General features: G+C 46.1%; 3 protein-coding genes across 8 annotated transcripts; 1 reads left to right on the top strand and 2 right to left on the bottom strand.

Moving 5' to 3' along the window:
- Positions 1-32,582: 32,582 nt before the first annotated feature.
- MRPL46 (mitochondrial ribosomal protein L46) lies at positions 32,583-42,355 on the bottom strand. Its single transcript, XM_015061942.3, has 4 exons — positions 42,069-42,355; positions 40,592-40,781; positions 39,646-39,819; positions 32,583-33,143 (listed from the first exon to the last, which is right to left on the bottom strand). The coding sequence occupies exons 1-4, from the start codon at positions 42,294-42,296 to the stop codon at positions 32,890-32,892; spliced, it is 846 nt and encodes a 281-aa protein (XP_014917428.2). The 5' UTR covers positions 42,297-42,355; the 3' UTR covers positions 32,583-32,889.
- A 256-nt stretch (positions 42,356-42,611) lies between these two features.
- MRPS11 (mitochondrial ribosomal protein S11) lies at positions 42,612-54,131 on the top strand. Its single transcript, XM_027068019.2, has 6 exons — positions 42,612-42,754; positions 42,881-43,003; positions 48,751-48,849; positions 51,615-51,744; positions 52,987-53,052; positions 53,743-54,131. The coding sequence occupies exons 1-6, from the start codon at positions 42,690-42,692 to the stop codon at positions 53,848-53,850; spliced, it is 591 nt and encodes a 196-aa protein (XP_026923820.1). The 5' UTR covers positions 42,612-42,689; the 3' UTR covers positions 53,851-54,131.
- On the bottom strand, positions 53,464-109,852 carry DET1 (DET1 partner of COP1 E3 ubiquitin ligase). Of its 6 annotated transcripts, XR_008298973.1 has the most exons (6): positions 109,694-109,852; positions 102,709-103,801; positions 99,717-99,904; positions 90,847-91,038; positions 78,852-81,368; positions 76,594-77,355 (listed from the first exon to the last, which is right to left on the bottom strand). XR_008298973.1 is itself a non-coding variant. In XM_053223584.1 (5 exons), exons 2-5 carry the CDS (start codon positions 103,789-103,791, stop codon positions 54,995-54,997), a joined length of 1,479 nt encoding a protein of 492 aa, XP_053079559.1. In that variant the 5' UTR covers positions 103,792-103,801; positions 109,694-109,851; the 3' UTR covers positions 53,464-54,994. The 6 variants fall into 6 exon arrangements, 5 of the variants coding, with proteins under 5 accessions (XP_053079559.1, XP_026923814.1, XP_026923815.1 ...); XM_053223584.1 differs by lacking the exons at positions 76,594-77,355; positions 78,852-81,368 and adding an exon at positions 53,464-55,010 and having other exon boundaries at positions 109,694-109,851; XM_027068013.2 differs by lacking the exons at positions 76,594-77,355; positions 78,852-81,368 and adding an exon at positions 53,464-53,564 and having other exon boundaries at positions 109,694-109,851.
- Between the last annotated feature and the right edge of the window lie 33,963 nt (positions 109,853-143,815).

Raw genomic sequence — 143,815 nt, 5'->3', positions numbered from 1 at the left:
GTGAGACCAGGACCAGCCTCAGTCTCTGCACACACTGTCCGGCTCTTAAATCATAGAGGGACCACTTAATATCAATTTTCAATACCTTCCGTAGAACAGATATGTATGCCCTTTGAAGCCAGGGGGACTTGGGTTCAAATCCCAGCTTCACCTTTCCTAGCTGGGTGACCATAGAAGATTGTCTTAATCTCTTTGTTCTCTACTCTCATCTGTAAAACAGGCATGAATAATGCCTACCTCTCAATGTTTCTGTGAGGTGTTTATGAGAACCTAGCTTATGTCTGTCACATAGTAAGGACTCAATAAATGGTGATCTTCTTTCCCTCTCCTCTTCTGGCCCCATTGGCCCCATCACAAGTTTTAATGAGGCTGGCTGCCTCGCACACGTCAAAGAGAAGTCTCCTGGGGTGTCCCTGAGTCTCTCAGGTGAGCACACCTGAGCATTCACACTGTTTGTCTTTGGGTTTAGGGTGTCATGGGAGTGGGTGTCCTGGAGGGGTCAGGGCCCCTCCAATTCTCAGGTCAACTGGGCCTCCACCTCTTTGCACAGCTGAGGGCAGGGAGTCACTGGTTGTCCTGGGAAGCCGTCAGCAACCAAGGTCAGCACTGTGTCTGAGCATACAGCCAGAAGCCACCTTTCAAGGCCATTGACTAACCACTGTTGTTCAGGATGACTCTGTTTTTTTCTGGCATGGTTTGCTGATAAGAGTATCCCCCAGACTTAGCTGATTCCCCCCATGTGTATATTCAGTGGCACATTATGCCATCAAGAAACATCTCCTGAGCTCATTGGCCAAGCCCTCGGGTCAGAACCAAAAGGACTCCCTGTCCTCTCCTCCTGGTGAGAAAAATCTTCTGGATTAAGTGTCCCCCCAGGATCTTCCTGAGCTTTGAGGAAGTCCATGGGCCAACCACAACCTGATCCACTCCCATCTTGTATGAGCACCATTTCAAACACCCAAACAGAAGATGTGGTCCATATCCCGTGGGTGGCTCATTATCATCCTTGATCTGGCCAGATATTAGAGAAGCATCATATCCTGGGCAAAGTGGGATCCTGGACTCTGCCTACCTCTTCCACCTTCTATTCACCTCCACTCATTCTCATGATCTACGTTCAGAGCTTGCTGAAACCCTCTGCCCTCAGCCCTGTACAGTCTCCCTAGGCTTCATGTATTGCTCTCTCTGTTTGGAATGTCCTCCCTGTCATTCCCCAGCTCCTCCAGATCAGGGAAGGCTTCCCGGAGGCAGTGAGTCCAGGGATCAGTCTGGACTGATCACCATTTACCTGCCTAATTCCCATTCGTTCCCTCAAAGCAGCGCACATAGCTCCTCCCCCAGGAAGCCCTCCCCGACCAACACCCCCTCCAGGTAGTTAGTTGCCCATCAGGTAGCGTTCTTCAGTGACTGCTTTGGCTTCGGTGTTGAGACATGTATCGGGAAGCAGATGGCACACTCAAACTAGCTAATTGAGAAGAGTTCAATAAAGGAACTGTTTACAAAGGTATAGACAGGGTTCAGAGAGAACAAAGAGAGACAGAGCCCACACATAGGACTAGTGGCCGAGGGCAGCCTGAACCACACACAGGGGTGACAGGAGACCAGTGGGGAGTGGTGAGCAGGACCAGGACAGGAGGGCAGAGAGGAAGCAGCGGGGGCTCGTGGGGGGCAATTGCGCATATCAGAATGATAGCAGAATAATAATGTATTCTCTGTGTTCATACTTTAATTAATACTTTTGGTTGATGTTTTGTAATCTGTTTATACACAGTTTATATTTGAAAGGTATTAAGGTTTTAGTGTCACTGATTATGTAAAAATAAATTTTAAATACTTGATTTTAAAGTACCAGTATTCACACTAGCATTTCAGCATCCCGTGAAATAAATACTAAGCCACAGTACTATCATTTTGTCCCGATATTGAAAATTAGCATTCTTTTAATTGGAGGCAGTAAGAACCCAGCCCAAACTGGCTTCCCCAGTCTGATGGCTCCAGGCCCAGCTGGGTTGCAAGGGCCTGAGCAATGTCACCAGAGCTTGGGTGACTCCTTCCTTTCACCTGTCTCTCTCTGTTCTCCTCCATGGTTGTCTTAATACTCAGACAGTCTCCTCTTCGGAGTCACTAGGGGGCTGTAGCAGCTCTAGACTTCCGACCCACTCACCTTCACATCCAGCGGAGAGAAGCCTCCTTCCAGGACGTCCGTCGAAGGCTCGCTGCCTCTCGCGGGCTCTGGAGGGGAGACTTGTCCATCACTACAGCAATCCTGTGACCTGGCTTGTGAGCTTTGACCATCCTGGGGGCCCAGCATGGGCTCAGCTTTTTCTGAAACATAAACATTGAGGATGAGAAGGAGGTGGTTCTCCCAAAACATAAGAAGCTATCCCCCAAAAGTGAGGTCTGATGTCAAGTGAGAAAACAACAGATACCCACCTCAGCCACACCTCTCTACACTTCCACAGAATCCTGGACTTGCCTCGTAAGTGACTCAATTCACACTCTTAAAAACAAAAAACAAATAAGCAAAAAAGCCCTCTCTCTTGGACTGAATTCCTAAAAGACAGAGACTTTCTTGTATTCCCAGTCCCTAGGAAGTGCCTGGCATTCCGGGCTTCCTCCACACTTGTTTGTGGAGTGCACACATGATCACCAGTGCTCAGTAAGAATGCCTTTGCCTGTGGCCATCTATCCAATAGGCTGGAGCTCCGTTTGTAGACTTGAGCATACCTAGGAATTTCCGGGGCAGTTTTTTCAAACACCAATTTCCTGGCCCCAATCCCAGAGATTCTGATTCGAGATGTCTGCAGTGAGGCCTGGGATTCTGCATTTCCAGCGAGCTCCCCGGTGGTGCTGCTGCTGGTCCGGGACTATATTGGAGCAGCATTACTCCAGGGAACCTGCAAGGGAGGCCCTGAGCATCAGGGCAAGAGCATTGTTCTGGCCAAGAGTTGGATTCCCCTTTGTGATAAAACAATATATTCAAAATGATGCTCCAGTGACTGCTACATTAAGCGAGCATTTTCAAATGGCTTTGCTCGATGGGGCTTCTAATGAAAGGACTAGAATTTTCAAAACTATCTGGTAAAAGATTTATTCAATTAAAGTGATTCCATTTTTAAAGGTATTTGTCCCTTCGTAGAGGCAAAGACATGCTTTTCTAATTAAAAGCTAATTACTGGCTAATATGCTGGTCTCACTGTGTTCAGCACAATGAAGCAGAGGAGGAAGAGGGCCTGGGGGCGATGTGAGAAACGCCAAGAGTAAAGAAAGATGGGCACTCCTCCCCCATGCCTCAGAGGTCTTGCAAAACAAACCTACACCACTTGTCTTTATTCATTCAACAAATGTCTTAAGCCTTTTTTTTTTTTTTTAAGTTTATTTGTTTATTTTGAAGGAGAGAGAGAGAGACAGAAGGAGCAGGGGAAGGCAGAAAGAGAGAGGGATCAGAGGATCTAAAGCACAGATCCTCTGTGCTGTCAGCACACAGCCCGATGCAGGCCTTGAACTCAAGAACCATGAGAGTGACCTGAGTCAAACAAAGTCAGATGCTTACCTGATTGAGCCACCCAGGGGCCCCAAGCCTTTTTTAAAAAGAGATTTTAAGTTCCTGCATAAACCAGATTATGTCACCCCTTTGCTTAAGACCCTTCAAAGCCTCCCAATTGCATAAGATAGGTACAAAAGCTTTCACATGGCCCATGAGGACTAATCAGGCCCCTCCCCATCTCTCCAGCCTTGTCCTGTTCCATGTGCTTCTTCTCTTGAGGACCAGCCGCACCAGGCTTCTCTCTTTTGGTTCTTCCAGTGCACTCTTTTCCTGCCTCAGGGCCCTTGCACATGCTGCTTCCTCCACCAGAACAGCCCTGCCGGCCTTTGCTGAAATGTCATACTCTTGCATAGACCTTCCCTGATCACTCCTCCCTCAGTCTATTATTTTAGAGAATCCATCAGTGAAACAGATTTCAGATTCCAGAAACATACCCAAATACAGGTAAAAATATAGTACAAGGTCAACATAACATTTTGAATCAGTAGAACAAAGGATATAGTATTTAACAATTGATGTTGGGATAAACTGTGTCTCTGCCTGGAAAAGAAAAGTTTGATCTCAACCTATTCCTTACACCAAAATAAATCCCTGATAGAAGAAAAGTTCATATACATAAAACAAAATCACAAAGAAAAACTTTTACATTCTTGGAGGGAGAAAGGCCTTTTTCAAAGTATGATACAAACCCAGAAACTATGATAGGAAAGACTATTACACTAACTTCACAAAAATAAATATTTTCTTTATGAGAAAAAGAGTCATTAGAAGAGTAAAAACTGAGGGAAACATTTGCAACGTGTATCACAGACAAAAGGCCAATCCCTCAATATACAAAGAGCTTCTACATATCAATAAGATCAACACTCCAACAGGAAAATGTGGACAAGATAAAAGCTACCAATAACCGAAGTGGAATGGATTTTAAACATAACAAGATGTGAAATTTTAAATGAGATACCATTTTTACCTATCAGGTTGGCCAAGCTGACAAAGCTTAATAACAGACTATTAGCAAAGGTGTGAAGAAACTAACACGCTCATTCTCTGCCTGTGACCTTTCTAGATAGAGGCAGTAAACCATAATATTTAAAATGTGCGGAGTCACTAACCCAGCAATTGCAATTGCAGAAAATTATCCTACGGATATTCTTACACATGTGTGAAATGACATATGTATTCGCTGCAGCATCGTTAAAAATGTAAAAGACTAAAAACAAACTAAGTACCCTTCAATATCAGACTAGTTAAATAAATCATGAAACGATCCATATAATGAATAGTATATAGCCTTTCAAATGAATGAGGCGGGCCGCTCCCCTGAACGGATGTGGAGCCTTCTCTAAGACATATTACTATTACGTGGAAAAGCAAGCTATTGAAGAGGGTGTAGACCGTGCAAGAATGTGTTTTAAAAATAAATGCGAGGCGTGCATATACTTACATATACACTGATTAACTCTGGAAGGAAACACAAGGGCTGGTAACTGAGGTTGCCTTCCAGGAAGGGAACTGGGCGGGGGACTTCCGCTTCCCTGCATACCCTCTGTAACTTTTGAATTTTGTATATACAATGTATCAAAATGAATTTTTGATTAAGAATAAATGAATTAAAAGCCATTTCACAGTAGAAAAATACCAAAAGGCGGGGGAAAAGCAGAAACAAGATGTTACCAATGATTGTGTGGTGGTACCGGGAATGCCTTTTACTTACTCTTTGTATTTTTCTATATTTAACCCTGTTTCTTTAATGAGCATGTACTGATTTAAAATGGGGAAAAGAATCGTTTTTAAAAAGCATTGGCAGAGTCACTAATCACCATCTTTCCTGTTGAGCTGCATGTGTTCCCAGCTGGATGTGGCACGAAATCCCCCAGCCACATCTGTTAATCCTGAGCCATCCTTGTAAAGACCCTCTGAGCCTCTGCATGTGGCTTTGGGGAAACAGGTCACCCAGCTGCTTTTCTGTTCCCACCCCAAGCAGGCTGGGGGCGGGCCCTGTGCATGAAAGACAACAGAGTTCTAGGTCCAAGAGCCACCATGGGTCCCCCAAATTTGGAAAGACCACGAAATAACAGTTAACATCTGAACAGTGCCCCAGAGTTTGCCAAAAGCATCTTATAGGACATCTTACTTGATTCTCACAACTGCAGTGAAATGCAGCTCTGATTATTTCCCCCTTTCGAAAGCTGGTGAAACCGCTGTTCTTCCAGAGAAAGTAACTGGTCCAGGCTCACACAGCATCGTGTCCTGGGGTTAGGAGTTCAGTCCAAGTCTTGGATTCCAAGCCAGAAGCTCTCTCCACTTCATTAAGTTGCTGTGGTATAAACACTCAGTGTGCTCCCCAAAATTGGTCTCTTTTCCCTGGGCAAACAGCTAGATTACATTTCCCTGCCTTTCTTACGATTCACTGTGTCATTGAATTAAACATGTCTCCTTAGTCTGATGTTTCCACATCTGGAGTTTTAAGATGCTGGGGAAACTGCCCTCCCAGAGTTACCAGATTTCTAGAGACAGGCAACTCTTCCAAGAGTATGTCTGTCACCTGAAAATTAACCAGTCCAACCCAAGCCCCTACTTTCTCTGCTCTAACACTGCAGGACATTATTTCTCTGCCTGCACCACACCAGGGCCAGGTATTAGACAACTAGGGTCAGCCCCTATACCTTGAACCCCTAAAATTATTCAAAGTAGCCAATCCTAAAGCAGCTTACCCTGCCTCACCCATCCCCCTCCCCATGAAAAGTACAGTTAAGGCTTTTCACTCTCCCTCTGCCTCCTCACTGACCCTGCTGCTTCCCTGTGTGGTCCCCATGGTGCGGCATAACAAACTTGACGACTATGGGCAACAAACTCTTTTCAATGGCAGTCTGCTCCTTTACCCATTATCTCTTGGCCTCACCAATGGGATGTGATCAGCAGTATAAGATAACACACTTCCAGGGCTGATCCACCAGAGCCCCCCTTATAAGTCTCTCTCCCTCTCTCTGTCTCTCTCTGTCTCTCCTCCCTGCCTCCCTCTCATTCGCTTCCCCTGTCTATTAGCTAGATATAGAGCATCCCAACCCAGCAGAGAGTACTTTGAGGCCCTAGGGGACGGTGGGGCTGCAAAATGGAAGGTGTTTGCATGCTTGAATTACCACATGGGAGGCCACCTGTCAGACACACATCAATACTGCGACCTAAGCAAAAACTAAACCTCTATTGTGTTAAGACATTGCAACCTTGAGCTTCTCTACTACAGGAGCTGGACTATCCTGACAAAATATGTTGCTTCCACCTCCTACCACATCCCGGCTTCTCAAACCTCTGCTCCCTCCTCCCTATTCCCCCAAGGCCTTGAAGCTCCTCAGCTCCCCTCAGACTGTCTAAGTCTCCCTAGAAGAGCATCCAATTATATCAAATATATTCCCCCAAATTCAGCTTCACAAATGCTGCCTAAGTACCTATCCCATGCTGGGCACAGAACAAGACATGAGACCAATGTCACAGTCCTATGAGAGGGCTGGCTATCAGCTCCTGGAGATCAGGAGGTAGGATGTGCCCCGAGGACACAGGGCTGAAGCAGAGAGTATCTGCCACCTTGTATTATAGACTCTTTGATTGCTAGGTGTGCAGATCTCAACATCAAAAGAAAAGGAGAAGGAGGAGGAAGAAGAGGAGGAAAGAGTAGCAGTGCAATTGATTGAGACTCAAAGAATAGAGATAAGACCAAGTAGGAGCTAAGGGGGGCTGGGGAGCAACATGAAGAACTCCGATCACAGGAAAAGGGGGCCATAGGGGCTCTAAAAGCATAAGTAAGAACAGTGCAGACCAGCAACATTCCAGTCCCATGTGGTTCTGGAGAGGATGCTAGAGCTGTTTGCTTTCTGTCACTGAAACCAAGCTTTCCTTAGGAAATCCTGGAAGCATCCACAGCTCAGCCCTCCCTGGCCTCCCCTGTCCAGTTAAGAAGCATTTGTGTCTTCACCCTGGGTCTCCGCCTTGGGCCCACCGGACTACCGAGCCTCCTCCGTCGCAGCCACACAGCACTCAGAGGCACACATTTGCCTTTGGCAAACAGGCAGGGTCTGCTGCAAGGAGCTGGGGGTGCAGGAGGTGTGAGATGCTGTCCTAGTCGGGGAGCATTTGGCCGCAAGGAACAGAAGTGCCTCAACTAAGCTCAACTACTAGAGGGTTTTATTGAAGGATGATCAAGAAAACTCAAGGAAGTACCGAGCAGGAAGTGAAAGTCTTTTTCACAGGAGCTGGAAAATCGTTCCTCCCATTCAGAGCTTCTCACTCCCTCCCTCTCTCCTGTTTCTAGTGTCATGACTGTGTGTCCAGTTCTCGCCGTATTACAGCTTCGTCTAGCCACCATGGCTCAGACTCATCCCCAACACAGGTTTTCCATGGGCATCCGTGTGCCGGGCCCACTCAAGCTTGGACTCTGCAGGACTCCCCGGCTCAACGCCCCAGAGCTCATCGACTCAGCCCCTCAGAGTCCTCATTTCAAATTCTTGAGAGCAGATGTGATCACACGTGTCCACCCTTGGTCTAATCAGTTAAGGTCAAGGGAGAGAGACTGAATGGAGGTGCCCCTTCCAGCGACTAGGAGCCCCATGAGATGAATAAGTAGATTACAGAGGCAGAGACACAAACCCACTCACGTGTCCACTACAGACTGGCTCCAGCTCTCAAAATCCTCACCATCTCCTGGGAGAGCTTGAGCTCAAGTAGATTCTCCATCAAGGAAATGAGAGCGAGGCATCAGCCCCATTTCCCAGAGAGGAGCAATGAGTCCAAAGCAGGAAGTCCCTACGGCAGGTGAGGAATTCAGCTGGACCCTTACTGGCTCCTTATTGGAGTCATCTACCCACACTTCACACAGACCTAATCTGTGTCCCCCAGTGACAGCCTGACGTTTGGTCCACCCGGACCTGTAGCCCAAAAATAACCCCCTCCCCATCCTCAGTCTGTCGTCAGAAACCCCTGCTGTACTCTTACGTGAGCAGAATGCCAAATTAGAGGTGGCCTTCTGACCCAACCAAACAATACCATGCCCGCTCCCTAGGGGCATAAATGTCAGTACACACCACATGGATCTAAAAGCATCTAAGACGTCACGATGTAAAAATACGGAATGCAAAGGAAGAGAAGCTATTAACAGTGGTGGCAGGAGGGCTGAACTACAAATGCAGAGACCTGGTTGCCTGTCCTGACCCTGAAACTAGCTCACAAAGTGAAGGTGGACAAGGTCCACCTTCACTTTGTACCTAGATGACCTCTATGGCCCGCCCTTGCAGCCTCTTTGGTGGAGGGTCATCTTGGACAGAGGTAGAGGGCTGGTGTGTAAAAAGGAAGATGGTTCATGCTTTCCCCTGCTTAGAAAAGCGTCCCTGCATGAGGTCGGGTCCAAGAATTGGTTACAAGAGAGAGGGAAGAGGGCAGTAAACTGGACAGAGTTTTCAGGCCTGGTGCCATCTGGGAGCAAGGAGCTGCATCGCTGTCATGTACATGTGGCTGAATAGCGGCCTGGTATCCTGCTGTTGAAAGATATGGTCCGTTGTGGGGGGCGCCTGGGTGGCTCAGTCGGTTGAGCGTCCGACTTCGGCTCAGGTCATGATCTCACGGTCTGTGAGTTCGAGCCCCACGTCGGGCTCTGTGATGATGGCTCAGAGCCTGGAGCCTGCTTCCGATTCTGTGTCTCCCTCTCTCTCTGCCCCTCCCCTCTCATGCTCTGTCTCTCTCTCTCTCTCTGTCTCTGTCAAAAATAAATAAACATTAAAAAAAATCTTTTTTAAGGTATGACCAGTCGTGAAAAAGAAGGAAATCCTACCATTTATGACAACATGGTGATCTTGGGGGGGTGTCCTGATAAGTGAAATAGGTCAGACAGAGAAAGACAAATACTGCATAATCTCACTGATATGTGGAATCTAAAAAAAGCCAAGCCCATAGAAACAGAGTAGAGTGGCCGTTGCCAGAGGCTACAGAGTGGGGGAAATGGGAGATGTTGGTCAGAGGGTACGTATTGCCTATTATAAGATGAGTACGTTCTGGTGTCTAACGTACAGCCTGGTGACTATAGTTGACAATACTGTATCGTATGCTTGAAAGTTGAAAGAGTAAGTGAGCAAGAGTGAGTGATCTTAAGTGCTCTCACCACCACCACAACAAAAAAGGGAAGTATGTGAGGTGAAGGATGGGTTAACTAACCTTATTGTGGTGATCCAATCATCACATTGTATACCTTAAACTTACACAGTGTTTTACATCAGTTATATCTCAATAAAGCTAGAACAAAAGGTCCTGATGCTACCTCGGGTCGCAGGTATGGGTATGTACAGAGAGGAGCTAGAGCAGTAGAAAGCATGCATGAAGTGAAATATTTGGTTTGTGTGGTCTTCTCTGTAGGGTCTCCAGGGAGCCTACTGGCAAGTCTTCATCGTATTCTGGTGTGAGTTAGGGGCATTTCTGTCACAAGGCACAGAAACCCCACCCAAATTGTCTTAAGCCCCAGAGAGAATTTAGCAATACATGTAACTGAAAGTTCAAAAGTTCAGGGCTAGTGCTAGCTTCAGGCATGGCTGAAGGCGCCTGTAGGCGCTCAGAGTATCACCAAAATTTGGCCTTCCATCTCTGCTTTCTCTGGATAAGATCCATTCTCAGAAGGGCTGTTCTGACAGTTACCACAAGATGACTACGGTGCCTCCAGCACCACATACTTCTAGGTTCAAGGCTTACAAGAAAGTGTGAGTCTACTTCCCCAGTACTGAAACAAATAAAAATCCTAGAGTTCAATCTGACTAGCCTGCCTTCAGTTATGTGCCAGTTCCTGAAGCAATTACTGTCAGCAGGGGAATGAAATGTACCCATTATTTAAGCCACAGCCTTATGCTCCACCCCTGGGGCTGGGGATGGAGTCTACTCAAAGTGGAAAGAGAGAGAGAAGTACACCCTCAGAGGAAAATGGGAAAATGCCATTACAAGAAAAACGGGGAATGGATGCTTGAGAAGCAAGTGACTTGTGGCCACTAGACCAAGTAACCCAAACTGGACATACTCCTAACAGTGCATTTCCACTGCAGACATAAATCCACGTGGAAAAGAATTCCATCACCGCTACTTTTGACATGTCGTAGCCTCCTCCCAAGAGCTTATTCTTACTCATCATTCTAACACCTGAAGTGCATAATACAGGATCCGCCTGGTAAACAGTAGTGCTTACCACCTGCTTCTTGAATTAAACTGAGTATCTGCAGTGGACGTAGTACCATTAGCACTGTCTGCAACCTTTAAATAATTTCCCAAGCTCTCTTGTATCTGTTATCCAAAAACCCAGTAAAAATAGGCATTACTGGCCTTGTTTTATAGATGAGAAAACTGAAGATCAGTGAAGCTAAGAAACTTGTCAACTCTAAGTGACTCGCCCAGCTAGTGAGTATTGGAGCAGGATCTTACCCCAGGATTTCTCAGCCCAAAGTATGGGCTCTTTCCCCTCCACAGTGTGGTCAGCCAGAGGACCAAAGACAGGACACTAGGGCCAGAGTTTGGGTCCCTGCCACCCCATCCCAGACAGATTCAGACACAATAAACCACTTCCCCCCACCAAGCTGGCCAACAGGGCCTCCTTCCCTAGGGATGGTCCTGCTGCCATGTCATGTGGCCTGGGGACAGCAATAAATACTCAGCTGAACTCTGTAATGCCAAGTGACCTAATGGATCCTCTCTTAGTGCCCCCACCTCCTGCCACCCGTCAGGCCTCTACTGAGACTGGGGCCAGGGCAAGGTTGAGTTATAAAGCCCATTTAGTGACATATAAAATCCAAAGGTTTGTTTCCTCAAGATTCCGCTGAGCACACATTTTTAAAATAATGACTCCAGCCACTGGAAAACATGTCTCTCCATTTGGTGACTGCCTTTGAAAGGACTGATATGCTTCTGAGCATTTGTTGACTTAATACTTACAAATTAAATTTAGAATTTTTACAGCATTGATATTAAATATGCGTCACCTATTTTGAACTGTATATAAAAGTGTTGATAAGAACTGTACGCATTTCCGAGTATTTACTTAATCTCCTAAATTAACCTTTGAATTTCTGCAAAGTGCCTCGCCAAGCAAGTCACTTTTTTTCCTCTTAATGTAGTACATAAAAATATGCACAAGAATTGCATTGTTTTTGAGCATTTATCTGCTTAATCAAAATTTGTGTGTTGGCGCATTCATTTAACTAATTGAAGGTTTTTAATTCTCAAGGAGGGTAAAGATGGCTAGCCAAATGTAAGAACTCTGAGCAACCACAGAGTAACTGCTTCTACAACCTTGGAGCAGTGAAATAAATGCTAACGCTGACACGAGGCGAGGCGGGGGAAGTGAAGGTGAGCACAGGCCTGGAGGTAGAGGGGAGAAAACGAGAAACAGAAGAGAAGACACTGCAGAACTGCTAGACAACGAGATGTTCCATTGATAAGTATCAGTAAGTGTTACGGGCTAAACAAAAAGCATTTGTGTCCTCTCCAAATTCATGTGTTGAAGTGGCACACCCAGTGTGATGGTATGAGGAGGTGAGACCTTTGGGAGGTAATTAGGTGTAGATGGGGCCATGAGGATGGAGCCACCATGATGGCATTGGTGCCCTGATCAGAGGACAAACACACACCAGAGCATCTTCTCTCCACCCTATGAGGACACAGCGAGAAGGCCGCCATCTGCAAGTGAGAAAAAGGGCCCCTCACCAAGAACCAAATCTGCCAGCACATTGAACTTGTACTTCCCAGCCTCCAGAACTGTGAGAAATCAACGTCTATTGTTTAAGCTCCCAGTCTATGCTATTTTGTTATAGCGGCCTGAGCTATAATAAGCATGGTTGGGCCCAAGATAGGAAGTGTGTAACAAATAATGAGTGTCACAGTGAACTCAGACACTATTCACCTCTGACTCCCCCTGTTGCCCTCCATATTCAAAAGGACAGGTTCCTGGGTTTTTCTCAATGATCACAAACCCAAAAGAAAAAAACTTTTCGTAGAATTTCAAATCATGGAGAATAATATGCTCTTTCAAGACCTCGGTCATTGAGCTCATTAAGAGTTATATTTGAGGGATGCCTGGCTGGCTCACTTGGTAGAACATGTGATTCTTGATCTCAGGGTCATGAGTTCAAGCCCCATGTTGGGTGTGGAGTCTATTTAAAAAAAAAAGTTATATTTGAGAAGAATAAGATTAACCTTCACAATGAGGAAGATAAAAATAACATGGTTTTATTAGTAGCAGGTGAGATCTGCTAGAATGAAGTATGTTTGTTATACTGGGTATGGCTCACTTCCCATCAGTCCCTGCCCCTAGAGCCATTCTCTACCCTTTGGGTCCTTCTGACAGACTGCCTGACTTCACTAGACTTGTAGCAAGGATGGCCTTGCATTCTGTCCAGGCCTGTGGGATTATACAACACATTGGACTTGGTGATTTGGATAGCCCTACCCAGCTAATTTAGTTTCTCCAAGTGCTCCCCACCAACACACAACACACACACACACACACACACACACACACACACACACACACACACCCCTAGCAACCTCAGTTCCTTCTCCTCTTCACTCCAGGAGATCCCATCCTGTTTGTATTCAAGGTAATGCTTGCTGTGATCCAAGGATTTAAGTGATTGAAGCACTATCAACCACAAGCACCAACAGCACAAGCAGATTTATCAAGCCAATTCTTACCATTTTCACCATCATGACACTTGTGAACGATGTGACGAACTTAAGCATGATAGAGTTTAACAAAACCCTCAAACTATTTTTCAGGGAAATAAGTAGGATATTATAGTAATTTGTAATTATTCCATCAATGATTTTTTAATCAATATATAATTTTAGATCAGAGCTATAAATGTAGGCTAGAAGGGGTCTAGCTCACAGAAGTATTTCCATTAGCCTTCATAACATTTTTTTAAATATTGCAATTTTTTTCTACCTTGAAAATGAGATGATTTCACACTAAAGGAACAATCATCTGGGCTTCCAGTTAAGATGGAGAAGGTCAGGAAATACCATCACTCTTACCATAACAACGAGAAAACATCAGGTAAACCATAAAATCGTATCTTGTAAAACCAACAAAGAGCTAAGGATGCAAAGAAATCTAAATGAACTAAATTCTAAAGAGAGACAAGCCTTTAATAAGTGAACAGAGACTAGTGGCTGCTTTTATTCTTGGGGACATGGGCAGGCAGAGAAGCAAATCTGCAATAGATAGGGGTACTTTGCTGAATTAAGAGGAAATCGGATTAGCTCATAATGACCATAAAGCCTGGCATGATGGATTGGATTCTGACTGAGCCCTCACGTAGAGATGGCACTTGCTGCCCACCAATTCTCCCCCACAGGATGTTTGTCACATGCACAGCAGCATGTGATCTGGGCTGGAGAGCAGAGCAAGAATCTCCCACAGAATGAAAATGTGAAGGCAGGAAAGGAAATCAGAGAGAGAGCTTATGATCATTTACTATTTAGATCCCAAGGAGAAGCATCATCCCATTCTCAAGGCATTTGAAACCAATGGTGATTAAACCATTATTTTACTGCTGAAGGAAGAAAGGACATCGTGTTTCTGGGGATAAACCTTACTCACCTCAGTTTCTACTGTCTTTTTACACACAATATCTAGTTTGTGATCTAAAATTACAGTGAACACAAAAGAATGACAACTCTCAGCAACAGAAAAATGGTCAATAGAAGCAGACCTATAGATGACCTAGATAATGAAATTAACAGATAAGAATTTTTATAAACATTTTAAGAAATAAGTGTAAAGTATAAACATCATGGGTAATAAGATGAAGAATTTCATGAGAGAAACAGAAACTCTAAATAAGAATCAAGTGGAAATTTCAGACCTAAAAAAGATATATATATCTGAAATGAAATCACTTCATAATGGACTGAATAAAGTAGAGGAAAGGATCAGTAAACTCAAAAATAGGTCAATGAGAAAAATTACAAAACTGAAGCACAAAGAAAAAGAATTTTAAAAACAGAATATAGCATCAAAGTTCTACAGGGAAAAAAGAAAAAGACAGTGTATATAAATACAATTATACAAAAAGAAGTAGAAAGAGAGAATTGGAGCAAAAGAAGTATTTGAAGAAATAATGGCCAGAATTTTCCAAATTTTGTGATATATATCAACCTACAAATCCAGGAAGCTCAGTGAATCCCAAAGAGAGTAAATACAAATAGTACCATTAAGCAAGTTATAGTAAAACCAGTGAAAAATAAAGATGAGAGAAAATTTTAAAGTAGCCATAGAAAAAAGGGACATTAAGTTTAAAGGAATAACCATAAGATTTACAGCAAATGTCTCAACAATGTAAATACTGTTTACAGCAAACAATGGAATGCAAAAATAATAGGATGACATTGTTTAGACACCACAAGAAAAAATGGTCAATCTATAATTCTATATGCTGTGAAAACATTATTCAAAAATGAAAGCAAAATAAAGCCATTTTCAGAAAAACAAAAGAGAATATTCATCACCAGCAGATTGCACTAAAAAAAAAATACTAAAGGACGCTCTTCAGGCTGAGAAACAGATGGAGGCCCAGATCTTCAGGAAGGAATAAAGAGTACAAAAAAAGGGTAAATATTGGCAGTCATATACTACATATATGCCTATTGAAAGCAAAGAAGTAATAGCACTGAACTGTGGGGTTTATATCATGTCCAGATGTGAAATACATGAAAAATAGCACAGGGGCACCTGGGTAGCTCAGTGGGTTAAGCATCTGATTTTGGCTCAGGTGGTGATCTCACGGTTCATGAGTTCGAGGCCCACATCAGGCTCTGTGCTGACAGCTCAGAGCCTGGAGCCTGCTTCTGATTCTGTGACTCCCTCTCTCTCTCTCTGCCCATTCCCTGCTCATACTGTCTGTTTCTTTCTCAAAAATAAAATAAGCATTAAAAAAAAAAAAGAAAAAATACCACAAATGGTGGGAGGTAAAGTAAAAAGAATCATACTTTCTAAGATTCTTGCATTATTCAATGTAATAATACTGATTATATATATTATTTATTAAATATGAAAAATTAAAGATGATTATTATAATTTCTACAACAGACATTTAAAATCAATATGAGACAGGCAACAACAGATGTTGGCGAGGATGCAGAGAAAGAGATCTCTTTTGCATTGTTGGTGGGAATGCAAGCTGGTGCAGCCACTCTGGAAAACAGTATGGGGGTTCCTCAAAAAACTAAAAATAGAACTACCCTACAACCCAGCAATTGCACTACTAGGTATTTATCCAAGGGATACAGGTGTGCTGTTTCGAAGGGACACATGCACCCCCATGTTGATAGCAGCACTATCAACAATAGCCAAAGTATGGAAAGAGCCCAAATGTCCATCGATGCATGAATGGATAAAGAAGATGTGGTATATACATACAATGGAGTATTACTCGGCAATCAAAAAGAATGAAATCTTGCCATTTGCAACCACGTGGATGGAACTGGAGGGTATTATGCTAAGTGAAATTAGTCAGTCAGAGAAAGACAAAAATCATATGACTTCACTCATATAAGGACTTGAAGAGACAAAACAGATGAACATAAGGGAAGGGAAACAAAAATAATATAAAAACAGGGAGGAGGACAAAACAGAAGAGACTCATAAATATGGAGCACAAACTGAGGGTTCCTGGAGGTGTTGTGGGAGGGGGGATGGGCTAAATGGGTAAGGGGCATTAAGGAATCTACTCCTGAAATCATTGCTTCACTATATACTAACTAATTTGGATGCAAATTTTAAAAAATAAAAAATAAAGTTAAATTTAAAAAATAATAAAATAAAATGAATATGAGAAAGTACAGTTTAAAATTCAAAAAAAGAATAAAATGGAATAGTTAAAAATGCTTGGTTAATTCAAAAGAAGGCTGGAAGTGAGGAACAAATATATAAGAAAGAAACGGCACACATATTAAAAGGGCAAACTTAAAGCTAGGTATAGCCTTAATTATACAAAATGTAAATACATGAAACACTTCAATTTAAAAAAAAAGAATGTCTAGATAAAGAATCAAGCTCAAATTATTCCATTTACAAGAGACAAACTTTAAATATAAGGACATAGTTTGAATGTAAAAGGATGAGAAAAGACATGCCATATAGAGGTTAATCAGAAGAAAGCTGGTATAGTTGTATTCATATCAGACCAATAGATTTCAAAACATGGAGTATCGCTAGGAGTAATAGGAACATGTTATAATGATAAAAGTGTCCACTTATCAGTTAGACTTAACAATCATTAATGCATGTGCACCTAATAAGAGAGCTTCAAATTATATGAAGCAAAACCTCACATATATAAAAGGAGAATAAACAATTCACAATCATAGATGAATATTTTCATAGAATAACTAGTCAAAAAGTCAAGAAGTATAAAGATTTGGGGCACCTGGGTGGCTCAGTCGGTTAAGCATCTGACTTCGGCTCAGGTCATGATCTCACAGTTCATGGGTTCAAGCCCCATCTTGGGCTCTGTGCAGACAGCTCAGAGTCTGGAGCCTGCTTCAGATTCTGTGTCTCCCTCGCTCTGCCCCTCCCCGCCCATCTCTCAAAAAAAAATAAACATTAAAAAAATTCTAAAAAAAAAGTATAAAGATTTGAAAATATTATCAACTATTTGACCTAATGAATATCACAGAAAACAATATTCAACACTACAGAATATAACTTTTGTTAAATTCATATGGAACAGTCACCAAAATAACTATATGCTGGGACATAAATCAAGTTTTGATAAGCCTCAAAGGGTTAAAATCATACAGAGTATGTTTTATGACCACAGTGGATTAAAATAGAAATCATTAACAAAACAAAACCTAAAATATATAAATATGTAGGAATTAAGTAGCACTCTTTAAAACCACAATAATAACAACTCCAAGAATCAAAGAATAAATTTTCAAGGAAATGGGAAAATATTTTGAACTGAAAATACAGCATACTAAAATCTGTGGGATGCAGGTAAAGCAACATTTAGAGGAAAATGTATAGCTTTAAAGGCATCTATTAGGAAAGAATGAAGATGTATAGATCAATGGTCAATGATTCTACCTCAAAAAGCTTTAAAAAAAAATCAACCCAAATAGAAGGAAGAAAATAAACGAGCAAAAATTCAATGAAATAGAAAAGAGGAAAATAACAGAGAAGTCCAACAAAGCAAAAATGTATGTTATTTGAAATTAATAAAATTGGTTAATGTTTACCAAGAAGGAGATAAAAACACAATACCAATATTAGGTATAAAAAGGAGAGTATTATGATAGATCCTTAAGATGTTGAAAAGATAATAGGAGGATACAATTAAGAACTTTATCTTAATAAATTTGACAACTTAGAAGAAATAAAAAATATCCTTTGAAAACACTACGTTATGAAACTCATCCAAAAAGAAACAGAAAATCCCATATTTGTTAGTTGAATTTGTAGTTAAAAACCTTATACAAATTAAACTTCAGGCCCAGATGGCTTCACTGAGGGATTCTTTTCTTTCTTCCTTTTTTGGGGGAGTGGGGGGAGAGAGAGAGACAGAGACAGAGAATCTCAAGTAGGCTCCACACTCAGCATGAAGCCTGACACTAGGCTCAATGGAGGGCTCGACGCAGGACTCTATAATATAGGAACATGACCTGAGCTGAAATCAAGAGTCGGTCACTCAACCAACTGAGCCACCCAGGCGCCCCTTCACTGATAGATTCTATCAAACATTTAAGGAACGAAATAATAACACTATGAAGAATGTGAAAAGGTAAGCAACAGACTGGGAGAAAATATTCACAGCACACATATCTGACAAAAGGCTTGTACTCAAAATATATGAAGAATAGAGAACAAATATATATAATACATAAATGCATGTATAACATAATAATAACTCATCCCAATTTAAAAAAGAGAAAAGGGAATTGAAAAGGAACTTCATAAAAGAAAACACTGAGTGGCCAATAGATACATGTAAAGGTGCTCAATATCATTATTCATCACGGAAATGCAAATTAAAACCATAATGAGGTACCACTCTACACCCACTGGAACAGCCAAAAGTGCTGGTGAGGATGTCGAGCCACTAGAACTTTCATACACTGCTAATGAGAATGTAAGTTGATATAAATTTTATGGAAAACTGTCCATTTCTAACAAAGTTTCATAGACCTATTTAATGTCCTAGCAATTCCTCTATGTAGATACATATTAATATATATATATTAATATATGTACATATATACATATGTACAAATGTCCATATACAGAGTACATATGTCCAGAAAAAAGACTTATACATGAAGGTTCATAAGCAGTTGTATTCACAACAGGCAAGAAGTAAAAACAATCCAAATATCCCTCAATAAGAGCATGAATAAATAAAATATGACATTTGGTACTACCCAGCAATAAAAGGAATGAACTACTGATAACATGCAAGATGGACAATCTCAAAAGTATTATACTGAGAAGCCACATACTGTTAAGATTTTATTCATAGGAAGTTCAACATAAGACAAAACTAACTTATGGATATAGAAGTCAGTGGTTACCTTTGGTGGGAAATAGGAAACTATTGACTTGGAAAGGAGCATAAGAGAACTTTCTGAGAGATGGAAATGTTCCCTATCTTTATATGGATGGTGGTTACAAATGTAAAATGTATACATATGTAAGAATTCATTAAAATTTGTGCATTTTCGGGAAAAAAACAGTCTCTTCAACAAATGGCATTTGGAAAACTGGACAGCCACATGCAAAAGAATGAAACGAGACCACTTTCTTTCACCAGACACAAAAATAAATCCAAAATGGATTAAAGACCTAAGGTGAGACCTGAAACTCAGCACCAAAAAAATCTAAATAATCCAATTTAAAAATTGGCAGAGGACACGAACAGACATTTTTCCAAAGAAGACATCCAGATAGTCAATAGACACCTGAAAATATGCTCAGCATGACTCATCATCAGGGAAATGCAAATCAAAACCATGAGATATCACCTCACACCTACCACAATGGCTAAAATCTACAACACAAGAAACAACAGGTGTTGGCGAGGATGTGGAGAGAAAGGAACCCTTGTGCACTGCTGGTGGGAATGCAAACTGGTGCAGCCACTCAGGAGAACAGTATGGAGGTTCCTCAAAACATTAAAAATAGAACTACCCTATGATCCAGTAACCACACTACTGGGTATGATTTTTTACACAAAAAATACAAAAACATTCAGAGGGTTACATGCACCCCAATGTTTATTGCAGCATTATTTACAAGAGCCAAACTAAGGAAGCTGCCCAAGTGTCCCCTGATAGATAAATGGATAAAGAAGATGTGGTTTCTATATACAATGGAATACTACACAGCCATAAATAAGAATGAAATCTTGCCATTTGCAGCAACATGAATGGGGCTACAGAGTATTATGCTAAGCAAAACAGGTCATATGGGGAATTTAAGAAACAAACCAAATGAGCAAAGAAAAAAATAAGAGACAGACCAAGAAACGCATCTTATCAGGGAACAAACAGTCACCAGAGGGGAGGTGAGCGGGGGGATGGCTGAAATAGATGATGGGGATAAAAGAGCATACTTATCATGACGAAAAAATTAAAATTAAAAAGTACAAAATTAATCATAAAAATTGTTCACTTTATTGTATATAAACTATGTCTCAAAAGCAAAACCCAGCATACATCTTGTTTCTTTTGAAAGCATGTGAAAATCTGGCAACACGGAGCCCACACTTGGCCACAGTTGGTTGAGGGAGTGCACATGCCGCTTCACCACAGACCCCACCACTCTCTATTGCACACCCCCAACACATCACACTCACTTCCACTACCCACTGGGCCCAGATCCAGGCACCTTAGCACACAAGTTCAGGAGGGGAGCCTGGATGAGGACACCACAGCCACCACCCACCCAGACTGCCAGCGAGCAGGCTACTCAGACTCTAGTTGTTGTTTTGCCTGGTATTTGGAAGTAGGTCTCCTTCCTTCATACGGAGCCAACAATTCAATGGGGGCAGGAAGCCTCTAAAGGGAGAACCTGAACTTCTGAATAATAAAGACTGCTCAAGCACTTAATTGGAGAAATTAAAGAAATGTGACAGTATTTTCATTCCAACCTCATGAAGCAGTTCGTATGGACTGCATTTTTCAGTCATTTCAGCAAATCATGCACAAACTCTGTTTTAAGAGAAATGCGCACTCCCTGTAGCCCAGTTCAACCTCCAGACACAGAGCTCCGTCTTTGTCTAGTGGGTGTGCTGGGGAACACTACGGGCAGGAAGTCGGACGAGGAAGACAGTGGTGGGCCCGGGCATCAAGTCCACAAGCCAGAGTCACTCAGCCCATTGGCCGGGCACCTCTTGGTTGCAGACTTGTGATATTCGACTAATTCGCTGACTGGTCTGGCCCAGGCTTGACCTATCAGAACAGATTTTGGCCAAGTGATGGGAACTCTTTTAGTTAATGGGCCTGTGGGAGGTCTGGGAGAAGCCTGAGGGAGAGGCCAGAGCTAACAGATCAGGAGTTCTCTTAAGGCAGGGTCTATTTACCAGCCGGTATGAAAATTTTCTAGTATTTATTAACCAAGCTTATCACACCAGTGGTGCCGGGCCGGGGCTGTGCTGTGACTAGCTCCCGTCACCTCCGGAGAGCCAGAAGTGGGCACCTCTTCCCAATTCCCCATTCAGTGACACCACAGTGGCGGCTCACCACCGGCCACAGTGGGAGTGTTTACACCACGGAAATCGGTGAGTAGTACCCACCGACTGCCCACACCTCCAAACACCTGTTGGCCAGCACGTTGCTGGGACTAAGTATCAGCTACAACCCCACACTCGGGACAGTCTCTGGACTCACGGACCCTGGTGCCAGGCAATCTTCCAAGTGCTTTAAATACATACTTTCACCTACCTTACAGCAACCCTACAGGTATGTCCTATTTAGATTCCCATTGTGCAGATGAAGAACGGAGGTGCAGAGAAGTCAAACGACTTGCCCAAGGCCGCTCAGCTACTGACTGAAACACAGCTGAGTTCAAACCTGACCGTTTGGAGCCAGAGTCTATAGGCCTCACCTGTACGTGACACGCCCTCCTTCACTTCTTCTTCCCTCAAAAGCTTAAGTGGGCTCTGGGCTTTCAGTCAGCCATGGAAGCAGAGCCCAAATTACTAGCTCTAGAAAATCTGACTTCCCATTCCTCACAGGCGGGGAAAGCCCAGGCCTCCGGAAGCACACTCCATTCCTCAAGTTGCACCCCTTAAGGAGGCTGGGAGATATTTGCATCCAATTGAGAAAAATCCCCCTCCGGCCTCCCCAACCCCAGAAATGTGCCCAATGATCCCTTCTAAAATGAGTTTCCACTGCACACACAGGTGGACCATCCACACGCAGTATTACAGGCAATGAATGGGTATCCACATCCCTGCCTGAGCTCCAGCTGCCCCGTTCCTGCCTTCCCCCCCCCACCAACTCAGGTCCTGGGTTGGAAAATCCTGGCCTGGCCTTGGGCACTACGATCTTGTCCAGCCCTGGCCCCAGCCCTGCGTGGGGACCTGAGAAGGTTTCTGGGAATTCTGGCTAATGGCGCCAAGACCAGATGGCCAGGGAGATTACTACAATTTGATTTCCACAAAATCCATAAACTTGGATGAGCTAATGTTCCTTCATATGCCTTATCTTGTAATCCCAGGGAAAGCTGTGCAGAGCCATGAGTCTGGCTCCTCTCTACCTCCACAGGCCGTGGTGTGCTGGGTAATCCCTTCTCTCCTGGGAGGGGGTCATGAAGGCCAAAGAGCCCTGCCAGGGGGCTGAGGAAAGCCCATCACCATGGTCATGCTGGCTCTTCTGAGCCTGGAATTTGAGGACAAGAGGGGAGGACCTAGGTTCTCAGAGGCTGCCAGGAGGTCCTGGATCTCATGCGGAGGCCTGGCAGACTCCACATGGTGTCTAAACAAAAGCCCCAGGGGTCTCTGGCCTTTGCCTCTGGCCCTGTGTGAGGCTCAAGACAAGAGACTCCTCCTCTGGGCCTCACGACTCTAAGCGTCAAAGAGCTCACCGGCTTCGCCCACTGCCATGTGAGAGTCCGGCCAGCGTCACCTCCTGTCACATGTCAGGAGCTGCTCACCAGCTAGAACCACTCGAGGCTGCCCTGAGGCACACGACCACCCTATTAACTGTGCCCAGTTCCCAGGGGTGGCCCTTGCAGCTCCTAAGGACTTGGATTGGAGCCCCAGCTCTGCCACTTCCCAGGTGTGTGACAAGGGTCGTGCCACTTTGTGTCCCCAGCTCTCAGCTCCCCTCGTCTGTCAATTAGGAATATTGACACGGCCCTGCCTTCCTCAGGCACACTGTAAAGCCCACATAATTGTAGGCCACTGGGCAACAGAGGATGTAGAGTAACAGTTGGCTCAAAGCAAAAATATGTTAAATTGAATCAAATACCTGTGAAAGTGTTTGGATGCTGACATTATTACTTTTTTCCTTGGCTCTGTCTTCCCTTTCAAATTTTCCCTCCCCTGGGTTCCCACAAACTCTTCGTAATTCTGCCTAATCCTCATGAACTCACTCAAATGTGTTAATGCCTTAGTTGGTGACTTCTGCCTCACCATATCATTGCATGTTTGCCTTGGCCTTCAGTGCTTTAAGTCAATTTGCAACAGGCAGATGGCTACTCAGAGGCACTCACACGCAGGGAGGCTCGGCGGAAGGACACCACGGGCTTTTGGCCCCCAGAGTCCGGGGCTGTGTATGCATTTGCGTGTAGAGCCTCCCTGTGGACAATGCATGTACTGCCTGGGACCCACCCCAATCACCAACACCTAACCACCAGCCCGTGGCAACCCGAGCAGCATCGTGAATCCAACCTTCTTATGTTGCAGATGGGAAAGCCGAGGTTTGCACAGAGGCATATTACTTGTTCAAGGTCAGGCAGTTCTTTTGACAAGTTGTAGACAGGAGTTAAGTGATGGGTGACAGTTCCTCATGATTCCATAAGCAAGGAAGCTAAAACAAAGAACACCTTGCCCCAGTTTCAGAACTAGGAATTTAGATTTGGGGGTCAGTGCACCCAAACCATTAGAGAAAGAGAGACACCTCCATCCTCTCTATTTATCACAGGCACGGAGAGTCCCCTTGTTTCTGAAACCATGTCTAGCCTGCTGATGCAAAATCTGGTTACACATTAGGCTCCTTGAAAGTTTCCATGACTCCACTCTCCAAATGGGCCCTGGCTGAGATATCCTGGATCCCATGAGACCAGGCTCACTGCTGTCATTTGTGATCACCCAGAGAGGGCTGAAGATGCCCCTGAGCCACTTAGTTCAGGGATACAACATGCTCTGTCCCACAAAAAATCCTGGAACAGGGAGGAGGGGCCACCATGCTCATTCATTCAACAAATACTGAACACCTACTCCGTGCCAGGATTTGATCCAACAAAGATCTGAGCACAGTTAGAAGAAAATCTGTTGGCCACAGCAGAGAAAATCCTAACATGTGGACACCAGCCGAGTAGCCGTCGGGTCCAGGTAGGGAAAAGTCACCCGTGCCAGGTAGTTCAGAAGAGGGACTGTAATACAGGTGACTACTGACACAAGTGTTTGGAAAGACTGAACAAAAACAGGGGAGGGTGAAGCCACCCAGAGATGAGTGGAGGGACACGGGAAGGAGGGGGTGCTGTCTGGAGTCTTGGCCATCCTGCAGGAACTGGGATCAACAAGGAGGCTGCTAGTGGGAAGGAGTCCACAGAAGTGATGCTGGGAATACCACCAAGGCAAAGAATATGGAGAAATACGTGGCCCTCCCCTTTACCCTCCCATCTCTCACCAGTACCTCCTACTGGACAAACCCAACTGGAACCCAGAGGCAAGAAGGCTTGGAAGATGCAATTTTCAGGGGGCAGCACCTGCCTCAATGCACATGAGCACATGCGTGTGTGCAGGCACGCGCACGCATGCAAACACACACACACACACACACACACACACACACACACACACACACTGTAGAGCACAGCAGGGAAAGGGTGAGGAGCAGATCTGAGAGCAACAGGCAAATGACCCGAACAAGCATGTGAGGTGAATACTCAAGTCTGTGTGTGATGTGAATGCTCAAAAATGTGCATGTCATTATCAGTTTCAAAGGTGCGTGTGTGCATGTGTGTAGAGTGTGTGTGTGTGTCTTAGTGTGACTGTTCGAGGGTGTGTGTGCATCAGATGGATTTCAAGGTTTTGTATAATGTGTGATAGAAGCAAGCATCCAAGGGTTTGTGTGTGATGTGAACATTCAAGAGTATGTGTATGTGTGATAAGAATATTTAAAGCTCTTGGGTGTGTGTGTGTGTGTGTGTGCTGTGAACACTCAAAGCTGTATGTGTGATGTGAATCCTGAAAGCTGTGTGGCATGATGTTCAAGGGTGTGGTGTGTGTGGCTGGGTGAGAGACTGGTGAGAAGTGGGGACAGGAAGGAGGAAGGAAGTGTACAGAAATGTTCTCAATGGACATGGGAGGAAAGGTGGCCGTGTGTCTTTGTTGGGGATGGATATGCATGCAAAAATTTTCATTGTCTTGTATGCACACAAAAAGGCTAGGAGGACAGTGTTCGGAGAAGGATGTATATGAGGTGGGACTAGAGGACACGTAATTTTTTTTAGCAAAACATAATTCTTAATTTATTGATGGAACCACACAGCTCAGTGAAACTTTGGGACCTGCTTTCCACCAGTTTGTGTGCCACACATAAAATTTACAATCGTCGCTACAGTCGCCCCATAGTCTTAGAGGCTGAGGCCAGAATTACCTTAATCACTTAAGCACTCCCATTGCTGGCTTAAGAACTTTTCCAAAACGCAAATCTCTCTTCTTAAAAAAGAAACGAAAAGAGAAGAAAAGAAAAGAAAAGAAAAGAAAAGAAAAGAAAAAAAAAAAGGAAAAAATAAAGTGCTAATTTGTCACCTTTAAGGCCAAGCCTCTTTGGGGTATGAGTTAAAACACAAGTTTTGTTGTTTAATAATGAGTCACTGCCCAGGAGATTGCGCAGGGAGCTACGGAAACAATTGGGAACCAAATAAATACGATGGAACGGCACCATATGCACCTTTGACTTTTAAAAATTAAAATTACTGGGGCTCAGTCAGTTGAGTGTCCAACTTCAGCTCAGGTCATAATCTCACAGCTCGTGGGTTCGAGCCCCACATCAGGCTCTGTGCTGACAGCTCTGGAGTGAGCCTGAGATGGGTGAGGAAACACCACCTTGGATCCTGAATGCCTAGCTTTGTGGGAGCACCTCCTGATGTCTGAATGTGAGTCTAAATCCCTTTTGTGTTCTTCCAAATTGCCCCAATTTGGGCCTCTCCTCAGGAGACATACACTTGACTCAATTTCCTGTTGGCAACAGGTACAGGAGTCCTAGTATTTTATTTGACCTAGCCCCTAAACTCAAGCCATTGGGCAATCTTAAGCTCAACCAAATCAACCATAATTGATTCCATCAGCAGAAGAAACACTAGCCGTGCTGGATTCCCCTAATGTGACCTCTTTCTAAAGGATAGTTCAACAGGAACTTTGTCCATGATTTGTGCACTGACTTTACAGTTCCAGCCCCCAGGATGGATGTGGCTTCACTGTAATAAGAGATCATGGAACCCATTCTCCTGCCTGGCAGGATGGAAGTAATGAACATCCTTCCAACAATGCAACTCTTAAGCTGTCTTTAAGACACTGTAGGATAACACCCACATGTACTGCCCTCCAGCCCCACAGAACTTTAGGGCCTCTGTAGGCACCTGCTCGCTACTCCCTCCCCCACCCCAGATCACATGCCTTTATTCTTCAGGCCTCAGCTTCATCGCGTGTGGCCCGGATGCCCTCCCTGCCCCAGACCAGGCTGGGTAAAAACCACTTGTGTTCCCATGGCAGTTTCCCTTCGCTGGTGGATGAGTCGGCTTCCTGAACCCCACCCGCAGCACTAAACCATCAAGAAAACGTTGGCCAAGAGTATTTTGATCAACATTTTATTCCCGGTGCTTGGCAGTCAAACCACCTCCTCCAGAAATATTTGTTGAACGGTCACTGGAATGTTTCAGGAATTCACTTTGATGTTTAATAAGGCTAAATGTCAAGGAACTCTTCTCATGTTGTAGTCTCCCTGAAATTCCTCCTCCTGCATTTCAAGCTCACCACCTCCAATCCAAAGGAGACTGATCACCTTCCCTCGTAGAAGTAGCATGCAAACTTGAGGACCGTGACTCTTGTCATTCTCCGAGTTCAGTGGCTTCAACCTCTGCAGTCTCATTGTTCTCAACTCCAAATCCTTTCCATATTCTCCCAAACTACACCAGTTCAGGCCTTTCCAGGGCTCCACGGGTCTGCAGCAGACTGTCCCTGGGCCACAGGTGCGGGAACTAGATGACACAAAGGTAATTGTCTAGGCAGCATGGCTGTGGGTTCAATCATGGCTCCACCACACATTGGCTACGACACCTTCACAGAGTCCCTTCACCTCCCCAAGCTTTTCTGCTGATCAAAACATGGTGAGAATACAAGTTGTCACGTAGGGGTGGGTGACAAGAGAATCCAGTGAGGCAGAGTGGGAGAACATGCCCCACATCTGTGCTGGCCGGTTGCATGTCAGCTTGAGGCTACCCCCCTGATCCCAGGGGACATGGCACTGGCGGTTCTGCAGAGCCTAGGCAAGGAGGCTCTCCCAGGTAGTGGCCTAAGGCCAGGCGCAGGGAGATTGAGGGACAAAGTGGTTGTCAAGCAAATTCTGCCACCTTGTGGTGCTCATGCAGAAGATCCAACCCCAGCTGAATCCCAAAGCCCTGCCTTACTCCTCTTCCCCTCCACCCACTCCACCTCTCCTCAGCCCCGTCTACCCCAAGACTTCCTGACCTGGAGGTGTCCTCCCAAACCCTGTACTTCCAGGATGTTCCCAATTTCGTCCACCAGTCCTGTTGTCCTCAATGGTCCTCATCTGACTGTACTAGGGCCATTTTCCCCCTTCTGGGCCAAAGGAGAACCCGGGGGTCTCTCCCCCCTCCCCTCCCCTCAGTCCCTTCTTCAACCGCTCAGCAGCTACTTGGGGCCTGGGTATCTGATTCCTCAGCAACCAGTGGTGTGTCTGTACTGCCGGATCCCCCAAACAAAACCTGCTGCTGTCTCCTTCAGCCCATCTGAGGGTGACTTGAGACAAGGTAGCTGATGTGTGTGTGTGTGCACCTATCCCCTGCTCTGGACTAGTGCCTCCCTGGCTGTCCCCAGCCAGACTCACAGGGCACTTCCAGCTTCAGGCCCTGGGCTGTGGCAGTGATTCAGCTGTCTGGACCTATCCCTGAGCCTGTGTATCCGGGACACCTCTCCTGGAAACAGGAGCAATTCCCCCCCCTTCACTTCCTGTGGTCTGAAGCACTGACATTCCAAGGTGGGGTGGGGGGGTGGGGGGGTGGGGGTGGTGACTGACAGCCTGCAGTGACGGGTTATCCCCCAGGCTTCCAGTAAACGCAGCGAAGGGGGGTACAAGGCCACCCCAAGATTTTAGGCAAACGGCCTCTATCTTGCTGTGTGTGCTTGCAGCTTAGTGACCCGTGAGCTCTTAATAACTGGGTTGCTGACCTTTTAAGCTGTGTTTTCCCCCTACTGGGGTAAGAGGATGGCCCCCAAGTCCACTCTGTTGTTGGTGCCCCACAGGCCAGCGCCTAGCAATAGCTCCGGATTTCCTGGCCCGGGTGGGACAGTGCTGGCATGCCCAACCAGTCACATGTGCGACCCACCCAATTTGAAAAGGGCTACTGGAATCCATTAATCTCCAATTTCCCATGTCCCTTTCCAAACCGGTCAGAAACGCTTGGTTGCACAAGGTAGCACCTGGACAAGGTGGGAAATGGGAGCTACAAAAGCTAAAGAGGACACAGGGGGCTCCGGAGAATTCAGGAGCCTAAATACACTGGAAAGGGGAAACATTCTTACTTAGTATTTACGAGCCGTGCGCAGTGCTAAGTATTTTCACATGAAGTATCACATTACCTGAGAAATAATACCGTCTTCCTCTGACAGATGAGAAAGGTAAAGTCAAGAGAACTTAAGAACTAGCTTGGTGCACAGATCGGAGCTCAGACTCTGATCCCACGACGCACTGGTGAGTCACGCTACACACATTAACCAGCCCCTTGGAGTCTCCTTCCTCATCTATAAACCAGGGATGATGACGCCTGCCCTACTGGTTTAGAGGATGCTGTGGGTACAGACACTAGTTCGGTTTCTCCACTCTGTCAACAGAGACTTGTGCAGACTTCAGGATGGAGCAAGCCAGCCTAGCTGAGACAACGTCCCTTCAAATAGGGTCGGGGGGCGCCTGGGTGGCTCAGTCGGTTGGGTGTCCGACTCCTGATATTGGCTCAGGCTGAGCCGTGATCTCACGGTTGTGATACGGAGCCTGCTTGGGATTCTCTCCCTCTCTCTCTGTCCCTCTCCTGCTCATGTGTGCAACGCTCGCTCTCTCTCACAAAACACACATTTTAAAAATGAAATAGGGTCGAGGTGCAGGCCCGTCCTCATGGGAGGAACTGGGAACTTTCTGCCAGCTACAAGCCGTCAGCGGGGACTTCACTTACTCATCACCCCATTCTTCACTTTGAAAAGAACCAATTCAATCCCTCATTTGCATATTAACCCAAGTAATCCCAGCTAACCTAGCATTAATCCCTGTTTTGCATAAAGGACCTGATGGAGAGCTGTACTTGTGACCTTTCCCGTTTTTCACTCCGCCCCTCTGTCTTCCTCAGGACACAGTCAGGTTTTTGACCTGAGACTGTGTATCCCAAGTTGCAGAACTGCCCCAATAAAATGCCTGTTTGCTTAAATTTTCAATGAATTCCTTCTTGGCTGACACTTGCCTCAGGTCAAAGGACAAATCCAAACCCAGGTTTCCTGACCCCCAGGAGGAAGTTCAACACTTAAGGGGAAGGAGTCTGATTCACTGAAAATATATTTTTTTAAGTGTGGCCATGAGGCAGTCTCTGTCCTGGGATTTGGAAGTTCAGTTAGGTGTTGGAGCCAGACATACAACTCCTTGTCCTATAAAGTGCTAAGTACAGAAGCAGGAAGGGCACAGGAGGAACTTACTCGTGATGATAAATTACCAGGAAAACAAGTTTATAAGAGTGGTAATATTTCCTCCATAGAACCAGCAAAGGTAAACAAAAATGAAGTGACTGGAAGTCACTTGGGGAGCAATGACCAGGTCGGGGCTCAACTTCCAGAGGGGCTTCTAAGGGCGTTCTCACTTCTAAGTGGCATTTTCTTCTAAGGGTGCACAAACATACCTCAAACTGCAACTCCTAACCCCCAAAACCCACAGCTTAAACTTCCTCCTACCATTTTCCTGGAAGGTGCTCATCCCCTAAAACACAGAGAACACCACCTCTTGGCTCCCTGGAGATCTTGTCCCTAAGGATACACTAGGAACAATTTTCTGGTCATGTCTGGCAGCCAATGGAAGATTCAGGCTGGCATTCAGCATACACAGTCATTTCAACTCTAATGCCAAAAAAGCTTGCATTTTGTAAAATCACACTCCAAAAATAACAAGGCTTCTGGGGAAAGGGGGTTAGGGCAGACCACGCAGAAGCTATGGGATTTTGTAGCCAGAGCACAAATAAAACAGAACCAAACCCAGTGATACCGCTGCAGTTAAACTCCCACTGGCGTGTGCACTGGTTCCTCGCACCTTTACTCACGGGCCTCATGCTTCTTCCTGACATGCAGAGGCTACTTCCATCAAAATAAAAAACATGATCCAGGAAAGGGCTTTCTCATCAGTTTTGTAAAACAAAGGGGATGCCTTCCCAGCATCTTTCTTTCCGCGCCATTTCCCCAGACAGCCTAACACAGTGGAAACGCTAATAGTGCTTTTTGAAGCTACTAAACCAGCCACTATTCGTAATAAAAGAAGGCACTTCTATATAATTCGTGGCTTTTTTCTTAAGGTAATTCAATCCTGTCCCTGAACCCTTCAAAATATTAATGCTCTGGGGAAAATGTTATAGGAGCTAACCTAATTTTGGGTTATCCTGACACCATTTCTCTATTTACCAATTGTATATATGTTACTTCCCATTAAAGAAGCAACTTTATAACAAAACGGAGCATCTTAAGAACAGTCATTAAGATTCTGGTACCAATTCCAACGTGTGAGTTTTTCCCCAACACAAAGCAATTCCTCAGACACCAGCTGCACGTCCTACAATTCAGCTCAATTCTGATACCATCTACCTGGAAGGAGCAGGAGATCTCACAGGTTAAGGGCTCCATCCTACCAGATTCGCCCACCCCACCCCACCCCCTCCAATCCCTGACATGCCAACCTCCTGTCCAGGTATTTGTGCTTCCAGACAACTGGTTCAATCAGATGTTCCAAGGACCTCCCATCTTGGGTTCCCTTAATCTGCTAGATTGGCTCACAGAACTCCAAGAAATACGTTACTTACTAGAATACTGGTTTATTATAAAAGTACCTAACTCAGGAGCGGCCAGATAGAAGAGATGCGCTGGGCAGGCTACGGGAAAGGGTACAGAAACACCATGCTGTCTTGGAGTGCACCACCCTCCCCAAATTCCCACGTGCTCGCCAACCCCAGAAGCTGTCAGAAGACCATCCACTATCCTTTTGGAATTTTGTGAAGGGTTCATTTCACAGGCAAGACTGACTACATCATTGGCCACTGGTGATTGAACTCCAACTCCTGCCCTTCTCCCTCCCAGGTCATGGGGATGGACTGAAAGTTCCAACTCTCTGTCACAAGGTTGGCTTCCCCAGCAATCAGCTCCTATCCTTAGGTTACCAAGGGGCTTTCTAAACTTCACCTCGTTAACATAACAAAAGACAACTTGATTGCTCTCAAAACCACTAATTGCATAGGAGTTCTGTGCAAGGAATAGGTACAGAGAACAAATACATTCTTATACACACACACACACACACACACACATATATATATATAAATCATGATATCACAGTCTTAAAAACAGTCTCCACCTCACCCTGGGGACCCCTTCCCTTCTAGGCTGGAGTTCCCTGAGGTGGCAAATATGTTCACCTCTACAACTCACTCCAAATCCCAGAAAGAGAAATGCACTCCTGGTCCTATGTCTGGACTTACCCTCTCCTGGTGGCCAGGTTTCACTCCCAGGGCGGCACTACTGCCCATGAAATCAGCAAGCCTCAGCTAGGGGACATCTCCATCTGCAATGAGGGGAAAGAGCACGTGCAGGAGGTACATGGGAAGGAGGGCATTGCCAGGAGGAGACACCTCAACTCTGACCTCGGAAAGCAATCTCCATGACCCCGGGGAAGAACACAAGGCTACGTCTGAAGCAGAAACAGAAATCCCAGTCCACTAGCTTACATCACACGGGCCCGTCTGTTCAACCCAGAAGGCTGTGTGAGAGGAAACCAGGGAGCTGGGAGCCAGGAAGCCTTGCTAGTGGAACCACTATCCTGTGCAGACACAGGCAGGCCTGAGACGCTCTCTCTCTTCCACTCGTTTAGCAAATGTTCCCTGGGTGCCCTCCGTGTGCCAGCGACCAGTGATGACTCAAGCAACACAGGGAGGGATCAGGAGCCCCAACGCAGAGGCAAGAGATCAGCATTCTCCTCCTGCACCCTCAGTGCCGTTAAGACTTGGGGCCAAGTCCTGTGCGGCCAAGATTCCACCATTGATAAAAGGGAGATAACAGTCCGACCTGCTTATTCACAAGACTGTCTCAGAACAGATAGGATTAAATTCTGCTTAAATATAAAATGTTTAAAAAAAATGAAAAAAGAAAATAAAAACCAAAAGAAAAAAACAAAGGAAGAAATTATTTCCTAGGCTAGACTTTCATATCAAGTACAAAGGGAGAAAAACACAAAATGGATAGAGGCTAAGACACTGCACAGAACTCGTTTTTTCTTTTTTCGCCTAGAAGCTTTCACAGACCTCAAGGCTTTTAGAAGTTCAGTTTCCTTCCTTGGGTTCTCTTTCTGGGCCCAGGGAGCCAGCTGATTCACTATGAAGTAACGCAACACTCAATTATCAGCTTGGACACAAGCAAAAGGCGCCCTAAGAGACGGCCCTCTCTTCACAGGGAAAAGCCAGTCGTTCTCAAAGGAGAAATCAGCCAAGACCCACACAAGAATAAACTCGTTTATTTCTCTGAGTTTGTTGCACGATGTTCCCTGCAAAGACGGAGCCAGCACATAGTGTCCTTGAGGCCCCGGTCGCAGGCCTGTTCGAGCACTGTCCACAGCAGCACTGTTCGTCAGAGGTCCAAGAGAAATCTCCTAACCTGGGCCAGGTACTTCGGTTTCAAATAGTCGCCCAGCTCTTCCTTACAGACCCAGACATGCTGGCCCTTCTTCCAGGCCTGGGAGAAGTCTCCTCTGGTTAAGAGAAGTGCTTTGAAGAAGAATACTCTGGCCCCGAGGCTACTCTCTGTCCGCATTGCCTGAGGGAACTTGAACTTGTAGTGGCCACAGGGGGCGTTTCCCAGGAACTTGGCTTCCACTTTTTTTTCTGAAGGGGGGGATGGGGAAGAAACAGAATTGGAAGATAAGGACACACCCACCTGTTCACTCTGGCTCCCCAAGTCACAGGGGGTCTCTGTGAGAGCCATTTCCCGCGAGAGGTAAAAGCAATCCCTGGGAGTGAGGAGTGAGGAGTAAGGATGAGGGTCATTCCTAGAGAGCCTCTTCCCGTCTCCATCCAAATGCTCCTGGCCCGTGGCCTCGGGCTCCGGCTCCAGATTCGCTGGGTCTATCACACTTGCCAGGATACTGCCTTCAAACTGAAGTCAGCAATGCAGTTCAAATGCCACTACCAGGAGTCACAGCACCAAGCTTCTAGACTCAGCTCGGCCACTGTCTGCTGATGAAGGACCAAGACACTCGGTATCTGTAAAGCAAAGCTCATTAGCCTCTTAAAGGGAGGGTTACTTGAAAAGCATGAAAAAGACCCAATTTGACTTCCGTAGGGTGAAAACATAACCAAAGTTAAAAGACAAAGACAGATGGATAGATATTATCTGCAACCTATAACGAGGGTTAACCCCAACCAAGCACTTCAAAGGACAGGGAAAGGATAGATTAATTACTAAATGGCATCTGGAGACCTGGCTGAAGAGGAAAAATAAAGCTGGATTCCACCAATCTCAGTCCTCATATCAAAATTGACACCATACAGAGCCAAGATTTAACAACAGACATTTAACTTTCATAAAAGGATTGTTCATTCTGGATCATGGATGTTTAATACTTCCTGAATTGTTCTGTCTCTTCAACTTTTTCATTAATGAAAAAAGAAGCCAAAAGAGTACTAGAAAAAACTGTGGGATACTTTCCGTATCATTTTCGAGAGGGAAAACCCTAACCAAGACACAAAATTCAAAAAATCCGTAAAACAGAAAACTATGTATTTACATAAAATTTTTACCAGGAAAAACAAAGCATAAAAGTGAAAGACAAAAATGACACACTGAGAAAAATATTTTTGACACGCTCCACAATAGAATATCTTCAGGTATAAGAAGTACTTAGAGATCAATGAGGAAGAAGCCAACAAATCTAAAAGAAAAATGAACTAAGCATATAAACAGGACCTTCCACACAAAAATAAATATCACTGACCTATAAACTCTTTGAAAGATGCTCAGTCTTACTCAATTAAAGAAACGTAAATTCAAACAACAACGTGTCATTATTACCCAAGTCCCAAAACTTTGAGCTATACGCCGCCTGTCAAGGGTAAGAGAAAAACCAGCACTCTCATGTATGTTGCCAGGGTAGAAATTAGTATTAACCGTCACCTTTGAGGAGAGTTACCAATTTCAAGTAGGCGTGCCCTTTCATCCAGAGACTCTGCTCCTAGAACTTGGTCCCCCCAGATGGTTTCTCTGCGCACGTGAGCGAAGGCGAGTGTTAGTGGATGCTCACTACAGCTTATTTGTAAAAAGCAACAGACTGGTAAGGAGAACTGAGGTACATGCCTATTATGAAACCGCTGGCTGGTGTCAGAAAGCCTAAGCTATGGCTTCCCGCGCTGATACAGAGAGATGCTTACGAGCTGAGAAAACGGAGGCATGTAACCATGTTCCTACTACGTGGAGAACAAAAACCGGAGGAGATATGTATGTGCTTGTGATTTCTTTTTTGTTTTCTAATTTTTTTTTAATGTTTATTTATTTTTGAGAGAGAGAGACAGAGTGTGAGCAGGGGAAGGGACAGAGAGAGAGGGAGGCACAGAATCTGAAGCGGCTCCAGACTCCGAGCTTTCAGCACAGAGCCTGACGTGGGGCTCGAACCCACAAACTGAGAGATCATGACCGGAGCCAGAGCTGCACGCTCAACCGACTGAGCCACCCAGGCACCCCTGTGCTTGTGATTTCTAACAGGATACACCAAAAAGTGTTAATGGTGTAACTGCTCTGAGACAGCAAATTATTTCTTATCCTATATTACATTTACTAGGCACCATATATAATGAATTGCTTCTCTCAATACTAAAACCAAAACAAACAAAAAACACTATTAGCATCACATGAGGAATTTATGTATGAGGTGAGCTCACCTGCAACACACACACACACACACACACACACACACACACACACACACACACACGTCAGCAATGGGTATTTACCGGTGATGGAATTATTAGAAAGTTTCTTTATACTTTCCTGAATTTTTCACTTATTTTAATGAATATGTATTATTTTTCTATAATCTGGAAAAACAGATTAAAAATATAAGCCAAACAATATGAAAAAAGAAATGGTTCATTATCAAATGAGCAAAGAATCTAAATAGGCACTCACAGTGGAGCCGTGGTGCTCAGTAGGTTAAGCATACGACTTTAGCTCAGGTCACAATCTTGCAGTTGGTTAGTGAGTTCAATCCCCACATCAGGCTCTGTGCTGACAGCTCAGAGCCTGGAGCCTGCTTTGGCTTTTGTGTCTCCCTCTCTCTCTGCCTCTCCCCAACTCAAGCTGTCTCGCTCCCTCTTCCAAAAATAAATAAACAGGGGCGCTTGGGTGGCTCAGTCGGTTGGGCATCCAACTTCGGCTCAAGTCATCATTTAGCAGTTCATGACATCTGAGCCCTGCACTGGGCTCTGTGCTGACAGAGCCGAGCCTGGTGCCTGCTTCAGATTCTGTCTCCCTCTCTCTCTGCCGTGCCCTGCTCGTGCTCTGTCTCTCTCTCGCTCTCTCTCAAAAATAACAAATAAACATTTAAAAAATTTTTTTAAAAGAAATAAAAATTAAAAAATAAACATTAACAAAATTTAAATAGGCACTCACAAATAAGTACAAATGCCAATAAACACTTGAAAACATGGTCAATCTCACTAGCAATCAGGAAAACCCTAACCCAGAAGAGATGTTTTACTAAGATAGGCAAAAATTAAAAAGAGATGATTACATATGTTGGTGGTGTCTAGACAAACAGACGCTCCACTACACCACTCCTGAAAAGGTCAAATGTTACGGACACTCTGCAGGACAACTGGGTCGTACTTATCAAATAGTTAAGTGGCCATCCATGAGCATTTAGCCAACCTCTAGGAATTCCATCTTGCAGAAGGACTTGGGAAGGGAGGTGCCAACAAGCAGGAAATAAATGCACTCCGACTTTTACACGTACATATACTTTTATATTTCGTGAGCTTTTCTTCGCCACTTTAATCATTTTATATTATTTACCATTTTAATAACTTCGCAATCAACACATTTTGTTTGTTATGCACCCATTTAATGTCAATACCTCTTTTATACATTTCCCCTCACATTTAATTATTGCAACGGGAATATTAAGAGGAGGAAAGTGGGTGCCGAGATGGAAGCCTGTCCACGTGGCTCACAGGAGGCAGAGCTGAGCCAGCATCAGTCATGACTGTGTGAGAGAAGCAGAGGATCTGAACACAGTGATCCTGGCGAGACACCCAGATGCCACCTCCTAGGTGACAGCTGAGGACATGGGAGCACAGCTAAGGTCCCCACCCACTCCATTCTGTCTCACCCCCTCTCTCGCAGATTGGGGAAGGACCGACTGGGCTGCTGCTTCGTTAGCACGTGCTTGTGCCAGTGGCAGGGCAAGTAAGGTGACTGGGAACCGATGCTGCCAAATCTACATCCTCGGTAAACACACGAGCAGTGAGCCAGGTACCTGATGGGAGCTGGGATGATGGGGAAGAACAGATACTGTCCGTCCCTCCAAGGGAGTCAGAATTCTAGCTGGGGAGAGAAATGTGTCGATAAACAATTGCCAGGCGATGGAGGAAGTGAAAGGGCGTATTCTCCACTAGAACACACGCTCGCACAGAGCTGGGGTAGTGTCCCGTTCGTTGCTGTGACCCCACTGCCTGAAGAGCATCCGGCAAACGGCAGGCTCAGAGTAAATGTTTGTTGCATAAAATGAATAAAGGCACACACAAATTCTATGAAAGCCTAGAAGGAGGAGTAGCTCTGTCTACCAAAGGGCTTGGAGAAGATTCTACCACGGAAGGTACAATGTACAAGCTGAGTCTTCAAAATTGAGCAATCAGACCAGGGAAGAGTAAACCGCTGCGGTCAGAGACCAGCATGCCACAAAACAGAGACGCACGCCATGACCACGTTATTCGAGGAACGCAGAAGGTCTGCTGGGTTGGAATTCAGAATATACGGCGATGTGCGGCCAGATGGAAGACCGGCAACCTCAGGACCAGAGCAAACGGATTTGTGGGCCATGCTCCGAAGTCTGAACCTTTATGGGAAACCCAGGCAGAGAAGGGACAAGGGACCTGTGTCTGAACGCTCATTCTGGCAACACTGAAGAGCATGACATGAAAGCAAGGGGGAACTTTTTGGGCAACTATTTCAAAGGTCCAGTGCAGTGGTTCTCAACCACCGTGGCTTGACTCCCCAGGTAATACGTGGCAACATCTAGGGACATTTTTGGTTGTCATGGCTGTCACACTAGGGGGAGTGGGGGATGGGCGAGTGCTACTGGCATCTAGCAGGTAGAAGTCAGGGATGCTACTGAATCCTACAACGCTCAGAACAGCCCCCGCAAAGAATTACCCAGCCCCAGTGTCAACAGTGCCAAGGCTGAGAACCCCTGATCTGGTGAGAAGCAAAAGGGGTGACAGCTAAAGCTGTGAGGATAAAGAGAGGAATATTCAGACCAGACAGGACCCAAGAAGCTCTGGAGGTCGGACCGAAGCCAAAGAGAACTCTGAGGTTTCTGGCTGGGTAACTGAGTTACGTGTCGGGCCAGGAAGCAAGGCTGCCAGGAATAGAAGAGGTGCAAGCTGAGCGTGGCAGGATTCTCACTTTTGAAAGTACACGCTAAAATTTTAAATGGGGGGGGGGGGAGCAGAGAAGGAACAAGGATGGCGCCTGCCAGCGTCCCCAGAGGGTATTGGAGCAGCCCCCTAGATTTGTGTTGAATTGAACGCTTGCCCCTCAAGCCAACTATCTGAAGATAAGCAAATAAGCCTCTTTCATAGAAAGTCTGGGTACTTTTCAATTGGCTGCCTCCGTGCCGGGTCCCGAGGCAGAACCTAAATCTGAGGGGAAACAGCTTCATCAAGGACAATACAGTCTGTCAAATACTGAGCCACCAAAATATCTTCCTCAAAATGACAGCAGACAGCCAAGGAAATGAAAAATGTCCTCATTTTCAAAGAGACACTCAAACTTCAAAGCTAATTTTAGAACACAGTGACTTAGAAACAGAGGTTCTAGAAGACTGAGTACTTCTTCAAGATCTGAAGTATGGGCTAAAGAGTGAATCTGTGACAGACCATATTCTAAATATGAAAGAGCTAAAGACACTTCATGTCATTTAGCCTCTCAGCACAATGCTGTAGCTTAAAAAAAAAAAAAAAAAGAGGAAAAGATAACTCTACACAAAGCAGGTCAGGAAAAGATCCATCCTATGCAGAGATTAAAGAAAATCCACTTCCTCAAGAAATCCAGATTAAAATAATCAAAAACGTGGGAAAAGAGAAAGCCAAACAGCAATTCCTGATCTGTTTTATGAACAATAAATAATGAAGCTTTCAGTGGTGTAAAAACTGAAAACCATTTTACTGTAGATATTGATCCTGCAAATACTGTCTGCACTGTTAGTTTCACTGGTGTTCCAAACGGACACAGAAATCCCACCGAAGGCAACGAGCAGGACCCACCAAGACGGCAGGATCCGTCGTAGCTACCCACTACGATAAAGTATTTCACAACAGTGGGCTCAAGAGAAGATCTGGGCCAACGAAACCAGGAAAAGTACTAGAACAATCCATCCCTGTGGAATACGTAAAAGCGTGCAAACCTGAAGATGAATGTTTCATACTCTGTTGGGAAGACAACAAGTCTTACTGAGAAGTTGAAGCTCTCCGCTCTTCAGCTACGAAAGCAGTTGTTAAATTTACTGATGAAGGGCAACCACGAAGAAGCACCACTTTGCAACACCGGCCCGCAGAAACAGAGGCATGCAGGGAGGAAGGACATACGACCAAACTCCTGAGTTCCGCAGACGAGGTGAAGGCCAAACCACAAGATCCACTCGGCCAAGCCAGCAGTTTCTCCAACCTTTCTGGCTTGGCACTAAGACCCTCAGAGTCTTTACAAAGAAAAGGGCCACTGACTGAAACTTCAAGATCCAAACCTGTAGATGGACCTCTTCCTTTCCCTTCAGAAGCAACTGCCATGTGGATGTTAGTAGAGAATGAAAATGTAGATTTTAGGGGGGAAAAAATTCAACCCACACAAAAAGTAGAAAAAAAATATATAGAGTTCAATAAAGCAAATACATTTTACAAGTGAAAGAAAGAATTGTTTCTTCTGCCATCAATAAGACCGATGTGCTATAATATAAAGAAAGAAAAGAAGACATAAGAATTCTTTCTAGCTGAAATGTTTAGAGACATCAAAGTTTCCATCAATGACCCACCTCCAACCCTTAAAGCCATTCTCGTAAGTCAGCCTGGGACTGAGTCGGAAGGGAGTCTTGTGAAGTTCAGAGAAGGGCAGAGAACTCACCTGACAGTGTGGCCAGGGTTCGCTCAGCTGTTCCTCGGAGGGTCTCCCCAGGCTGCCACTCGGCCTGGGGAAGTATCCACACATCCTTGTCTCCAAGCTTCTCTTTGACCAATAGAACAAGGTTCCTGTCTAGCTTCCGGTGCAGCGAGGTTCTGTCGTTCTTTTCATCAGCTTCTGTGAAGAAAAGGGGGTCAAAAAAGACAAGAAGTGTGTGATCTGCCAGAACCAAGGAGAACAGAATTTTACAATCTTCCTTTGAGGCAGACTGTACCTCGAAGCCACAACCTCTGTCCTCTTATAATCAGATTACAACCCTGACGCATCTAATTCGTACCTCTTTCAGGGCAGGGTCTCACAATCTTGAGAAAACTACAATGTAAGAAGAGAAGACCAAAAGCTGAACTTCTCCTTTGAGGAGCACAACACAAAGTTCTTTGAGCCTTTGGAAAAGAAGCTACACCCACACTACTTCAAACACCACAACTTCGCTGGGTTTGACACTATTACTGACTTCACTAGGCCCGACTTTCTCTGTTCTTCAGTCTTCACGTATGAACTAAGATAAGAGAGCTCAATCCTCTGCTTTAGGAAGGATTTCAGATAAAACACAGGAAACTAATGGGAAAGGTTTAATCTCCCTCCCGTTCTCACTCCCAAACTGGAGTTAAACTCAGGTAACATTCATGAAGTTCAACTGAGAGAGAAGAGGCTATCCCACCAGCACCCTTACCTCCCGCTCAAAAATAACAAAGGCCTTTAAAAATGATATTAGCGTAGATGTGAGGAACAGGGAAAATAATTTATTCTTCGCCAACCTGAAAGAAGTTTTGCAATTACTTGTTACTTACAACACAAAGTAACGGCGAAGCAAATGTTCTCTGTCTGGGAACCAAAATACCTAACCGCCCCTTCCCTTGTCTCTTGCTGGACTGCAAAGACCACAAACCTGTTATGCGAGCTCCAGGTTTGAACTGTAGGAATTTCTGCTCCCATACATCTTCCAAATCCTGCACCAACAGTACACTCTGTCCATCTTCTTCTTCATCATACAAGTCAGCTTTCCTCTTTGCCAGTCGCTGGGCTTCATCCAAAGCACGAAGCTCATGGTCTGAATACATACTTCTCTCTACCTCAATCTGGGAAAATTAAAAGGACAAAAAAAAGAAAGCCACAGGCAGAGTAGAAAACAGAGCTGTAGCACGCCTGACAAACAACTTTACCACTCATCATAACCAGACATACAATCAAAACACCATGGAAAAAGAACCAAAGAAGAAAGGTCACCTGCACTTTGGGCTTGGGCTACATTTGCTAAAATGTTAGAAGGTGACTGAAGGTCAAGCTGCTTCAAAGAACAGAAAACTGGGACAGGCATTTCCTGCCCACTTACTATGCTCCTATCCTATCAGTCTTCTATCAAAATCTCATTATGGATTTTCCTGCCTCACAGAATTTGTACAGGCGCTGTCCCTTCTTCCTAGAATGTTGTCCCTCATGTTTTTCTAAGAAATTCCTGCTTATCCTTCAGATTTCGATTTAAATATCACTTTCTTGGGGAGATATTCCTTGACACCGCCCATAAAATCAAATTAGATACCCCTGTTAAACCTTTTACAGTATCCTGTATCTTCCTTTATGACACGTAACAAGATCTGCAGTTATACAGTCATGTGATTATTTGGTGACTGACTTGGTCCACCTCCACTAGACTGAATAGTCTGAAAACCAAAGGCATGTCTGTCTTACTCACTACTGCGTGCCTACCACTTAGCACAGTGTCTGTACAAAGCAGGTGGTAATGGATTATCTATAAAATGATTAATAAAGTGTTTGCAGAATAAACTAATAAACCAAGTAAAAAGCACAAACTGAAGTTTCGAACTCTCAGTAGCCAAGACGCAAAACATCTCAGACTCTGGGAAAACAACCTTCAGTCAGTATGAGGGGATTTAAGCCCCTCACAGCCACTACACTGAATACTTCCCTTGTTTTCTCACTTGGCCCTCAGACAGCCTTGATCGCACCATTTTATCGATGTGCCCACTGCCTTCTCCTAAAACATCACATCAGACTTTCTCCTAAGTTATTGACGACCTAGGAGAGAGACGTCCGTCTTCTTCACCACCGCATACCTAGCGTGTGCAATGAAAAGGGAAACCATTCTCCAAAGGGCTGCCTAACGTGACAATAAAGAACAAGGAAAACAAACTATCTTTTAATGAACGCCTTCTATGCACCAAAACAACCCAGGAAGGTAGATACCAGTGCGCAGGTAAATACCCCGAAGTTCTGAAAGGAGATAAGACTTGCTCAAGGACACTCGGACTAACTGGTGCCGGAGTCGTGATGGAACCCAGGCCCACGTGTCTCTATTGGTTCCCCCAAGAGCCTCCTAGAAGCTGTGAGCTGCACCTCAATCCTACCTGCTGTAGTAGAGCCGCCATCTCTTCCTGCAACGGGGTCAGCGGCTTCGAGACCAACGGTGGCCGCTGCAGGCACAACGCGCCCACCAAGCGCCATGGAGACCCGCTGCTGAAGGGTGCGGCCGCAGGGGCCAGGCTGCGAGAGCCAAGGCTACCGGCCCAGTGCCCCTCGAACCGCCGCCAGCCCTTCGCCGCCTCTAACAGAGTCCGCCTTACGGGCGCCGCCATTCTTCTGCTCTCCCACAAGGTACCGCGGCTCCCCGCGGCATCCTAGGCCAATCCCATGCTCCCACAAGGCAGCGCGGCAGCGGCAAGACGGAAAGAGCTCCGTCCCGGGAACTACTAGAACGAACCATTCCAATATGGGGGGGGAGGTGAGCGAAGATATCATGTTAGACGATTAGAGAAAAGGGAAGACACTCCCAGTTGGTACTATAAACTGAAGTTATTGCGGAGTATTTAAACTGGAACAAAAAAATCTTTAATGAACCCTTTGAAGAGGAATGAGATGACTTTCCTTCTAAGCCCCCCCCCAACAAGCGCTCGTGGTGCTGGCGCCGCTCCAGCTTCGCCAGGTTCCGGGGTCGCGCGGACGGGAGCTGACAGGGGTCAATTCAGGTCATGCAGGTGGTTCGAAAGACGGGGTCTTGGCTCTTGTGGTCTTGGGCTCGGTCACCGACGCCCGGGTAAGAATGATCACCCCCTCCGAACCCACCTCTACCCCCGCGACTGCGCTGCTGCCCGTGTCCCTGAGCCGCCCGGACTGCAGTAGCCGTTAGGCCTGGACCTCACCGAGATTTCCTTCCCCGCAGGGTCGTGGCTGGGGCGCCAGCCTCCACCATCCGCACCGGCGCCCGGCAGCTACAAGATGCGGCGGCCAAGCAGGAAGTTGAGGAGAAGGCGGCCGCCCCGGCTCCGAGCCGCAGCAGTTTCAGGTGAGAGCCACTTAAGTCTAGCCCACGGAAGACCCATTCCACCGACCAAAGTCAGACAACCAGTCAATCCCCTACTCTGCCACTTGCCATCTTTGGGACCTTATGCAAATTAATCTCTCAGACTCAGCTTTCTCGCCTACGAATGGAAAGGATACCGAGAGACGCTGTGAGGATCACATGAGATGCGCCTGGGCACAAAGTGGATGCTCTGTTAACAGTCTGATGAATGAATGAGTGAATGTCGGAGGTGTAGAGTAGATGTCACCTTGTTTCCCTCTGAGGGGTATCCCGGCAGACTAACAGTTTTCCCTGGGCTCGGATACAAAATAGAAAGCGGGGGAGCGGGGCGGGGGGTTGGGGGGACAGGAGGCTCTAGGCTGTGGTGTAGATTATTGCGTTGGTGCAGGGTGGCTTTTGTGCTGAGCCCTAGGGATTGGCACCTTGCTTTCCATCAGTGCCACCACCCCTGTGTGCCATCACATGCATTTAACACACGTTTACTGAAAACCTATTTGGTGCCAGGCACTGTGCTAGGTGCTGAGAACACAAATACAAAAGATCATTCTTCCGCACAAACAGTTCCCAGAGTACTAGGGAAGACAGATGTGCAAGAATTTTCAGCGTAATGTGGTCAGTAGTGTACTGGAGGTAAGAAATGGTTGCTTGGAAGTGTGAAGGAAGAGATGTCCCACTCCTGAGGAAATCAGGTAAGTACTGCCAGGAAGGTAATATGGAGCTAAGAACTGAATTGAACGGGAGTTCAGCTGGACAATGTGAAAAGGATCATTTTAGGCAAAGCTAATATTCTGGGTAAAGGCATCGGTATGAAAGAACGTAGTATGTTCGGGGGCAGGGGAGAGTGATGGCAGAGGAGGGCAGCAAAAGAAGGAGTAAGAATGCTGAGGCTGAGGTCTTCTCTGTAACAGTGGGGCTTTCACCCTGAGCTGCTGAAAGAATTTAAGCCAGGATCCTGCTGGAGTCTTTCAGCAACATCAGGCATTGTTTGAGGTGTTGGGACACATCAGTGACCAAACACCCCAAAACCCTGCCCCCATAGAACTTAAGTTCTAATGGATAGGGGACCAATAAATAAGAAATACGTACAACATGAGGATATGACATGGCGAGAGTGTGTCTGTTGTCCAGGAGGAAGAGTAGGAAGGTCAGTGTGGAGTGAGGAATAATGCAAGAGATGGGGGAAGGGGGTGAGTGGTGCAGCAGGCACGCAGGGCTGCATCTGTATGGCCTTGTAGGACTTCGTGAGGACTTCAGTCTTGACACTGAATGAGTTGGGAAGCCGCTGGAGAACTTTGAGTACAGGGTTGACATGATTTTTCTTCATTTCAAAGAGTCCCTTTGGCTGCTGTGTTGATATTGAACTATAGGGAAGCAAGGATGGAAACTGGGAGGAGTCCTGTAAGCTATTAGAAGATTATTGAAATAATCCAGGAAGGAAATGGTGGTGGCTTGGACCAGGATGACAACTGTCTGGGTGGAACACACAGAAAGTGACGCCAACAGGATGTGTCCGTGTAAGGTGTGAGAAAAGGAGAGGAATGAAGGAACGCTGTAAAAATTTTTGGCCTAAACGGCAGGAAAGGTGGAATTGTACCTAAGACAGGAAGATTGTAAGAGTTTGGTTTTGGGGGGTTATGTTTGAGGTGCTTAATTAACATCCAATGGAGATACAGTGTAGGCTTTTAGAAATGGAGTTCAGGGGACTGCTGGAGCTAGAGACACACATTTAGGAGATTCATCGTATAGATGGTGTTTAAAACCACAAGACTGTACAAGGTCATCAAGAGTATAAGTGTTGGGGCGCCTGGGTGGCGCAGTCGGTTAAGCGTCCGACTTCAGCCAGGTCACGATCTCGCGGTCCGTGAGTTCGAGCCCCGCGTCGGGCTCTGGGCTGATGGCTCAGAGCCTGGAGCCTGTTTCCGTTTCTGTGTCTCCCTCTCTCTCTGCCCCTCGCCCGTTCATGCTCTGTCTCTCTCTGTCCCAAAAATAAATAAACATTGAAAAAAAAAATTAAAAAAAAAAAAAGAGTATAAGTGTAGGTAAAGAGAAGAGGTCCAAGGACTGAAACCTGGAGTCTTCTTATGTTTAGAAATTTAGGAGATGACGAAGAACCAGCAAAAGAGACAAAGAAGGACACTCCACAGAAGTAGTGAGAAAACCTAGAGGGATTTTTTTTTTTTAATGTAGTTCAGGGGCAGAGAGATCAGCTGTGTCAGATGTTGTCAATAGGGTAAGTCACTGTGTTGATGGCAGATCTGCTTATGGGATTTAACATCGTGAGTTGGTTAGTGACCTTGCCTAGAGCATTTTTGGTGGAGTCACAGGGCTAAAGTCTGGAGTGGGTTCAAGGAGAGCAGGAGATGGAAAAAAGCGGCAAGTACAGTCAGTTCTTTTAAGAGGGAATCAAGAGATGGGCAGTAGCTCCGGGAGGCTTTGGGATCAAGAGGTTCTTGTCTGTTTTTAGGTTGGGGAAATGACAGCATGCTTTACCGACGGGAAGGATATGGGGTGGAAACGTTGCTAGAGTGGTGTCCTTGAGAGGCTAACACAAGTGGAGCATCCAAACAGGAGAGAAGGCAAAGATTGTGGGCACAGATGTTTGGTAGAGGAAGCTGGCAGAAATTCTGATTGCCTGTATTTCCCTGTCAAGGTCATCAGCTGGCTGTGAGGAAACAGAAAGCAGGCGGAGGTTGAAGGAGACAAAGGAAGGTATAAAGCATCATCCAGGAGAGTGGAAGAAGGATAATTGAACTGGGGCCATGCATACAGAGCCGGTCGCCAGGCAGTGCTGAGGGCCCACTTGATGTCAGAAGTCATTAAAATAAAGCGGCGGCTCTCAACTGGGGTGATTGGGCCTCCAAAAGGACTTTTAGCAGTATCTGAAGACATTGTTGATTGTCACAACTCAGGACGCTGGAGGGACAGCGGGTAGAGGCCGAGGACACTGCTGTACACGCCACAGCGTGCAGGCCAGCCCCTCACAACAAAGAATTGTCCTGCCCAAGATGTCACTAGTGCTAAAGTTGAGAAACCATGATACGTGGAGAGGCCAGTCGACACTGGTGTGTATTTTTCTCTAGTCAGCTGTGCAAATTCATGCCCAGGCTCAGAATGGCTGCAGAGATGGGTCGGCCGGGGTTAGGGTTTGCCAGGAGGGTACGATGGAGAGGAGGCAGAGGATTGAAGGGGTATGCGAGGGAGTGATTGTAATGATTGGCCGGTGGTGGAATTTACTGAAGGCCAGGAGAGAAGTGAAGGCCTTGGTGGGGGGAAGCATACGAGTGGGGAGAATCAGTGGGCTTGAAGGGTTCCCGGCGTGAGGTTCTGCGGGTGCGCCTGCAGCCGGTGGCCTGACTGGTGCTTGAAACCGAGGTGATGAGGCTGCAGACGTGGTAATGACAAAGGCCAGGTATGACCACAGGAGTAAGTAGCCAGGCTAGGATAGAGGACACAGGGTCACTGGAGAAAAGGAGGTCAAGAAACAGAAGCCGTATATACCATATATACAATTATGATAGGAGTGGTGAGCCAGGAGCTATGACCTCTGCGTTTTTCTACATTTATTTACATTTAAAAAAAAATCCTCTCCAGCCGCAATGAGAAAGTGGGCTGAAGAGCGGAAGGCCAGGCCTTCTTTATCCGGGAGCAGAACTGCAGACTCCCCTGCCCAGGTTCCAGCACCTGCCAGGCTGTCAGGGTCAGTTTGGGTTGGTGGCATGCAGGGCCCAGCACACACCCATGCCTCAGGTGCTTGCAGTGGAAGTCAGACCCCCCCACCCCCACTTTCCAGCCCTTCAGCAGAGAGAGCAGCGGCTGTTTTCAGTCCTCACCCTTCCAAAGAGACGCCTGTATGCAGGCCTCTCTCCCTCTCCCTGGTATGAGGACGGGTGTGAAGAGGCTGCAGACCGGCGCCCGGAGGCTTTGTCTTTCCTTTTTCTGGGCTTCCCTGCGGTGAACCACTCATTCATCTGTACAGTGGACCTGGTTGGCTTAGAGGCCCGATTTGTCCATGCCTTCGATTAAAATGGTTCACGTTCCAAACCCTCCCTAGCTGAGAACCCTTGCTGTGTATAAAAGGCAGTGCACTGGTACATTCAATCTTGGGTAGCCTTAAGTTTTTGGACCCCAAGTCAGTAGGGGAAATGATGATGTTTTAAACATTGATGTCATCGCAGAGCCTCATCCACTGTCCATCTTGGCTTGTAGGTTGAAAAGCCAGTGACCTGCTGAGGGGCTGAATCACCTCCACAATCTGCCCTAGCAGGAGGGAGCACACTTGTAACTCTTGAATACCGTTGTGTTATTTTCTGTTTTAGTTTTGTTTTTTGGGTTTTTTTTTTTAGCGTTTATTTTATTTTTGAAACAGAGAGAGACAAAGTATGAACGGGGGAGGGTCAGAGAGAGGGAGACACAGAATCTGAAACAGGCTCCAGGCTCTGAGCTGTCAGCACAGAGCCCGACACGGGGCTCGAACTCACGGACCGCAAGATCATGACCTGGGCCGAAGTCGGCCGCTTAACCGACTCAGCCACCCAGGCGCCCCGTTTTGTTTTTTGAAACTATCTAGGAAAGCAGGTGGGGCTCCGGGGCAGCACCGTGATCCTCTAGTAGAGTATTTTCTAACCCAGCATCCACTGAATTTCAGGAGGCTGTGGGAGGTACAGACACCGTCTGATTCCTGCGTGTAGGCAGGATACAGCAGTAGGTTTACTCAGGTCTGGAATGTTGAGTCACAGCTGTGTGTGTTTGAATAAAGAAAGCACAGCATGGTGAACAGAGCTTTGAACTGAGGCAGGTCTCCTAAGCCCGAAGCCTGGCTTCCCTTGCTCACCCTACTCCCCTATTTGTACCTCCGTGTCTCCACCTGCAAATAAGAGTACTGACCTAGAAATGACCAGAGGACAGATTCAACTGAGCTAGAAAAAGAACTTGAGCCCCACACAACGTCTAGGTCACTGCTCTCAGCCTGAGTTCACATCTGCTTCACCAGGGATATTTTAGAAATAGATTCTAGGCCCCTTCCAGAAGTCAGGCGTGGGGCGTAAGCATCACAACCACGTGATTCTGCCATTCAACCAGCTTGGAAAACTGGGCCCCTGCTCAAATCTGGCCAGTTTCCTGGTTTTTCATAAATAACATTTTACTGGAACATTGTCCCACCCATTAATTTACCGTGGTCTGTGGCTGCTTTTGTACTCCCAGCGGCAAAGCCGAGTAGTTGCAACAGAAACTTCATGGCCAGCAAACCCTAAATTGTCTATTATCTGGCCCTTTACAGAAAAGGCATGCTGACGTCTCTCATAGGGGATACTGGCTTGGTTTGTTTGTTTTTTTTTAATAGTAATGATATATTATTTTGTCTTTTTTTTTATAAAATAGAGAGTCAAGATGCCACCTAAAACCAGAAATAGAGATTTGACCTTATTTTTTTTAATTGCAGAGAGTGGCCCATAGAGAATTGAAAATAGTGATCTGATCGTACAAGAAGGGACAGGGGAGGGTCGAGAGCATGGATGAAATCCTCTTCTCCTAGCAGAAACTCACTAGGGGTGTCCAGAGTCGGCACACAAAAAAAGACCACTGAAGCATGGTGTTCACCCATAAGGGCAGTGGCACCGGACGGACTGGGGGCAGCTGCCACAGGAGCAGGTCCAGGTGGCAGACTGCTGTTCTTTGTGGTCTTAAAACAAAAAAATCAGGATTCACCTAAAGTGTTTCTTTAATTGCAGCATTTACCCTCCAGTTCCAGGACAGGAGAGCCCTCTGAGGTGGGCAGGAAAGAAATTCGAGGAGATCCCGATCGCACACATTAAAGCATCCTACAACAAGTAAGTGGTAGGAGCACCTGGGCAGGTCTCGTGGGGGCTTCTGTCCCCTTCGTGGGGGAGGGCAACCCCGGCGGGGAGGGAGGGCCGAGTTCCACAGGGCAGTGTTGATGCACACTCCTCCCTCCTTTTTTGGGGGGAATCCACCTCTGTCTTTATAAAGTTTATTCAGGGTGCCTGGGTGGCTCAGTCATTAAGCTCTGACTTCTGCTCAGGTCATGATCTCTTGGTCTCATGGTTCGAGTCCCATATCGGGTGAGATTGAGCGTCTCTCTCTCTCTCTCTCTCTGTGCCCCTCTTGGGATTCTCTCTCTCTCCCTCCCTCTCTCTGCCCCTCACTCACTTGCACCCTCTCTCTCTCAAAAAAAGTTTATTCAGATTTCACGAGAGTGTGAACTAGGCTGGGCATACTACATTGATAAGCTTTCTTTGCCTTTCTTGGGAGTAGTATTTCCTGGTTCTGCTCCAGAGCTGGAGAGAGTGTTTATTGAGGTGTTTGTTTAGTGTTACTGTGTAATGGGGAACAGCAAATGGGTGATACATAAATGAGAGAGGCGGTTGAAGAGTATGCAATTTATTTACAAACTAACCAAAATGTCAATCTCCAAATAAGCATTGTCCCTTTGAAGTACCCACCTTGGGCCACTGTGCGTTGACCTCTCACCTTGTAGGGCTAAACAAGAATAGTGATTTAATGTGACAAGACTAGTATTCTGAGTGAATGACAGGTGGGTGCCCAGGGACTTCCCGGCTGTGTATTGGCAACAGAAGCCTTGCTGACGTTGAGGACAGCTTTGCAGGCCAGGCCCCCACATGGAGGTGGGGTCACTGTTTGGTCTCAGCCTGCCCACGACGCGATTCAGAGGACCACACGGGAGACTGTTGGTGGTCAGGGATGGGGTGTGGGGCACACGTGAGACGCTGCAGGATTCACCCAGCATTCATCTGATAAGCTCAAAATGAAAGCAGCCGGATTTCTGGCTCCCCCTCTCCGGCTAATAAGGACGTGGGTTAGCTGTGCTTGTTCAAGCCTCTGTGGCCCACCCTGTCCGTCTGCTGAAGTTGTGTCAGGGACAGGCAGCTCTCTTGCACTCTGTTCAGTACAGAAAACCCAGGAAGCCCTGCCAGGGGAAATGGCAGTTCGTAGCCGGGCCAACAAGGTCATAGCCAGGCCGGCAAGCAGACTGCCCGGGGCCGCCTAGGGTCCCCTGAGCCCCTTCAGGCCAGAAAGCAGAGCAGTGTTGACCGAGGGGAAATAAGTATGTCTAAGTATTTCTTTTTTTTTTTTTTTATGTTTATTTTTGAGAGAGAGAAAGAACGCGCATGTGCAGGGGAGGGGCAGAGAGAGAGGGAGGTTGGCTCTGCACTCACAGCAGAGAGCCTGACAAGGGCTCGAACTCATGAACCACGAGATCATGACCTGAGCCAAAGTCAGACACTTAACCAACTGAGCCACCCAGGCACCCATGGCTAACTATTTCTTGAAGTCAGTTAGAGATGACTATAAAAAAAGTTTCACTTCTCTAAAAAAAAAGTTTTTTGGTCTTGGAACAGAGTGTCATTAGCATTAAAATTGTCCAACAGGAGGGTCACCTGGGTGGCTCAGTTGGTTAAACGTCTGACTCTTGATCTCAGCTCAGGTCTTGATCTCAGGGTCATGGGTTCAAGACCTACATTGGGCTCTGCACTGGTCATGAAGCCTACTTAAAAAAAAATTATCCAATATGGTAGTATTGCTCACTTTTTTAGGTATGATCATGGTTTTGTGGGATTTTTTCAAAGTCATTATCTTTTAGAACTAAATACTGAAATATTTACCGATGAGATGTTGGGTCTCGGATTTGTTTCAAAATAACCCATCGTGGGGGAAGACCAGAGTAGAAACAGGATTTATAGATGAGACTAAATTGGATATGAGTTAATAATTCCTGAAGCTGGGTGTTCATATACTTTTCTATTCATGGGTGTTCATATACTTTTCTATTGTTTTTGTATATATTTAAAACTTCCCCTAACAAAAGCCTTTTTTGGTTTTTTTTTTTTAAGTTACCTGATATAAAACATCTAACTTCTTAGGGAAAAAAGCCAAACAGGGATATCAAGTCTAGACACTGGCCACAGGGAAGACACTAGGAGGGAAACGTGCCACCCTTCTGGATGACACTTGCCCACTCCAGACTGTGCAGCCTGTGTTACTCGGCCTACTAAAACCACCACAAACAGGGGCTTAGACGGCAGACGTGTATGCCTCATAGTTCCAGAGGCTGGAGTCGGGCATCAGAGAGCCAGCACGGTGGGGTTCCGGTGAGAGTTCCTCTGAGTCACAGGTGGCCGGCTTCGCGTTGTGTCCTCACACGATGGAAGGGGTGAGGGAGCTCTCCGGGGTCCCTTTTATAAAACAGAGCACTGACCCTGCTCGCGGGGGCTCTACCCTCGTGACCTACTCACCTCTCAAAGTCCCCTCCTCCAAATACCGTCACATTTGGGATTAGGATTTGAACATGAGTTTGGGGAGGACACACACATGCAGTCCATACCTGAGCTGTCCTTAGATTCTGTGACATGTCAGATTTTGACGGGGTTCAGGGGGTGATTGGGACCCTTCCTGACGCCTCCTGTAGGAGTTCAGAACATTCATCTGACAAGTTCAGAGGGCACTCAACTGCTAGTTGAGTGCCTTTCTCTTTCTCAGCCAGGCGTGCAAGGGCCTGGCTTAGTGTTATTTCCCTGACCAGTGCTGTGTCCTGTGTGCCTCCCTGCTTTCCCAGCACGCAGATCCAGGTGGTCTCTGCCGCCCACCAGCCCCTCGCCCGCACATCCTGTGGCACCGAGGGATTCCGGAATGCCAAGAAGGGCACCGGCATCGCCGCACAAACAGCAGGCATAGCTGCGGCCGCGGTAAGCGTGTGTCTCTCTGGCGCCCCCTGCATTGTGTGCTGGTTTGTGCAGGCCTGATCCCTGGGAGGGAGCTTCTCCTTGAATAGTCCCCCAGGAGCAGTGGTGTTTGCCAACTGTTGTTCGATACCCTAACATCGGGGGCAGTTTGAAGGGCCGTCTTTTCTCTCATGAAGTACCAATCTGATTGTGAACTGCTGCAGACCTTTCTAGAAGCAAATTGGCAGTGTGTGCCTATTTGTATATTTATTGACCATCTGTACAGCAGGCACTCTGCTTTCTGATCTTTCTTCAGAGGATGCTCAGTATTACCCACGTGTTTTGTTTTGTTTTTATTTTTTCAACGTTTATTTACTTTTGGGACAGAGACAGACACAGCATGAACGGGGGAGGGGCAGAGAGAGAGACACAGAATCGGAAACAGGCTCCAGGCTCTGAGCCATCAGCCCAGAGCCCGACGCGGGGCTCGAACCCACGGACCGGAGATCGTGACCTGGCTGAAGTCGGACGCTTAACCGACTGCGCCACCCAGGCGCCCCTACCCACGTTTTTAAGAGCCAGTTAAGATCCGGAGTGTGGGCCTCGCTCAGAGTAATTGGTCTAGGACCACAGCCTATGCCTGGGCTGCCGTAGCACGGGCCTTACAAAGGTTCACACTCTGCCAAATTGGAAGTATTTCCTGAAGGAAAACTTCAGCCTGCAAACAAAGCTGGATGCCCCAAAATAGTATTTGCTATGTATAAATGACCATCAGAATGTGTTAAGTGTCCACCACTGGACAGACTGTATACACTAAAATATGCCACCATTAACAATGAGCTCTGCGTGGCAGGTTGAGTGGACTTCTTTGTGTTTTCCAGACTTTCTATAATGAACAGCCTTTATAATCAGGAAAGAAACTTTTCAATGATAACCCTTAAAATTTAAAATAACACTTTTTAAGTGGGTTACTTAGTATTTAGGCTCAACCTTAAAAATCTGCATTCGCTCCCCTGAGAACACGGAAGCGGTATCTGGAAATCTCCATCAGGTGGCAGTGCTGACCTAGGGGTTGACAAGTTCCGTGCTCTCTGCTGGTGTCTGCCCTGCACTGTGGCCTTTGCTGCCTTCCCTGTGTTCTGCCTGTTTAAGGACGGGGATGCCTCTTCCCTGCAGCTCATAACCTCTTGGTCCCGGTAGCAGTAGCAACAGATCTGATGGAGCAGTTCTCTCCCTGGAGCCCTGACACTCTCTCCTCCTCTCCAGAAAGCTGCCGGGAAGGGCGTGACCCACATCCGCGTGGTCGTGAAAGGCCTGGGGCCAGGGCGCTTGGTAAGTGAGCCGCGGTCTCCGCAGGGTGTGCGCTTCCTTCCTGAGAGAAACGGGGCTTGAGCGCAGAGTCAGGAGACTGGCAAAACCCTGTGGTGGATTTCCATGAGGGCTTCAGTTTCTTTCTGGTCTTCGAACCTACTAAGCTTCTCAAAAGCATGCCCAGATCACTTAGTTTAACTCATCAGACACTTACTGAGTGCCTGCTGTGTGCCAGGCACTGGGAATAGAAAGGTGCTCCCTGGGGGCTGTCACAGACGGACCCCTCGGCACAGACAGCAGGTGCAGTGGTAAAGCTTGTGCCCAGCGTGTTGGGTGCCCATGGGGTATTTCCCCAAAGGTGACATCTTTACTGACTTTTCAAGAATAGCAAGGTATTAGCCAGGTGTGGGGGGAGAGAGAGGACATTCCAGGCAGAGGAAACAACAAAAGCGTAATGCTTACAGGGTGTTGGGGTTTACAGATACTCTTAGTTGTCAGATTCCAAAGCACACGGTGGGAAGTGGTCGGTGCACCTAGAGAAATGGAAGCATCGAGGACGTGGTTGTGGGGTTTGGTCGGGAGTCCTTTGGGAGAGATCAGAGTCAGGATTGTAGGTATGAAAGCCCCACCCCGGCCCTCTCCAAGGCCCGTCTGGACATGCTGGGTCACCGTCTCTGGGACCATGCCATTCTACTGTTCTGCCCCTTCTAGTCTGCCATCAAGGGACTGACCATGGGGGGCCTGGAAGTGATCTCAATCACAGACAACACCCCCATCCCACACAACGGCTGCCGCCCCAGGAAGGCTCGGAGGCTGTGACGGAAAGGAAGCCTGCCCCTGAACGTGACCTCAGGTCCCGCCTCCAGCTAGACCTAGTAGAAAGCACACTGTCAGAGCTCTCTCCAGAGGAGGGCTTGCCGGAGACCCTCAGGGAGTAAGACAGAGCTTTGCCCCCTTATGTGGTCTTCTCACTTGTTCCTTCGACTGGAGACCGGTACCCAGAAGTGACTCAAGAGGAGCCCCAGGGTGGCTGATGCCCGGACTCCAACCAGGAAATGCCGCCTCTGCTCTGGAAAAATAAAAATGTCTCTACACTTGCAGTGGTTCGTGTGTGCTCTCTTCCAGAGTTGCAAACAGCGTTCCCCGCTGCCTTCTGACAGTGAGAAAGTGATCGTGGGTCGAGGTGAGAGCCTAGACAGAAGCTGAAAAGGGAAGTCTGAGCTGTTGTTTATCAGATAGCCTCCTCATTGGTTTCAGGTATTTCCTTTCGGGCCCCAAACCGAGGGCTTTTTGCCTCCTACCTCTGGAGTATCATGGGAGTAGAAGATCCCACTGTTAGCAGACACGTCTAAAGTTCGCACCTGTGGTGGAGGAGGACCCTGCCTGAGCTCAGGTTCCGTAAGTGTGGACGGTCAGAGCTTCCCCACGGCGAAGTCACCTGACGCCCACCCAAGCCCTTCAGCATCCCCAGCACCCAAGATTGGGGGACCCTAAAGGGAAGAGATAGAGGGGTGTAAGATGGGATTCTCTAGAAAATCGGGTGGGTGGAGGGGTGGGCAGGAGCAGGAATTGGTGGGGAGCCCAGAAGGTGTGGACACCAGTGGGCTCAGCCTGGGAACCCCAGGCAGGACTGGCTGCTCGCTGATGGGTTCTGGGCTCCCCAGATACCACGTGGGAGCTGAGGGTGAGGGGTCTAGAGACCCTGGGGCTCTGGACCCCCCGGAATACCACATGGGAGCCAAGGGTGAGGGGTCTGGAGACCCGGCAGGAGGGACCCGGCCTCCCTGGACAGCCGGCCAGCATCCAGAGCGTCCACACACGCCGTTTCTCCCACGTGAACAAGGCTGCAGGAAGGGCCTGCCGAGCACAGAGAGGTGGGCGCCGTGCAGTCCCACATCTGGGCCCAGCCGGCCAAGCAATGTCATCTGCCTGAACTCCTGGGACTTCATCCACAGGCGCTGTCTCAAACAGGAAAGCACCTGTGATATGCAGGGTTAGAGGGGAGAAAAACCACAGGCTGGGCGTGAGTTTAGAAGGAAAAACTGTCTCCCTACTGCCTTCTCTTCTGTCCTCGGAAGGACCTGAGGCTGACTTGTGACGCTTGACTGAAGAAACCCAACCGGAGGCTTGTCGGGTTAAGGCCGTTGCTGGAAAGTGTTCTGTTGTCTCAGCAAAAGCATGTAAACAGGATTCATGAAAAAAACACGAGCGCTCACACAGCCCTTGAGAACAGCTCTGTGATTTCTTGGGGTTTAGCCTTTATTCAGGTGGGCAGAGGACCGTCAGACGGTTTATCAGGCAGGGCCCAAGCAAGAAACAAATGGTGGCAAAGGTTTAAGAGAGAAGTTTAACGAAGGTTCTCTACAGAGGTGTGGGCGGGGTTGAGGGAACGAACACGGCCGCATTCCCCTTCTAGCAAGAGCCGGAAGCCCTCCCACCCGCAGCTGCCAGGGGCAGGGGGAAGCACGGTTCCCAGAACCTGGCCGCGGGGAACGCAGCCTCGGTCCCGGAGGCTCAGCCTCACAGGCCACAGTGGTGGTCCCCATCCTTCCTGAAGAGCGGTCCTCTGTACGCTAGTTTTAGAAAACGTTCTCTTAATCACAGCGGGGCTTTGAACAGGAAGATCACGCCCAGGGGAGCCTGCAAGCACAGACAGGACACCGGGGCCCTAAAGGATCGATGGTTTTGGGTCCAGAAACAGATGCCTGGCACTGCCTCCAGAGCCCACGGTCAGGGTATGCTGGAGGGTGCACGCCGCGTTGGTGTGAGCGCTCCGTGCACGCCGTGGTGTGCAGGCTCTGTGAGGCCAGGCCAGGCTCCAGTACTCTCTTAAACTGTAGTATGGTCTTGACCTCTCAAAGACCTGCTCCCCACCCCTCCCTCCCCCCACCCCCGAGAAGACTAAAGCGCGTGCACCCAAGTCTGACTTAGTAAGGCAGTTAACCATTGACCTGAACTGCTGGCCGCCCCATCCCCTGCGGCTGCAAACCCTTCCGAGCATCGGGCCCCACGGTCCTGAGAACACAGGTAGGCCGTGTGCTCGCACCTTCCCGGGGGCAGAGAACAGGCAGAGCTGGGCGGGGGGTCCCCACTCTGCACCAGCAGAGTGTCGGCATCAGCTTGTGTGACGACTTCCTCGTTTCCAGGCAGCAGGGCCCCGGGCTCTCTATGAGGCACCTGCAGTTTTGCCCCAACCGCCTCCGAGCCGGTGGCACAGGACTGGCTCCGTCACGGAAGCCTCTCTGCTCCCACGCAGGCAGAAGGGCAAATACGACTTCTCTCCTTTCCGCAGAGACCCAGTGTTTTCCCTTTTTCCAGCCGAGGTCATCACCTGACACTGACATGTACCGTCACCGCCGAAATAAGCCTGCTTCACGCTAGAGCACCTGGACGCTGGCAGAACATCCCTGCACGTTAAGGGAAACCATTCTCCAATTACCTCTGCCTGCAACCTTGCCCTGACACGTCCATTCAAAAAAACCCACAAAACATGCGTATATACCTTCCCCCTGGGCTCCCTTATTATTTTTCTCTACTTGTTTTTCCTCTAGTGGATAGACACACTGCTTTTTAAATCTGAGTAGTATCAGCCCCAAGCAGAAATTACCCATTCAACCGAATTAAGCAAACATAGGTTATTTTTTTTTTGCACAAACAGGTTGGGCACCGGGGGAACAGAAATGCCGTGACCGTCCTGCATGAAGCTCACAGTCTGGGGAAGCTAGACAGACACGGGGCCAAATCAGAAAGAAGTTCCAGAAAAGAGGCATGAATGGCCTCGGTGTTTGAGTGTAAGAATGGCCCCCTCAGTTTCAGGGACGGAAGGGAGGGCTTTATGGAGGAGATGGCAAGCAAGAGAAGCCACCAGACCGGACTGTGTCCTTAGGATGGAAAGCTGGCAAGGCAACACAGCCCAGGTGGAGGGGTCAGAGATCATCGGGTTACTGGGTGTAGCTTGGTTGGCATGGAGGGGGTGGTCCCGGGGTTCAGACTGGATAGGAGGACAAATGGAGGGAGAAGCTTACGGAAGGAGTCAAATACCTTGTGGCTACACCAAGAATAAAGGGTAGGTCCAGCAGATGCGGAGAAGGGGAGGTGGGTATGGAGAAGGCAGGAGACAAGAAGGAACTCCAACATTAGGAACTTTAACGCTCGCTGTTTACAGGCGATGAAATTGGGTAGGTAGGCATCGTCTAAGATCAACTGGAAATAAGAATCCCAGAGGTTTAAGGCAGGAAACTATGAGCTGCGGACAGAGTTGTCCGTCTTAATGCTGAAGCCACAAAGGGAAGTCGGAAGGGGACAGAGAAGAAGGCTGTGAGAGCAAAGGTCCCTAAACGAAGCCCAGTGGCCCAGAGACGAGGAAGAGCAACCCCCTCCCGTGGCCACCGCTGTGTGTGTGAGGTGCAGGGTTGGGGGAGCGGAGCTCTGGGGGCCAGGGAGGAAAGGGAGGGGTGGCGGGAGTCCCGAAGCAGAAAGCAGGCTGCGCGCTGGGATTGGGGTGCGGGTGGGGGGGAGGGGTGCAAATGGAAGGGGCCTGTCATGCCTGGAGGAGGCAGGGACAGGGACCCACCATAGCCCCGGTCTGCACGGACAGAATCTGGGTCCAAGGTCTGCTCTGCTTCTAACCTGCTTTTATATGGAATATAAAAGGTCAGAAAGCATGAAGAGATGCTCAGTCTTACCAGCAAGCAGGAAATGGGAGTTAAAATACAGGACCTTCCTTCCCCAAATGATGCTAATCAAAGCCATGGTGGGGCAGAGACTGCCCAGGAAAAAGCAGAGAATGAGGAAAGCAGGAGGCTGAGTTGTAAGAGTTGTAAATGCTCCAGGAGGACAAGGCTGCAAGGCAGGGGGGGGGTGGGGAGGGGAAGCGGTCAGACAGGCAGCAGGTGTGGTGTCTCGGGAGCCAAGGGACAAAGTGCAGGCTGTGGCTCAGAGCTCTAGCCAGGTGAGGACCGGGCAACAGCCACCTGGATTTGGCAACTCGGAGGTCACCGTCCGCCAAAGGGAGAGTGGCTGGGGGAGCGTGGGAGGTGAGGAGAGAGGCGGAGGATCCTGGTAACGTCTGTGTCATGGCTACAGGGAGCGTGCCAGAACACCCGCACTCTCCCCTGAGAAGTGGCGGGCCAGGAGTCGGGGTGTGGAGGCGCCCCGGACCTCAGGGAAGAGAGGGAAGTGGCTCGGAGCTGGGGAGAGGCAGCCCGCGTGGGGCTCCCTGTGACACGCGTGCCCACTGTAAGTTGGGGGCAGCAATGCTTGACTGGTCACCAGCAACTGAAACAGAATATCCTTGCAATCAGCACACAAGTAACGTTTCTCCCCACCGACCCCACCACCACTGCCCCCACACGCCATACAATTGTTCTGAAGTGAAATAAAAGCGCTATTCCTCTCTGAGCCCTTACTGGGGGGACTAGAAATAGCTAGAGCCTCTTCAGAAGGAAGTTTGGCAGTATCTGTCAACACTTAGGATGTACAGACCTTTGGCTTCAGAATTCCCTTCAAGGAATACATCCTGGGGAGCGAGCGGCGCTGTCCCAGAGAACATTGTCCCTGTGCAATACTAATGCTCCACCTCCCCGCTGGCTTGTTGGCTACTGGCCCCATGTGGCTCTTGAGAACCTGAGATGTGGGTAGCATGACCAAGGAGCTGAATTGGGGGTTTTATTCAGTTCGGATTAACAGACACGTGAATAGAAACGTGCTGGTGGTACCTACTACCTTGGACAGTGCAGTTTAGATCCTGTTCATGGGTATGGCAAGTATATGCAAAGATACAGATTTCCTGAAGCACTGTGAGTAAAGGCCAAAAACTGCAACCAAGATGTGCATCAATAGCGGGCCAGTAAAAGACATCACGGTGCATCCATTATAATGGAGAGTTAACCCTGAAACAAGCCAACATGTATCGCTGAGTGAAAGATAAAAGGGTCCAGGGGACAGTGTGCATAGGATAGTCACTAATTTTTGTACAAAAGGGCAGGATATGGGGCTCCTGCGTGGCTCAGTCGGTTGAGCACCTGACTTCGGCTCAGGTCGTGATCTCACGGTTCACGGGTTCGAGCCCTGTGTCGGGCTCTGTGCTGACAGCTTGGAGCCTGTCTTGGATTCTGTGTCTCCCTTTCTCTCTGCCCCTCCCCTGCTCGTGCCTGTCTGTCTCTGTCTCTCAAAAATGAATAAACATTAAAAAAAATTTTTTTTAAAGGGCAGGCTAGGTGTACGTAAATGTATATGCATTAAGAACCTGAGAAGACAGACCCCAAAATGGCAGTGTCTCTGTAGGGAGAGAAACTGGGAAACCAGTGTGCTTGTTCAGATTAATTAATGAACCAACTACAATAAAATAGAAATAAAGGACTGGTTTGTAAAAAAAAAAAAAAAAAAAAAAATGTATAAAAGCTGCGAAGTTAGACATTATATATAAATTATCTGCTAAAGTACGCACACAACATCATTGATGGATATTTTGACCCACTCGGACCCTGTAACGCACCCCACCCCCATCCTGCAGGTGGTCCGGTATTTGAGGGAAGACATCTGACTTGGCTCAGAAATGTGTTGTGGTAATTAATCTGGCTTCTCCCCTCTGCCTGCCTGGGTTCAAATTAAATTGTGCACACGCTCTGCGATTTAGCATAACAAGTCTTGCCAGAGAAGCCGGCCTCGGTGTCATTATTGCTGGGCTGGAAGGAGGGGGCAGACAGAGCAAAGTGCTCTGTTTCCATAGTGCCCCGTGGCGGCTTAACCACGATGGATTTGCGTAATCCCCTTGAACGGAAACGAAATGTCAACGAAGGGACAGCCTAGTGTCCAGGGGGCCCTGGCCGGCAGAACAAATGTCATCTAGACCCAGATGAGCACAGACTCGGCACACAGGCTGTCAGGCCACACTCCCCACCCCACCCCCTCCAGACCTCAGGGTCCCCCTCAGGTCAAAGAGGGGGTGAGTGGGACGCAGCTCCGGCATCCCAGGAGCCCACAGCTCATTCATGGAAGGCCCAGGTCCTGACACACTGGTGGCCACACGGGGAGAGCCTCTGGGGTGTGACAGAGGCCTGACTGTGTGTCCCAGAAGTGCAGTTAGCCCTTCTCCCCCTAATCCTGTCTCCCAGGGGCCTTCAGGCTCCTCCAGCTGCCCGTCCCTTCCAGCCTGCTGAGGTGGGAAGGGCTTGATCGTTGGAGACCAGCCCTGCCTCAGTCTGAACCTCAGCCTCTCCACCTCCCAGGGCTGTTAGGGGCATTTGCTAAGACCACCGTGTACTCCGCTGTATACAGTAGGTGCTCATCCAGGGTGCCTGTGTCCCTCTCACACCTCCTGTGGGCTCTGGGCAGTGTGGGAACCGGCTGGGAATACGGTGGTGAACACAGGTGTGGGTCCAGCTTGCTGCCATCATCATTATTACTTTTTAAAAGCTTTCTTTTTCCTGTGATTTTTTAATCAGAAAATGTTCTGTAGGAGCCAATCACCTGTCCTCCTGCTCCCTTAAATCCACTCAACTGTAGATTAAGCCAGATTGTTAAAAATTTGCAGCCAAAAATTAAATTAAAAAGCCAAATGACTCAAGAGTCTATCCCTCAAGGGTTTTTCTTCCCTCCTTCCTTCCTTGAAAATCTATCAACACTCAGACACAATATGCCTGAAACCTGGTACCTGCCCTAAGCAGCTTTGAGGCTAGTGAGAGAGACAAATTCTGGAAAAGACCATTGTAATACCACTGGTGCTACCACAGAACAGGGGCACCTGTGTGTGTGTGTGTGTGTGTGTGTGTGTGTGTGTGTGTGTAAGCACGTGCATGCGTGAGCACATGTGTGACAGTAGGTATCAAGGAACACTTCCTAGAGGAGGTGACATCTGAGCTGAAGATAAGAGTAAGAGAAGGCATGGGGCGCTTGGGTGGGTCAGTTAAGTGTCTGACTTCGGCTCAGGTCATGATCTCACGGTCCGTAAGTTCGAGCCCTGCGTCGGGCTCTGTGCTAACAGCTCAGAGCCTGCAGCCTGTTTCAGATTCTGTGTCTCCCTCTCTCTGACCCTCCCCTGTTCATGCTCTTTCTCTCCCTATCTCAAAAATAAAAATAAAAACGTTGAAAAAAAGAAGAGTAAGAGAAGGCAAATGTTGGGGGTGAGGGTGAGGGGGACGTGTCAAGCAGAGGATGGCATGAACAAAGGGCAGAGTGCGGAGATGACAGCCTGCAATAAACTGCACACTGTTCAGAGCATAATGTGAGAGAGGGAGGCTGCAGGGGGCTGCATCATGGTCCCCAGAGGTATCAGATCTCAACCCTGGAACCCACACTTGTCACCCTATATGCAAATAGGGTCTTTACAGATGTGCCAAAGGATCTTAACATGGGAAGATGACCCTATCTGGATGGACCCTAATGAGATCACATGTATCCTTATAAAATGGAGGCAGCGTTGGGGCGCCTGGGCAGCTCAAGTCAGTTAAGAGACCAACTTTAGCTCAGGTCACGATTTCACGGTCCATGAGTTCGAGCCCCGCGTCGGGCTCTGTGCTGACAGCTCAGAGCCTGGAGCCTGCTTCGGATTCTGTGTCTCCCTCTCTCTCTGCCTCTCCCCTGATTGAGTTCTGTCTCTCACCACCACTACAGCCCCCATATTCCATACGATTGTTCTGAAATAAAAGCAATATTCCTGTCTCCAACTCTGACTCTCTCTCTCTCTCAAAAATAAACATTAAACAAATAAAATGGAGGCAGCGTCTGATTGCACAGACAGAAGAGGGGAGGATGGGTGGCCACACAGAGACTGGCAGAGATGCGGCCACAGCCAAGGACCACCTGGGGTCACCAGAAGCTGGTAGAGGCAAGGAGCGGACTCTCTCCCTAGAAATGAGATGAGAATCCGGTAGAAAACAACAGCAGTTGAGACTGTCAGGCAGGGCTCATCCAACAGAGGTCCAGGAGGCAAAACTGCTATTTCCAGGTGAAAGAGGGCCGAGAAGCACCGAGCTGCCACCGGTAATGTCTCACGGAAGGGACCTGGAGGGTGGCAGTGGCCCCAGCTCCTCACAGGCACCCAGGAACAGATGGGCCCCAAGAGGGCCCTGCACTGGGGGGCAGAAGGGGCTCCCTTCTCGGGCTCTACTTCCCGGGCCCTCTGAAAATGAGCCTCAGCCATTGGGATGACCCATCTCTAGCCCCTCGGTCGCGCGAGCTGAAGACAAAGCTGCTTCTGGGGGAGGAAGGACAGTCAGGGGATCCTGACAACTGTCCCTGGGAGCAGGCACATGTTTTTGTCCTGCTGGGATTGGGATAATTGGGGCACTAACCGAAATGCATTTCTCGCCTATTTCCTGTCTGATTGAAAAGTACTTTGCGGTCATTTAGAGCCCTCACACCCCCATAATCAGAGCTCAGTCGCTCTGGCAGAGGCAGGAAACTGGGTCAACAAGTGGGCTCCAGGACCTCCCAGGATGCAATACCCACAGAGTGCAGGCCCACCCACCCTCCAGACCCCCCCAAGGACATGGCCAGCTCTGTGCAGGCCCTGGGTGAGGGACAGGTTCAGGAACGGGCTGGACTTGGATGGAGTCTAACAGGGTCCGGTTTCCTTTTTCTCCCATCACTGCCTCAAATCGACTATGTCAGACCTCCTTTTCTATAGCCCTGAACCCCATCGCAGGAAGATTCCATGGCTTCCTGGTTACTTTTTTTTTTTTTTTTTTTTAGTTGGCATACAGTAATATTAGTTCAGATGTACAATATGGAGATTCGGCACTTCCATACATCAGCCGGTGCTCATCACGACAAGTGCCCTCCTTAGTCCCCATCCCCTATTTAATTGTAAGAATAAGTCCCATTTGGGGGCATCTGGGTGGCTCAGTCAGGCATCCAACTCTTGACTTGGGTTTGGGTCATCATCTCACGGTCATGGGTTCGAGCCCCACATTGGGCTCTGTGCTGACAGTGCTGAGCCGGCTTGGGATTTTCTCTGTCTCTTGCTCTCTGCCCCTCCCCTGCTTGTTCGCTGTCTCTAAAAAATAAATAAAAATAAAACTGAAAAACAAAAAAAGAGTAAGTTCCATTTGGATAGTTACCACTCCCTTTCAGAGACTCAAAGTCCAGCCCAACCCATAACAAAACTTCAACCTCATGGCAGCCCAGAGCTTCTCCCCCACTCTCCACCCTGTGTCTGCAGCCTGTCTCCACTCCCCCGAGCACAGGGTTGAGGCGAATGCAACGTGGGGGCGAGGGGCTTGGAGAGTGCCTTGTCCTCCTGTCTGGGGTTCTCTTGGCCGACGCTAGCATTCACACCTCCATAGGACAGGCTGGCGCTTGTACAGGTCCATGGGGGCTCTCTGGAGACCAGTCCCATCCACCCAGCCACCGATGCAGGGACCTCAGCCCTGGGCCCGTGGTGGGCATGGAGTTGTGCTGTCCAGACCCCCTCAAGGAACGGGGTTGCCCAGCTGTCAGGAGCTCCATCAGCCTCAGGGTCACCTGCAGAGAGCTGCCTTGAACCAGTCACACCCTTCCAAAGGCACACCCACCCACAACGACCTATCTGACACGAGTGAGCGAGTGTGCACCTGGCCCCCTCAGCTCCAGGCTGTGGGGCCTGCACCACCTCTGCTCGACCCTGCTCCTCCCCTCCCTTCCACAGGCCTCGATGCTGGGCCGCTCCCTAATGAACAGTTTGTACCCAGGGCTGTCACAGAGTCTGCTCTCCAGAGAACCCCAACACGACTGCTTCAGCGACAAGCATGTGCACTCCGTGACTGACCTCTCCCACCATCTCAGCACCCAGCCTCCTATGGAAGGAAGATGAGGCCATCCCCTCCCCGCTGCTTTGGTTAGGGAGATACTAGACGTTTTCCAGTTCTGCAGGTGTTGAGGGGTGGTGTGGCAGGGGCGGGGTCCCCATCCTTAAGTCAAGGAGAGACAGTGGTCTGAGGTCACCCACGCCTGGGCGCTTCCAAAGGCACTGTAAACACCTAATTTCCAGTAACAAATCCTTTTCAACTTAGAGCAGTCAGAGTAGTTTCTGTTTCCCGTGACTGTACTTTTTCAAATTTCTAATCTCTTCCTTTGCCTGGATGGGGGGGACAGTTATTGGGTTGGTTCTGCTATCTTTTATTACATCCCACGTGGATGTGACTGGTCCTCCTCCAGGACCGTGCGCGTAACTCTCCAGGAGACCCTTGTTAAAATGCAGGTTCTGATTCTGTCGGTCTTGGATAAGGCCTTTCGAGCAAGTTCCTGGTAACAATGCCTTTGCAGTAACCGGACCCCTGGCCTGCTGAAGGGCACAGCTGCAGACTGTGAGGGAACCTGGCATCTACTGTGCTCAGCTGCGGGCCTTTATCGCAATTCCAAGGCAGCAGGAAGTAGCCCCCTTACTGTCCTGCACAAGCGGGACCAGGCCAGGTGAGTGGGGGCCACAAAGGTGAGTCAGACACACTCGGGAACCTCGAGGATCACAGCCAGCAGTCTCTACTGTGCACAGAGCCTCGTGAGTGATGGGGACACAGCTGCCTGCTTCCTCTATACCTTGTGACAGAAGGAGTCTAGCTTCCCAGGCACAGGTCAGTGGTGCTTCCTGGTGGGACTGGGGTTTCCGGTCGTCAAAGGACCGGCACTGCAGAAGCACAGGGGAGAAAGCGGGCCTGCCGGCTGGGGCTGGGAAGAGGAGCAGGCAGTGACTGGGGAAGGAAGGCTCAGAGGTGGCTCTGAGCTGGACCTCCGCAGCTGTGACGGTGGAGAGCATCACTGGGCGGGGGGGACAAAGAACAGCAGAATAACTGATGAGAAACAGGGAAAGGGCGCTGGCCAGCCAGGTGCCCCCTGAGAGAGGATGGCACAGGGTGGGGTGCTGGGGCAGGGGCAGGCTGGGAATGCTGACAGGAAGGACTGAAAGGGAGATGAGGCCACCCAGAGGAAAGCCATGCAGAGGAGTTTGGGGTGCACCTGATGGTTCTGAGCAGGGCTCTGTCAGAGGCATGACAACATCCCGGAGCAGAGGAAGGTGGCAGCCTGAGTGGCCTCCCACCAGCCCGGGTCACAGGGGCCTGGCCTCGTGGGCCTTATTAATCATATTTTATAAACAGATCCATTCATTCATCTGGCTTTCCTGTTTCTTCAAAAGTTAGAATACTAAGGGGCGCCTGGGTGGTTCAGTCAGTTAAGCGTCCAACTTCGGCTCAGGTCACGATCTCGTGGTTTGTGAGTTCAAGTTTCATGTCGGGGTCTGTGCTGACAGCTGGGAGCATCGACCTGCTCGGATTCTGTGTCTCCCTCTCTGCCCCCCGCCCCCGCTAGCGCTCTGTTTCTCTCTCTCAAGAATAAACAAACATTAAAAAAACAAAAGTTAAAATACTAAATGGAACAACAGAAGTGGACATGTTGTCCGTTTAGATTGTCATAAACATGTGGCTTTGAGGGGCAAGTGGAAAACACACAGCACAGCACTCAATAAACATGTGTTGCATGTGCCAAGTGAATGAATGAATGTACAAGACGAGCTGCCGTGGGCAGGGGGTGTTCCAGAAGAGCCCGGGTTGCCCTGATCGAGGCAGCACTGCGTGGGACAGCCTATCCCTTTGGGACCATCCCCTCTGTTCCTGCATGTCCAGACCACTCAGAAAATTATAGATCTTTTTTTTTTCTTTTCACTGAAATGACATCTTGACCTCACATGGCCAAAATAAAACTCTTTCCCTCTCCTTGTCTTACCTAAGGTACCTGATGCACCGCGGGCCCACTTCAGGCCAAAAATCTTTGGGCGCATCCTTGCTTCCTTTTCCTCACGCCCACGCCAAACCATCAGCTGGTCCCGGTGGCCTTACCTCCGAAACAGACCCCATTCTGACCGCTTCTCCCCATGTCTGCTACCACCCTGCTCTTGCCCAGCCCGCTGTCTTGGCCTCCCGATTGGCCTCCCTGTTTCCCATCACCCCTTCCCTCAAGCATAACCCATGTGCCACCCCAGCCAGAGTCATCTTTTTAAACCTTAAACCAGATGATGTCTCTGGTTTTAGTTTTCCTGTTTAGATTCTGCTTCATGGGCGGGAATGTAACTCCGTGAACGTAAGGGTTTGTGGATTTGGGGGGACCCAGGGTGGAAGAGAGAGCGCGCACGTAAGGAGTACTCAACAACCACTCACTGAACAAAGGCCACTAAGCCAGTATCTGGGTGGGGGGCTGGCCTCTACCTCAGTTCCCGGGGGGCTGCCCCGACCGGCTCCACACTGCTGAGCAGTACTACCCGGATGCTGACTGAGCTGTTTTCCAGAAAGATGCCATGAGAATCGTTGGAGAGCATCACATAAAGTGGGGTTTTTTTTAAAAAGTGGTTTTCTAGAATGTTTCTGGAGAAACATTTCCAAACAAGAAGTAGAAAGACTCTGGATTACCAACTAGATGAACAATAACACTCAGGAGTGGATTCCACAGTGTTACCTGGGATTCAAAACACTCGCCAGTGTCTGGTTCGGAAAGGGCACCACAGCAATGTTTCCAAAATGTGACAAAAGAATTTAGAAGGTGGGGGGTGGTTTTTTAAGTAGGTACTTTACAAATATTTACTGAACGAATCGACTGCTACTGTAATACTAAAACTTATGCCCAGCATGTCATTCATTCTAAGCTTTACAGTGTAAGAAGCAGTGATCTGGAAAGGGGTCCCTAAGGGGTCCTAGCATTCCACACACACCTCTGGTGGCTTCCCCCTCGCATTCTTCTGGCCCCGAGTTATGCAAATATTTATTGTCCTATTGTTTTGAAAGCATTTTTGACAGCTGCTTCAACCCCTCTGTGAGATGAGGCAGGAAACACAAGGGCAGACAAAACAAATGAAATCAGCAGACCCAAGTTGGAGGCGGCACAGAGGCCGGGGAAGAGACGAGAGCTGAGAGCAGGCCAGCAGAGATGGTTCACTCCAGTTACGGACTCTGGGTCCATCACTGGAGATTCACATCTTACTTTCTAGAACGGAGAAGATTCTCTGATCCAAGGTTCCCTGGCCGTCAAGAGGCAGGAGATGCCACGGCCTGAGCGTGGCCCTGTCACCTCCTGCTGCCGTGAGGACAGAGATTAGCAAGCACTAAGCCCCGAGGGCTGGGAGGCACTAGAAGAGCCAGCCAGAAGGGCGCACTCTGCGTGCCGCACGCGCTCTGTGCCTCTCCACCTGACGGTCCCTGAGGTTGCTGGGTACACCTAATCCAGCTGTCACCACGCACTCTCCCTACTCTGCAAACAACAGCTGGTCAGGGCTGGGCCCCACGGCTGCCCATCTGCCACCCGCCCTCCCTGGCCAGAGATTCATGGCTCTCTTTAAAGGCCCTTATCCCTTGGAGCATCTCTCCTTGTCCCCCTGCCTTGGATCTACGGCCCTGTTGGGGATTTTCCATCCTTCCCTCAGAGTCGCCTGTCGGCAGTGGGAGTCTCAGACACGCCACGTGCCCTCCTCTACCCCACGTCCTTCCCCAGGGCTAGGGGCTAGGGAGGGACTTAGCTGCAGACTCTGAAGTCCAATTTGAATTCCGGCTCCAGCTTTGTGACCTTCGGCAACTTGCTCAGTCTCTCTGTGCCTGAGTCCCTCATCTATAAGATGGAGACAACAACAGTAGGCACTTCGGGAAGCTCAGAGGATTAGCCGAGAGGACTCGCTAAGTTAACACACAGAAAGCATTTCATCTGGCTGAAGCGCCCAAGAAAATGGCAGCTGTTTTTAGCTCACCTGCATTCCCTCTGACCTTCCAGAAGGCCCGCTGGGCGGCAGATATCCCCTTTAACTCAAGCAGGGCTGTCAGCTCTGTTCGTGCACATGCTAATACTGATGGCCAAAGCAACGGCTTTATAACCCTCTTCAGGAAGTGTCCTGACACCCACGGAGGGAACTTAAGAATCTAGAGAAAGACTATAACATGAAAGGTCTGCACAGAGACCCCCATGCTATTCTTTTTTTTTTTTTTTTTTAAGTGTATCTATTGATTTTGAGAGAGACAGAGACAGCGTGAGCAGGGAGGGGGAGAGAGAAAGGGAGAGAGAGAATCTCAAACAGGCTCTGCACTGCCAGCCTGGAGCCCAAACAGGTCCCAAACCCACCAAATCATGAGATCATGACCTGAGCCGAAATGAAGAGTTGGATGCTCAATCGACTGAGCCACCCAGCCCCGCCGCACCTCCCCCCCCCCGCATGCTATTCTTAGTTACTTTCCCATTCTATAAAATGGGAATTATTTTACCTAATCCTCGTTACTCCAGCAGTAATTATCCAGATTCTCCATAATCGTATGCTACTCACAGTGTGCACTGTATTTGGAACAGGCAGTTTTGATAGTAAAACTTGAGTCACTGCCCCACAAGTGTGGCGGGGCCAGGGGGCGGGCAGAGCCTCAGCCGTGACACCCCTGCCAGGGGGCTGGTCTTGGCTCCCGATTGGGACTCGTGCAGTGCAGGATCCCACAAACCCAAGAAGAGGTCCAAATGCTGCGGGAGCCAAAGAAATGACAATGTCACTCGATGGCATGAAAAGCAGAGCCGTGGGAGTGAGCCCATGACCTCACTCAAGAGTGAACGGAAGGAGGCTCTGAATTCGGTGCTGTGCGACATTGCCCTCAGTTCTGTGACACCGAGTCCAGCCACAGCTTTGTTTTTCCTGGAGAAGAAAGACTCCATCTTCCACAGCCTCCCTCTGCACGGCCACCCCCGAGCCAGGCTTCCTGCTGTTCTGTGGCTCACACAACACCAAGCGTGCACCTAGAAGGTGCCTGCGGGCTGGGACAAGCCGGCCTTTGCCTCCACAGTGGGGGGACCCTGAGGTGATGGCTTCCTATTCTCACTTCATCAATAAGAAGCAGCTGGAAGGGAAGCCAGAACCAAGGGTCGTCGTCCCCCAAAGTCTCTCTAGAAATGGGAAAAGCGAAGCCTTCCCTCTCATGGGCAGAAGGACGTGAAAATGCCCGGTCAACCCTTCCAACCCTCCCTCGCACCCACCACTCCGAGAGGGTGTTGGGCACCGTGTCGGGCGTGCGGTCTCCTCCTTCATCCTCCTGACCCTTACATCAGTATTCTTGTGCATATATATAGGTGGAGAAACTGAGGCTGAGAAGGGGTGGAGTCAGAATCCTAGAGGCCACACTCTCAGCCCTCACTAGACTCCCTCCCTCGGGAGTGCCGGGTGAGTCTGCCCTCCAGCCCTGTCCCTCCCTCACTCTCCCCTACACTCAGGCCATCTGAACACCCACTCCTGCCTCAGTCTTTCATGGGGTCCTCGCCTCCTTTGCTGTCTGGCCCGGCCGTGCAGGAGAGTAGCTCAGGCATCAGACCTCGAGAGAACTGGATTCACACCCTGACTTTCCCACGCACTGCGTGTGTTATTTGGAGCAAGTTAAGTCTCCGGGCCTCGACGGGCTCCTGTGAAAACAGGAGTAATGTTACTTCCCACACAGCGCTGCTGTTTAGAGAGGTGGGATTGCACAGCAGGGCAGTCACGGGTGGAGCCCAGGACAGTCAGTTCTCAACACGAGCTTTGGAACCAGGCCACTCAGGCTCCCATCTCCACTCTCCCACCCAGTGACCAAGGGCCAGGGGCCAAGTGATCCGGAAATGCCTCCTAATCTCTCCTTCCTGGTCTTCCAAGTGCTAACCACAACAGTTTCTGCTTCATGAGGTTGTCGTGAGGATTTAAGGAGTTAATGAACGTGTAGTTTAAATACCATGCTGGGCACACAGTGACCCATCGATTGAGTCTAGCTATTGTTATTGTATTTTCTTCTCAACAAGAACACTCCCCTGGGTGATCTTGGCCCTTCGATCCTGACCTGCAGGCTAGAGCTCTGGTTCTCCAGGCTCATTACGCACCCTCCGGTGGATGCCTCACTGGGCGTCCCACAGCCTGCCAACTGTGTCTGGTACTTTCTCTTCCACAACAGCCTCTTCCTGGGTCCCTGGTCTTGGTCGGGCACTGCCCCGTCCCACCTGCCTAACTCATCCCTACCTGATCTTCCCCCAGCCCCCACGTACAACTGCTCACCCCCTCCCCACCCCTGGGTCACTGCCAGACCTCCAGTGCTCCTGACCACCCCCCCACAGGCCACAGGGCACAGAGGCCTGGTCAAGTGTGCTGGGTGGGCCCAGGACCGGGGCCGGATCAAGCACAGAGATGGTCCTCATCTGAGAGGCAGCAACTCGGAGAGAAGCCAAGTTTTCAACCGGCTTTGCCATCCAACAGGAGCTGTCGGCCTGAGCGCTGACTCTGGGCCACACGGCGCCGAGCCTCCACCTGACGTTCCAGGGTCAGCCGCCAGATGTACGGAGCTAGTCAGGTGGGAGAACGCAGGAACCAGGTGGGCAGGAGAAGCCGTGAGAAGCAGGCTGGGCGCAGAGGACGGGAGGCCCACCCTGCAGGGTTTCTGCACCTATGAAGGCAGTTCTGTTCTCCGCCTGGGGTGTGACAGGGAGGACCCCAAAGAGCCCTTACACAGATATTTCACTTCCTCTGTCACCTCAACAGCCTGTTCCCCAGCCCCTCCCTATCTCCTGACTGCCCTCACCAGATCAAATCCACTCTGCAGCCGGAGTGGTCAGGAAACACAAATCTGACACATGGTTTCACGATGACACTCCTCAGGGCCAAGTGCAAGCCCTCAGCAGAACCACCCCCTCAGGTGCTCTTGGCCTTGGGGAATTGAAGGTCTGCTGTGCCAGTCCCCAAGCAGGCCAAGCTCTGTGACTCCAGCCTCTGGCGGGGTCCCCTCCTCTTCCCTCTCCCCTCCTCTCCCCTTTCCTCACCAGGCTAACCCCCGTCTTCCTTCGGAATTGGGCTCAGGCAGCATCTCTGCCAGAAGCTGGCCCCGTGTGGGTCAGGCACTCAGGGTGTCTGCTCCCAGGCCCCTGGCGCACCCGTCTGTCTCTCAGCTGCTTTCAAGGAATCCCGCAGCCTATCTCCTTGGGTCTGTTCAGCCCAGCGCCCAGCTCAGCTCTGACACTCAGAAGCAGCTCAAGAAATGTCTGTGGAACGATGAGTAAATACAAGGGGGGCCCTGCAGGTGCAGCCTCCCTCACCACTGTGGGTGCAGAAGGGCGTGGGGCTCACACACACAACGGGCTGATGGATGGGCAAAGTGGGGTTACACAAGCCAGCCTGTGGGCCTCCTGATGGCAACACGGCTATTTTACAAATCCTCAAAACTGTAAAAACACCACGTATGCTACATAAAGCATGTCACTGAGCAACACCTCATCTCAAAAACGTCCAGTCTGTGGCCTCTGCGGAAGAAGCATCTGGGAGGAACCAGGGCCTCAAGTCAGGCAGCTGAGCAGCCACCTCTCAGACCCCTTAAGGAATGGCAAGTTCAGGTTCAGGGTGGTGGCTGCCACTGACCTCTATCTCCCCATGCCCTCTTCCCAAAGCCCCAGGAAACCCAGAGCAGTTAGTGGGCCAGTTGGAGTGAAGGTTTCCTTTTGCCCTTGTCCAAGATGGGGTGCTCCCAGGGCACCCCCAAGTCCATTCTGAAAGGCAGGCTCTGCTTACTATGGGGTGAGATCATCTCTCTTCCCCAAAGTCTCTCAGCTGCACTTCATAATCCCAATGGACCTTTCTAGACCATGTTGCTCTACCTGTGTTATAGCTGGTGATATTCTTGCTGTCTGCTCTGATCATGCACTCGAAGGATGGGTGGGGTGGGCAGTTCAAGGGTCATGAGGTTTTAGCACCACATCTGGCTTTGCAGGAATAACAGGTTCAGATCATTTGCTTCTTTTAGAGAATTAGCCCTGGACCCAGGGACCCTTTGCCCCATGCCCCCACCCCAGGCTGTGACAGCAGGTGGACTGGCCAACCGCCACCCCCCACTTGTCTGGAGAGAAGCAATCCGATGTGAGCACTGCATGTTGCTAGGGAGCCACTGGCAACAGCTGGCTGCGAAATAAGTCGTGTCCTTGGGAAAGCATGTTCCTGGCCGCTAATTAAATGCTGCTGCAGCCTCTTTCTTCAGGGAGCTATAGAAATGTGCTGAATTAATGCAGGCAGGAGCAGGCAGGGAGCAGCGGGTTCACCATCCTGCTAAGGCCCCTCCTGGCTATACAGGGAAAAGGCTCAGGGGGCTGCAATGAAATTGCCGAGCCCCCAGGGGCTAGTAAAGAAAATTGTGGCCTCAGACTATGAGGCTCAACTAGCCCACAGAGTGCCTACCTAATACCATCCCGGCTGCTACAGGTGAATTCACTGGCTAAACACTTTTTTTTTTTTAACTCTTTAAATCCCACTTCTGAGTATATATCCAAAAGAATGGAAAGCAGGATCTCCAAGATATATTTGTATACTCATGGTCACAGAAGCACTATTCACGATAGCCGAGAGCAACACATACGTGTCCACACAGGGGTGAATGGATAAACAAAGGGTGGTATACACGTACATGTAATGGAATATTATTCAGCCTTGAAAATGAAGGAAGTTCTTTCTTTTTAATGTTTATTTATTTTGAGAGAGAGAGAGAGAGAGAGCATGAGCAGGGGAGGGGCAGAGAGAGAGGGAGACAAGAGAATCCCAAGCAAGCTCCCCTACTGCCAGTGCAGAGCCTGACGCGAGGCTCAATCCCACAAACTGTGAGATCGTGACCTGAGCCAAAATCAAGAGTCATACACTTAACCAACTGAGCCACCCGGGAGCCCCGACAATGAAGGAAATTCTGACATAGGCTACAACATGGACAAACCTTGAGGACATTTTGCTAAGTGACATTCACCAGTCACAAAAAGACACCAGGAAATGGCAAATACCATATGATTCCACTTACAGGACGTAACGAGTCATACTCATAGAAAGAAAGCACAACGGTGGTTGCCAGGGGCTGGGCGAGGGAGAAATGGGAATTATTGCATAATGGGGACAGAGTTTCAGTTTTGCAAGATGAACCAACTGCCGAGATTGATGGCACAAAAATGTGAATATATTTAGCAATACTGAACTGCACGTAAATAAGTAAGCTGGTAAATTTGATGGTCTGTGCTTTATACCCCAACTAAAAATTGAACAAAACTCATTAAAAATTTTAAGTAATACGTGTTCACAGTTAAAGGATTACAGAGATAAAAGAAATAAGCTAGAGAGTAAATGTCCACATTCCCTTGCCCCCACGTCTGCTCTCCAGAAGTAATTATTGTTAATAGCATCTTCAGTATGTTTTCAAAAGTGTTCTACGACTCCATGACTATGTATATATTTAATATCTATAGTGACCTCAATTTCAGCACAGATTTTTTTTAATTTAAAAAAAAATGTGTTTTCACATTAAATACAGTTGTTCAATTATTACAGCTCAAAGAGCTTTCCAAATCAATATGTATGGACTTGCCTCATTATTTTTCACAGCTGTATCAGCTCCGATTTTATGGACAGAGCTTGTAATTCATTTTGTCTGTCCTCTATCAATGCACATCTAGTAGTTTCCACTTTTTCACAGTGGAAAAGTTACAATGAAATGGCCTTGTGCATGTCTTGCTCACATATGCAAATGTTTTGTCCTAATGCACAGAATTTAACTGGGTTTCAAAATATGAATATTTACGAAGACACTGCTCTTTTGTCCTTCAAGAAGTTTCAATCAGTTTACTCCCCCAACAGTAGGGGAGAGCACCCTACGCTCTTGACAACATGGCATCATCAAACACTTAACCTTCGCTAATCTGATGGGTGAAAAATAAATGTCACATTTTTTTTATGTAAGTCATAATGGTTTATTGATAGGATGCCACTATCATATATTCTCTTTATAGGTTATTGTTTCTTTTCTTGTTTTTCTTTTTTTTTTCTGCTTTAAATTTTTTATTTTTTAAATTTACACCCAAATTAGTTAGCATATAGTGCAATGATTTCAGGAGTAGATTCCTTAATGCCCCTTACCCATTTAGCCCATCCCCCCCCGCAACCTCTCCAGTAACCCTCTGTTTGTTCTCCATATTTAAGTCTCTTATGTTTTGTCCTCCTCCCTGTTTTTATATTATTTTTGCTTCCCTTCCCTTATCTTCATCTGTTCTGTGTCTTAAAGTCCTCATATGAGTGAAGCCCTATGATATTTGTCTTTCTCTCACGGACTAATTTTGCTTAGCATAATGCCCTCTAGGTCCATCCACATAGTTGCAAATGCAAATGAATGCATAGTTCATTCTTTTTGGTTGCCGAGTAATACTCCATTGTATACATATATATACCACATCTTCTTTATCCATTCATCCCTCGATGGACATTTGGGCTCTTTCCATACTTTGGCTATTGTTGATACTGCTGCTATAAACATTGGCGGGGGTGATGTACCCCTTCAAAACAGCACACCCGTATCCCCTGGATAAATGCCTAGTAGTGCAATTGCTGGGTCGTAGGGTAGTTCTATTTTTAGTTCTTTGATAAACCTCCATACTGTTTTCCAGAGTGGCTGCACCAGCTTGCATTCCCACCAACAATGCAAAAGAGATCCTCTTTCTCCACATCCTCGCCAACATCTGTTGTTGCCTGAGTTGTTAATGTTAGCCATTCTTACAGGTGTAAGGTGGTATCTCATTGTGGTTTTGATTTGTATTTCCCTGATGATGAGTGATGTGGAGCATCTTTTCATGTGTCGGTTGGCCATCTGGATGTCTTCTTTGGAGAAGTGTCTATTCATGTCTTTTGCCCATGTCTTCACTGGATTATTTATTTATTGTGTGTTGAGTTTGATAAGTTCTTTATTGATTTTGAATACTAACCCTTTATCTGATATGTCATTTGCAAATATCTTCTCCCATTCTGTCAGTTGCCTTTTAGTTTTGCTGATTGTTTCCTTCGCTGTGCAGAAGCTTTTTATTTCGATGAGGTCCCAGGTCCCAGTAGTTCATTTTTGCTTTTGTTTCCCTTGCCTCCGGAGACGTGTTGAGTAAGAAGTTGCTACGGCCAAGATCAAAGAGGTTTTTGCCTGCTTTCTCCTTGAGGATTTTGATGGCTTCCTGTCTTACATTGAGGTCTTTCATCCATTTTGCATTTATTTTCGTGTATGGTGTAACAAAGTGGCCCAGGTTCATTTTTCTGCATGCCGTTGTCCAGTTTTCCCAGCACCACTTGCTGAAGAGACTGTCTTTATCCCACTGGATATTCTTTCCTGCTTTGTCAAAGATTAGTTGGCCATACGTTTGTGGGTCCATTTCTGGGTTCTCTATTCTGTTCTGTTGATCTGTTTGTTTTTGTGCCATAAATGTCACATTTTCATATAGCTGTTGACCACGTGTATGTATTTTTTCTGTGAACACTCTGCTAATAAGATTCTTTGCCCATTTTTAACTGGGGATTGTTCATCTTTTATATTTTAAAAATGTTTTACACTAAGAAAATCAATCCTTTGGTAAATGTGTTGTCATTTGTCATGTGACTTTGTTTTGATAATTGTTATGCAAAAGTTTCCACTTGTATATGTTCAATTTGTTTTAATGTTTATTTTTGAGAGAGAGAGAGAGAGAGAGCGAGCGCGCGAGCATGGGCAGGGGAGGGGCAGAGACCGAGATGGAGAGAAAGTATCCCAAGCAGGCTCCATGCTCAGTGTGGAGCCCAGTGTAGGGCTCGATCTCACCAACTGTGAGATCATGACCTGAGCTGAAATCAAGAGTTGGACGCTTAACTGAGTCACCCAGGAGCCCTGAAAACCAGTATTTATCTAATGCAATGCTTTTCAGCCTTCCAAAGCTAATCCCCCTATCTGATAAGCAGGAAAATCTCATGTCCCTCCAAGATTTGGGGGAGATGTGTCTCAGTTATGAATCCACCTTCCGCATAACCTCATAAGATTTTAACTTTCTGCAATTTGTAATGTGAAAACTTACACAGTTTTTCATTCTCCCAATAAAAATCTCAACTAATTTTTTCAAAATTTCTGTCAAGATTCTAACATGCCCAGGGGCGCCTGGGTGGCTCAGTCGGTTGGGCGTCCGACTTCGGCTCAGGTCATGATCTCACTGTCCGTGGGTTCGAGCCCCGTGTCGGGCTCTGTGCTGACTGCTCAGAGCCTGGAGCCTGTTTCGGATTCTGTGTCTCCCTCTCTCTCTGACCCTCCCCCGTTCATGCTCTGTCTCTGTCTCAAAAATAAATAAATGTTAGAAAAAAAAATTAAAAAAAAAAAAAAGATTCTAACATACCCATGACCTCAATTTTATCTGTAACCTACCCTGAGTTGATAATCACTTTTCAGATAAGCTATATTCTTAAAAATTTTAACCAAAATGACATTAAAACATTTCTTTAAAAATAATTGACTGTGGAAGGGGTGCCTGGGTAGTCAGTCGGTTGGGTGTCTGACTCTTGATTTTGGCGCAGGTCACAATCTCATTGGGCTCCGCACTAAGCATGGAACCTGCTTAAGATTCTCTCTCTCCCTTTGCCCCCTCCCCCATTCACGCTCTCTTCTCTCTCTAAAATAAAAATAAAATAAAACAAAATAAACTGACTGTGAAAAACAATCTAAAGGTAATTTATTTTCAATAACATATCCCTCCTTAAGGACAGACTTCAAACCTCATTACACATGTCCCCCCGCCCCCCGAAAAACCCTTTAAAGATGAGGGAGAAGAAACTGAGTGTGAAAACCACCTTTATTTTACTTCTGGGTTCCCCCATTCAGAATATTTCCATTCCCTCCGTTTTTTAAATTTTCCTTTTAGTAGAAATATAGACCCCTCTCTGTTCTTTCAACAATTAATTAAAGTGAAGTGACAGTCTCCTCTCCTAATCCTGGGAAATTAATACTAAGTTTGGAAGACACACAGTAGTTGAAGACCAGGAGATCTCTCTCTGGTCTCAGGACGATGAATGGGACGCACAGCATGGGGCCTGGGAACTCGGCTTCTGCTGGCAGGGCCAGGTGGCAGTTTCAGGCAGCTGTCCTGTGGATCTGTAAGTGCTCCCTGGGGGGGGACGGAACTCCATCATCAGAGTTAATAAAACAGGACACAGAGAAGCCTGGGCTCCCACCGCACAACAACCCACCCCTTGGCTCCTTCCTCCCACCTCCGCATTCAGACACTGGTTATCTGGAAGCTTCCCCGATGGCACGACGACACCCCTCATTTTACGGGATCTCTCGGACACCGCAGATTTTACACGGCAACCTCATGTCTACAAGCTTGTCGGCTCCATTGTTCCAGTAACATTTTGCTCACTTTGAGTCACCGTGTCACGTTTTGGTAATTCTTGCAATATTCCAAACTTTTCCATTGTTATTATATTTGTTGTGGCAATCTGTGATGAGTGATCTTTGATGTTACATAATTGTTTTGTCGTGTGTTCTGACTGCTCCATCAACCAGTTGTCCCCCTCTTTCTCACTCTCCCTGATTCCTGAAACACAACAATATTGAAATGAGGCCAATTAGTAACCCTACAGTGGCCTCTAAGTGTCTGTGTGAAAGGAAGAGTCACACATCTCTCACTTGAAATCAGAAGCTGGAAATGATTAACCTCAGTGAGGAAGGCATATTGAAAGCTGAGAGAAGCCAAAAGCTAGGCCTCTTGCCCCAAACAGGCAAGTTGTGAATGTAAAGGAAAAATTCTTGAAGGACATTAAAAGTGCTACTCCAGTGAACACACACATAAGAGAAACAGCCTCACTGCTGACAAGGAGAAAGTCTTCGTGGCCTGCAGAGAAGATCCAACCGGCCACAACCTTTCCTGGGGGCAAAGCCTAATCCAGAGCAAGGCCCTCACTCTCTTCACTTCCGTGAAGGCTGAGAGAGGTAGGGAAGCCACAGAAGACAGGTTGGAAGCTAGCAGAGGTTGGTTCGTAAGGTTTAAGGGAAGACAAGACACCTTCTCCATAACATGAAACTACAAGGCGAAGCAGCGAGTGCTGATGTAGAAGCTCCAGCAAGTTCTCCAGAAGCTCCAGCTGTGATCGTTAATGAAGGTGGCTCCACCAAACAACAGATTTTCAGTGTGGATGCAACGGCCTTATATCACAAGAAGATGCCATCTAGGACTTTCTTAGCTGGAGAGAAGTCAACGTCTGGCTTCAAAGGACAGGTTGACTCTGTCGGTAGGGGCTAATGCAGCTGCTGGCTTCAAGTGGAAGCCTGTGCTCATGTGCCACTCTGAAAATCCTAGGGCCTTTAAGAATTATGCTCAACCTACTCTGCCTGTGCTCTGTCAATGATGTAACAAAGTCCGGACAGTACATCTGTTTACAACATGGTACACGAAATACTGCAAACCCAAATACTGTTGAGACCTAGTGCTCAGAAAAAAAAAGATTCCTTTCAAAATATTGCTGCTCGTTGACAATGCATCTGGTCACCCAAGAATTCTGACGGAGATGTACGAGACTGATGTTGTTTACACGCCTACTAACACAACATCCATTCTGCAGCCCATGATCCAGACATAATTTCAACTTTCAGGTCTTATTATTTAAGAAATACATTTTGTAAGGCTACGGCTGCCACAGATAGGGATTCCTCTGACGGATCTGGGCAAGTAAATTGAAAACCTTCTGGAAAGGCTTCACCATTCTGGATGCCAATAAGAACATTCATGATTCATGAGAAGAGGTCAGAATACCAACACGAACAGGAGTTTGGAAGAAATTGATCCCAACCCTCCTGGATGACTTTGAGGGGTTCAAGACTTCAGGAGAGGAAGTCACTGCAGATGTGGTGGAAACAGCAAGAGAACAGGAAGCGGAGCCTGAAAATGGGATTGAATTGATGAAATCTCATGATCAAACTGTAACAGATGAAGAGTTGCTTCTTGGGAAGAGCACAGAAAGCGGTTCCCTGAGACAGCGCCTCCTCCTGGCGGAGGAGATTGTTGAAATGACAACAAAGGATTTGGAATATTACCTACACTCAGCTGACAGCGCAGTGGCGGGTTTTGAGAAGACTCCAATTTTGAAAGAAGCTCTGCTGTGGGAAAAAGTCATCAAATGGCATCACCAGCTACAGAGAAATCGTTTGTGATAGAAGAGTCCATTGATGCAGCAAACTTCTCCGTTGTCTTATTTTGAAAATTGCCACAGCCACCCCAACCTTCAGCGGCCACCAGTCAGCACCGTCGACATTGAGGCAAGACCCTCCACCAGCAAAAATATTACAGCTCACTGAAAGCTCAGGTGGCAGCATTTTTTAGCGACATTTTTAAAATCAAGGTATGTGCATTGTTTTTTTTTTAGACATAATGCTGCTGCACACTTAACAGACTATTGCATGGTGTAAATACAGCTTTTATACACACAGGGAAACAAAAGCATTCATTTGACTTGCTTTATTGTGATATCCATTTTACGGCAGTGCTGGGGAACCAAACCGGCACTATCTCTGAGGTACGGCTGTATTCAGAAATATTTTCAGACTAGAAACGGTTGGGGCTATGACACGAATTCTTATATTCCTAGTTCCTGGCACTTAGTAGGTCCTCAAAACATTTTTAATACATAAATTGAACAAATAAGCCAACCAACATACTCGTGTGAAGAGGGAGAAATATGTGGATTTTCAACCTTAATCAAAAATATCCTTATTGGTCATACCCCTCTAAGGGAGGGAGTGGATACAGAGGCGCTGAAACGTAAGAATTCCCTGTGAATGTTATTGGTAATCAGTGAAACCCCAGTTTAGATCTCTATCAATCCAGGATTTAAGTGAATTCTGACACAGGCTGGATTAGTTTTACCTGCTATTAACTAGTAATGATGGGCAAATCACTTAGCGTCTCGGAGATTAGTTTCCTTATTTATAAAACGAGGGTAATATGGCCTTTTTCAAATATAAGGTGTCATATTGCAAAATACGCCATTATTTATGTGTGTTCATCAGATATTGTTACATAGCAAATTGCCCCCCCCCCCAAACTCAGCAGCTTAAAACCACATTTATCTCACAGGCTTTCTGAGAGTCAAGAATCTGGAAGTGGCTTGGCTGGGTGGTTCTTGCTCAGGGTTTCTCATGAGGCTGCAGTCATCCGCAGGCTTGACTGAGGCTGGAGGACCCGCTTCCAAGGTATCTCTCTCCCATGGCTATTAGCAAGAAGCCAAGTGGGTCTCTCCAGAAGGCTGTCCGAATGTCCTCATGACAGGACAGCTGGTCTCCCCCAGAGTGAGCGGTTGAAGCGGGGGGTAGAGTGGATGTAGAAGCCTGGCCCCAAGATGCCGTTTATAAACCGAGGCTTGAAAGTGACACACTCACACTTCCGCTTGTGTCGTTTTGGTCACATGGACCAACCCAGATACAATGTGGGAGGGAACTACCTAAGAGCATGAATCGAGGAGGCGGAATCACTGCAGGACATCCCGGAAGCGGGCTACCAACCATGCGGCACTAACAAAGGAACCTAGATAATCGTACCATGACGACGCTTAATACTTAGGACATTTTGTACTGTATTAACCGTACCTTTTATTTTCTGATGCTTTGACCTATTAGGACCTCACTGACCTTACAGGGACTGCCCCTCCCAGGGTCAGCTAACTCCTAGAGACAGCAAACAACTCCCTGGGAGTGTGCCGTTACACGCACACCAACCAATCCGGAGCCAATGCCCCAACCACCTCCTATATGGTGCCCTCACACTCTGGGCCACTATCCAGCTGCCCTAATCACCTCAGAGCCAGGTATCAGACAACTAGGGCCAGCCCCTATGTCGCAGAGCTCACCGAAATTACTCAGATTAGCCAATCCCAAGCCTTCTCAGCCTGGCTTGCCTGTTGTAGAAACCACAATAAAGGCTCTCACCCACATTTTCCCCTGGCTCCTCAACCTCCCGATTGACCCAGCTGCCTCCCCATGGGGCCTGATATGCCCTGCCCCATTTCTAGAGATGTGTAGGTAAAACAGACTTCTTCCTTCATGACAGTCATTTCCATCTCTGTGTGTCTTACCGTATGGAGTTAAAACAAACCCTACTAGTACCCTTAAAACATATACATGTTCAAAGAGCATTTTAGGCCTTTTTTTTTTTTTTTTTTTTTTTGGATTTAGAGGTATTAGGGGCACACTGAAGAACATCCAGTGTCATTAGTATTTCTCATTCGACTTAGGTTCTAGTTTTCGTTTTCTTTCTATTTTGAATCATGTGCCCCTGGAAGTGAACCGGCTTCTGCTCAGAGTCAGCAGGAAGTTTCTGACCAGTTCACACCTTAATGATTAGTCCTGTGCTTTGCATGAATTGGTCACACAAGGCCTCTCGTTGCATTACAACTTCTTCCATTTATTCCGAGGCCTGTGACAGTCTCCCCTTCCTTCACTTGCCTTGTTGGTTGTTTGACAGGCGGTCCTTTTCCACGAAACTCAGTATGCCAGTAAAACTTCGTTTGCCAGTGGTTATCTTTCTCTCTTAGTTCCAAAAAGCACTTGGTGGCTGCTCTGCAAAAAAATGTGGCCTCACGTTCATTCCTTCAGTGGCAAACATTTGCTTCGCTGATACCAAAATTAACCACACTGCTCGGCTCCTGTACCTTTCTGTATATAAAATAACCTTTCAACACCAAATCCTAGGATAATCTTTTTGTAGACACTCCAAAGAGCATGGACACTTAACACATGTGGTATCCCCAGCACACATTACTCAACAGCAAGGAGGACAATGTGAAGAGCATGCTCAGTGTGAACCTGCACAGGCGACGACAGCGGTGACGTTGTGGTTGCCGACTGACACTGACGAGATCCCCATATTGGATACACTCCAATTTTGAAAAATGCATCTCAGAATCGATGAAATGAAGGAATACCTTCCAATATAAGGTGCTTACCTAGCTCCTGACCCCAGAGTGAGCACTTAGTAAACGTTCACGATCAACGACAACAAACTGTCAGCAAACAAGGCTCCTTTGAATCCAATGTATTTGGCCTCAAAGAGGGTTAGGGATGTTCTGGTCTTCTCAGAACGGAGACTGTGGTGGCAGAATGGCACCCCCTCAAAAGCCACCGGTGTCCTGTGTAGGGGCTGGGCCTAGAGAAGGGGCAAGCTTGTGTTTCTGGATCAGCAAGGAACAGAGAGGCACCACCAGGGCTGGGTGCGGTCTCTGTGACATTAAGGAGGCGGGGGGAGCCTCCCCCACAGGCCAGGAAATCTAGGGAGAGAATGGAAGCTAGGATTTATTGGCTACTTCCTGTATGAAGAGCTTCAACTAATACTCATTTACTGCTCACATCAGCCCTGCCGGGCAGACGTTACCCCGTTTTACAGAGAAATTGAAACTCGGTAAAATTCTTATTATCAAGCAAGCCCAAGGATACAGAGCTAGCAGGTGACAGGGACAGGCCCCACTCATAAGCCTGACCTGTTCCCATAGTTCTGTCAGGACAACGTGGGTAAAGAATGAGTCCTACTATGCATCTCTCTATCCTCCCATGTTATTTCTGCCTCTGGTAATCAAATGTTGTATGATGGAGCGAGTCTTCAGAATTTTTCCTTTCTTTGCTTTCTCTTTTTTCTTTTTTTAAACAACAGAGGGTTATAGCTATAAAGGGTATACACTGAGCAGATTGATGTTGTAAACAAAATTGCCCTCTGGAACATCAAAATCATTTAATATGCTCAATTCCTTTCGAAGCACGTATTGCAGAGAACCGTTATGCTGATTACCAATAATTATAATCCATTCATTAAGAAAAGTCTCCAAGGGTTTCTACAAAGGAACACTTCATGGCTGAGATGCAGTTACTCTGTGTACTTGAAAAATAATGAAGCTACCGTTCTTTTAAAAATTATCTAATTTAGGCTTTTCACTGATTTAATACTGTGCTTCTCTACAAGGACTCTGAATGAAAGAGACTAAATTTAAATGGAGCCTTTCTCTCAAAGGCCCAGAACGGCTTGGCCCTGATCATTGACACATCAGCCCCTGCAGAATAGGGATAAGAAGAGAGTTCCAGGCAAGAATTTAGATCTGAAAGATAAATCCCCTGAAGTCTCTGCTTTTCTTAAACATTTTTGGTTCCAAAGAGCTTGATTCTCCAAAGATTCTTGAAGTTCACTGGATATCTGTAGAAAGAAGGCACTAGAATTTACTGAGAGGGGCCTAAAATCCTTTAGAAACAAAGTTAATATAAACACACAGGGGTTGTGAACTTCATATGGCTCAAGTGCTCAATGAGCTCAGTGCTTTATCGCTCATTTTAGTTACATCCTTTTAGCTATAAGAAACACCCAGGCCAGTACAGGTATGGCTGAAGGGGGCTAACAGAGAGCCAGGAATCTTACTGAAATCAGAGAACAGGAGTCATAATTGGGCCTTTTCAAACCCTACCCAGCCAGCAGGAACTTCCTGACTCTTTCCACGGAGGACCTGCCTTTCTCTTTGCATCTATTAATTTGCTTTCAATTATAAGAAACAACAACAACAACAACAAATCAATTCAAAGTGGCTTAAACAGTATGGAAGCTTACTGTCTCCCAGAAGCAGAAACCCAGATGTAGGATGGGTTATAGGGTTGAGTGATCCAGCCAACCAACTACGTTATCTACGATCCGGGTTCTTTCCTCTCTACTCTGCCATCCAGTTCAGCTCCCTCCTCAGGGAATTTAAAAAAAAAAAATTTTTTTTTTTTTTTTTTTACCATTTGTTTATTTTTGAGAGAGAGAGCGAGAGTGAGCATGAGCAGGGGAGGGGCAGAGACAAAGGGAGATACAGAATCCAGAGCAGGCTCCAGGCTCCGAGCTGTCAGCACAGAGCCCCATGTGGGGCTTGAACTCACAGGCCACAAGATCATGACCTCAGCCGAAGTGGGACACTTAACCGACTGAACTTCCCAGGCACCCCTGGCTGATTCTTTTTGAATAGGATCATTGGGTGGTGGGTTGTGGAACTGTGGGCCACAAGGTTCCTCACAGACATTTTCAAAAGAGAAATGTTTCCCCCACAGTTCGAGAAACCTCTGTCATTGACCTGACAGAAGTCACACGACATTCGTAAACTAACCCCTTCTGCCAGCTGGTCTTGACCTAGTTCTAGTCACTAACACGGAGTAAGGGATCACCACGGTTGGTAAGGCAAAGGCAGATATGTGGGCGCCAGGGGGAGAGGTAGGGGCTGGAAAAAAGGAAAACTGGAAATAGTTCCTAAGTTATTGCCTGCAGTAAATGGGTAAACGCTGAAGCCATCTGGAAACTCTGGGAGGAAAACAATGGGTTAGAGGTGGGGAGTGAGACTCAAGAGCCCAGTTTTGGAGATGCTGGTTTTGAAATGCCTATTAGATATTCAAATGAAGATGCCAGGTAAGCCATGGGATATATGAATCTGGAGGTCCAGGAAGGCATCAGGGCTGGGGTTATAATTTTGAGAATCATCAGCATATAGCTAGAATATAAAACCAGGGAAATGGACAAATCAATTAAAGAAATGGTATACCGAGGAAATGAGGAGAGAATCCAAGGCCAAGGGCTGGGGCACTCTAGCATCTAAAGGTAGAGCCGAGAAGCCAGCAAAGGGGACCAACGAGCAACCATCAGCAAGGCAGGAAGGAAACCAGAAACTCGTACTGTCCCGGAAACCAAGAAAGGCAAGTGCTTCCTGACAGAGAGAGAAATGAATTATGCCCGATGTCGGGCGGCTGGGCACAAAAGGGATGAGAGGTGTGTGCTGAACTGGCAACATGGAGTCCCTGGTGGCTGGGACAAGTGCCGTGTCAGTGGAGGGGGGACTAAAACCCATCTGGGCTGAGGAAAAACAGGACGTGGTTTGGTGAAAACATTTAATTTAAACAACTCCTTTGAGAAGTTTTTCTGTGAAGGGTAACAGAGAGGTGGGCAGTAACTGAAGGGGGAGAAGAGGCCAAAGCAGGAGGTTTTAAAGAAAAAAGATCTGGGGCACCTGGGTGGCTCAGTCGGTTGATGGTCTGACTTCGGCTCAGGTCATGATCTCACGGTCCGTGAGTTCGAGTCCCACATTGGACTCTGTGCTGACAGCTCGGAGCCTGAAACCTGCTTCAGATCCTGTGTCTCCCTCTCTCTCCCTCTCTCTGCCCCTCCCTTTCTTGCACTCTGTCTCTCTCTCTCTCTCTCAAAAATAAATAAATATTAAAAAAAAAAAAAGATAAAGAAGATCGTAAGCGTGCCTGGCTGGCTCAGTCAGTAGATCGTGCAACTCTTGATCTCGGCTGTGCGTTCAAGCCCCTTGTCGGGTGGAGAGATTACTTAAAAATAAAATCTTTAAAAAAAGAACATCCTAGAGTGTGTCTAATGTGCTAGTAGAAATGACCTATCAAGAGGAAGATACAGTAAAGAATAATTGCAGGAGTGAAGAAGTTGAGAAGTCTAGAAGAGACAGGATTCAGTGAGCACGGGGAGGAGTTGGCCTTTTAGGGAAGCAAGGCTACTGGACTCCGGAGGAAAAGCAGGCGAGGAACATAGACACAAGTCATGGGGTTGACATGGTGAAAGAAAGATAAGGCAATTCCCCCACGTGATTGTTTCCACTTCCGTCTGGAAGTGGGTGGCAAGGTGATCAGGGAGAAAAGGAAGGTGGGCTTTGGAAGAGGAATGAAGGTGTCAAATGGCAATTTCAGCGAGTGGGAGAGCAAACAGAGCAGGAAAGCGTAGGACAATTGCTTGGGGAGTTAGACGAGATGGAAGACAGGAGATACGACCAGGAGAATGGAGGAGTAAGGCGACAGGAAGTACACATCAAGCTTCAGAAAGGCTAGGACACCGCCCAGGGTCACAGACCTACTGGGCAGAAGGGCGGGGATTCCCACCGCAGCCCGAGTGACTCCACTCCCCAGTCCCTCAGGTACAGTCAAGCAACCTGGCACAGAAGAAAGCTGCCGGTGAAGGGCTTCAATCACGAAAGATTGGTTGAGTCCCCACAAACGTGTGACTGCTTTGGGATCCTGATTTTGTCATGACCTGCGAAGAATCTAGGAGAATGCCTCAGTATTTCATCCTTCCAGAAGCCCAGTGAGGTCATTCAAACCCTCCTCTTCTCCTCTGGATTACCACCACTGGCTTGTCGGCCCGCCTCCAAACCACCTTCCAGACTGCTAAAGACAGTCTTTGTGAAATTAGGATCACGTCTTCCACCGCACAAACCCTAACACCACACACAAGACTTCTCTTCATGATTCGGTCACACTCCCCCGGCCTCCCCACAGCCTGTGCTGCAGCCGTATTCGTTACCATTCCATGGCCCTGACAGCCCTGTTCACGCTTCCGCGCCTTTGTGCACGCTGGCTCTCTCCTCGAAATGTCCCCTGCCCTGGTCCACACAACAGACTCCCGTTTGTCCGGCTCCAGTGTCCCTTCCCCAGTATGGCTCTCCTCCTCCACCTCTCCTTCATCCTTCTCCACTGTTCCCAGAGAACCACTACTGGGGCTTCTGCCATTCTGCATTATAATTCTCTTTATTGGCCTATTTGTCTCACCCGCCAGATCTCAGCACAGCATCTACCCGACCCACAGCTGGCGCTCAAATCCTGTGCTGCACGCTGAATGAGAATGAATGCAGCCGTTCGATATTGAGGATGATGAAATTAGCTGAACTGGTTTTGGTGGGGCTCTGTATCTCCTATCACATTTGTTATGCTCCCAAGGGAGGTCGATCTGGATGGCAGAGGGATACAGAATCCATCTGTTCGCATCCGTGACTCTTTCCACAACCTGCTCTGAAATCCAACATTTCAAGCTGCTCTCAAAGTCAGGTGCTACTAAACAAGCTGACTCCATAAGCGGGGGATACGTTATGCGGATGAGACAGAAGCAGCCTCACGAGCCTGCCAGAGAACACTGGCTGAGACCGCACAGAAGGAGGCTGGCTGGGGTCCAGCAGGTGTTCGGAGGAGCGGTGACGGCCGGGCCATTCAGGAGCAGTCAGTCTGATCTCTTTAGGGACGCGTGGAGCCTGCCAGCTCTCACGACCCAACTGCTGTGCGTGCTACACGGTGTCTGTATCCGCTACGGCCCCAGAGAACGGATCACCCTCCCACCTGCATGACACAGACCGTGCAGATGGGAGCGTGCTTCCACATGACAACGTGCAGTTATGCCCGGCCCCTCCAGCTGTAACGACTACCAGGACGAAACCCCAGGGAAGACGGCAATCCTGACAGATAACGGTCTTCCGTGCCGGCACACATCACTCCGCTCTCCCCAGGGCAGCTGCTGGAGCCATGGCCTCCAGTCCCTTTCACAGTCCCTCCTGGAACCACAAATGTGAAAAGTATTCGGTGAGATCGGGACAGAAGGCAGTCAGCAAACAGGATATATTTAAGTAAGAAAATACCAAGGCTTTATTTGTGTTCTCTTTATATAAAGATAGCCCTGCTGTCGGCTACGTGGAAAGATGGACACAGTTCCCGTGAGCAAAGATGTACCCACTTCAGACCGCATACCATAATGCCAAAGATGGACATGAAGGGGGGGGAAGGTGTAATGCTGTCATCTTCATATAGCAATAAAATGCAAAACAGAACAAAAACTAACTGGACTTAATTAATGCTGGGCATTCCCACAGGGAAAGGACCAGAGGACTTGCAATCAATCAGTAGTTGGATATGATAAAAATTCCATTTGGCTGGGCCACCCTCGCTCCTCTCTCCGGCTCTCCCCAACTGAGGTATAACCATCTGGAACCAACAAAGCCGGCAGGCAGGAGCTTTTGCTTCAGAGTCCACCGAGACAAGAAGGGGGCAACGTTTCGGAAGACCAGGTAACGGGGCTCTGGTGAGGCACCTACGTGCAGCAGTGTCGCATGTGGAAGTTGACAACGTACTCGGCATTAGTCCTCTGCACGGAAATAGCAAAAGGCTCAAAAGGGTGAAAGGTGAATGCAACAAGGCGCCGCACTGTGTGGTTGATGGGGCGGCCCAGTAAGCCTGCCTGGATCTCAAACTTGAGCAGACCAGAGTCCCGGGCATAGAACCTAAACAGAACAAGGAGAGAAAGAGAGGATGGTACAGAGATATTCACCACCACTTTGCAATCCGCTCAGCACGGGAACGCGGCAACTCGTAATTCAATCTTACTCACGGGATCTCCTCTTACATCAGCCTCAGGGTATCAGAACTGCGAAACCACCTTTGTCTGAGCTGCTCGTGGTATGCACGGGGTCACTGTGAATTGTACTGTGCTGTCCTGAGTCACTGGCTCCTTTCTCTTTCCCAAGATAACCCTTAGTTACAGCCTTAACTACAGCCTCCTCTTTTCCAGACACGCTGCCCCAAGAGTATCTAGACCAGAGCTAGAAATGAAATGCAAGCCACATGTACACTTTTAAATTTCCAAGTAGTCACATTTAAAAAAGGTAAAAAGAGAAAGGTGAAATTAATTTTAATAAAATATTCTGTTTAACCCAAAATTGGCATCCAAAATATTATCATTTCAACCTATAATCCATGTAAAAAATATTAATGAGATATTTCACATTCTTTTTTTTGTATTAAGTCTTTGAAATCTGATGTGTGACACTTGAGCACATGTCAACTTGGACTAGTCACATCTTAAATGCTTAACAGCCACATGCAGCTAGTGGCTCCGATATAGGACACCGTAGATCTAGACCCATATTTGAGTTGTTAAGAACAAACTCTTTTGAAAGGTTCTTCTTTTTCACACCCAAAAACAAAATACTAACTAGTCTGACATTTTTCATCGAATAATTCCATTCATCCCCACACTTAAATACATTTTCCCATATGCAAAGTAAGTGTCCTCTGGAATCAGGAACTAGAGATGTTCGGGGGGGTTGGGGCTGAATTAGGGTAAGTTCCAGAAAAATGAGAGCTCTGAAATAGAGAGCTCTGTAATTTCCCTTTTGGACAACAAACATATGTACCCATAAAGATACTCATAATCCCATTTCCAAGAATTTCTATCCTCAGAATTTAATCCAAATGAAGTTAATAGTGATGTGAATAAAGACGGCTACTCTATCAAAGCTCTAATGTAAAAATGCAGACCGAGAATAAAGGCTCAGCAACAGGGGAAGAGTTAAATCAACTGTGGTGCGTCTAACAAGGGAACAATATGCTGTCATCAGGACTGCTATTCGGAGGACTATGTAACAACACAGAAAAACAATTATAAAATACAAGCCGACTACAAAGTATTACGCTAACCAGGATGACAACTTGGCATGTGCAAACCTGCAGAACGACAAAGACGAGACTGGAATACACAATACAGGTGTTCAAGTCACAGCATTTCCTCTTCCAGTGCCTCTAATATCCTTACATTTCTCATTTTAAATTAAAAATAAGTGAAAAACAGGGGCAATAGCCATTTCCAAATTTGTCACTTAGGTTAATCTTTTCAAATCAGAGGCAGGTCAGAAAGGAGGGGAGTGTATCTCACACTACTTGACAATATCAAATGAGGCCCACGATATGCTTTTACGTGTGAAAACCACATTCACCTCACCCACATAGTCCCCAACACACAAAGGGCCTGTAAGCAAAGCGAGTTGTCTGAGCTTCTAAATCTAACTACCAGTTTACAGGAAATATGAGAGACTGAGAAAAATAGTAAATACTACTCCAGGGATGCGGTGAGCAAACTTCAGAATGTGGGAAACACTACAGGACAAGCAACATGGTTTCTTCAACAATTTCACTGCAAGGAAAAGAGGAAGGAAGCGGAACATATAGAATAAAACGGACTTAAGGGAGAAGCGACCAAATACAATGTATGAACCCTGTTTAGATCCTGATGGGAACACGTGGAACCACAAAAGAATATTTACAAGACAACAGGGAAATGTGAAAACTAGGTATTGGGTGGTCTTAATAAATTTTTGATAATTTTCTTAAGATAGAATGGTACTGAGGTTGTATTTTTGTAAGTCTTTCTCTTTTAGACATTACTAAAATATATATGAGCAAAATGCTATGAAATCTGGGATTTGCTTCATCATATCAAGGGTGGCATTTGGGGCGAGGGGGAGTGGTGGTGGTGGAAAGACAAAACAACACTGACCATGGGATGGAATGGCAACTGTTAAGACTGGGTGGTGGGGGAAAAAAAAAAAAAAAAAAGACTGGGTGGTGGGCGCATGCAGGTTCATTACACTCTTCCGCTTTTATATGTTTAAAACTTTCTGCAATTAAAAAAAAAGGTTAACTGTTTTTTGGAAACTGACTGAAATTTCCCAAAGGAAACGCCATGAATGGTGATTAATCGTACAGAATATGTTACACAGGCCTCTTTCACACACAATGAAGCCGGACAGTGAAATACCAGCTACCACTGTTTCTATGTTTCCACGTGAAAAAGAGCTTCCACTCTCCAGCCCAGGGTTCCAGAACATACCTCCCCCGAAATAACCTCACGGGTGGCGGTGGTGCCCAATCCTCTCCCTAGTACCCAATACATCACACAGAACAACACAAGCTCCCAACTGGGGGGGGGGGGGGGGGGGTTCTGTGAAGAGGACATTTGTGAGGGAGGGACTGCCTGTAAGAGGTCAGTCTCAAGTTTCTAGCAATAATACAGTACCAACATTACAGAATTTCTTCAAGTGAGGAAGCGGGAGTTTCTCCAAAACCTGCCTGTTCCCCAAACCATCTCTGCTAGCTTTTCTACTAGATAACACAGGAGATAAAATGATTTGAGTGAAATAAATTTAGAAAGTCTCAACCTACTGCTATTATGAAATGGCATGTGGTTTTATACCCTGGATACCTTTAAAAGGGAACAAACTCATCTGAATTGGATGTTTTCAGGAGAAGCAAAGGACAGAACTACTGAGACTAGTACCTACATGATCAAAAGCACTCACCACATTACAGAAAAAGCCTGTCCCTCCAACTGAAGCCATGAGTACAAGCGGACATAGTCACAGTGAAATGATGTCCAAGAAGAGAGAGAGGGCGGGCCGCCCGTAGCCCTGAGGCTACAGTGATGGTGTACCTGATAGGGTGATCTCCACAAGTCTTGGGTCGCTCCATGACGGACACCCACTTGTCGTCGTAGCTGAAGAGAGACAAATCAAGGTAGGGGCTACCGCTGTAAGACTGGGCACTGATGGGGAGCTGCCCCAGCAGTCGGCGTACTGCCTCCGTGTGCCCTCCGTACTTGGCGTTTACGATAGTGTCTTTAAACCTAAAATAAAGCACCAGTGAGGAAGGCGGTGTTAGTGGACACACCAAGCTGCCTTGGATTTTAAGCTGATAAAACATGTCTAAAAACAACTCATTCTGTACACAGAAATCTAGGTAATGCAGGAAGTCAGAGCTCTCACACATCCCCAGTCGGCCCGGCTACAAATATTCTCAGAACCAGAAAAAAATTCGCAATAGGAACATTAAATTACATTAGAAGAGTTAACAAAGACTTTCCAAACAAGTTTAAAAGGAGTGTGACTACTCTGTGACAGCACTTCCATTCAATTCTACTTCCCCCAAATAATAGCCTAGGTTTGCATCAAGAGTTCTAGAGAGCAAAGAACCCTGTAGAACAGAGCAGCCTCTCTGTGACTCTCCTTGGGGTCAGTTATAAGCCAACTTCCATCAAAACTCTAGGGGCGCCAGGTGGCTCAGTCAGTTAAGCAGCCGACTTCAGCTCAGGTCATGATCTCTCAGTCTGTGAGTTCGAGCCCCATGTGCTGACAGCTCAGAGCCTGGAGCCTGCTTCCCATTCTGTGTCTCCCTCTCTCTCTGCCCCTGCCCTGCTTGGTCTCTCTCTCTCTCTCAAAAATAATAAACATTAAAACAAAACAAAAAAAACCTTGGACGAACTACTCATTCTGTGTTCAAAGTTTACGAGCTAGCTACCTGTGCTCCTGCACAAATGCCAGTGTCTGAAGAACTGTAACGCAGACACAGAGTCACACATCTCACTTAGTTTTAATAACAACAACCATGGGGCAATTTCTCACACTTGTAATGAATACCAAATTTAATACCCTTTGACCAAGCATTTCTCTTCTTGTGGAAATTTACCCTAAGGAAGCAATCCCATACTTAGAAAAATCTCTCTGCCCCTTTAATAAAGCATTGCTGATGATAGCAATAAATTGACAGAAAATTAAGAACCTAATAGAAAACCATAATTTTCAAAGACTGCATAGTAACAGTGGAAACATTTATCATAATGGTAAGTAAAAGAAACAGGCTACACTCTGTCTACACAGTATGATTAAAAAAAAAAAAAAAAAAAAAAACAGAGAAAAAAATTAGTCCTAAAAATCAGACTGGTGGTGGGGGTGCCTGGATGGCTCAGTCGGTTAAGTATCCGACTTCGGCTCAGGTCATGATCTCGTGGGTCAAGCCCCGTGTCGGGCTCTGCGCTAATAGCTCAGAGCCTGGAGCCTGCTTCGGATTCTGTGTCTCCCTCTCTCTCTGCCCCTCTCCCACTCACCTTCTGCCTCTCTATCAAAAATAAACATTAAAAAAAAAAAAATCAGACTGGTAGAAATACGTCAAAATAATTGTGCCTGTGTAATCACATTTTGTTTTTATTCTTTTTCACTTTCCTACAGTTTCTTAGAAAGAACGTCAACCATCAGTATGTATTTCTTTAACCTCTACATCAAAGTATATCATATGGTTTAAAATACAAAGGGAAAATAATTTAGTCCAGGGACAAAATATGACATCTCATCCCTGAAATTAATGGCATGAAAACCAAATAAAATAAATTTAAAAACTTAAACGTTCCTGACTTTGAGGAGACCAGAAAGATTGATGAGATGGGTTCTGTATTTTGTCTTCACCATTAACCTGTGATTCCAGATGGACATTAACACCTCGTTTATGAGCCTAGCTATCAATACTGCTTTCCGTTACTCTTCTTGACAGTAATTTTCACCACCTCAGTGTAAGTCATAAAATTAAATCTTGGGCCAAAGAGAACTTATTTCTTTCCCTTTGAAGGAGCAGGAATCATCGTTTTCAGCTCCTTGTCAGCCAAGATCCAGTACGACCTCTCACAACCCGCACCATGGCCTTGCCTGGCTCACCGGCTCCCCGTGACGGGGGCTGGCCCACGGGGAAAGCAGTGCTTTTCCAGCGGCACCACCCCCTCCACTCGCCATGCTCCCCACGGACAGAAAGATGAAGCCGTCATCCCTGTGACAATTTGCAGTGTTTAAATCCTGGCTCACCGTCATTCTGTCCAGTTATGCCTCTCTCAGTTCGTGGGGATTTCCAAATTGGTAGAGATGATCCTTCCAGCACCATGGCCCCCTGGTTCCTGAACCTCCTCTCTGCCTCAGCCCTCATTCCGAGGTACTACATCCTCAGTCTCACCATTACCCATGACTGCGACCTCTCTATAACATCAGGGTGAGGCACCACTCTCTCCAGCCTCCTCCTCGCCTATCTTTCCAGCCCATTCCCTCTACTCCCTGGATCTACAGTCCACTGATTCTACCAGTTTTTGTCACCCTACACCTTGACCATATCCTGTGTCCTCTCTCTTTCCTCAGCCCATGCTTCAATTCCACACTTAATCCACTGCACTCATCCTCCACAACACTGCCTTCTCTTGCTTGGGGGCACTTCCCTGGAAAACCTACAGCCCTAGTTAAGCTCAACTCTGCCCGTTCCATGCCTGTATCTGCTCGGTGTTCTCCACGGCTGGAGGGAAACATACAACGCTCACTTAAATGTATAACCATGAACGTCGTGGGGCCCTCCTGCTGCAGGCACTCAGGCTGCAATCCCCGGTCCAGCCAGCCCTCCCACTCCCTCTGATGCCTATTTCATACCTCCACCAGGCCCACCCTCACCGAATGGCATCTCCTGCTTTGTTCCGACAAACAGAAGCAAGGAGAAGAGAACTCTGTGAGGCCCCCATCGGCGATCTGCACTATACTACTGTCTGTGCTGCGGTGTGAGACCAGTCTCCCCGCTTGGGCACTAGGTCCCATCGCCTCTCATATGCGACATCAATTCTTCCCCACCTTTTCCTAAACCGCGAGCTCCCCCCAGCTACACAGTCTCATCTGCACACAAACACGCCACTTCCCCCCCTCTCAGTCACAAAATAATAAAAGCACCACCACTCGCCCCCTCCAGTGCAGGCACCGTCTTCCAGCCCTGACAACAAAACTCTCAGAACACTTCTTATGGTGCTGTCTCCAAGCCTTCTCTTCCCACTCTTCCTTAAACCCACCCCAGAGAGGCTTTCCCCACCATCCCACTGAAGCCACTCTCATGGAGCTCACCGATGACCTCCATGCTGCTAACTCCAGTAGCTGATTTATCTCTCAGGAGATACAGACCTGCCCTGGCAGAAGCATCTGACACTTCTTCCTGAAAAACTACCAGACCTCTCCACTTACAGAACCTCCAACCTTCTCCCCTGAACCTCACCCACAGCTTCACCATCACGGTTTGAGAGTAACTCTCTTTTGCAAGACAAAAATGTTAACAATCGTCTTTGACTTTGCTCTTTCCACGGCCCAAACCCCATCCTCCACTAATCTTTAGGGTTCTATTTTCAAAATACGTTGAGCACACAATTACAGCTGACCCATGAACATCACAGGGTCAGGAGTACCAACCTCTCCCACAGTCAGAACTCTGCATGCAACTTTGACTCCTCAAAAACTTAATAGCCTACCGCTGACTAGAAGCCTTACCAGCAGAAAACAAACAGGAGATTAACACATATTTTGTATGTTACACGTGTTATAAACTGTATTCTTACAATAAAATAAGCTAAAGAAAATGTTATTAAGAAAATAAATCATGAGGAAAATACATTTACAGTTCTGTATTTACTGTAAACAGTCCACATGTAAGTGGACCCATGCAGTTCAAACCCATGTTGTTCAAGGATTGACTGTTCCCACCCTGATCCAAGCCAATGTTATTCAATCAACAGATAATTACCAACAGCCTAGTATATGCCAGGCATGCTTCTAGGTGCGTAAATATATAAATATATATTCCCTGTGGCAGGAAACATATTTAGCGAATCCTTGCACCAGTCTCCTAACTGGTGTCCCTGCTTCTACCCCACCCTCCTACAGTCTATTCCAACACAGCAGCCAGAGTGACCCTGGTAAGATAACAAGTGAGAATGTGTCACTCCTCTGCTCAAATGCTACACAATCTCATCTGAAGTTACAGCCAAAGCCTCAGAACAGCCTCAGGTGTCTGGCCCCACCTCTGACCACGTCTCCAACTACTGGGCTTCTTCTCACCCCAGCCCAGGCACTCTGGCCTCCCCGGTGTTCCTCAAATGCATGAGACCCACCTCAGGACCTTCAGAACTACACTACCTTTTTGGGGGATAATGTGCCCCCCAGTATCCACATGGCCTGCTCCCTGACCTCCTTCAAAAGCTCTGCTCAGCTATCACCCTCGTGAGGCCCACAATGACAAGTCTACTGGAACAGAGCTAACAATCTCTTCTTGATCCACTCAAACCCACCAAACCTCCTAACAATTACCATCTTGCACTGGACACTTGCCTCTTGGAAACCTCCACCCTCCTGCCTCCTCCAGCTGGCCCACCTGGTGTTCTGCCACCCCAGAACTTCCCTTTTACCATCATCTTCAGAGTGCTCTTTGCTTCTCTCTGGCTTCAGACTATTTCCTGTACCATACTTTTGTGTTTTATGTGGAAAACACATCTTCCAGAGGCTTCCTTAGAAAAGGTACATGAGAAATAATTTTTCAAGAACTTACATGTCTGGAAAAATCTTTGTTCCACCCTACTGGATAGAAAATTCTAGACTCGGTATCATTTTTTTCCACAGACTTCTGAAGGCATGATTTTAATGGCTTCAAGCTTTCGGTGTTATTATTGATAAACGCAATACCAGTCTGCTAACTTATTTTTTAATATGTGAAATGTATGTTCTTTCTGAAAGTTTTTGTAATTTTCTCTTTGGCCTCAATGTTCCAAATTTTCATGATGGTATGCCTCCATACAGGTCTTTTTTCCATTGGGTACTTGATGGAGCTGGTGATACACTAATAAAGACTTAATAAGTATTTATCTGGGGAAAGAAGCCATGATTTGCAGCGCTTGCCAATTTCTGTGCTGTAAATCCTACTGCTGTGGTCAGTTTCAAGGTACCAACGTGACATCACTGAATGTGGCATTGTCGAAAGATGAGCAGCAGCAGATTTTCAGTAGAGAGTGTATATATATATATATGTGTGTGTATATATATATGTGTGTATATATATATATGTGTGTATGTATACATATATGTATGTATATATATATATATATATATATGTAGAGAGAGAGAAAATATACAGTATTTTCACCACACAGAGGAGATAGACACAAATACACTCAAGACCATAAATATAGTAAAATAGTTAGGAAATAACTAATTTTTAATAATCACCACGTTTAGCAATAGCTTGCAAAAAATCCCTGCCATGTTTAACAACTGGCCCTCGTGAGCCAGTACAAGCCAGCCCCGGCACATCACTGAAAGGTCCTGCCAACCTGGAAGTTGGGAAACTGTCTTACACTATTTCCTCTCTTCATTTTCTCCACCCACCCTCTGCAAATAACCAGATGTTGGGCCTCCTGGGCAAATTGTGTAATTCCTTTTCATCGTTTTTCTCCCATTTTCCTACTTTTATCTGTTTATTCTCCTCTCTCAACTATACCTAACAAAGTTTAAATTTCTGTTTTAGGAATGTCTCCTTTTTTATAGCTTCAATGATTTCAGTGATTGCAATACTGCTCCTTTATTCTTTACTGTTTTATTTTGGTCTAAAGATTTTCCTTAAGTAACTCATGATCCTCAGTGTTCCCCTCCTTTTTTTCTTTTTTTTTTTTTTAATGTTTTTTTATTTATTGAGAGAAAGAGAGACAGAGCATAAATGAGAGAGGGGCACAGCAAGAGAAGGAGACGCAGAATCCGAAGCAGACTCCAGGCTCTGAGCTGTCAGCACAGAGCCCGACATGGGGCTCAAACTCACGAACTGTGAGATCATGACCTGAGCCGAAGTCCAGCGCTTAACCTACTGAGCCACCCAGGCGCCCCACCTCCTTTTTTTCTTGAACATTTGCTCTAACCTATAATGGATCCACTTTTACTTATTTTTCACCAAAAGATTACTGGAGACTGTAAAATTGAGCATTTAGAGTCATGTGTTCACACGAAATGAAAAATGATTCCAATTTATATACACATTGTACTTTCAATGCAGCAAAGCATGGTAAGATGGCTAACAAAATATATTAGGATCTATTAGGAATATATATTAGGATATATTAGGATACAATTCATATAAAATGTTATATTAGGATACAAATACGAATTTGAAGACAAGAAGAAACAATGTGAAATTTCAAACAGTATGGGAATAATTTGCGCTCTACTTTTTATATCAAATACTAACACCAAATTACTTTTGCAACTAGGTTTCCCTGGCTATGTTCAAAAGTGTTACGTTATACACCATAAACGTATATGATGTTATATATGCTAATTGTATCTCAATAAAGCTGGGGGAAAAAAGTTTATAATATTTTTAAAAACGAGTATTTAATATACACTGAAAATTGCATCTTCTGCAATTATTCAAATTTAATAGCAAAAAAATGTTAAGATCAACTTAAAAATTAATATGTAAGGACATCTACAGTTCTTCAACATCTTTTGGTGGTATGATCCAACATTTTGAGAATCACAAAGCTAGAACACCACCTTTCTCTTCAAACTTTATTTCTCCTGGGACTTCTTAAAATTTCACTTAATTCCAGATGCATCCTGAAATAATTAAAAAAACAAAACAAAACATAGCTTCCTCTAATTACTGGGTGACTTCATTCACTCAGCAAATACCTAATAAGCTTCTCCCACATGAAAGACACTGGCCTAGGTGCTATGGATATGGCAGTGAATGAAACAGACAAAAATCCCTGCCCTCATGGGAGTTTACCTTCTTTCTAGTGACTTCTTTTGATGTTTTCACTCAGCCAGCTGTACCCAGCTTTGTAATTAGTTGATAATGATCTGCCTAATTTTAAAGTTAATTTTAAAAGAAGGAAATTTGTTCCAAAAAGAAAAAACCACAATCTGAGCCACATTCTGTCTCCAAATATCCTTCCATAACTGAACAGAAATGCTTAGAAGGCAGAAAATTTGTGTGAACCAGAGAAAAAGGAAAAGGCAAGTTAGCTGTCTGAAAACCAATACCCATTTCTAGTTGATTACTATCCTTTTATATAAAGATGATGCCACTGCATTAATGTACCTACTCTGCTCATTTCTCCTAGTGGCAGTAATGCTTATTCTGATTCTTCTGTTCACTCCAGTGTGATCTATCTTGAAACCTAAAGCAGATCTTTTCCCTAACTGGCCAAGGTTGGGGGAGCAATTTAAAGTGGCATCCAATGAGGCACTGACTAGAGTAGGATTCAGCTTGGGCCCTTGGCCCAGAGTAACCATTCATTTCACAATAATGTTGTACTCAGATAATTGTATCAGAAGCTCTGGTTCAGAGAAAACCCTGTCTGATGATGGGGGGGGGGGGGGGGGTGGTATTAATTTAGGGTGACCTAGGTGTTTGTAAGTGTCAGTATCTGAAGGTCTCTTCTTTGGGTTGGTCAGTTTTCCTAGTGAAAAATCTCTAATCTCCTGCATAAGGAGTATAAGCCTGGCTGTCATATCTTACCTTTCAGTCTGTTGGCTTTCATTCAATTCTTGTTTTTAGCATGACAATCTCATCCCTACTCTCAGCTATGCCTCACGAACATGAAACCGGGGCCTACATGGTTCAGTTTCTCAGGAGACTGAACCTCCAGCCTTCTGCGGAGGTGGAGAAGACACAGTCAATTGGCTAAATAGGCTTAGAGAAAGGGGCTAAAGGGCCTGATTGCTCCTTTTTTTTTTTTTTTTAATTTTTTTTAAGTTTACTTATTTATTTTGAGGGAGAAAGAGCACACACAAGCAGGTGAGGGGCAGAGAAACAAGGAAAGAGAATCCCAAGCAGGCTCCACACTGTCAGCACAGAGCCCAACGTGGGGCTCAATCTCATACACTGTGAGATCATGACCTGAGCCTAAACCAAGAGTAGGACGCTTACCCGACTGAGCCACCAGGAGCCCTCTGATTGCTCCTTGCAAGAACTTCACCCAATCCTCTGAGTTTAAGCCCACATTACAGGTATCTTCAGAGGTACCTAGGGCCTCCAATTCTCTGACCCTTTCCAGAGTTCTCTGGTGCAAGGCAACTTGTTTCTTGACGGCTAAGCTCTGCAGTCTTGTTTCTGTTCTCTGAAGTGTGTCAAGTCAGTTACCACTCATCAGTTAGCTTCTCAGCTCCCAAAACTGATTCCTATCCCGTCGCCAATCATCTCCTGCCTCTCATGTCTCTCCTTTCCCATTCTCTTTGTTTTTGTTAAAGTTACACCTTTTACTTCTTTTTGTCACTTTAATAGGATTTGGGGATGAAGCAGAGATAAATGCATGTGTTCAACATATCGCATCCTGTTTAACCAGAAGTTCTAAAATTATTTCCTTAAGTCGTATCACTCCACAAATACTTAAATGCAATACATATAATAAACGTATTCATGAGAACACAGCAATAAATAGTAAAGACACAGTCTCTATCTTTCCGTAGCTCACATACAGTCTGGGAGGAATCACGGACAGTGTACTAGTAATTCCACAGGTGCTGGGAGACAGAAAGGAAAAGGTCAGGGTGACCCAAGGGTTTACCACAGGCAGACCTAACCAAACCAAGGTGGGCGGAGAGAATACAGGAAGAGTTTTTTGGAGGAAGTAACTACTGGCCTAACACCAGTGAATTGTCTAGAGAGATTAAGCCTGTTAAGCCTGAAAGAGCTTACCGGCGCTGGATCTGCCTTGCAAAATTGTTGCTAGAAGCTGAGCAGGGAAACTGGACTTCACTGTGCAGGGTGGCGTTACGGAAGAGGTCACAGAAGTTCTCAAAGAGCTCTAAAAGCTCATCGGATGTATTCTCAAACACAGCAATCACCTCTGTTGTCACCATATTGTACACCACAAAGAAAGATGCCTGCAGAAGAACAGAGACAGCTTTGAGACAGCGGGTGCGAGGCCATGCCTTGGAAACTTCTCACTTGGCTGAAAATTCAAACTACCCAAGGAAAACAAGCGAACCCTTCCACTCCTGCACTAGCACAACAACGTGGCTGCACGTGGTTCTGGGAAAGGAGGAGGCCTCGGTGGACTTGATCAGTCCAGGGCCATCAGTCATGGCCAGTGTCGCCGGATTTACCACTGGATCTGCTGCTAGAATTACGGAGCTGGCCCACGTATGTGTGTAGAAAGGTTTTCAATCTTTCATTTAAGACTGCAAATTCAACATTTTTCCTTCCTAGTAATTATTCCTGACTTGCTCTCCAACCCACCCTGAAATAAAAAGCACTTTTTTAAAATGCCAGATTTAATTCTCCCTCCTGCTGAGAAAGTAATTGGTAGCCTGTAGCTGCCTGTTGGCAAATTATTTTCTCTTGTATACGTACAGTTGAAAGTTCAATTCCGGGGCATTTATTTTCCCTCTTAAGATTTCTAACATGCAGAGAGACACCTTAAGTACACTGTGTCCTAAAACTGCCCAGGCAAGTTGTCACCAAGCAGGGAACTGCCACTGAACAAATGGAAAATCAGAGTCGCGTTTTCCATTTCTTCCTTCACAAGTGTTCTTTCAGCCAAGAGCATTTGTAAGACACATTTGAGATCTGTAGCAATTAAGATCAGAGGGGACATCTGAAAAGCATTCAAATGCCACAGGTGGCAGGGTTACTGCTTTCTCTGAATGGGCCTCTGGGGGACAGGCCCTCTTCGTTTAAACAACCAGTGCTCTCTGCTCTGCCTAACAAGGAAGCTCCAGGAATCCCTGCGTTTTGTCACAATGAATGTGGCAGTGTGAATCAATCTGCAGGCTTCCAACAGGAAGCTAGAAGTTTTCAAAACATTAGGATGAGTACTCCCCCTCCTATGACTGACTTTAAGTCTCCATCACCAATTCCTGGAGCCACGTGGCCCACCTGTTTTACTAGTCATTAGTCCTTCCAGAGCTTTCATTACATGACTTTTTCGGTCACCTGGAAATTAAATATGGCTGTAAATTAAAGAGGCTGGAGGGTAACCTGAGAATAATACCCATAATATTAGCAAGGCTTTGTGTGTACATGTGCCTTTTACTCATTAACTTTATTGAAACCTATCAAATTAAACTGGGGAAGGAGGTGGGAGGACAACTAGGGCAAATTGGGTTTAAAGTTACAACCTCTGTCAGCAAAACACGAGCTTCAGTACTGATTCTAGCTACAATTTATTACAGCTACCGGAAATAAGTAGGTCATGTTTTTTAGCAAAGGGAAGAAGGACAATCTCAAATGCAGCTACCACAGATGACTTAGTCCTTCCAAAAGAAAAAAGGTAATTATAGCTCAAACCTAAATAAAAGATTGAGTCATGTCCTTTCTATATACGTGGACAACATTTGGATCATTTCAGGACTTCACCAGGATCCATCACAATTATATGAATATAAAATTACACAAACCTTTACTAGGCTTGCCTCCAGGGCAGACTGGGAAATACAAGACAGAAGGGTACAGAAGTCAAGGGCTTCACTGCCAACCCCCCATGACACATAAGATACACTAGATGCTCCTTCGTGATGGCTCAACGGGTGACTTCATCATTCATAGGGAAGAAGAAGAATCCAGAAAAAGTAACATCCAACCGTTATTACTCACCGCTCCCCCTCCCCGCCACCTTGAAGAATACACAGGCTATGATTCAGAAGAAAAATACTGGAAAACACTTTACCATGGATGCCTGGTAAGGTCTCAGGAAACAATGCCCTGTACAGTCTCTCCTATGATAGAAGCAACTGCAAGTCAGTGGGAGATACCAGACTCAGCCCCCTTTGTGGTTTACTGGTTTGCTCTCTATTCTCAATTCTCCTTAGATAGGAATCTAAGGAGAGATTCTGGAAATAGAACAGGGGGGCAAAGGTATAGAAAGGTAGGTATCTTACTTGATCAACACTAAAGTGGAGAGCCTCTCAAAGAGAAATGCCCAAAATACCCTGAATTTCAACATGGTGTTTCAACTCAAGAGTCTTTCAGGTTTCTGTGCCCTTAACACCATTTTATTCCCATCTGAGAAATAGCTATCTCCCCTAAAGAGATCTTTTATCCAAAGTGAAAAACCCTAATACTTGAAGTCCTGATGATTCACTTGGGGGATAAGAAACTCTGGCTTCCTTTTAATCTTTTCACTGCCCTACAATCTATGCATGGGCAAGGTCAGAGTAAAGTCATAAAACTTAACTGCCAGATGAGCTTACCTATTAGTTACCTTCTAAAGGCTTTATGAAGAAGTATATTGACATTAACCATCTGGGCAGGAAAGAGAGGCTACATTTTTAGAAAATGTTTCTGGTATGGTGGGCTCATTCTCATTCCTAGAACTAAAGCAGTCAGACCACTAATCACAGCCTCACAAAATCAAGGCAGGATTATCCACAGGCAGTCCAAACTTCGACCCTGTAGCATTTGGGCTTCTATCTCAGGGGTACTGAAAATGCTCTGCAGAAGAATCAGGGTAATAATCACAGAGTTGACCATCCACATGCCAATGGCTTGAGATTTAGCTTCCATTTGTCCAAATGAATACACGTGGCCAGAGAAAAATGGAGTTGTTTTGAGTTTGAGGCCTAGGAAAACAAAAATTCAAGACTACATGAAATGCGAATTTCGGAGAGGCTGCCTATAGGCAAAGACAGAAATGTTCCCATCTTCCCAAGGGGATGGGAGGAGCAAAGAGCAGGAGAGCACCGCATACCTGCGATGGATCCGTGACCCGCAGGGTGACCACGTCCTCACTAGTGTACTTGATAAACAGATGGTTTTCATCCAGAAGCTGCATTTTCCACATGCGCAGCTGCCGCAGCTGGTCAAAGTACTGGAAGAAGCGCCTCTTGGCCATCGCACTCCCGTCCTGCTCCGCCCGGCGCCACAAGTACACCAGCAGCCGGTGTTTGAGGGAGTTGATGAAGGGATCTCGGAAAGGACTGGCCATGCCCGTCTGACTGTCCCGCTGCACCTCAGGGAAGACAGCTGACACGGTGAGGAGGTCATCCTCGTAGCAGAAGCGGCCGATGGTCCTCACGTCAATGAAAGTGCCTTCAGGGGTCACCTGGAAGACGTGGATGGTCTGCTGCTGCACTGACAAGATGGCCAGGATGTTTTTGTACAGGTACAGCCCTTGGTTGTGCGACAGGACCACTTTATCACACTTGAAGGTGCGCGTATCACATAGGCGGCCGGTGTGAAGGTCAATGATGTGGAGGGAATAGTCCTCCAGAGGGGACCGGGGGTTGGGGGTCACGGACTCACTGTTGCGATACACCTCGTAAAAAGGAGGATGCGGCTCATCCGGGAGGTAGGCAGCTGAGCCCACGATGACACAGCGACAGTCGTCAGTGAAGAGGCTGCACTCCCGGTTCAGGTGCTCACCGTTGGCGGCCACGTTGGTGATGTGCAGCAGGACGAAGAAGCGTTCAAAGAGCCGGCCGCGGATGCTGACCGACCGCTGGTCATTGCCGTTGGACAGGATCTCCCCCTCATAGCCCTGCAGTAGGTCCTCGGCTGCCTGGCAGCCCTGGTACTCATAGATCTCGAGAGACGTCTGGTCTGAAGAGAAAGCAATAAAGTAGCGTCCATCAGGTGAGAATTTACGCAAGAAACAAGGAGGCTTTTCAACATTGACGACCGTGAAGTTGGGGAAGACATTCTGGTGGAATACTCGGACCTGATGCCAGTGGGTGCCTGCCTTGCCTGAGCTGATCCGTCGGCGTTCCAGGCGGTGAATGACATTTTGGTTCTGGATCCTTCGAGGTTTGATGGTGGAAACATGATGATCCATTATCACATCTCTGCACGGAAAAGTGAAGAAGTCACGAAAACAAAACAAAATTGGCCGAAATACAAACATAGAAAGGTATAGAAAGTACAGAAGGATAGAAAGTCAAAGCTTTTCCTCCTTATACCCTGGACCCAGGAACTCCCAAGATGACAGTGATCAGCAGTTTCCCTTCTCAGATTAGAGTGAGAAAGTGGTCCTGACACTTCTGAGTCTAAAACAGGTTTGAGGGAAGGACCTGATTCACTAGGAACACCTGCAAAGCACACTTAGATGTTGGGAATATTCAAGAGAATAAACCTAGAACTACATCAGAGTTGTTCAGTGCACATTCATTAAAGAAATCTATTTACTGGGCCGTTAAGATGTCCATACTACCCAACGCAATGTATAAACACAATGCATCCCTATCAAAATCCCGGTGGCGTTTTTTGCAAAAATAGAAAAATTCATCCTGAAATGCACAAGTGATCTCAAGGCACCCCAAACAGCCAAAACAATTTTGTGAAAGAACAAAGTTGGAAGACTCAGACTTCCTGATATCAAAACATATTACAAGGCCAAAGTAATTTTTTTTTTAAGTGTGGTACCAGCATAAAGACAGACAAATACACCAATGGAATACAATAGAGAATCCGAAAGCAAACCGTCACAGATGTAAACTCAAGATTCAGAAGTTCAGAGAACCCCAAGCGTGATAAACACAAAGAAATCTATGCCCAGACCCATCACAGTCAAACTTAAAAACGGAAACACAAAGTAGAAATCTTGCAAGCAACCAGATAAATGATATATTGTCTGGAGGGGAACAATGCAATCATCTGTGGATTCCTTGGGAAACTGTGGAAGCCGGAAGGAAGCAGAAAGTTTCTGAAGCACTGAGCTGCCTCTGTGTCACCATTCAAATCTCAGCTAAAACAGCGACTTCTCAGATTCTCCCTACCTTCCCATCCACACCAACTGTCATTCCACCCTATTTTGTTTTCTTCAGCCCTTCTCACTTTTTAAATTATCTTGTTTACCTTTTTAGTATCTGTCACCACACACAAGACCCCAGGTACCCTGCCCAATTCCTTGCTGAATCCCCACCACCACCTGGGGCAGAACCCGAGGCACAGCAAGTGCTCACAAGTAGGTTAAATGAATGCATGGAACAACATTCAAAATGGGCCCTGCAGGGTAAAGAATTCACAAGGCAAAGAAAAAGAGGAGCGTTCACTTGGAGGAAATACACTTGGAAGGAGAGAGGCGTGATACATTTGGGAATAGAGATTCCAAGTGATTAGAGCCCAGGAAGCACAGAGTGAGTAATAAAAGAGACGCTTAGAAAAGCAGACTGGAGGCAGACTAGAAAACACTTCACACGTCACGCCAGGCCACACCAATGCCACACCAGCTATTGTGGGTTTTAACCAGGAGTGACTGACCTAATCTATATTTTAGAAATAAAAACATATACACAGTGTGGTATTTATTTATACCCTGCCTCCTTCTAAAAGGGATCTGAAATGCTGTACATAAGTATAGATACTATCTGGTCCAGTGAAAGATGTGCATATCTCTATGACTGAGCAACTAGATTTCTCAAACTGTTAGTCACAACTCATTGATGAGGCTTTGAAATAAATTTAGTGGATACACCAGACATTTTAAAAAGTGGAACAAAAACAGAAAACACCGAACTGTATCACATACAGTAAGGGCAAGTACTATCTCATGAAACTTTTGTTTCAATTATACATATGAGTTACACGCACTGGGTGAGGATATAAAATATATTCCCTACTGATCTAGATTACAGCAAGAGAGCGCATAATGCCCTCAGGCCAAATCTAGTCTGCCTGCCTGTTTTCGTAAGTGAAATTTTATTGGGACACAGCCATACCCATTTATTTACAGGTTACCTATGGCTGCTTTTGTCCTACAGAGGCATAGATGATTAGTTGAGACCAAAGACCACTGGGCCCACAAGACTGAAATACTTACTATCTGACCCCTTGCAGAAAAAGTCTGCCAACCACTGATCTTGGGCACTGGTTCCTAACTGGAGCAACTGGAGCATCTGGAGACAAAGGTTGGTTGTCCTAACTTGGGAAGGAGGGGTGTTATGAGTGTCCACCAAACAGAAGCCAGGGATGCTGCCAAGTAAACAGGCCAGCCCCCCACATTTGGACCAAGAGGTCAATAGTGCTAAGGATGAGAAACCCTGATCTAGAGAAATATCTGCACGTAAATAACAAGAATGTCTGCAGCAGGACCGTTAGAAATAGCACGAACTGACGACACTCCAAATGCCCAGCAACAGAAGACTAGATAAATTCTTCCAGGCCTATTCATGCAGTGGAATCTCATGAAGCAATAAATTAATGCTTAGCTAATTAATGTTAGCTACACATAACAACCTAAATGAATCTCAGAACACAATTATGAATGAAAACAGCAAGCAGCAGAGTATTTCGTGTGTTTCTCTTTACATAAGCTTCAAACAATTTCTAGTTTAAAAGCCATCAATAGGGGCGCCTGGGTGGCTCAGTCAGTTAAGCGTCCGACTTCAGCTCAGGTCACGATCTCACGGTCCGTGAGTTCGAGCCCCGCGTCGGGCTCTAGGCTAATGGCTCAGAGCCTGGAGCCTGCTTCCGATTCTGTGTCTCCCTCTCTCTCTGCCCTCCCCCATTCATGTTCTCTCTCTGTCTCAAAAATAAAATAAACATTAAAAAAAAAATTTAAAGATGGGTATTGAGGAGGGCACCTTTTGGGATGAGCACTGGGTGTTGTATGGAAACCAATTTGACAATAAACTTCACATATTGAAAAAAAATAAAAATAAACTCTATTTTGTCTGATATAAAAAAAAATTTAAAAATAAATAAATAAATAAATAAATAAATAAAAGCCATCAATAGATATGGAACACAAATATCAAAAGCAAAGGTATTATAAAATTAGAACAGTGGTTACCTGAGAAAAGTAAGAAACTGGATACGGGTTGGGACACACTGGCAACTCCAAGGTTACATTTTTTTCCTAAATCAGCACTCACTGTACTGTCATTCTTTAAAGATTACATATATTCAAAGTATTACTTGTACTCAGAATTTTTAATCAGAAAATAATTGTGAAGAGAAAACTAAGGTAGGACAATAAGACGAAGCCAGACGTACGCAGAAAGGCACACCACACGGACCTGCAGCACTGCCAACCATCTCATTTGGCCCTGATTTTCTCAGCAGCCAGAGCAAAAAGGAAAACACAATCAGTTACAGAATGTGCACGGCCAATAAGATACAAACTTAATAACAGATGCTTGGAAGAAACGGTGGGAGTTTAAAAGCAATCTCGTAAGTTTTCTCAAAGACCCTTGGCATGATCAAGTGAGCAAAATCCTCCACAGCTGACAAGGATACGGTATTAAGTCACACACAGCTACTCCTTGTAACAGTAACATTATAAATGTGGCTACTCTGATTCAGCCTTAAAAACACAGTATTAAGGTTGAAGCATTTTAAAATACCAAACAGCATACAAAACTGCCTCACTCAATCCCTGCCGAGGGCAATCCTGCCAACCTAAGACTGGGTTGGAGTCAGAGGGAGACCAGACCGGGATGAGAAAGGCAGACGAGGCCCAGGAGCAGGAGGAATAGGGACCAGACACCATCTAACAGACGAACTGCTGAGTCGGATAAAGTGCATACTAGAGTTGCTCAGCTAAGAAAGAGCCACTGATCATATTAAGCAAAACAGATGCTTAATTCTAAGAAAATTGGGATACACTTTGCATAGTCCCATCTGAAATTCTGATTTGTCTTTTATAATATATATATATATATATTTTTTTTTTTTGAGAGAGAACGAGTGGGGTACAGGCAGAGAGAGAGAGGGGGACAGAGGATCCAAAGCAGACTCCATGCTGACAGCAGACAGCCCAATGTGGGGCTTGAACTCACAAACCACAAGATCATGACCTCAGCCCAAGTCAGATGCTTGACTGAGCGACCCAGGCGCCCCTCTCTGATTTGTCTTTTTAAGAGAAAGACACCAGTAACTGGGGTGATGGGTGTGAAGGGGTGGGGTGAGTGGAGCTGACGACCTGTTGGCTTCAGCTCCAAATCGTACAGGAAATCGTCACTGAATTTCCTTCCCTCAGCGTGCCTGCTCTCTCTCTCTCCCTCTCTGTACGTACACACACACACACAATTTTATATCACACAATTGTGATTTTGAGAGACATGGAGTTTTTCAAGGCTTTTTCAATTTGTTCTCTCACCGTTCTGATTATAAAAGTACACGCTCATAAAAATTCAAACACTATAGAAAAAGTATGTAATGAAAGTCCCCTCTAGTCAGGGTGAGACTTACGAAAAAAGAGAGGAACTTACGAGTGTCCTAAAATCTGGCCCTCTCCCAGCTCCCTTAGGCCAGTGAATGAATGGCCTAGCAACTCTCCAGCTAGCAGGAACCAGAAACCTGACAGTCTTCCTTGATCCCTCTTTCCCTCGGCTCCCTGATCAGTCCCCAAACTCTGGAGACTATACCCTCTAAACAGTCCTCTCTAATCTTCCACTTACTCCTATCACAAGCTGCCGGCACCCTTCTCCGAACTTTTACACTTTCACGTCTGCGTTACTACTGCACCAGCTTCCTACCTAAATCCGCTCCTTTCAACAGCCAGAGTGACCTTTCCAAAATGCTTTGGTGACCGCGTCCTTTCCCCTGTGGACTAATACAGGTCAGTATCTCCCCACTTGCTCTTAAAGAGAAGAATCAAGCCCTCAACATGCCAACCAGGTGCTCAAAGGTCTCAGCTCTGCCTCTCCGGCCTCATCTTTTCCCGTTAACTCTAACCATTTATTTTCTTCAAGAGGGACCCTACCTCCTGTCTCGGAAGCTTGGCACCTGCTGTTAACCAAACCTAAAAAAGCTCTCCGTCTCCCTTTGCTGAGTTAACTCCCAATTCAGCCATCAGCCTCATAATCACTTCCTCAGAGGAGTCTTCCTTCGACTCCCCATTAGCTAAAATACTAACTTACTGGCCACACCTCTCCTTCACGGCACTTACCACGCTTGCAACTCTGTCCCTGCATTTTACTCCTATCTGTGGCACTAGGTGGTGGGTGTTCTGCACGCCCATCACACTACGTGACACCTCTCAAGCTTCATCTCCTGCACGTTGGACCTGCCTCACGCCAAGCTCTTTGCCAACTCAGGTATCCACAGGTGCTGTTCCCTCTGCCTAGAACGTCTTTCCCCAGGCCCTTGCCATAACTTCTCAAGTTGCAGCCTGTCATCTGCTCCAGGAAGTCTTCCCTGACCATTCTCTCCAACACAGGGCTCCCCGTTTATTTTTTGTCTTCTCCACAGTAACGGCCACGACTTGAACACGCACTTGTACTTGCAGGGTTGTGCGTTTAATAATTTACTCCCCCCACTAAACGGTACCCCCCGGATAGGAAGCAACCACGTCCACACCAGTCACCGAAGTTTTCTCAGAGCCTAGCGATGGGGCTGGCCTCTCGTGTGCGTTCGGCACGTTTTTTATGGAACGAGAAGAAAGCCTGGCTGGATCGGGCCACTAGCTCGTCGAGTGGCACTAGACCTGTCCTTTTCCTCCGCTGCGTCTCGGCTTCCCCACGGGGGCCGGTGCACCCCCCCCCCCCAATTCCTCGTGACAGCTTCCAAAAACTGTAAGGGGATACCGAGGGGCGGGCACACACACCCAAGGGGGCGCCCCCGGAAAGAGAAGCCCGGGGCGGGGCCTCAATGGGAAGAGACCGCTCAGGGAGGGCGGGGGCCGCGGAGCCTCGGCGTCTGGCAGGGAGGGGGCCGCCCCGCGGCGGGAAGCCGGGGAGGCCTCGGGAAGGGCCTGACGGGCTTGGGGGCTGGGCCAAGAAAGGAGAGGTCCTCACCTGTACGCTCCGGGTTCAAAGGGCCGGGGAGACGGACCCCCCGGCCTGCTCGGCACGCGCCTCCCCCAGCCCCGCCCCCGCCATGCCTCCGGCTCCGGCGGCTGCGAGTCCCCGCTTCCGCTTGCCGCCGGAAGTGCGGCTCAGCAAGAAGTGGGGAGAGCGCGGCGTCGTCGTCAGCCGGCACCAAGGGAAGATACAGCGCACCCTGGTGCCTGGAGGGGGGATCGAAACCACAGGGGCCCAGTGGCTGTGAAGGAAAAATTAACAGGGAGCCCTAACCTGGTCACGTTGGTGATCTCTTACAGTGAGGTCTCCGCGCCTGCGGGACACGTTTGCAAAAACATGGGTAAAATTAATGTTTCAGAGGCCTCTGGGTGACTCAGTCGGTTAGACGTCCTACTCTTGATTTCGGCTTGGGTCACGATCCCAGGGTTCATGAGTTTGAGCCCTGCATCGGGCTTGGAGCCTGCCTGCTTGGGATTCTCTATCTCTCCCTCTCCCTCTCTCTGCCCCTTCCCTGCTTTCTCTGTCTCTCTCTCTCTGTCTCTCTCTCTCTCTCTCTTTCTTAATAAATAAATAAAACCTAAGGGGCACCTGGGTGGCTCAGTCGTTTAAGCGTCCAACTTCGGCTCAGGTCATGATCTCTTGGTTGGAGCCCCGCAAAGGGCTCTATGTTGACAGCTCAGAGCCTGGAGCCTGCTTCGGATTCTCTGTCTCCCTCTCTTGCTGCCCCTCCCCAACTTGCTTGCACTCTTTCTCTCTCTCTCTCAAAAATAAATAAACATTTAAAAATTTCTAAAAAAATAAATAAAACTTAAAAAAAATATTTTTAATTAATGTTTCGCCTCGTAATTAGATGCACCCATTCATCGGCCAAGAAATAATCTGCTCTGTGTTGTCTCCTCCCTCACAGCGAGCACTTGGACCACTGGACTGGATTCATTTCTGAACACTCTGCCCAAAGCAGTTGCTGGCACGTAGTGGAAGTACAGAGAAGCTTCTTGCACTAACCTAGTCCCATAACCTCTACTTGGACAGTCTGCCCCCAGATTTCCCTCTCTGCCTCCTTTGGATCATTCAGTCCTCTGTGCATGAGTCACCTGATGGCTTCCTGGCTGCTTTCACTCCACTGCCACCCGCTGTTTTCTGTTAGCACTCATCACTGTCTGATATTACCTGATGTGTGTGTGTAAATTTCTTTCCCTGTTCTGTTTCCCTTCCCCCTTCTAGAATGTCAACTCCATGAGAGCAGGGATTTTGTCTTGTTTTCTGTTCTATCCTCACCTACAGCTGGGTTTAGCGTCTTGTAAGTGCCCAGTAAGGATTCAGCCCACGAATGAAGGGCTCTGCCCACATTGCTCGCAGCAATCGTAGGAGGAAGGAACGTTAATTAACCTTTACAGATAAGCACACAGACTTAGGAAGGGTAGGTAGCAGAGAGGAAACAGGCTGGGTTCTGTGTCCAGCCTTGACATTTCCAGACTGTGTTCTCAGGTACTGACTGCACAGTTTTCTTTTTCTCTTCTGGGAAAGGAAGAGTTGCCTGCCTAGTAAGGTTATTGGAAAGATTAGAGGTGGTATACTTAAAGCGGCCTGCACAGAGCCTGGAACGTGGTAGGTGCTCATTAAAGTATTATTGTAATTACCCAAGATCAACTCCCTTGCCCACCCATGATGCAGTTGAGACCCCAACAGGTACCTGACTTGTACAAGTTCATACAAACACAAACAGAAGAACTGAGACCATGACCCAGGATTTCCATCGCCCCTCTCCCCTCTTCCAGGGTTATCTCCTCTAGTACCAAATTCTGACTCTGCCTTTCGGGTTCCTACATGATTTTAAGCAACTCACTCACCTTCTCCAAGTCTGTATTCTTACACCTAAAATTGGGGAGGGGCGCCTGGGCGGCCCACTCAGTTAAGCATCCAACTTTGGGTCCAGTCATGATCTCACAGTGTGTGGGTTCGAGCCCTGCATCGGGCTCTGTGCTGACAGCACAGAGCCTGCTTGGGATTCTCTGCCTCTATCCCTCCCCTACTTGCTCTCGCTCTCCCTCTCTCTCAAAAATAAAATAAACATTTAAAAAAAAAAAACAAAATAAAATTGGGTAATTATCTGACTTGATTATTAGAGAGATCACATAAGAGAATGTAGTTTAAACTATCCAGTGCTACCCAGATGGAAATGTTTGGGGCCTGCTGCCTCTGTGCTGAGCCTGGTAATTAAAATTAGGAGCTTCCCTGGCAGCAGGTGTTGAAGAATAACTCAAAAGAAGCTTCACACCTCACACCATCTACAAAAACCAATTCCAAATAGACCAAGACTTAAATATAAAGGCCAATCTATGAAACTCTTAGAAGAAAACATATGCATAATTCTTTATGACCTTGGATTAGGCAACAGTTTCTTAGGTATAACACCAAAAGCACAAGCAACCAAAGGAAAAACATAGATAAATTGAGCTTCATTAAAATTTTAAAATGTTTGTGCTTCAAAAGACACTTACGAGAAAGTGAAAAGACAATCCGCTGAATGGGAGAAAATATTTGCAAATCATATATCTGATCAGGGTACAGCATCAAAAATATTTCTTAAAAAAACCCTTGCCACTCAACAACAAAAAGACAAACCAGTTGAAAAGCAGGCAAAGGATCCAAACAGATATTTCTTCAAAGAAAATATACAAATGGCCAACAAACACATGAAAAGCTGCTCAACATCATTAGTCATCAGGGAAATACAAATCAAAACCATAGTGAGATACCATTCCTCAGCCATTAGGACAGCTATAATTTTCAAAAAGGAAAATAAATATTAATGAAGATGCAGAAAATGGGAATTCTCTTATACTGCTGGTGGAAATAAATGCTACAGCCATCGTGGAAAATAGTTCAGCAGTTTCTTAAGAACTTAAACACGGAGTTCCTGCATGACCTAGAAATACTTCCTTTAGATATATGATCAAGAGAGATAAAAACATGTCCTCATAAAAACTTGTATACAAATGTTCATAGCAATGTTATTCATGATAGCTACAAAGTGGAAACATCTCAAAGGTCCATGAATGGATGGGTGGGTAAACCAAAGGTGGTATATCTATATGATGGAAGATTAGTCATGAAAGGATTGGAGTGCTGATATGTGCTATGACATCAATGGACCTTGAAAATATTATACTAAGTGAAAGAAGCCAGACATAAAAGGCCACATATTGCCTGACTCCACGTATATGAAAAATCCAGAATCCCTGAAAATAGAAAGTAAATTAGTGGTTGCTGGGGGCTGAAGAAAGAGGGGAATATGGGAATTTTGCTGATAAATACAGGGTTGCTTTACAGGGTGATGAAAATGTACTGGAATTAGATGGGGGTGTTGGTTGCACATCTCTGTGAATATACTCAAAACCACTGAACTGTACATTCTTATTTTTTTGTGTGTTTATTTATATTTGAGAGAGGGAGAGACAGAGCATGAGTAGGGGAGGGGCAGAGAGAGAGGCAGACACAGAATCCAAAACAGGCTCCGGGGTCTGAGCTGTCAGCACAGAGCTGAACGCAGGGCTCAAACCCACAAACCGTGAGATCATCACCAGGGCTGAAGTCAGACGTTTAACCGACTGAGCCACCCAGTCGCCCTTGAACTGTACATTTTTAAATGGTGAATTCTATGGCATGCACATTATATCTCAGGTTAAAAAACAAATGGGAGGAGCTCTAACCTTCAGGTCGTCCCCAGCTCCGTGGCTGGGGTGGTCTGTAGAGACAGCTGTGAGTGGGCTGCAGGCCTTCCCCTTCTCTATTCAGCCCCTCTCCAGGGGTCAGCCCAACCTCCCCCCCCTGCCCCCCCCCCCCCGCCGCCCCTCCACAGTCCTCCCTATCCATTCCCGCCCACCATGGAGAAGGCAGGACTTTCTGGAGCTCCTCTCATTTCTTCCAGGAAAGCCTTCCCTGTGGGACAGAGTTTAGACCAAAAGCATTCTTGGACATTGAGTTCATCACAGTTTTCCCTCCACTTTTGTATATGTTGGAAATTTCCCATAACAACAGCAGAGAGTAGAAGTCCCCTCCCCCCGTCTGGCATCCAGGCAGCCTGCGTCTCTCTTCACCGATAAGCTTACTCTCAGGCTTTGCCTACGTGAAGACAGAGCAATAGAAGGAATTCCCTTCCCCTGGAATGTGGACTCCTAGTGCCCTGTCCCTAGCATAACACTGCATAGGGACAAGGGGACAACAGGGCCTTGCCTTCTTTCCTCTGCTGACCTCTGGCATGTAAGTTTTCCCCAAGAGAAAAAGGGGGTGTTAGGTTGCAGTGAACCTGGTTTCATTTGACCTCCAGTACTTCCTACTTCCTTGCTTAACCTATCTGCACCTCAGTTTTCCCATCTGTAAAATGGGGATAGTAATTGTAGTACCTATATTATAAGGTCAGCAGGAAATAAAATTAAGTATTGCATTTAAAGCTCTCAACACTCTGCCTGGCACATCTTCCATGACTTTTAGTGGTGTTACATCCAGATAAACCCATCATGAGTTGAAAATATAAGCTGAGGGTAACCTGGGTGTCTTGGTCAGTTAAGCATCTGACTCTTGATTTTGGCTTGGGTCGTGATCTCATGGTTCGTGACGTCGAGCCCCGCATCAGGCTCTGCGCTGGGAGTATGGAGCCTGCTTGGGACTCTCTGTCTCCCAATCTCTCTCTCTCTCTCAAAATAAATTTAAAAAAAGATAATATGATAAGTCAAAAATGCACTGGACAGCATAGCTTAGCCTTGCCTACTTTACTCGTGCTCAGAACACTTACATTAGCCTACAGCTGGGTAAGATCATCTAACACAAAGCCTACTTTATAATAAAGTGTTGACTACCTCATGTCATTTGTTGAACACTGTGCTAAAAGTCGAAAACAGAATAATGGTCATTTAGGCACAGAATGGTTGTCAGAATATCGGTTGTTCACCCTCGTGGTCACATGGCTAAGCACCACCAGAGAGCATCGTATGGCATGGGGCTGACCTGGGAAAAAACAAGAAGTTAGAATCGGACGTGTGCTTTCTACCGAATGCATATTGGCTTCCCGCCGTTGTAAAGCTGAAAAATCTTGAGCCCAACCATAGTAAGTCGGGACCATCTGCATTTAGTCTCCATCAATGTTAACGCGGCAATCTGGCTCTCACCATGCTGGGCCACCTTCCCTTGGAACCTTGCAAATTTTCATCATCAGTGAGGCTGTAAGGCCCTTGAAGATAAAGATCGTTTCCTACTTCTGTGTGCCTACCCCAGGTTGACCGCTCTAACTTCTCTGTGAGTATCGGCTTCATCCTGCAATCCCGCCACTGGCTTGTTGTGTGGCTTTGGCAAGTCATTTCTCTGACTGCTTTCCCATCCGTGAAATGGGTATACTGGGGGGTTTGGATGTGGGAAAGCCATTGTGTTTGTGAAAGAGACTTAATGTTTACATGAATTTGTAAATTCAACCAATAATATACAAATGCATTTGTAATTACAAAATAATTACAAAACAAAATACACAAAATAATACACAAACACAATTACTTGTAATTACAAAAATAATACACAAACACAATTCTCTGGTAAAAGTCTGGCAAATGATGTCAAAAGAGAGTAAAAACTGGAACTCGCCTTCACATCCTCAGTCCCACCCCTTCCACCTCGTAATTACACACCTATCCTTCCAGGCCTTTCTATGCATTATTGGTACAAATGTATGAACAATCAGAGATCTATAAATAGGATTTCGCTTCACTTTTTTCTTTAAACACGAATGGATATGGCCTTGCATATCGTTTTGCAACTTGCCTTTTGCATTTGTCAGTAATATTTTTGAGATTGTTCTAGGTCAGCACCTAGAGATCTAACTCTTTCCACGGTATGAACGCCCTTCATTTAACTATATTCCTATTTATGGGCATTTAGGGTTCTTTCAATTTTCACCTTTATAAGCTGCTTCAATGAATAATCTTTTATCTATACCTTAGGGCACAAGCATAAACATACAAGACATATATTAAACAGTAGAATTACTAGGTCAAAAGTTAGCATTTTTTTTTTTTTTTTGAGAAAAACAGAGAGACAGAGCATGAGCCGGGGAGGGCAGAGAGAGGGAGACACAGAATCCGAAGCAGGCTCCAGGCTCTGAGCTGTCAGTACAGAGCCCCATGCGGGGCTGGAACTCAAGAATGGTGAGATCGTGACATGGGCCAAAGTCAGATGCTCAACTGACTGAGCCACCCAGGCGCCCCGAAAAGTTAGCATTTCAAAAGTCAGAGTGCTAATGACAAAAAGGTTGTATCGGTTTGTATTCTCATTACTCTGCACCCTCGCCTGTACTATGTGTCATCAATCTTTCTTATTTTTGCCCATGACATTAGCAGCAGATGACATTTTATTGTTTTAGTTTGGATTTTCTTGATTACTGATGAGGTTGACTAATTTGTTTTTTCAGATGTTTATTGGCTGTTCATGCTTTTACGCTGACCTGCCTTTGCATACCCTTGGCTCATTTTTCTCCTGGGATACTTTTCCTTATTGATTTGTAGGAACTATTTATATATTCTGGAGATGGATCCTTTAGTAAGACTGCAAACACCTTCTCCCTGTGTGAGGCTGGCTGGTCCTTAATTTTTAACTTGTATTTAATGTCTATTTATAGGGATGTCTTTAAAAGGCTCTGCCTTCCCATGACTGATTCTTGCTGTTTGTCAAGTTAATGCAGAGTCCCACGTGGGGAGGCTGTCACACTGTGCTTCCAGGAAAATCTGCCAGGGGTAAAGGAGGCCCAAGGTTGTGTTTCCTCCCGACCTTTTCCAGGAAGTGGATTTGGTTTTGTTGCTCTCAGAGTCTGATGTTAAAGAGGCAACCAGGGGCAAGACTAGGACTGCCTTCTGAGTCTTTGCAAGGACTTGCCTTCAATGTAGAATGAAATAAAGAGCAACAGGAGGCCTCTGAGCAGAGGAACAGCTTAAGCAGATTTGTGTCTCAGAAGATTCACTCTGAAGGCGCCTGGGTGGCTCAGTCGGTTGAGCATCCGACTTCGGCTCAGGTCATGATCTCACGGTTCGTGAGTTCGAGCCCTGCGTTGGACTCTGTGCTGACGGCTCGGAGCCTGGAGCCTGCTTCAGATTCCGTGTCTCCCTCTCTCTCTGCCCCATCCCCACTCATGCTCGGTCTCTCTCTGTCTTAAAAATAAATAAAACATTAAAAGAGAAGAAGAAGGAGAAGGAGGAGGAGGAGGAGGAGGAGGAAGAGGAGGAGGAGGAGGAGAAGGAGAAGGAGGAAGAGGAGGAGGAGGAGGAGGAGGAGGAGGAGGAAGAGGAGAAGGAGAAGAAGGAGGAGGAGGAGGAGGAGGAGGAGGAGGAGGAAGAGATTTACTCTGGCTGTCACAGGGAGAGGAGACTATTGAAAGACCAGCCAGGAGGCTATTGCAATAGACCAGGCAAGAGATGATGGTCGCCTGGATTTGAGTGAGAAAGGAGGTATGAAGTGGTCAAATGTGAACTATATATTGAAGACACATTGCCAATGGCTTTGATAAGCAGTGTGAGAGAGAGACAGAAAAGAGGCAAGTATATTCCAAAGTATTTGGCCTAAGTAGCTGTGAATGCTTTTACTCAGAAGGTAATAGAGGGGCGCCTGGGTGGCTCAGTCAGTTGAGGGTCCAACTTTGCCTCCGGTCATGACCTCACAGTTCGTGGGTTTGAGCCCCGCGTCAGGCTCTCTGCTGTCACTTCAGAGCCTGGAGCCTGCTTCCGATTCTGTGTCTCCCTCTCTCTCTGCCCCTCCCCCCCTCACGTTCTGTCTTTCTCTGTCTCTCAAAAATAAATAAGTGTTTAAAAAATTAAAAAACAAAAAAGAAAGTAACAGAGTATTTGGATTGGGCTACATCTGAAGTCATCACCGTGAAAACAGGAACCATTTGTTTTGCACCTACTGATCCCAGAGGCCTAACACAGTGGCAGGCATATGGGCATGCAATAAAGATTTGCCCAGTGCTAATACCAGCCTTCTGTACATGCAGGGCAGTGCCTCAGATGACACATGTGATATTTCCGCAGCCTTCTGCCTGCCTCTCCCAGATGTTCCAACTTCTAATTGCCCACTGCTCCCTCCCACTGTGCTCCAGCCGAGGAAGAACATTGAGTCCTGAGCCCCCACAGCAGCCCGTACTCCTTTGTCCCTCTTGGGAGTCCTAGTGCACACAAGGTCCCCAAGTGAGTGGGATGATGGAGTGCTAGGGAGGGGGGCCTGGAGGACCTGAGAGCTTCCTCTCCGGTCACTTCAGTCCTCCTGTGGCTCTTCCGCCAGGCCTTTTAGCAACTCTGCTCGGTATGTGCATTAGCCACGAGAGGAGGAGATGGGAACGAAAGCAGGATGAGAGGCTCTTGTTCTTTCTCCTATTCTAGAAGAGGCTGGCTGCGCTCTTTTCACCTCTATATTCAGTGGCACACATTTCTCACCCTAAGTATTACACCACTGCCGCCGTGTTATTATCACCATCATTATCATCATCAATCTTTTCATGAAGATCATCTCACCATCGCCATTTAGCACACACTTACTATGCCAATCATTTCACCTACATTATGTCATTGATCCCCTGTGACTTAGAGATTGTTATCCCCACTTTACAGATGCAGAAACTGAGGCTCAGTTTCACCTGCCCCTCGTTGAGATCCGCCACTCTATTCTCGCCCTACAAGGCTCACATCTTTACAGTTAAGTCCTTTATTGCTAATTCCAGGAAATGCTCAGTTTCTGCCTATAGTTCCTCAGGCTTCACATTCCAAATCCAAATTCTTATCAACTGTTGGAAGATGTACCTTCCCTCCATGCTCTCGGCAAAATGCTTCCTGTCCCAGCAGTGGTTTTTCTTTATCTTCGGTGATCCTGTAGCCCTGTCTTTCTTGGACAATCTTCCCACTGTCTTGGGTACCTATGCTCAGGCAACAGGATGAGGGTTGCTCTGGCCAAAAATCTCTCTCTCTCTCTCTCTCATACACACACACACACACACACACACGAGTTTTCTTTTGACTTAGAAACGTTTAGGGAGAATTGTTCCTGTTCACTGGCAGAGAAGAAGAGCATGGGCTTCAGAAGGAGGACGGCCCTGGGGCACCTGGGTGGCTCAGTCGGTTAAGTGTCCGACTTGGGCTCAGGTCATGATCTCACGGTCCATGAGTTCGAGTCCCGTGTCAGGCTGACCGCTCAGAGCCTGGAGCCTGTTTCCGATTCTGTGTCTCCCTCTCTCTCTGACCCTCCCCCATTCATGCTCTGTCTCTCTCTTTCTCAAAAATAAATAAACGTTAAAAAAAATTAAAAAAAAAAAAGAAGAAGAAGGAGGACTGTCCTGGGTGTAAACAGGCCATCCCTTGCTGTGTCTGAGCTGGGACTCCTGGGCAGCAAGAAGGGGGCTGAAATCTTGTCCTTGCTCTGGCTCAGCCAAGCTGGGACCCTGGCACAGAGCTGCAGCAGCCAGGGATGGAGTGTCTTTTTCTCACTGGTCCATGCAGAAGGCTTGCCTCTTTTTGCAGTCCATCTACTCAGAGAGGGAGCTTTGTCCTAACTCACATAAAGGCGCCTAACAGTAACAACAACCGTGGTTCCAATCTCATTTTGACCCCATGCTAGCAGCGCAACTTTAGACAAGTGACTTTACCCATCTGTTATTTTCAGCCGATCTTTCTAAAATGCTGGCTCTGTACCAGGCTCTGGGTGGCACGTGGCAGGACTGGGGCGAATGAGCCACAAGTCCTGCTTCGGAGAAGCCTGCCGTCTAGTTGGAAAGACACTCAGGCTCATAGCTAATTTCTGTATGATGCGGTGAGCACTCAGGTAGAGGTCTGTGCAAGGTGGCTAGATGGGCACTCAGCTCAGCACTCTGAAAACGAATGCTACAGAAGATGGCGAAGGAGAGGCAGGGATGGTGTTCCAGGCCGTGGGGACCACAGGGGCCAAGGTCTGAAATGCAAAAGAACCCGGTGTCTACAGAGAACACAGTGCGGTTCGGCAGTACTGAATCACAAAGCGTTAAGTAGGCAGGGAGAGGAGGGAGGGCTACAGGCTCCGAGGTTCACTTGTCTCCTCTCTGAAACAAGGATAACAGTATTACCTCCAACAGTGCTGGATCCGATCAGCTATTCAATCTACAACCGTCTCTATGTCCAGGCAGATTTGAAATTTCTCAAAGGCAGCTACCATGTCCTAAAATTATGTCTATGGCCATGCCTCACCTGGGAACTGTGCTGAATAAGCCTGTGTTAAGTAAGTAGTCCTTGATTGCCAACTGCCTACCACATATTAGAGTCCTAACGAGTATTTGTTAAAATGGTGAATGAATGAATGAATGAATGAGTAAAGCCAAACCTGAGCTCCACTGCTCTCCTCCTTCTAGATGTGCTTGAGATCCAGGGTCAGAAGAAGGTCTCTGGGGAGGAAAGAGAGGTAAGAAACCATCAGCACCTTCTCTCCTGTTTCAGTATCTGTTTCAGCCACAGAACAGAGCCCCATGGAGTGTGTCCCTCAAGCTGGAGGTCCCTCAAGCCTGAGGGCCTTCCTGTCCCACCCTCCTCTCTCTCTCGGGGCAGGACAACTGTGGGAGAATGGCTGAGGCGTGAGTGGCCAGGGTAGGGGTGCGGGCAGAGCTGGGGTGGGGGGAAGGATTGTTCATGATGCTTGCTGGAAATGAGGAGAAGAAGCTGGGGACCGAGGAGGCAAAGTCCAGGGAAGGTGAAAAATCTTAGCTGCAGGGAAAAGCACTCTTCTTCCCACGAAGGCAATGAAATTACAGGTAATTGTGAGACACAGAGATTCGATAAAACCTAGGGAGGCTATCAGGTGAGGGGACCAAGGCTGGCTGGTCTTCCCCTCCAGAGCCGGTAATCACCCCTCTGTTATGAAGACTGAACAAACAGTCCTTCCTGGCCCCTGTATATGGGGGCAGCTGGGATGGCTGGAAGAGGGGGGGTGGGCTGGCCACCCACAAGCACAAGCCTCCTCCCCGTCCACCACCCAACTCCTGGGGTCTGGCAGCCCAAGCACTGTGGAGTGGGGGGAGGGCCTGTTCTGAGGGCAGGTGTGATGGGGTGGGCGAGCTAGAATGGACCTCCTGTCTACCTCCACCAGGCACCAGAGGGCCTGGAGGGAGCCAGAGGGCAATCTGTGGGAGGTGGACCGGGCATTCCTTTTTGCCCTCGCCCCCAACCTCCTCCCATCCCCCACATTGCCCTCCCTTTCATCCACTGAGGATCCATTGGTGAGTAACTCACACTGTCAAACAGAGAAGGGGTGTGGAAGCACGGGGCCATGTGGCTACACACAGCAGATGACAGCGAGCCCAGGTGCTCCTTTGTCAGGAAAGATCTTCAAGAAGTAATCTCTAACTGGGTCTGGTGAGCAGCTGTCGGGGGAGGAAGCAACAGAAGGGAGAGTAGGTGAGAAAGCACACAGAGAGAGACACCTTCTAGAACACGTATTTCCCTTTGGGAGGCAGGTATTGAAGGAAATTACTGAAACATAGAACCGGTGATAAGCATCTTGGAGGAGAGCACCATCACTCTGACCAGGAATTATTATTTTTTTTAAAGCTTATTTATTTTTGACAGGGAGAGAGACAGAGCGTGAGAGGCGCAGAGAGAGAGGGAGACACAGAATCCCAAGCAGGCTCCAGGCTCTGAGCTGTCAGCACAGAGACCACCGCGGGGCTTAAACTCATGAACTGTGAGATCGTGACCCGAGCGGAAGTTGGATGCTTAACCGACTGAGCCACCCAGGTGCCCCTGACCAGGAATTATAATTACAGTTCTTAGGAGAATGGAACCATCCTCGCCAGACTGTTCATTACAACCAAGATGCCCTGCAGCAGGGCAAGGACTGAGAAAACTCTGTACAGCCCCCTCAAGGAATCTAAAGCAGCTTCCAAAGCCAACAGTCAGGACAACTGACTCCTAATATGGTATAAGTTCATGGTGAAATGAGTGTCAAAGGAGGATCCAAATTGCCTACACCCTGAGTCTAAAATGTTTTAGCAAAAACACACGGGAAGAGAGATGCCCAGAAGTAACTATGGCCAAATAGTTGGGTGAGACACAGTGAGTGAGTACTGTTGCTTTTTGTTCCCATTTTTTTTCCATGAATTATTTCTAGAATGTACTTTTTCACAAACTAAAAGTGATACTTACAGCTAGAGTTGGGAACAATGTAACAGTCAACCAAGAGGGGACTCTGGTTTAACAAAGGGAGGTGGACTATCAGACAGTGGTTACATGAGATGAGTTTTGTGTGAACTGGAAAGCACATTCATGACTATGGTTCATTGATGACAAGCAGTATGCAGAGCGTGGACCCACTTGAGGGAGAAAAGAGTTTACACAGATAACAAAAAGTCAGCAAGTTTAGACATGGATCTGTTGACAATGGTTATTCCTGGGCAGGGTAACAGAGAGAGATTTACTTTCTACTTCGTATGTATCTCTGGGTTTGTTTGTTTGTTTGTTTGTTTGTTTACTTTATTAAAAAAATTTGTTTAATGTCTATTCATTTTTGAGAGACACAGAGCGCAGGCGGGGGAGGGACAGAGAGAGAGGGAGACACAGAATCCGAAGCAGGTTCTGGGCTCTGAGCTGACAGCACAGAGCCTGACGCGGGGCTCGAACGCACGAACCATGAGATCATGACCTGAGCTGATGTCAGACGCCTAACTGACTGAGCTACCCAGGCGCCCCTATATTTCTGGTTTTTAAGACTTATAACGAACATGTTTTATTTTAATGATCAGCAAAATCAGTACAGATATTTACGCTGAACGTATTCAAAATAAAACACAAATAACAGCCAAAAATGGTAGGTTGAGAAAAATGCTTGAGCTTTCAAGCTACTTATAATCCGCCTTTCCCCCTCAGAACAGGCCATCTGTGGCCAGAACAGCTCAGCAAGGACAAATCATGTTTCCTTCATTCTACAGCCCAGAGACACCACTCAGTTCAGCAAAACGAGCCCTTTATGTGAGCGTCTATGCACGGGTCCCCTGGCCAGGCACTGGGGGTGGAGAGGGGGCGCAGGAAGAATAAGATGAATTCCTGCCCTCAGTTTGACCAGAGTATTAGGGCCAGGAGAGGAAATTCGTCTAGACAGAAAAGCATGGGGATCTGTTGGAGAGTCTCCACAGCTGCTCTTGGTCTGCAGTGGAGGGCAGGGATTGGAGGCAATCCCTAGGAAGATCAACTCAGGGCTGTGGAGAACAGGCAGGGAGGGTGGAGACAGGGCCATGAGGGAGGGAGACACTGGCCCACCTTTCCAGGTGATGAGGGCCCAGGCCAGGGGGTGTATCCAAAGAGCCCCCTTATTGAGGGGAAGGAAAAAAAAAGAGAGAGGTCAGAGTGGGAGAGAGCCAAAGCATAACAGACTCTTAAAAACTGCGAACAGGAGCGCCTGGGTGGCTCAGTCGGTTAAGCGGCCGACTTCGGCTCAGGTCACGATCTCACGGTCCGTGAGTTCGAGCCCCGCGTCGGGCTCTGTGCTGACAGCTCAGAGTCTGGAGCCTGTTTCAGATTCTGTGTCTCCCTCTCTCTCTGCCCCTCCCCTGTTCATGCTGTCTCTCTCTGTCTCAAAAATAAATAAACGTTAAAAAAAAAAACTGAGAACAAACTGAGGGATGATGGGGGGTGGGAGGGAGGGAAGGGTAGGTGATGGGTGTTGAAGAGGGCATCTTTTAGGATGAGCACTGGGTGTTGTGTGGAATCCAATTTGGCAATAAATTTCATATATTAAAATAAATAAATAAATAAATAAATAAATAGGGAAAAAAAAGAGCCCCCTTATTGACCAGCAGCCTTCTCTCTGTGGGAACAAGCAGTGAATGGGCTGATCACCCCTTCCCCAATGTCGGAACAGAGTGTGTCCCCTTGATCAGCGGTTCTCAACCATGACCCCCCAATGAATGCAGTTAGGGAGCTTTACGTCAGCTGGGTCCCAGGTCCCCTCCCCAAGTACTCTGATTTCATCGCCCAGGGGTACAGCCTGGGCATGGGGTATTTCTGGGGATTCTAGAGTGTCGCAGAATTTGAGGGTCGCTGATGCAGAGCACCATCAGACACAACAGGAGCTCCAGGGGTCTGCCCCCAGAGGAGCTCTTCCAGCTCCTCCTAGAATAGATGTCAAGCAGCTGGCCACTCCTTTCCTCGGACTCTGCATTTGGAGCTTTTCCTGTCCTCTTGCAGCAGGACAGGAAGAGTGTTCAGCTACTCCTGCTCACTATTACCCATGACTTTCTTCCTTCTGGAAACTGTTAGTCACTTAATGCACGGTTGACCCTCTTCCTGTTTCCCTCGTCATCATGGGTACCCTCTGTACATGGGTTCTTCTCTATATTCCTGGGATTTGGAGTGGGCAGGAGGGAAACACATGTGTGCAGGGGGCCACCCTGACCTGGAGGCTCCTTTCTATCTTTTATGGGAGCAGGGGTGCCAGGAAGGATTGTGATCCTGGGGACATCTAGCCTCCCTAGTCTCCAAAGGCTGAATATAGGCAAAGGACATCATTTTAGGTATATTCAGAAAGAACTGGGCTCTGTCCCAAGATGGCTGGGGTGGGCATTTGCAACTGGAGATTGACACTCGTGATATGTAACCAATAATCAGAGTAGTTAGGATGTGAAGCTTGGCCACTTCTTCCACGGGTGAGGCCACCCAGGGTTACTCTCTTCTCCCCTCCATCCCACTGATTAAAACTGAAGGCTGGAGGCTCGGGGCTCAGTGCAGGGGGGCAGAGTAGTCAGGCCCTGGTAAGATACGTCCCCTTCCACTCAAACAGGAATCCTACCTCACAGCCAGCCACGGAGTGATTTGTCACACGTGCCAGTCCATAACTGGTGAGTTTGGGAGACAGCCAAGGTCCTTGTGGGGACCTGGCCAGCAGCCTCTGGGGACAGACTGACAGTCAGCTGCTAAGAACCAATGGATGGCCTTGCGACCAATGTGGGACAGGTTCAAGAGATGGGAAGAGGGAAGGGAGGAGTGGGGACACCTTCTCTTGCTGCCTTCACAAAACATCACTGTCTGCTGAGGGCTGGGCCCCTCGGGACATCTGATAAGGTTGTTAAGTCAGCTGGAGCACCTGGCCAGCCATCTGGCACTTTCCTTCTCCAGACATGGCCACCCAGGCCTCCTTGCTCACCTCTTCAAAGCCAGGGGGCGGCAGGGGCCCCGCACACCTGCCAGGGAGAATGAACCCCACCCCCCAAGCTTCAAGGGCTATAAGGCAGTGTTCTCAGTTCCCAGGTGACACTTCGGAAATTCTCGTTTGACTTTGTTAAGAGATGGGTTTCTATCAATCATTCACCTTCTCTAAGGTTCCCGGTAGTTTAAACATGAGTTAATTCCGACTTTGCTGAGATAACAGAGTAGCCTGGTTGGTGGGGGGCGGGGAAGTGGCTGGAACAGGGAGGATTTAAACAAGGCTGCCCTCTTTCCATATCAGACTAAAAAAGAGCACAGCCCAGGGACCATTAATCATCTCAAATGCTAGGCTTCAGGATCTTATCTGCTGTACAATTGTCTCGTCCCCTCCTCTTCTGAGCTCTGGAAACCATAGCATTTGCAGAGAAAACACAGCACCTATGTTAGCAAATCTTGTTAGGGTCTATCTAGTGGCACATGACCCAGTAATGTATATATTTAGCTGTTCCGATAGAGTTCTGAGTTGTGTTAAGAAAAACACACAGGGGCTGATGGAAGTGTTCTGTATCCTGGCCTGGGTGATGATCGGACAGGTGTAAGCATTTGTAAAACGTCATCCAGCTATTTGCCTAAGTGCCTTTGATGCACATGCTCTCTCTCTATTATCCCTCTACTTACACATTTACTGTATTTATTTCTATTTGATTTTTAGAGAGAGAGTGTGTGAGCAGAGGAGAGGGGCAGAAGGAGAGAGAGAGAGAATCTTAAGCAGGCTCCCCACTCATCATGGAGCCTGACACGGGGCTCGACCCCATGACCCTGGGATCATGACCTGAGCCAAAATCAAGAGTCAGACACTTAACCGACTGAGCCACCCAGGCACCTCATCTGCTTATACATTTAAAAGAAAAAAATCTATGGGGCGTCTGGGTGGCAGAGTCGGTTGGGCATCCAACGCTTGATTTGGGCTCAGGTCATGATCTCACGGTTTGTGGGTTTGATCCCTGAGTGGGGCTCTGTGCTGATGGTACGGAACCTTCTTGGAATTCTGCCTCCCTCTCTCTCTGCCCTCCCCCCATTTGCTCTCTATCTCTCTCTCAAAATAAATTTTTAAAATAAACTTAAAAAAATAAAAGAAAAATCTATTTTTTTCATGGAATGCACAACTGAGTGTTGCTAAACTCTCAGGTTTAACACCCCTACGACCAAGGGACCCAGGCTGTGTGTGCACAACTGTAGCTTTACTGCCTGGATCCCCGCCCACTGTGGGGCAGGGGTGGGGGGTGGGGGATGGCAGCAAAGTGGAAAGAGGTAGAATTCGAAGGAGACACAGCTGTATTTGAATCTCTGCCCTTTCCTAAGTCACTGAGGGCAAGTCATTTGGCCACTCTGTGCCTCAGTTTCCTCCCCTGTACAGTGGGGATAGTATTTCCTGCCTTAGCAATTGTTGATGATTAAAGATAATTAAGTGGAAAGCACGTGGCACATCACAGGCACACACCAAATGGCAGTGCTGGTCCCTGGGTAACAGCTGGTCCCTCAAGAGCCTTTTCCTGCTTCCTTGTCCCTGTGTCAGCTTCACTCTCGGTATCTGAAATGAGCTTCCACGTCACTTGGCATCAACTTCTCCCTCTTCCTTGCCCCGTCATGAGCCCCATGATTTTCCCATCCTTACTCCCACTGTGGAAGTCCCACTTGTAACCCCTGCCCCGTGCCCCGCTCACACAGCTGCTGCCCGCTTCGGCAAGAGTGGGCCAAGCCTTTCGACCGTCCATCCCACGAGACTGACCCAACTCGCTCTGTGTTCAGTGCCCCCAGCAGCAGCCTCGGCCGCAGAAGCTGTGGCCCCAACCAGAGCTGTGGATTCAGGAGATCTTGGGCTGAAATTCCCATGGCGTATGAGGAGGATGTCAACAGCATACCCAACACCTGGCAACGGAGACCGGAGGACGGCCGGTTCTCGCAACTCGGGGTACAGGTGGGGCAGACTCAGTGCCCACACTGAACCACCTGTGTCCACTCGGGAGCACAGACCCACTGAAAATGGGGTGTCAGAGCTGGAGACCGACACATCAGACGCTTCAGTGCTCACCTGTGCACTGCCTCTCCTCAGTGTGCGTCCCTGTGCCGCAGGGAGCTCACTGCCTCCCCAAGACAAACCCTTTCCTCTATCAATGACTTAACAGCTTTACAAAACCACTCCATCCTCATGGGTGCATGTGTGCTTCCCTCTCATGCCAACTAGAACCAGACTAATCCCTTTTCTGCACTCTTGGCTTCCAAATATGTAAAGACTTCCATATCTCCAATCCTTCTTTTTTTTTAATATTTATGTATTTTTGGGAGAGCACAGGTCGGGGAGGGGCAGGGAGAGGGAGACAGAGGATGCGGGGCTCGAACTCACGAACCACAAGATCATGCCCTGAGCCGAAGTCGGACACTCAACCGACTGAGCCACCCAGGTGCCTCCCAATCTCCAGTCCTTCCAAGGAGTCTTCTCCAGATTCGAGGCGCCCTATTCCTTCAACCGTAGCTCAAACTCAAGCCCAAGAAGTTCCCGCTTGTTATAAGCCCTGCCCTCGGTTCGTCATGGAGGCAGGAAGAGATAAAATGAAGAAATGATGGCTATTTTCACACTGGGCCCTCCCCTGTGCTCTTCACACCCTTTTACCATCCCGCACCACCGCTCCCAACCCCTCCATGGTTGATTCCCTGGTTCACACTAATTAGGCCTTGCTTGCACTGTGAGGGAAAGAGAGCGTTGCTATTTTCTTCAAGGAAACCGTGAGAGAGGCCGACCTGCTGGTGGTTGCCAGGCAACCTTGATGGTCCTGCAGGAAAGACAAACTCGGGAGACACTGAGCCAGAGGGCCTAGTTAGCAGCTATTCAGCACCGGGCTCTCTGCTCCACGGAGAGGCACAAGAAAGGCCTGGCACCCATTAGTTCAGCTGTCTTTTTAAATGGAATGCACAAGAGTGTGTGTGTGTGTGTGTGTGTGTGTGTGTGTGTGTGTGTGTTGGGGGTGCACACACAAAGTGAGCTGGGAAAGAATAAAGTTGCCTTAGCCTTTAAGGTGGAACCATAATGACAGATGCCATGGCAAAATAATTTATGAGATATCACCCTTTATCCGTTTACCCTTAAATTTTCCTTTCTGTCTCCTCAACTCTGGGAGACAAGCAGGACTTGGAATTCCTTACCTCAGAGTAGGACAGAAAGCAGACACAGACTGTAGGCAAAGGCCTTTCCCCTTTTATGAAGTATTAAACCACAGAACAAGGGATAAGATGAGGGGTCTTGGAGGGGGCTAGGGAAGACGTGTGGTGCTGGGGAAGGGGGGTTTCCAGGGGTCGGGGAAGGAGACAGAGGTCTATGACCCTAAGAACGTGACCTAGGGTGATGGTAAGATTTCAGTGGGTCTGAGCACCTGCACTCCCAACCTCGTCAAAGGGCTCCTTAACCTATGCCTATGCACAGGGCTCCCTGCAGGAAGGAAGTACACAAGTGCGCTGGCACAGCACACGGCTCCAGGCAAACCCACGGGAGCCAGAAGCCAATGCCTTAGCATCTCCGACAGCCCAGAACCTTTGCATGACCCTGATGGAGGGAGAGGAAACAATGGCTCAGACTGCCTTTCCCTGTCTCTGAGGACACATGGGGACTCAGAGCCCAGTGGGTTGGATAGAGAGCCATTAAAGCTTTTTCAGAAAATTGGGTGTCTGGGCTACTAAAGAGTCAGGAGAACATGCGACTCTTAATCCCTGGGTCATGAGGGATCCCTGGGTCACTACATCGGGTGTGGTGATTCCTTAAATAAATAAACTTGAAAAAAAAAAGCTTTTTGGCTGACCAACTTGGTAATATCTACCAAAGTTTTAAATGTCACACCCAGTGGGGCACCTGGGTGGCTCAGTCGGTTAGGCGTCCAACTCGGTTCAGGTCATGATCTCATGGTTCCATGAGTTCCAGCCTCGAATGGGGCTCTGCACAGAACATGCTTGGGATCCTCTGTCTCCCCCTCTCTCTGCTCCTCCCCCACTCACGCTCTCTCTGTCTCTCTCAAAAATAAATAACCTTTAAAAACTTATTTCACTAAGTGAAATAAGCCATACAGAGAAAGACAGATACCATATGTTTTCACTCTTATGTGGATCCTGAGAAACTTGACAGAAACCCATGGGGGAGGGGAAGAAAAAAAAAAGAGGTTAGAGTGGGAGAGAGCCAAAGCATAAGGGACTCTTAAAAACTGAGAACAAACTGAGGGTTGATGGGGGGTGGGAGGGAGGGGAGGGTGGGTGATGGGTATTGAGGAGGGCACCTTTTGGGATGAGCACTGGGTGTTGTATGGAAACCAATTTGACAATAAATTTCATATATTGAAAAAAATAAAAAATAAAAAAATAAAAACTTTAAAAATATAATAAATAAACGTCACACCCAGTAATTTCACTTGTAACAAGAAGTAACATTTGTTGTACCTCTCTAACACAGCTGCCAGGCAATGAACGTTCTAGGACCTTTCATACATGCTTGCTATCATGAAATGTTACCAAACTTTCAAAAATGTTGATCTGTTATTGGGAAAATGGCATCTTGTTGTTGCTTTAATGTTATAAAGCTGAGTAGTGATTTTTCACTTCCGCTTCTGTTTGTTTGCTTTTTAACCATGAGACGTATTTATGTATCAACTGGTGGTAAAATTAAGGTAAATAAAAATCATGATCCTTCATGCTCTTAAGAACATGGCTTTGGAATATAGAGAGCGACAATGGATAGAAAAACAAGGTGAAATTGGGGCTTTTGGGTGGCTCAGTTGGTTAAGCATCTGACTCTTGATTTTGGCTCAGGTCATGATCTCCCAGTTGGTGAGATCGAGCCCCACTTTGGGCTCTGTACTCACAGAGGGGAGCCTGCTTGGGATTCTCTCTCCTTCTTTCTCTGCTCCCTGCCCGCCCCACTCACACACTCTCTCTCTCTCAAAATAAATAAGTAAACATGTAAAATAAAGAAAATCAAGGTGAAATTAATAAATCTACATGGTGGAAGATTTTGGCCACATCTCTCAGATATTAGGTAAAAGTGAAATATTTGATAACGTAATTAAACTTGATCATATATAAATTTCTATTACATATGTGAATACATACACATAAACACAAATACACACAAAATCCAATGAAAGTATGCACACACACACACACACACACACACATCATGCAGGGAACAGTCTCAAAAAATGGACCCTGATTTAAGCTACAAAGGAAAACTCAACAAACTCTAAAAATAGAAAAATCATAAAGAGGTCACAGTCTGTGAACACAGTAAAATAATATTCAAGATTAATAATATTAAAAGGACAACTAAAACATTATCTGCCTAGAAAAATAATTAAAATATAGGGGCACCTGGGTGGCTCAGTCAGTTAACCGTCCAACTTCGGCTCAGGTCATGATCTCACACTTCGTGGGTTCAAGCCCCACCTCAGGCTCTGTGCTGATGGCTCAGAGCCTGGAGCCTGCTTCAGATTCTGTCTCTGTCTCTGTCTCTCTCTCTCTCTCAAAAATAAATAAACATTAAAAAGTTTTAAAAACATAATTAAAATATTCTCCTAAATACTCAAAGAAAAAAAAGGAAAAAATCAAATTACGATGTATTTAGAGATGAAAGACAACCAACTGGTTTAAAGATTTAAATGTAAACAAACACTAGACAAATTATGAGTAATTAAAATATAATCTTGGCATAGGAAAGGGCCTTCTAAATATAACACAACCTTCAGAAACCCCAAAGACTAATACATTCAACTACTAAAAGTTAAAAAAAAATTTTTTTTAATTTGTCTATATGACAAAAACTACAATCAGCAAAATCAAATCACGAACTAGGAAAGGATATTTGCAACTTATATCACCAAGGGCTAATTTCCTAATATATAAACATCTTTCATAAACCAAAAAGAATAAAGACTATTAGCCCAAGAGAAAAATGTCCAAGGGATATGAACCATGAATTCACAGGAAAAGGAATTTAAGAAATGGCTGTTAAAACATATGATGTGATATTCCATTGCACACAAAATAAATTTAATTGCAAAACAAGACTACACTGAATTATAGAAAGAAGACTCACTGGGGGGCACCTGGGGGGCTCAGTTGGTTGAGCATCTGACTTGGGCTCAGGTCATGAACTCACAGTTTGTGGGTTCAAGTCCTGTGTCAGGTTTTGTGCTGACAGCACAGAGACTGCTAGGGATTCTCTCTCTCTCCCTCTCTCTCTCTCTCTCTCTCTCTCTCTGCCCCTCCCCTGCTCTTTCTCTCTCAAAATAAATAAATAATTTTTAAAATGTTTTAAGAAATAATGTGTCCGTAATAATACTTGTTGCAGACAAGATAGAGGCTAAAATCAGGGGACAAAAGTTTGAGAAGAGATATTAGCATCATTTCAAAGTAGCTCTCCCAAGATATTTATCAATTACAAAGGGAAAAATAAATTTATAGTGGAGAAATCTGGCAGACACTGCTTTGTTAACATCATCAGTAATAAGAAAACGTCATGTACCTTCAGATAGAATCCACTGAGAAGGACGCGCGACCTCTTCTGGAGTATTCTTCCCAGTAATGCATGGCCTCAGTCCAGTCAATGAGAAAACACCACACAAAGTCAAATGGAGAGATACTCCACAAAGCTATTGACCAATGCTCTTCCAAAGTGTCAAGGATGTGAGAGTCAAGGAAAGAATGAGGAACCACCACAGATCCAAGAAGACTGGGGAGATAGGACAACCAAACACACTGTGACATTCTAGAATAAGAAAAAGGGGCATTTGTAGGAAAACTTGCAAAATTCAAATAAAGTCTGTAGTTTTATTGGCAGTATTGTAAAGATGTTAATTTTCTGGCCTTGGTAACTGCCTTGTGGTTATATAAGTAGCTGACATCAGGGGAAGCTGACTAAGAGATATACATTAATTCTCCCTTTTATTTTTGCAACTTTTCTGTGAGTCTAAAATTATTTAAAAATAGGAAGGAAGGAAGGAAGGAGCAGAAGGGAGGTTGATAAAACATAATAAACAGAAAAGGAAAAGAGCTGAAAATGCTCTTTCGGTTTCTCTGTTTGGTGAGCAATGTTATAATTTCAGAAAATGACTCAGCCTACTGGGAGTTTTATTTGACTGTAAAGATAGAAGTAGGGTTTTTTGTTGTTGTTGTTTTGTTTTGTTTTCCCAGCAAATCTAGACACAGACCTCATAAGCTTCACAAAAATTAATGCTAGACCTAAGTGTAAAACACAAAGCTATAAAGCTGCTGGAAGATCACACAGGGGAAACCTAGATGGCTTTGGGCAGGGTGAAAACTTTCTCACAACACCAAAGGCATGATCCCTAGGAGAAATAATTGATCAGCTGGACTTCATTAAAATTAAAATGTTCTCCTGTGCCAAAAATACTGTCAAGAGAATGGGAAGACAAATCACAGACTGAAAGAAAATATTTGTAAAAGAAACATCTGACAAATATTTTCTAAATGTCTGATAAATATCTGTATATTCAAAATATAAGTGAACTATTGGGACTCAAAAATAAGAAAAGGAGGGGCGCCTGAGTGACTCAGTCAATGGAGCGCCTGACTCTTGATTTTGGCTCAGGTCATGATCACACGTTGGTGAGATTGAGCCCTGCGTCAGGCTCCGTGCTGGGCATGGAGGCTGCTTAAGATTCATTCCCTCTCTCTCCCTCTGCCCCTCTCCTGCTTGCACTCTCTCTTTCAAAAAAAAAAATTTTTTTTAATAAGAAAAGGGAAAACCTGAGCAGACACCTTATCAAAGAAGATACACAGATGACCAATAAGCATATGGAAATATGTCCCCATCATATGCCATTAGGGAAATGCAAATTAAAACAAAAATAAGGGATGCCTGGGTGGCTTAGTCAGTTAAGCGTCCGACTTGGGCTCAGGTCATGATCTCGCGGTCCGTGAGTTTGAGCCCCGCATCGGGCTCTGTGCTGACCGCTCAGAGACTGGAGCCTGTTTCAGATTCTGTGTCTCCCTCTCTCTCTGACCCTCCCCTGTTCATGCTCTGTCTCTCTCTGTCTCAAAAATAAATAAACATTAAAAAAATTTTTTTTAAACAAAAATAAGATACTACTACACATCTCTTTGAATGGCTAAAATCTGGAACACTGACAACACTAAAGGCTGGTGAAGATATGGGAGCAACAGGAACTCTCATTCGTGGCTGGTGGGAATGCAAAATGACGGAGCCACTGTTTGAAAATAGTTTGGTGGTTTTTTTACAAAATGAAACATACACTCACCATAAGATCTAGCAATCATGCTCCTTGATTATTTACCCAAATGAGTTGAAAACTTATATCCACACAAACCTGCATACAGGTATTTAAAGCAGTTTTATTCTAGTTGCCAAAACTTGGAAGCAATCAGGATGTCCTTCAGTAGTGAATGGATAAACTATGGCACATCCAGACAGTGGAATAGTATTATTCAGCCCTAGAAAGAAACAAGCTATCGAGCCATAAAAAGACATAGAGGAGGGGTATCTGGGTGGCTCAGTCGGTTAAGCAACAGACTCTTTTTTTTTTTTAATTTTTTTTTGTAATGTTTATTTATTTTTGAGAGAGACAGAGACAGAATGCGAGTGGGTTAGAGGCAGAAAGAGAGGGAGACACAGAATCCGAAGCAGGCTCCAGGTTCTGAGCCATCAGCACAGAGCCCAATGCAGGGCTCGAACTCACAGAGCTGTGAGATCACGACCTGAGCCCAAGTCAGACGCTCAACCGACTGAGCCACCCAGGCACCCCAGCAACAGACTCTTGATTTCAGCTCAGGTCATGATCTCATGGTTCATAAGTTCCAGCCCCACATCGGGCTCTGTGCTGACAGCTTGGAGCCTGCTTGGGATTCTCTCTCCCCCCCTTCCCCTCCCTGGCTCTCTCTCTCTTTCTCTCTCTCTCTCTCTCTCAAAATAGATAAATAAATATTTAAAAAAAGACACAGAGGAAACGGAAATTCATATTGCATATATAAAGAAGCCAACCTGAAAGGTCTACATATACCTGACATTCTGGAAAAGGCAGAATTGTGGAAACAGTAGAAAGACTAGCGGTTGGCCGGGAGGGAGGAATGAACACGCAGAGCACAGAGGATTTTTAGGGCAGTGAAACTATTCTTTGGGATACTATAATGCAGGTCATTATACATTTGTCAAAACGTACAACACAGAGTATACAACACCAAGAATAAACCCTAATGTAAACTATGAACTTTGGGTGTTAGTAACGTGTCGTGTCAGTGTAGGTTCATCAGTTGTAACAAACGGCCCCTCTGGTGGGGAATGTGGATAGAGAGGAGGCTGTGCATGTGGACGCAGGGGAGATCAGTGAACACCGTGTACCTTCTGCTCAAGTTTGCTATGAACCTAAAAGTGCCCTCAAATGTAAAATCTATTTTCAAAAAATTTTACATTTAATACAAATTCCGAATGGTTGGATGGGGCTCTTGGTAGTTACAGAAGGAGTCCCCACTTCATCTTGTAGGTCAACTAAGAGATTATATGTAAACGTCCTGCAGTTCACCCCTGGGCCTCCTTGAGTCAAAAGCTCATGAAGGCAATTGAGCCCAAGTGCGTGCAGCTAGAAGACTTTGTAGAGGAAATGTTATTTTAGAATGAAATCCTAGCTAAGGTGCCAGGGGCTGTGGAACACAAACCCGTAAAACCAAGCTCCTCGGAGCGCTTAACAAGATTTCCACCTGATGATGGGAAAACAATGATTTTACTGAGATTTGTCCAGGAAACTGGTTTCTCCCAATCTATCTAAAAGGCTGAGATTATTTTAGCAATAATAATGTGAATCAGAAGCAGTTGGTTTCTTGCCCAAAGGTGGGAGAGACTGAGCTGCTCACAGGCAAGTGTTGATGGCCTTCCTGTCCCAAGAATGCCAAGAATGCACCTGTATCCTCTCTCCAATGACTCCCCTCTGTGACTAACCACTTCTAAGAGCTGCCTTTGATTGCTGCCTCTGGCATTTTCCACTAAAAGGCCCCTCTGATAGATGGTCTGGTAGATTGCCAAAGGAGTGATTTATGCTTACAGTTAAGCCCAGGACCTTCTCACCTGCCTCCCTGGGAAAGCAGCCTTTATCTGCACTGCTTAGAACACCCTGGGGAAACATGAAGGGGAAATTGAGTACCTTCTCTTTATCTATAACCTAATTCAAAATTAGTGTGTGCTCTAACTGTAAATCTCAGACTGAGCCGTTCTTAGCTAATTATGTTTTTGCCATTTCATTTTATGTGATAACAACAGTATCAGCATTAAGCAGAATTTATAGTTTTCCAAGTGCTCTCTCGAGTGTGGGTGTATCTGATGCTCACCAAAACCCTATCAGGTAGCAAAAGAAGGGTCACCATTCTCATCTGAGGAAAGAGAATTTCTGACCCAGGAATTGAACGGCTCCCCAAAATCAAACATCAATTTCTACCATCAAACAACCTTGTGCAGGGATTGTGTCTACTTTAAAAGCAAATTGTTAAGTAGTTCAAAGATATGTATAATACAGAAAATACAGAAGATAGCCACTTATCTATTTCCTGGTTTTAACAACTTTTAACCTGCTTGCCTCAGATGCTTTTAAATCAGAAAGAAAATGATACAGGGGCGTCTGGCTGGCCCAAGCAGTGGACCATGCCACTCTTAACCTCAGGGTTATGAGTTGAAGCCCCACATTGGGTGTAGAGATCACTTAAAAAAAATAAAATCTTTTAAAAAATGATATAGATACACTTCCTCTCTTCCTTGCTAGAGGTGATTGCCATCCTAAAGTTGTGTTATTAAACCCATCCTGGGGGGTGGGAGGGAGGGAGGGTGGGTGATGGGTACTGAGGAGGGCACCTGTTGGGATGAGCACTGGGTGTTGTATGGAAACCAATTTGACAATAAATTTCATATAAATAAATAAATAAATAAATAAATAAATAAATAAATAAACCCATCCTTCTGTCTGTTATTAAACATTTACTGCATCTATATTTTCTCATGATAATCTATGGCATTACGCATGCTTTACTTCTGATATTCACTTTATAGCTTCTGAATCTTTTTGTAACTTGCTTTTCTCCCTGAACACGTTTTCTAGACATATGAGATGATAAATATGGAGTTATAAATTAATTGATCTATGTTTGTTTGTTTTTTTTAACTGAACTAGTATTTCATTGCACAAATAGGCCACAGCTTACTTATCCATTCTCCTACTGATGGATTTTTAAGTTGTTTCCAAGATCAAGAGTTCCATGGTCTCCCAACTGAGCCAGCCAGACACCCCTATGTCTTACTCTTCAAACAGTGCTGCAGTGACCATTTTTCTCATGCTTCCTTGTGACCAAGTATGAGAATTTCTCTAGAGTATGTACCTAGAAGGAGAGTTGTTGGGTTGAAGGATAGACACACCTTCAAATTTATTAGATGTTGCTAAATTACTCTCCAAAGTGACTATGGCAATTTATACCTCCAACAAGTGTCTAAAAATTCCTGTCTCCCCATATCTTCACCAACACCTGGAATTATTACTCTGGTTAATTTTCCAATTTGATGGGTGTGATTGGTTGTTTTAATTGTTTTCATTGCATTAGCCTCATGACTAGTCAGTTTGGGCATCTTTCAGAAGTTTATTGGCCATTGGAGTGCCCTTTTCCACAAAAAAAAAAAGTTTGTTTATTGATTGATTGATTGATTTTGAGAGAGAGAAAATGAGGGAGAGGAGCAGGGAGCGAGGGAGAAAGAGAATCCCAAGCAGGCTCCATGCTCCAACGTGGGGCTTGATCTCACAACTGTGAGATCTTGACCTGAACTGAAATCAAGAGTTGGATGCTTAACCAACTGAGCCACCCAGGGGCTTGTGGAGTGCCCTTTTCTATGAATTGCTTGGTTATGTTCTTTGCTCAGTTTTCAATATTTTTTTTATCTTTTTCTTACTTATTTATACAAGTTCTTGAGGGATTCTAGATATTAATTCCTTACTGATGACACACTTCGCAAATATGTTCTCCCAATTTTTGAATTGATTTTAACTTAGTTGATATATTTTGCCTCTACTAAAATTTCAAAGGTAAATGTTATTGAATTTTTTTCTTTTTTATTTGTGCTTTTTGGGTCTTGTTTAAGAAATCATTCATTGTCTGTGTGCCTGGGTGGCTCAGTCGGTTAAGCGTCTGACTTCGTCTCAGGTCACAATCTCACACCTCGTGAATTCGAGTTCTGCATCGGCTCTGTGGGGACAGCTTGGAGCCTGGAGCCTGCTTCAGATTCTATCTCCCTCTCTCTCTGCCCCTCCCCTGCTCATGCTCTGTCTCCCTCTCTCTCAAAAATAAACATTAAAAATTTTTTTAAAAAAAGAAAAAGAAATCATTCACTGTCATGAAATCATAAAGATATGTTTCTATATATTTTCCTATTTTTTCCAAAACTTTACCACATTTTTACTTTTACTTCCAAATGTAAATTATTTTAGGGTATGGTATGAGGTTAGAAACTACTTTTATTTTATTTTCCTTATAAATGTTTTCATATAAATGTTCCAACTGCCAAATACCCATAGACCAGTTTTCCGTATACCCGTAGGTCTGTTTCTGAGCTCTCTATTCTATTCAGTTAGCCTATTTTAACATTTCTGTGCCTGTTCCACACAGTACTCATTACTATAGCTTCATTATAAACCTTGATATTTGATAGAGAAGTCTCCCTCCTTAATCCTCATATTCTTGGCCATCTTCATATAAAATTTAAGATCAGTTTGTTAAGTTCACACAAGAAAATCTCCTGGCTTTTTATTAGAATTGCAATAAATTTATAAATTAATTTAGGAAAATTAACATTGTAATGTCATTGCCATATCCACAAACACATCATGTCTCTCCATTTACTTAGATCTTCTTTTATATCCTTCAATAAAATTTTAGGATCTCCTCAATGAGTGCTCTATCATTATGAGATTTATTCCTTGTTATTCTGAATGAGCAGGGGAGAGGGCCAGAGGGAGAGAGAGAGAATCTGAAGTAGGCTCCAAATTCAGCATGCTCAGCATGGAGCCTAACACAGGGCTCGATCCCATAACCCTGGAATCATAACCGGAGCCAAAACCAAGAGTTGGACACCCAGCTAACTGAGCCATCCAGGTGCTCCCCAACTCCATTTATTAAAGAAACTTTCTTTCTTCCATTGAATTATCTCGAGACCTTTGTTGAAAATCACAGATGATAAATGTATGGAATTACTTCTGGACCCTCAATTTTATTCCCTTGATTTATATTTATCTTTATAATGTCTTGATTATGGGAGTTTTGCCATAAGTTTTGAAACTGCAAAGTATGAGTCCTTCCAACTTTGTTCTTCCTTTTCAAGAGTGTTTTGGCTATTGCGGGTCCCTTGTATTTCCATATGATTATGAGGATCAGCATATCACTTTCTGCAAAAACAACAACACAAAACACAGCTGGAATTTTGATAAGGAGTATGTTGCATCTATAGACCAAGTCGGACAGTACTGCCATTTTAACAATATTAATTATTCCAATACATGAACATTGGATATTTTTCTACTTACCTAGATATTTAAATTCCTTTCAGCAACGCTTTGCAGTTTTCAGTTGTACAAGTTCCACACATGTCTCATTAAATTTATTCCTAAGTATTTTATTCTTTTCGATGCTATCGCAGGTGGAATTGTTCCCTTTAATATCAGTTTTGGTTTGTTCACTGCTAGAAATAGAAGTGATTTTTGTATATTGATATTTTGTGAACTTACTGAATCTGTTCATTATGCTAATGTTGGTGTGTGTATGTAGATTCCTTAGACTTTTCCATACAAAAGACCATGTCATCTGCAGATAAAGAAGATTTACTTCTTCCTTTCTAATCCTTGGATTTCTTTGTCTTGCTGAATAGCCCTGAATAGAAACTCCAACACAATATTGAATATAAATGGTGAGAGTGTACTTCCTCATCTTGCTCCTGATCTGAGGAAGAAAGCTTTCAGTCTCTCACCATTAAATGTGACGTTAGCTGTGGATCTTCTGTAGTTGCCTTTTATCAGGTTGAGGAAGTTCCTTTCTATTCTTAGATTGTTGGGAGTTTTTATCATGAAATGGTGTGGAATTGTGCCCAAAGATTTTTCATGTCTATCGAGTTGGTCTTATGGGTTTCATCCTTTATTTGATCAATATGGGATATTATTTTGATTTCTTGCATTCCTGGAATAAATCCCTCTTGACCATGGTGTATAATCCTCTTAATATATTGCTGGATATGGTTTTCTAGTATTTTGTTGAGGATTTTTGGATCTATATTCATAAGGGCTTTTGGTCTATAGTTTTCTTATGATATCTTTGTCTGGTTTTGATGTCAGAGTAATAATAGCCTCAGAGAATGAGTTTGGAAACACTCCATCCTCCTCTATTTTTTATTTGGAAGACTTTGCCAAAGATTGGTATTAATTCTTGAAACATTTGGTAGAATTCAACAGGGAAGCCATCTGGTTCTGGGCTTTCCTTTGTGAGAAGTTTTTTGATTACTGATTTGGTCTCTTGTTATGGTCTGTTCAGATTTTCTATTTCTTCTTGAGTTAGTTTTGGTAATTTGTGTGCTTCTAGGAACTCTCCAGTCTCATTTGGGTTATCTAATTTGTTGACATACAGTTGTTCATACTATTACAATGTTTTTTAAAATTTCTGTAAGGTTAATAATAGTGTTAATAAAAATAATAATGTTTCACTCCTGATTTTAGTAATTCGAATCTTCTCTCTTTTTCGTAGTCAGCCTAGCTAGAGAATTGTTAATTTTAATGATCTTTTCAAAGAATCAACTCTCAGTTGCATTGATTTTTCTCAATTGTGCTGTTGATCTTTGACAATAATACTATAGCAAACAAACTTATTAGTTCATAGCATGTCTGTAGATGCTCTTCCATTTTCTGTCTAAATGATCCCATACTCTGAAATGGGGACAATTTTGTCATTTTCATGGTGCAATCCAGCACTATGTTGATTACAGTCATATTCCTGTCTTCAAAGAGAATGCTTCTCATACTTCAGTGTTACATGTGATGCTAGCTGTGAGTAGATACCCTTTATTAAGGAGTAGTAATATCTTTTCATTCAAGGTTGACTAAAAAGTTTTCTCTTAAATCAATACTGAATTTTATCAAGTGCTTCTAGATTTATTCATTGCTCATAAGATGTTTTCCTTTTCATCTATGAAAGTTGAATGAATTTACATAAATAGATTTTCCAAATGTTAAAAATTCTTAACACGTAGAATAAACTTTACCTTCTTATTATATAAATTTGGCTTACTAAAAATTGATTTTCTACACCTATGTTTATAAATTAGATTGCTCTATACATTTATTTCCCATATTTCTTGTGATGTTGTTGTTCCTTTTCTTTTCTCTTCTTCTTTCTTCTTTCATGGTCAAGTTTGTTCTGTAATATAGAGAAATTTTGTTCCTCAAAGTCATGGCAGAATTTGCAAGTCTAACCATCTGAACTTGATGTCCTATGCATTTTGGGGCAGAGCATGGTAGATTTTGTTAAAGACTCACCAATTCAATTATATTTTCCTGACCAATTACTTCCTATCATTAAAATCATTAAGTCATGCCTCATGTAACACTTTTTGCTTTAAATTCTACATTAGTTTTTACACCAGGTTTGTTTTAGTTGATATTGGCTACATAGACTTTTTCCTCAACTCTTGACTTTCAACGGTTCTATATTTGTGTGACTATGTATGTCTCTTGCAACAGCTGAATTTTTAAAGTTGTCTGAAAATTTCTGTCTTTTAGCTGGAAGATGCAGTACTCTTAAATTTACTGTGATTAGTAATATTAAGAGTTTCTACTATCTTATCCTCTTTCCTCTGCTGGTCGGGAAGTTAAACCTATAATTTCTATCATTTTAGCTGCTTTCTTAATATATTAACACACATTTGATTTAGCATGATATCAAGCTAATAATAAAATGTCAAATAAGACAAGAAATGTCAAACTCTCAGAATCTGTAGCTACCCTTCCATTTTCCATGTGGTCCTATTCATTCTTCACAGTATCTTGAGATTTATCTTCAGATTTTGGTTCCACCTTCCAAATTAGAAATTATTATTGCTGTATTTTGTAGTCAGTGCTCTTTGGATTTGTCAACATATTGTCTAATCTCCAGTTGTCTTCATTGCGTCTTTCATCTCATTCCTTCCTTTTGGCTTCCATACTTTTTATTATCCAAGCCCATTCTTTTGTGGCCCTTGCAATGAAAAAACTGTTAGGGGCACCTGGGTGGCTCAGTCAGTTAAGTGCCCGACTTGGGCTCAGGTCATGATCTCCTGGCTCATGAATTTGAGCCCCACATCAGGCTCTGTGGTGACAGCTCAGAGCCTGGAACCTGCTTCAGATTCTGTGTCTCCCTCTCTCTCTGCCCCTCCTCCACTCGTGCTCAGTCTCCCTCTTTCTTGCTCTCTCTCTCTGAGAAATAAACATTAAAAAAATTGTTTAAAAAAAGAGGAAAAAGAAAAAAACTGTAAAATGCTCTATAGTTTTAGGTTCTTTTTTTTTTTTAAATATGACATTTATTTTCAAATTGGTTTCCCTACAACACCCAGTGCTCATCCCAACAGGTGCCCTCCTCAATGCCCATCACCTACCCTCTCTCCTCCCTCCCACCCAGTTTTAGGTTCTTTAAAGTAGTCTTTCTTTCAAACTTACACTCGGGCATCTGGCTGGCTTGGTGGGTGGAGCGTGTGACTCTTGATCTCGGGGTTATGGGTTCCAGTCCCGCACTGGGTGTGAAGATTATTTAAAAATAAAAAAATCTTTAAAAAATTTTAAAAAGCCAAATTTACTCTTGAATTGTTTAATTGGGTATAGAATTCTGAGTTGACACTTATTTCCCTGTAGCACTTTGAAAATTTTGACCTTAACTGTAGCTAGGTAAAAATAAAAACAATTCTTTTTGTGTTTGATTTTCTGTAAGTTCACTATTAGGTTTCTAGGTATAAATTTATTTTTATTTATTCCCCTCAGAACTAGTGGATTTAACTGAAAGAGTATTTTACTTTTGTTTGTTAATCAATTCCAGAACTTTCTTAGGCATTTTCCCTTCTAATACTGCCTCTCTCCCTCTTCTATTTTCTCCTTCTAGAATAGCTAATAGAAATACCTTAGGCCTTCTCATTTACTCATTCTTGCCTCTTAATATCTCTTTCTTATTTTCTATAAATGTATCTACTTGCTAAATTCAAGAGGGTTTTTTAGCACTATCAAAGAGTTTACTAATTCTCTCTTCTGCTGAGGTAATCTGTTGTTGAATCTATCCATTAAATCTCATTTAAAAAATTCTTTCTCTAATCTATGTTTTTTTGTATAAATTTTTGTAATGTTACTTTAGAGAGAGAGAGAGAGATACAGAGCATGAGTGGGGGAGGGGCAGAGAGACAGGGAGACACAGAATCTGAGTCAGGCTCCAGTCTCTGAGCTGTCAGCACAGACCCCGATGCAAGGCTCGAACCCATGAACCGCGAGATCATGCCCTTAGGTGAAGTCAGATGCTTAATTGACTGAGCCACCCAGGTGCCCTTAATCCACCTTTTTAAAAAATGATCACCTATTCTTTCATCGTGGTTCTTATTCCTTCTTTTGAAGAACTTACAAAAAGTTAAGTATATTTATTCTTAGACTTTACTGATTATCCCACTACCTTTGTGTTTCTGGCTCCAGTGTACTGTCCAGTATATACCATGTACTCCACAAATATTTGTTGAACAAGAGTGAGATACTCTACTGACTGAGCGAGCCAGGCACCCCTAAGTATTTGTTGAACAAATCATTGAAAACAAATGCAGCGACGATTAGCATTTGTCCTCCTGAGTCTTTTTTTCTTTTTTTTGCCTCCGAACAGAACAACTCAAAGTTTGCTAGACAATAGAACTAACCACCTTCTTTAAAATATTTTTAAAATTGTGGTAAAATGCATGTAATACGAAATTCACCACGTACAGCTCAGCGAGATGAAATATATCACACTGTTGTGCTACTATACCATTGTCCATTCACAGTACTCTTTCGTCTTGCAAAACTGAAACTCTGCACCCATTAAACAATAATTCCTCATCCCCCCCCCCCCACCCTGCCCTGGCAACCAACCATTCTACTTTTTGTTTCTATGAATCTGACTACTCTGGGTACTTCATATGAGCAGAATCATACAGTAGTTGTCTTCTTGTGACTGGATGGTGATCAATGAAAAATATAACTTTTAAGTGTTTCCGACACCTGAATATTTTGAAATGCGAAAATGTAAGAGGAAAAAGAAAAACCAACCTTATTAGCAGGACCTACCCTACGCCCCGTGTTGTCTGAATGTAGGCAGCACAGATGTCTGTTGTCAGTCAAAGGTTGGACCTGCAGGGCACCAGCCAGCAAGTAGTGAAGCAAGAATTTCAGCCTGAGTGAAGCCCTTACCAGCTCCTGCTGGACACAGGGGGAAGAAAACTCACATGATTACACGTCCTGACAGGTGACATTAAGGAAGTGAGCAGGTGAGAAGGGGACAAAAATATTTTACTTTCCTCTTTACTATTAAAAAAAAAAAGGAAATGGCTGATGATTAATGGCCTCGGTGACACTGACAAATAGGAGAGGAAGGTTTAGGTTGGACTGGACCCCAGCTCTTTCTACAGGGGTCAGTGTTATCCCACTGCATGCAGGAGACATGGGATGCCTAGATTCCTATGTGAACATTTTCAATCTTGTTGACAAGTACTTCCAAAAAAAATTTTTTTTTAATCTGTGAGACCCCAGTTAACACTTCCGTGCCTCATTGGGCTCCCTGGCCACAAGCATGAAATCCTAGATGCACACTAGCTCCG

This window comes from Acinonyx jubatus, chromosome B3 (assembly GCF_027475565.1).
Source record: "Acinonyx jubatus isolate Ajub_Pintada_27869175 chromosome B3, VMU_Ajub_asm_v1.0, whole genome shotgun sequence".
Lineage (NCBI taxonomy): Eukaryota > Metazoa > Chordata > Mammalia > Carnivora > Felidae > Acinonyx > Acinonyx jubatus.
This window is presented reverse-complemented; position numbering and strand designations above follow the sequence as displayed.

Coding starts and splice junctions, on each gene's coding strand:
- DET1 (XM_015061938.3), bottom strand. CDS start 103,791: ATGGATCATCATGTTTCCACCATCAAACCTCGAAGGATCCAGAACCAA. Junction 99,905..102,708: donor GGGTCACGGATCCATCGCAG/GTATGCGGTGCT, acceptor GTTCTTCTGCAG/GCATCTTTCTTTGTGGTGTA. Junction 81,369..90,846: donor TGTGGAGATCACCCTATCAG/GTACACCATCAC, acceptor ATTTTTTTGCAG/AGCAGCCACCAAGTGCTTTT.
- MRPL46 (XM_015061942.3), bottom strand. CDS start 42,296: ATGGCGGCGCCCGTAAGGCGGACTCTGTTAGAGGCGGCGAAGGGCTGG. Junction 40,782..42,068: donor TGGCGGCTCTACTACAGCAG/GTAGGATTGAGG, acceptor TAATTTTCCCAG/ATTGAGGTAGAGAGAAGTAT. Junction 39,820..40,591: donor ACCTGGAGCTCGCATAACAG/GTTTGTGGTCTT, acceptor TTTTCTTCACAG/AAGCTGATGAAAAGAACGAC.
- MRPS11 (XM_027068019.2), top strand. CDS start 42,690: ATGCAGGTGGTTCGAAAGACGGGGTCTTGGCTCTTGTGGTCTTGGGCT. Junction 43,004..48,750: donor CCGAGCCGCAGCAGTTTCAG/GTGAGAGCCACT, acceptor CTTTAATTGCAG/CATTTACCCTCCAGTTCCAG. Junction 48,850..51,614: donor ATTAAAGCATCCTACAACAA/GTAAGTGGTAGG, acceptor CTGCTTTCCCAG/CACGCAGATCCAGGTGGTCT.